Source organism: Enoplosus armatus, chromosome 22, assembly GCF_043641665.1.
Source record: "Enoplosus armatus isolate fEnoArm2 chromosome 22, fEnoArm2.hap1, whole genome shotgun sequence".
NCBI classification, from domain to species: Eukaryota; Metazoa; Chordata; class Actinopteri; order Centrarchiformes; family Enoplosidae; genus Enoplosus; species Enoplosus armatus.
The window spans coordinates 10,073,659-10,189,447 of NC_092201.1; the positions used below are offsets into that span (position 1 = coordinate 10,073,659).

At 41.9% G+C, this 115,789-nt stretch overlaps 5 protein-coding genes across 5 annotated transcripts; 4 read left to right on the forward strand and 1 right to left on the reverse strand.

Annotated features, from left to right (window-relative positions):
- Positions 1–16,578: 16,578 nt before the first annotated feature.
- LOC139304814 (prickle-like protein 1) lies at positions 16,579–45,374 on the forward strand. The gene is made up of 8 exons (XM_070928691.1): positions 16,579–16,781; positions 35,734–35,931; positions 36,820–36,933; positions 39,566–39,703; positions 41,685–41,888; positions 42,010–42,196; positions 42,369–43,367; positions 43,468–45,374. Exons 2-8 carry the CDS (start codon positions 35,746–35,748, stop codon positions 44,421–44,423), a joined length of 2,784 nt encoding a protein of 927 aa, XP_070784792.1. The 5' UTR covers positions 16,579–16,781; positions 35,734–35,745; the 3' UTR covers positions 44,424–45,374.
- pphln1 (periphilin 1) lies at positions 45,023–61,924 on the reverse strand. Its single transcript, XM_070928692.1, has 12 exons — positions 61,882–61,924; positions 61,210–61,268; positions 60,896–60,966; positions 60,476–60,691; positions 59,520–59,581; positions 58,555–58,671; positions 57,670–57,848; positions 57,203–57,289; positions 55,988–56,023; positions 55,064–55,119; positions 51,584–51,724; positions 45,023–46,721 (listed from the first exon to the last, which is right to left on the reverse strand). Coding segments are annotated over exons 2-12 (1,239 nt in total). The 5' UTR covers positions 61,211–61,268; positions 61,882–61,924; the 3' UTR covers positions 45,023–46,448.
- Positions 61,925–61,991: 67 nt separating this feature from the next.
- Positions 61,992–64,062, forward strand: zcrb1 (zinc finger CCHC-type and RNA binding motif 1). The gene is made up of 8 exons (XM_070928693.1): positions 61,992–62,096; positions 62,247–62,349; positions 62,495–62,523; positions 62,715–62,826; positions 62,953–63,060; positions 63,152–63,261; positions 63,336–63,411; positions 63,632–64,062. The coding sequence occupies exons 2-8, from the start codon at positions 62,266–62,268 to the stop codon at positions 63,782–63,784; spliced, it is 672 nt and encodes a 223-aa protein (XP_070784794.1). The 5' UTR covers positions 61,992–62,096; positions 62,247–62,265; the 3' UTR covers positions 63,785–64,062.
- Positions 64,063–65,521: 1,459 nt separating this feature from the next.
- Positions 65,522–79,905, forward strand: LOC139304951 (YY1-associated factor 2-like). Its single transcript, XM_070928876.1, has 4 exons — positions 65,522–65,547; positions 65,960–66,085; positions 76,437–76,592; positions 77,003–79,905. Exons 1-4 carry the CDS (start codon positions 65,522–65,524, stop codon positions 77,253–77,255), a joined length of 561 nt encoding a protein of 186 aa, XP_070784977.1. The 3' UTR covers positions 77,256–79,905.
- A 1,268-nt stretch (positions 79,906–81,173) lies between these two features.
- On the forward strand, positions 81,174–87,475 carry LOC139305136 (glucoside xylosyltransferase 1-like). The gene is made up of 7 exons (XM_070929084.1): positions 81,174–81,376; positions 82,256–82,463; positions 82,581–82,712; positions 82,997–83,248; positions 83,449–83,572; positions 83,718–83,890; positions 87,211–87,475. Exons 1-7 carry the CDS (start codon positions 81,174–81,176, stop codon positions 87,370–87,372), a joined length of 1,254 nt encoding a protein of 417 aa, XP_070785185.1. The 3' UTR covers positions 87,373–87,475.
- Positions 87,476–115,789: the final 28,314 nt, after the last annotated feature.

Consider the following 115,789-nt stretch of genomic DNA (forward strand, 5'->3'; position numbering starts at 1 on the left):
CGCACACACACACACACACACACACGCACACACACACACAAACTGACAGGGAACTGATAAGAAACACCAGGGAGGGGAAAAACAGAGGAGCACAAGGGGATAAGGAGAAGAGCACAGCTGGACTGCCACAAAGATTCCCCCCCCTGCTTCCAAGCTATATACTACTACTATACTAGCTGACAGAACTGAGCATGGTAGTGTGGAGCCAGAGGGGGCAAAAGGATACAGACCGTACCTTATGTTATCCACAATGGTCATTTTCCTCCCTCCTTTCCATAACTAACCCCCCTCTGGGCCTGGAGAGCCTGGCTGTGCTGCTATATGGACCAACGTTGAGTTTCATTGTGAGTCAGTCGGGTGTGAATAACAAGCATGGGCTTTCTGCAGAACACAGTTGGGCATTAAGAGATGATCTGCAGTAAACAAAGGATCAGAGGGTGTGAGGGAGAAACTGTGCAGTAGTGGAGAGGTTTACACACACTTAAAGATAACACAATACAGTGGAGAGGACAAAGAAGAAAGGATTATCTTGTGTCAGTCACATTCTTTTGTATGTGTTTTCAGTATTTGGGGAAGCCGTTTTATGCATTAGTGCTCTTTCTGATTAATTTGAAATGGATAGTGTTCACAAATTGTGTTATTTAGAGCTACACAGCTTACTCAGCACTCACATTCAAATTCATTCAGGCAGGGCCAGAGGTTCTGAAGCAGTCTAAATCAGCCTATGTTTTCGTGTTTTCTTCCCCCTCTGCCTAAGTCAACAGTAATCGACCCAGTAAGTCAATGAATAGTGTCTTTATTCCACATGGATGGCTGCAGCAAGGATCTACTCCAAAATATCTCCTAGGTGGTCTCCGTTCAAGGGCACACTGGAGCAGAAGTGAATTACTGACCAAAACCGTGTCTTTTTATTCAAAATGAATAGATTAGCTATGCATAAAACAGGAAACATGTTTCAGGTTGCCTTGAAAACTGGATTTGGAGGGAGCCCAGTAACAACATTAGAAGGCTGTGATGTGATTACCAGACTGTTGGTCGGCACAGAAATGTGACTTTAAAAGCTGCAGACTTAAGATTGTGACGCTTCTTGGTAGCAATCAGTTTAACTAGTGGAGGTGTCAGAGTTGTGGAGCACACAAAGAGGGACATAATCAAACATGATGTATGGTTTGTTTTACACTGGGAGCTGGTTGGCAGGAAATGCACATCCATCAAACCAACAGCCGATCTATTTAGTCTCTGACTAAACACTTTAAATTGTGCTTAATTTGATTGACTTTTGCAAAAGGACATTTCCAAACCAAATTTGCATGTGATGCCAAGTAGCCTTGTTTTCGTGTTTCTGCATTTTGGCAGTTGAGGGTCGTTCAAAATAAAAGTCACAAGGTAGGTAGTGTTTTTTTCCAACATGAACTCACTATTTGTTAAAATGGGATTCATGGGTATTATGGGATCACCAAAGTGATTACAATTCATCCTCTGGGGAATGAATGAATGAATGAATGAATGTCTGTACCAAATTAAGTGGCAATCCATCCAATAGTTGCTGAGATATTTCAGTAAAACACAAAAATGTCAACCTCATGGGACCACTAAAGTCACTGGGATTCATCCTCTGGTGACTGTGAATGTCTGTACAAAATTTCATGCCAATCCGCACAATGGTTGTTGAGATATTTCAGTCTGGACCAATGTGTTGGACCATGCAACAGGCCAGCATTGACATCCATGCTATGCCATCAGCTATCTCAGAACACTTTCTGTGCTTTTAAGATATAGAGCAATCAGTATGGCAAACCTTTCCAGCGTGGATATAAAAGTTTTGGAAAAAAAACTCTAAATCTCTTCTTTTCCTAAAAACTGTTGGCAAGAAAAGAGGAAACTGCTACCTCTGTATTTTCTGCAGGTTTCTGTCGGCTCCAAAACATTTCAGAACCGTTTAATGTAACACGCGACCTTGTGAATGCCTTTGTTTTGGTTATGGTGAACTGAGGTCACTCTGTGTTGTGTCCTCAGGCTAATAGCGGGTTAAATGAGCCTGGCGAGTTGCAAAGAAGGCAAGAGTCTGTCTGAGGGGTCTTGGAGCTGATTAGTCAGCAGACGTGGTCCTACACGATCAATAAATCTGTTGGGATGAATGAGATACATTTTCTTTTCTTCCTTGGACGTTGTTTGTGTAAAGTTTGGGCTGTCAAGTTCGATGTTGTGTTCAGACTGTTGAGTCAAGCCTGTAGGTCCTGGGTGTCGCCACCGATTCCCCCAAGGACGGATGACCTTTGACCCCTTGGTAGCCTAGGGGTCACCACGCTTTGACCTTGGCAGTTACAAGGGTGCATTCCCACTGAGAGGGCTGAAGGCCTGGAACCCCAAGACCACAAACACACACAATCAGACAAACACATGCACACACACACACACACACTCACAAGCATAAACAGACTCAAAATACCCACCGAGCTCCTGCCGCTGCTGAGTCAGCAAAAACAAACTCCTGGGCTGCTTCATTTTGATAATCAAGTTTGACTTTGAAGGTTTTTCTGTGAACATTATTAAATTTCCCCAGAGTCACAAAGTCTGGCACGGCTTTATTAATTAGTGCAATGAGTAGCGAGTGATTTACGGTGGGAGTCTTTGGTGTCAGAGTTTAGAGTGGTGGAAATAGGTATCATTAGTCTGCGAGACGCTCTAAGTAGTGGCCATATACACATAATGAAAGCTTTCATTAGGAATCTGGGAGGATTGGTTGTACAAGGTGAGTAAGCGTGTGTGTGCGTCTGTGTTGTGGCAGCATGATAAGCCTGAGAGTATGCACGCATGCTTGTGTATATGTACCTTTTTATTTAGCTTTGGCTCCCGTTCGCATCAGTGGTACTGTATTTGGCAACAAGCAACAAGTTATTTCATTAACCTGAGCCTGTTTTCTTTCACACGGAAACCTTTCTCCTCCTCCTCCTCTCTCTTTCGTTCATTCCTTCCTTTTCCACCTTCTGACCTCATTGTCCATTTTGGCAAGTATGTTTCAGAAGGGGCATTTCTTCCTCACCCCACATGACCTCTGTCTCCTCCTCTTCCATTCCAAACACATTAACTTACCTTGTGTACCAGTATTTACATATTTTCATGCATTCAAGCCATAGTCCACTGATTCATGGTTACAGGCTTGCTGCATACAGTACTTTATATATACAGCAGGTTAATGGTTTTACCAGGCTTTACAAGTAGCCTGGGGAAGAACAATGTGCTACTGTGCACTGACGTGAAGCAATAATGTTTTATATGGTGGATCTGATTCATGTGGATTTTACAGATGATGCTCTCGGGTGTTAGCAAGTTGTGGCTATCATGTGTGTATTCAACTGAATTGATTAGGACTGCGGAAAATAATGGATTACTCAAAGTAGAGATAAAAATTAGTTTTAAATGAATGTGTGCATAATCCAGCTTGTTTGACTCCATCAAGTTTATATTTTAAGGGTTTGATATTTGTTATATTGAATTAATGTTTTGTAATGTTATATGTGTCTCTACCTTTCTGTGCAACTGCTGTCTTGACCCCATCTTCCTATTAATTACTTAAAATAGTTAAAAGGATACTTCAGTAAAAATAACCAACTAAACTAAGCAAGATTATCAAATCAGGTCCTTTTCATAGGCTAGAAATTAATATATTAGCCAGATTTACTTATGTGAGAATAGTAAGTGTTACCCTCTTCAAGTAGCACGTCCCTTTTCATATTTTCACAGGCCACCTGCCTCATGAATGAAAATCCAATGACCTCTTCACCAAACCTCTTCTGCAAAATGTGAATTTATGCAGCACAATCACACTGAAATGTTAATATGAACAATGCCTTCTGCCCACATGTGTGCTGCTTATATAGCTGCCAGTGGATGAAACAACAGTGAGTCTGCACTTGCATGACAAAACTCAGCAAACACTCTCTCTGACACACTCACACACACACACTGCCAGTACAAAGCAGCCAATTAACCGCAGATAACACCAGTTCATCATTAACACTGTGGGTCTCTTAGTGTGTGTGTGTGTGTGTGTGTGTACACAGAGGGATCTCTAACCTTATGTAATCTGTGTATTTCCTGTAGGCTTGTCATCTGTTGGTAAATTAATCATTAAGTCCTGCTGCTGCGCTGAACCATCTCTGGCTTCCACTTTTTTTTCAAGCTGTGCTTCAAGCTGTTCTTTTATATAACTCTAAATACAGAGTAAAAATAAAATAATGTATATATAAATACATATTTTTTCCATTTTGCACACAATCACTTTTCCAATTACTTCTATGATGATGAAGATGCTCTTGCTCTGACGCTTTCATTCCTCCTTTCTGTTGATTGTTTAAAAAAAACCTACAGGCTGATTGTAGTTTATTTGCACTGCTCGCTGTGAGTCATACAACAGTTAACCACCTCTCAAGGAAATGAACCAAAATTAGACATAAACCAAAGGCTCCAGGAGATGGAGTTGCATTTGGGATAAAATTAAGAGCTTATCCACAGGGGCATCTTCTGATGGCATCAGTCCCCAGAGACTCATTGATCTCAGCGGCAGGTTTTTATCTCAATTCCTGTCTTCCCTGCTGCTGCACACAGATGGTTACGTTCCTTCAAACAGCTTAAAAGGTTCCTTAAAAAAGCACCTTTAAAAGAGTGGATTTGTACAAAGATTTGTACTTTAGCAAAATGTATTTTTGTGTCAGCTCTTGTCCTTTCTTTCGGTGTAAATAATTTTTTTTCTCCTTTTCTCTCTCAACACACACACACACAGACTCTGTGGGAGTTGGCTGCCATGGTGGCTGAGTGTGTGTGATGCCAAGGCAGCAGCCTGGTGCGGCAGTGACGGTGAGTCATAGCTAGCAAGAACACAGCGAGGAGCCATGGCACCCAGTCATTACAACACACAAACACATACACACACACACACACACACACTACAGGGGTCCAGACCAGGAAGAAACCAGGTGCAGTGCAGATGCAGCATTTTTCAAGCAAAAATCAGTCTGTTGAACTGATGAGTTTTCCCTCTCCATCACTCTGTCTCTGTCTATTTGTGTATTTCTCTCTTTCCTCTGTGTGTGTTTAGTCCTACTTCATCTGTGCTCACTTCAAAGTTACATGATTTCCAACCCACTCAAACACTGGGCCTTAGCACCATCGAACAGCACAATCTAACAGCACAATCTTGCTGAAATGTCAGCAGAAGACAGCATTAAGCCTCCCGTTGATCAGTTTGTTTACATACCTGAGGAGATGCTGACGCCGTGCTCGGCTGCAGAAATCCATGCTGGTGCGCCACATGCAGAAACGTGTGCGTGTTTACGTCTGTGCGCCTGCATGCACACATCAGCAGTCTTAGGCTGCGTTTGCATTAAAAGCCCCTATTAATGATCTAGAGATGTGATTAGATGGAGGAATCGATGACTTCTCCCTCCACTCCTTTCGCTAACCTGTGAGTATCAGCTGAGGGGAGCACAGCTGGTTAGCACAGCACAGCACGACACAGCTCTGGTGGCTTCATGCCTCATTGGACTCTAATGTAGCGTGGTGAGCAGCAACACAGATCAGGTACACAGAGTGGACTTATCGCAAATGAAGAACTTCAGAGCAAAATCAGATATTTTTAAATTGTGAGGCCAGGTCTAATTACTGGGTGAAAGTAAAAATGACCCCCGTAGACACTGATAAATACCTTCAGATGCTGTAATCATAAATAAATAATTAAACTACAAATGAACATTTTCAAATAACAAATGGTAAATCGGAATTTATGTACATTAACAAGCAGACGTGATGGACAAATGGTCAAACAGACTCCCCTATAACATACAGGTCACAAGTTCACTCTATACAGCTCCCATTTGTTGCCATTACGAGCCAAGTATTCACTCTCAGTTTGAGCTGTTCTGACTGTTTTGCTCATCCGCTGTAAATCACTGTAATGAGGGAGTTTGCAGAGCGTCCACAGTACAAACAGAGCAAAATGAAATGATCCGACAAGATGTAGTAGAGTCATTAAAACAAGTATTTTGTGATCCTTGTGCTGCAGCGACGAGGTTGAAAACAGCATATGGGCTCCCGAGGGTGGCACCTTTACTTACAGATAGTTTGTCAGGAGACGCACCCTGGGACTGTGGGTGAGTGAAAACCCCTAACAGTTCTCTCTCTAACTCTCTCGCTCTTTTTCTTCTCCACACACACACCTGAGCCCACCTCCGAGTGTGTTATTGCACACCCAGCAGCAGCAGCCCCAGGAGAGCTCAGGCAGGTGTAGCGTTACATCACTGACACACTTTACCATTAGCCACAGCTCATTAGAGTAAACCGGTGCTTCTCTACTAGCTAATCACTGTTTGGGAAGTTCTAGCCTTACTCCGCTGATTTGCGATTACTTCATTGAAAGCTGGCACAAAATAATGACTAAATGATTAAAGGTAATCTACATATTTTGTCCTCCACAGTATATATGTATTACCGTCCTCTCTGCAGCTGCAGATATACGGACTAAATGAAAACAGTGTTTGAATTTTGAATGTTTATTTATAGATATATCTATAGCACACTGTCTGTTATATATTTTGCACCCTCCTGATGCCCCTCTGCCAAGTGTTCCAGTGTTTACTTGTTTTAATTCATTATTTGTTGACTTGTGTCTCCAACGGTCTCCAGACCAAAACAAATCCGTTTCCATTTATTGCCCTTGGCAGACAAAGTGATTCACAGTCTGATTATGAGAGTGTCCGGACTTGGCTCGGCGCTGCTTTCAATACTTCCGAGAGATGGATGAGAGACGAAGCAACAGAGGGGGGAGAAAGTTTTAGAGACAGAATGATAGATGGACCAGGCACAGGGGAGGCATGTTCAGTGGATACGAGCCAAGATTTCTGTCAGAGGGGCTAAACCCAACAGGGAGAGCTTTCTCAGGAGAGCTCCAGCCCCTCCCCTCAACTCAGTACGTCCCACCCATATTCCCCCATCCCTCATATTCCCCCTCTTTTTATAGCCCTTTCCTCCCCTGATATTCCTCCATCTGTCTCCCCTCTTCCCTTCCTTCTCGCTGCTACTCGCCCTCTCTCCTCCACTCTTCACAGAGGTGATGACAGAACTTCCCTGGCAAGTGTTGCACAGATGAACCTCCAGAGCCTCTAGACACACACTGACACACATGCACACCCATGCACAGAACACATGTTGAATGGATTAAGTCAACCTTACCATACCCACCTGGTCTTAGGAGATGGTGATGGAACATATAGTGAAGTCTGCAGCCAGTCTACATGTCTTACATTTCAAGATTCCTCACTGCCCTGCTATGAGATCCCATTTTCCCTGTACCATGTATAGCAATATATACACGTGCTAATGCTTTAACTGTTAACATGCAGCCCTGTAACTAAATGTGTAGCAGTGCCACTGAGACTAATTATTGTTCAAGAAATAGTTCAACATTTTGGTAAACACACTTACTTGCTAAATCAATACCACTCTGTTTGTTCAGTAAATATGAAGCTCCAGCCAGCAGGCAATTAGCTTAGCATAAAGACAGATGAAAGGGAACACCATAAAACCACAACTTGTCGCTTTTTACATTTCTTAACCCTCTTTTTTGTGCAGATTAAACAAATGATATATAAGGTATTAATGGAGTAGGGTTTTGTTACCTTTGAACAGACATATCTGATGATCTGTGATTGTATCCTAAGAGATCCGATTACTGCTTCTTAGAATTCAAAGCTCCATCTGAGATAGATTTTTCTGTCGTGTAGCTTTAAACTCGTCCCAAGTCAAGTTTCACCTCCGGCAGTAATGAAGCAAGCTAACGCTTTTACATCTGTTTTTGAGCTTTATTCTACCTTCTTTGATTATTTTATGATTTATGGAACTTGGAGAGTGAGCGTCCCCTTGTATTAATATGATTGTGGTGATGAGAGAAATAGTACCCTTTGAGTATTTTTTCTTCTTTATCTGGATTATGTCTTTTAACAATGTCTTGGCTGGCAGTGAACACAGACCAACTCTGATCATTGGAGGTACAAACCACTGAGCTCTAACCAGCCACACATCCACTGGAAAGCCCTGGACTTTCAATTTGTTTGTGGTCCTCAAGCAACGGATATTGAATATGCAAAAAAAAAAATTAAGATTTGGAACAGATGACAATTTCTGCAGTAATTCAAACTGGTGAGCAAGAGACATAATGCAGAAAAAGATGCATCTAACTCACTGAACTCCAAACTATAAATCAATATGATTTGGTGCAGGCTCCATGAAATTGCCAGACAAGTTTTTTTGTTGCCAGAAAGTGTTTTGTTTCTTCTCAAAGAAAATAATGACCGCACTATCTGGCCAAAATCTGCACTTGTTTTCTCTCTCGAGCCTGTGGGAGCCTGGTTTTCTGCCGGACAAGGCTGTGAGCATTAGTTAAGGCCATACAGGACTTGACATTTCACTGGGTGTAGTTTGATCGGAAGGCATAAAACACAGAATTGCATCATCACCTATATGTTATGATCGCTGATTATGCCCTGTGTATATACATTTGGTGCATATATCATCTGAAACATAACAAGCTATGAGTTTCTGTGAATGTGTGTGGGTAAGTACTCACTCGTACATCAGAGGGGCTGTCCATGTGTTTAACATGTGTTTCTCATTGGGTTTCATTGAGTTTCATTTCCCTATCTGAGCCAGGTTCTCACCTATAAAGCCTCTGGGTTTATGTGCAAGGGAAGATATGAGACAGGTTTGAAAAATAGATTGTTCTAAGGTTACAGATGCAAAGAGGAGAAGATTCTGACCAAATATATGACTGATGAATGAATGACAGGGAACAGGGGTGTTGGAAGAGTACACCTTAATTCTTTGACCACCCACTGTAGTTTTCTTGACTTAAAGAGTTGTGGGAAATCCACTTTTTTCTTGTCGAGAGTTAGATGATTCCAGCCTCATGTCTGTGCTGTAAATACGAAGTGACTGCTAGCAGCGGGTTAAATCAGCAAAAAGACTGGAAACAGGAGGAAACAGCTAGCCGAAACCCTCTCATCTAACTCTCTTTAAGACAATAAGCGAATTTCACAAAATGTCGAAACTATTCCTTTCACATCTGGTGTTCAAGCTACCTGATGGTTCCAAAAGGCACCTACTCTCAACTGATCACGAAATTAAAACAAATAAAGCAGAGTTCCTTGATAAGTGTTTGATGGACAAAATGATAACACTGTTGCCAAGTGGATACCGAATTGTTTTAAATAGCGGTTTGCAGTGTAGCACTTCATCTGCAAGAGAAAGACATAGAGTCCCCTGGGACACCTCAGTTAGGGAACCTTCAAAGAGTTCTCAAGTAAAGTATTTTCCTAATATTTTATCTGCCTCTGACGCGCTGCGGTCTGGGGACTGTAGGGAGGGTTTGACGTATTTGGCTGCAGTTGTAACAACGGCAGGAAAATTCATTTCTGGACTGTCAAAGACATTTGTTCTCCCCGGCCTCCCAAGGCGAGAGTGCAATCCGAGGTCTTTATCTTTTCCTTTCCTTTCCTCTCTTCCTCCTCTTCACCTTCTTCCTTGCTTTCTTTCACCCTCCCTCCGATCTCCACTCTTGCCCTTGGCTGACACATCCCCTGGATTTTGTGTGTGTGTGTGTGTTCGTACATGTGTGTGTGTGTGTGTGTGTGTGTGTGTGAGACATTCCTCAGTATGGTCCAGGAGCTACGTGCTGTCACACACTTCCTCCCTTAGGCCAGAACCCTGAGGAGGGGGAGGAGGAAGAAGAGGAGGGAGGCTGGCTCGCTACTTGGAAATACTTTTTAAAAATGCACAAAAGGTGCGCAGGTAGGTAAAACCTTTGTCCACGTGTACAGTATACACATAACACACACATAAAATCCAACAAGAACCTCCGGCGAGCACGAGTAGCTGATGAATGTTGAAGATCGGTGATGTGATATCATCACAGTTGACAGGTTACTTCCTTTATTAGACTGAAACATACCAGTGAGGCCCCCCCTGTCATTCTATCCACTAGGTGTGCATGTGTGTGTGTTTTCATCTTGCCTAAATGCCTGATGTTGTTTGCTTTTTAGCTCGCCTCAGTAAGCGCCAAGCCAAAAGGCTCATTTGTTTAACCCCCCTCATGCACTCAGACACACACACACACACACACACAGAGTCTAGTGTGTACTTGCAGGAGCGCCTTCTCGTAAACCGTGTTGAAACAAATAAATGACACAACTGTCACAGTAGTCAGTTTGCATTTATTGAGTAATCATCTCACTCGTCATACCTCACATGCCTCGCATACCTGTGCTTGACTTTTGATGTATCTACTTAAGGTTTAGCTGAAATCCATAACATCTATATAAGGAATATATTATTAGAATATTCAACCGGCCCAGTTGACAATGCTACTGTAAATAATAATATTTGCCTTCACACTACCTGGTCTGTAAATGGAAACGCAACACAAGAATCTGTCGTCATTAAAGTTATGGATTGCAGTTTTTAAAAACATCCATTTAAAATACGTTGCCCTGTTTTACTGCTTTGGAGAGTTGATCGTACATGGCGTCCTTTGGGTCAGCGAAGGCTTAAAGATTAGACAATGTCGTATAGGAGAGGTTTAGCATTAACTCAAAGAGAAATGAGGTAATCACTTCAAGATCTATAGACAGAGAAGTAGACGAGCGGTCCTATATATGGTCACAGTTTTGATCCAGGCAACAGCAAACAAAATGTATTAATAATACTGGCAGTGTCAAGACTAAACTGGCAAAATTGTGAATTAAAGAAGGAGGGATAATGAGTCATACATGATGTAATCTGAAATAGTTGATGCTATTGATATTAACACTTATTCTGATAATAAATGCACTTTCTGTAACTCATATTTAAAGTTACAGTTAAAGTTTGGAAAATGCTGACAATAATAACTGTATAATATGCCTTGCATTTTATATCTGCTTGGTCTATCACCCTTAGAGTTTATCGATGAAGTTAAACCTCATTAACAACAATTGAAAATGAGTGCTCCTGTGACCCACCATGGATCCAAACCCTAAATCTTGAGTTACAGAACGACCAACACTGCTACCGAGTTTGGGATTTCACAGTCTTACAGGACAGCCCTGAGGGGGAAACTCCACTCCAGAGACACACTCAGGTGTTGCATTGCATGTGTGGATGAGGCTTCTCTGTAGGCCAAATCCTGTATTAGTTTAAGTGCATTTACATAGATGTTCGAGTTAAGGGTCTGAATTCTGGATCTAATGGCAAGTTTTATGTCACGACAATTTTATTTATGTTGCCCAAAATCACAAATCACAAATTTGCCTCAAAGGGCTTTACAGTCTGTACAGCATATGACATCTCCAAAAAGAAAACCTTAAAAGGGGAGAGAAAAGGATGAAGGGAAGTAAATCACTATGAATAAAAGCATCACCCAGATGTTTAAAATATGAAATGAATTGCGGACACAGCAGAATGCTTTTAGCTCATCAATAATAAATGCTAACTACACAGTTCTTTTTTTCTGTTTGTACCACATTGTTTTTCCCATGACAGACTAATCGGAAACCAGATGTTTACAAGCAAACTCAAAAGCATTTCTATATATCAACCACTGATAACGTCACTTTAATAGACATATTTGACATGTACGTCCCATTCACTTCCTTTCTTAGGGGCTGCTATTAAATCCTTTATGTAAGTCAAGTGTGGGTCTTTTGGCCACGCAGTGACTGACGTGTCCACTAATTGTGTTCAGGAGTGGGGACACAGCAGGAAGCCGCAGGCAGCGATGTGCCGGCTTCCATCCACTCGAGTTGAGCTTAACGACCACCCAACCTAATATGGTCAAAGACTCAAGAGTTAAACAGCCGGGCTCTCGGGGGTTCAAGTGCCTGACAAAGTGCTCAGGTATGCCAGCTATGGGAGCTCAGCTGCTGGAGGTCCTGCACAGGTTGGAGGTAGCACGCCGGATGTCCTTAGTGTCCTTTGCCTAATTAGGGCAGTTTGAGAGGTATCACCATAGGAATTGTCGTGTGTGTGTGTGTGTGTGTGTGTTGAGGGACTAGATGTGCCTTGAGCAACGAACAGCACATCCACTTAATGGGATTAACATTTAACCAGTGCACTCACTCGCTGTCACACACCTGTCTAAAAAAACACCACACCAGTGAGTCAGGAAACTGTGTGCATCTGTATGTGTGTGTGCGTGTGAGTGTCCCTGTGGGGGGGGGCACCGACTGTTGATTTACTTCATTCAACAATTACCACTCAGAGGTGGCAGGAATTCCAGAAATGAGGAAAGATTGCGTTCCACTTGGAGCCTTTCCTCTCATAAAAATACCTGAATTAGTTGAATTAGTTGGCTAAGCCTCTCTTGTGTCATACCACATCTCACCCTTGAAGGTCCACTTGTCATTCTGAGTTATGTATTTCACTTTAAAATGACTTAAGTTGTGCATGCAGGTGTGGGGGAGGGGGGGGGGGTTACTCGTGGACAGGACCCAGGGCTTTATACAGCAATTGTTTTGTTTGTTTAAAAGTTTGACATTTTATGAAATACATCTATTCTCTACTTTTTTCCCAAGAGTTAGATGAGGAGATTGATACCATTCTCGTGTCTGTATGGTGAATATAAAGCTACTGCCAGCAGCCAGTTAGCTTAGCGTAGCATAAAGAGTGGAAGCAGGGGGAAACAGCTAGCCTAGCTCTGTCCATCCGTAACAAAATCCACCTTCCAGCACCTCTAAAGCTAACTAATCAACACTTTACATCTTGTTTGCTTAATCCATACAAAAACCGAAGTGAAAGTAAAGATTATACATTTTATTTCATTACATAGCCCTAAAGAAACACACCACTTGTGTGTGTGTTTATGTTCAGCTCAGCCACTGAACTTGAAGTTCTTTATGTTTTTCCCTGCATTTTCATTCCATTCATTTTTTCTTGGGAGTGACTCCAAGCAGCTCTGCTGTAGCTGAAGCCCACATAATCTTTTTCAGATTTTCTACATTTGTTTAAAGTAATGTGACTGTTAGAAAATACTACATTCCTTTCTGCATCCCAGAAAAAAAGGTTCTTCCTAACAAAAACAGCCCATGTAGGCATTCATGTATGGTCAGTGTAAGTGTAACCGACCCTTCTCTGACTTCAGAGAACTGATGCATCTGATGACAGCTTAGTGATAACAGTGCACCCCCCCAACAGAGATGACACGGGCAGATAGAGTAATGACAGGGGTGAAAGACAACATAGATTACCGATAGATAAATGTGATGAGTGACAGTGGACTGGACATGCATTGACTTTAACATATCCTGGTTAAAAGTGCAAACAAAATGTTTCTTTATTTAACATTTTCTTTTGCTTTTATCTCAAGGTGAAAGAAGCTGAGTTTATTTTTACTGAGACAGTCAGATAAGCGAAGGCAGAGGATGATTCAGGCGACATTCCTGCTCACTGTCTCCTCCAGATGATGTTTTGGGGACGTCCGGACCATTACGAAGCCCAGATTCCCACAGCTTGATTGACAGTTTTCCTTTAGGCCAAATCTGGAACCACTCACCTTATTCTCACAAAGGGGGTTGGAGGTTTAGGAGCCGGGTTATACAAGGTCACAGAAAGAAGAAGGGGCCCGGTTGGTCATGACCAGGAAAGGAAACAGATTTTTTGTAACTATTATACCAGCTAGCTAAATTTGAGCTCCTATCCAAAGCTTCTAGTACCAAATATCTGGACTCACAGCACTTGTGCTTGTGGCTAATTTGTAGTTTTCCCAGCTGATCTTTATCTCATCTGTCTGACATAGTTTCACAGGGTTAAATGTCGCTTTTATGTAGCAATTCATTAGTCACTTTAACAACACAGTGTGTGGTTATCCAGTGTTTTTTAATGACCGGATATCACCTTTCAGACCTGTGCTAAAATTACATGCCACATTTTTTGGTTTCACTTTCACTGCTGTCAGATAGACTACACTGGAGAGATGCAACATTCACAATCCAACAAATATGACAAATATCTGGGATAACTAACCAGGCCACTGCATGACAGATGAGCCTGGTGTGGTGCAGGTGAGATCCCTTTTACTGTCTCCAACAACCAGATACGCCTGATAGGAAGATAACCTCCTTATGCAGAAGTTTGCCATTCACTGCTCATGACATCCAAGCTGCCGTCACAAAGCGCGCAGTCCCACATCAATCTGGATTGTTTTCAAAGCAGCGTTCCATAAAGAAGAGAGAAGAGCGGGGAGAAAGCAGGGAGATAAAAGGCAGGATCAGAGATGTACAACATGCTGCGCCTGCCCCTGACTTTCATCAACCGTGCTGTGTTTCCACGCACCAGAAGGTGACAGGGGCAGGATTTACTGACCCAGAGGCCCCTTTTGTGCTCTCCACGCTGCACTGATCCTCGGCTTCCTCTCCGGCTGCATGTGTAGGCCTATAGGCTTACCTTTCATACCCCTCTCCCTGTGTCTGCTGTAAATAGGCTTAATGTTACAGATGTCTGTGTGGGAGCACAAAGAGCCGAGGCAAAGCACAGAGGCCGGCTCTATTCTGCGTGGAGGCGAAGAGAACACGTAGAAAGAGAGCAATCGGGACACAGAAGATGATCGGATTTCCCATTAAAAAGTTCAGCAGCTACGTGTGTGTTTTTAAGTGTGTGGCTGTATATGCATGTGTATGTGTGTGTGTGTGTGTGTGTGTGTGTGTGTGTGTGTGTGTGATGTGACGCACAACAGGTGAATTGAGTGGTGAAACAGAGCTTATACAACAGTTTATAAGAGCTATTTTTTGCAGAACTGAAATATTTGTTTACATCTGTTGCCAGGGTCCTAACAGCTGTAGCACTGCTTGTTTTCAGTTTTTGGTAACGTATGAACTGAAGCTTATTCTGCTGCTGCACTCATCGTAAGTCTCCCTGGATGAGAGCTCAAAGACTTAAAAAGTGAAATGTAAATTTAAGTTGTAAATCAAGCTGTCAGATGCTGTCAGAGCAGCAGCCAGCAGGGTGAACGAGGGCGTCCGTGGGTCCCTCGCTGTGTGGGCTGACTGACTGGCTGGCAGGAACAATAAGCCGTACTGTTTTGACCTGCTCCGTCTGTCCCACTGCCAGGTTCACGGACACTCAGATGGCTCTCTTCACTCCCCTGACTTTGTGAGACTGAAAATTCAATCCAAACGCTCCACAAATCAGGATCTGCTGCCTTTTGAAACTCTTTATGACTTGATGTATATCCATCTTTGTGTCCAAGAGAGTTACCGTTTTGACAACCGTGACCTAAAATACTGTCTTGACTAAGGTTTTGTTCATTCGAAGCTGGCTGGGGTCACTCTGTTCATGAAACTATAACACTGGCCTCATAACAGGTCATGAGCTTGCTTCTGATTGGTCCCTCTCATGACTATGGTCACATTTTTTTTTTTCATCAAAAACATCTAATGATACCACCTTTTGACGATAAAATGATTCCATTTTATCATCACCGTCACCGTCCGGAATCACCAGCTTTTCTTACCTATAAAAAGATCTATCTATTGTACTTTAATGCTCAATATGATTGTCTATTGCACACCCAGCCAGTAATGTATCTATGTTCCCCAATGATGAACAGTGAGACAGTTAACCTTTATCTGTCCAGACAAGGATTTGCAGAAAGTTCAGCACCACCTTGCTTCACTTTCATACACCTGAGCTGGGTGGTTTAGCATCCTCTGGGACTGAACACTTGGCTGTAGCTGGTGGAGATAAAACAGTTTGTTACTTGCTTTCCAAGAAAGCAGCTGCTGAACTTGTGACACTGATGAATTGAGTCTGCAAGCAAAGGAAGCCACTCTGGATTATTGAAATACTGGACATACGTGAGTTTCATATGTCAGGCAGGGCTTGGAATAACATACTGTACAGTAAATAACACTTCCACACATCATGACGTCAGGTTTGAGTTTCAGGAGGCTACTGTGTGCATACAGTATGACACACATGTAATAGACAGGAATGGAAACTGGTGTGTTCACCAACCACCTTCATAACCTTAATATATATATGATGTAAAAGTCAATCTACGACTACGTGTATTTATTTGTTTTTCTAATTTGTGACTCTTGGATATTTTGTCCATCCGATCAAGTATTCCTTGTAAAACGCTTGTGTTTAATTTATGAAGAAGAGGTGAACCCAAAGGACATTTTATTACATAATTGCTGCTGTATTCCTATGGGCTCTTGCAGTGTCTCTATGGCAGCCACTAATGAGTTTACAATGACCTTCTCATACTGTATGGTATTTTTAACACGTAGGTTCTAATGGGAACCTCGTGTCTTATTGAAAAATAGACCATGTGGACCTGGTTATGCTTCCAAAATCTATCCATAAAGTCATGGATGTGTACAGTATGCTGTCTGCCTGTAAGTGAGAAGGAGAGGGGAGGTGTGTGTGTGTGTGTGAAAGATTGAGAGAGGAGGAGGGGGGGGGGGGGGACTTCATGTTTAAGCCAATAGGCGCAGAGCAGCGATAATGTCATTTCTCGACGCTTAAACTTGGTGCCAGAGCTGCTCAGCGCTCAACCCCGGTGAGCGTCCTTCCCTCTGCCTCTCTATCCATGGCCATGCAGTGAAAGACTACATCCATCGAGCTGATTCAGGACTCGAAAAGGCAACCGAGTTGTGTTTGTTGGATGCAGTCAGCCCGGATGCCTCCAGAGTCGTGATTTTATTCTGATAAACGGAATATTCAACTCCGACCCGGGACCAAGCTGTTGCTTCTGAGTGAGTGTCACGTTTTTTGGCCTGATTTTAACATTCATTTTCTTGTTTTCTAAATGTCCCAACCTTGCTGTTTAAGTACACATAGTCGTGTGTGTGAATGTGGAGGGTTTTTGTGACCATGAAGGGAATGCTGCCGGTCAAGTCTTTGAGAAGCTTGTTTACCTCCGTCATGCGCCAACATGGCTAAGAGATGAGAATGATTTGCCTCTCCATTACTTCAGGGCCAGACACACCGAAGGCGAGAAGAAAAGAGTTAGTTGAGGATGTGTAACACATTTTCCTTGAAGGAGGAGAGAGAGAGAGAAAAAAGTGAAACTGTGGCTGATTCTGGGGAGTGGGATTTTAACTTGGAAAGTGTATGTGCGTAAAGACGCGCTTAATGGAGGGGCTGCATTTTGGTTTCCAGATGTGTGAACTCAGCTGTTGCTTGTCACTCAGGTGGTGGTCTCTCTCTCTCTCTCTCTCTCTCTCTCTCTCTCTCTCCCTCTCTCGGTCTGTCTCAAGAGTCTTTTCATGCAGCTCTTGAACTCTTCAGAATCACATCAGTGTTGACAGACCACAGCCCGAATCCACAGAAACATTACAATGTGAAGCCACATCAGTTCAGCCACACAGAACAATTGACCAAGGGAAGCATTTTCTCATGTTCTATCACACTTCTACTGGTTTTAAAAGAAAGTTTGGAGTATTTGCCGTAGTCTCTTTCAGTACAATCAAATAGTTTCAAGATTATGTGAGTGTAATTCTCTCCATTCAGTAATCTGCCTTGTTCTGAGATGTTGACTTTTGTCTCAAATTGCATAAAAACATATTTAAAGGGCATGAGGAGAAATGTTTATGAGTCCTGCAGTGACGTGTTAAGATGGACTTTTCAGTGCTGTTATGTGTATTGAAGCCAGTGGTGGCACCTAGTGGTGGGAGATTTGTAAAGATGCTGCAGTGAGAGCTGTAGGCTTTCAGGTCTTCTGAGTCTTAAAACTTGAAGAAAACTTGTTTACTAAAATGATTTCAATCTGATGTGTAGCTCAAATTTAAGAACTTCATATTGGGGATATTTTGAAGTACACTTTCCCCAGCAGTGCTCTCAGCAATGTGGAGTTTTCATGCCAGGCAGGCTTGGTGGCTGTAATCGAATGACAAACTGCTGTGTAGTTAGCTGATCCGGGATGACAGCAGCCGAGGATCAGGTGACTGAGGTGTGTTCCCCCTCTGTGGGAGGCCAGTCGGCCAGACTATGCCACACTTTGCTGGGGGTATACACTCTGCAATGTTAAGCCTTTGTTAATGAGTACGTATCTGTGTGTGTGTCCTTGTCTGTGTGTGGCACTGGGCTCATGGATCTACATGTCTATTACTTCGTATGCTTGTGTGCATGCATGCATGTGTGCGTGAGAGAGAGAGAGATAGGTGTTTGGAACCAGGAGTTAAGCTGCTGTTAATTGGTCAGCCATTTGAACCACATGGGAGAGCCAAGTCAGGCAGTAGCTGAAGTGATCAGCATGCTTTGATTTAGAGGTGCTGGAAGGCTGGTTTTGTTACCTTTGGACAGAGCCAGGCTAGCCGTTTCCCCCCGTTTCCAGTTTTTGTGCTAAGATAAGCTAGCTGAGTGGTGTCAGTCTTCTCATCTAACTCGAAGAAAGCGAAGAAGAATATTTCCCAAAAGTTAACACAATTAGAGACGTTTGTGTCCTTGATAGTGAAGTTTGATAGAAGGTTTTTGCTAGCTTAATAAATATCAAGTGACAGGCAGGGTGAAAAGGTTGATTTAGTTTAAACATGTCAAAGCGGCGAGGAGAGGAGGAGAATGTTCTAGCTGAGGAGGATGTGAATCAGAGGGGAGGATGTGAAGCAGTTCTTGAGTAGATGACCTTTTCAGCTTTCAACGAAAGACAGAGAATGACTGGACGTGTAACGTCATACAGTTATGAGCCTTGTCTTGGCAGGAGAATCAGACAGATTATGAATGCGTCTTTGACTTTTGGTTTTCTTGCGTTTTTGAGGCCCCTGCTGACTTTTCGCATATGGGCGATTTCTGAATTGACAGACTCATTTTTCAGAGCAGTGTCTCTCGATTACAAGCAAAGAGTCCTCATCCTACAGTTCTTCATTTTCTCATATGCAACCCAGATTCCCATTCTCCAGTGGGGGTTTGAGCGCCAGAGAGGAAATCCAGCCTGGAGATTGTTTTGATATTGTTGGACTCTCTCCTGGAAAACCTTTTTGCTCAGCGACCAAGGGTGTTCTGGATTTAGAGCCATTGGCTCCTCGGCTGAAACACCTCATCTGATCACAGCAGTAAAACTGTTTGAAGAGCTCAAGATGTGCCGTGTTTCACCTTTCTTTTGTTTGAAGCTGGAGAGATTCAATCCCAAAGGAGATTATCGTTGTTTAAAATAACATGGAGACAAATTCTGCCGCTTTTGAATGGACAGTAGATAACTTAAATCCTTGGTTAGCTTAAAGTAAGGCTTTCTGATCCCCCTCAATAATGAATATAAAGTGTTTTAGAGCGCTTTCACATTTACAGTGCATAATATTATAAACACAAACTAATAGTGTATACATCTAGGATCTGCTGGCTGACTCTGGTTCAGGGGGGTCGTGCAGCTTTCACAGATTTCTTGTGTCCCAGTGTTTGAGTTGGAGCACAGATTGGCATTAGATCAAATAAATGGAACCAATAAGAAACATAAACATGAATGTGAAGTGTGTGTGTGTGTTTGCATGTGTGTGTGTCTGCAAAAGAGAGACCTCCATCTATTAGTAAGTCAACACTGTTCTGTCTGTGCGCCTCTGTCAGCCTAATACCTCAGACCAACGTGTGTGCACACAGGCAAGTTTGTGCTGTCATACTGGAATTAATCGAGTGTGGGGTTGTGTAAATCATTCCAAACCTCAGAAAACACACACACTCACACATACACACACACAAATGCTTGCCAAGCAGCTATCCCCTGTAGTTGTGTGTGTGAAGGGCCAAACACTGAAGAACCAATCTCTGAACAGGAGAAACAAAACAGTGAACAATGGGAAACAGACATTTCTTGGAAGAGTAACATTTGGAATTTTACATGGGAACCACCCACTTGTACCAGTTATCAGCAGCATTATCACTGGTTTCATACAAATAGTGCTGGGACCAACCTTGAAAAAGCACAAATGCCAAACATTCCCTGCTCATAGCTTCTCAAATGCTTTTCTATATTTTGTGTAATTACATATTCAAACTTAAGATGTCATCTCAGATTCTGAGCAATTGTTTTGGGCATTTCTTCACATTTTAAAGCCGAAACGGTCAATCAAGAGATCAGTTGAAAATGAAAACAGTCATTAGTTGCAGCCCAACATGCAAATAGTTAGTGGTGGAAATGTCTGTTCAGGTTCAGTCTTTGTCAAGTTGTTCATGTTTGAAGGAAATATTGCACTATAAGTGGTGAAAGAGAAGCTAATATTGTGTATGTATATTGGCTTACAGCAGCCATAAACCATGGCTATGCTGAGAAGGTGAAGGGTGCAGTGTGTAAATGTGTGTGGGGGGGGGCTGTGACGGCAGTCCTTGATCTATGAACACTAATCGTGATCCTTGTGCTCATTGAGTGGTTACAGACCAAACCCTGCAGGCCACATTGGCTCCACAAGCCTGGTATTATGGTCAGCTTGTGGGTAGGAAAAGTAATCCAGGGCTTAGAAGAATATCAGACACTGAGTAATGGACTCTGAGAGGGAGTTGCACTCTATTCTGTGTTAAAACTTGCAGCGGAGCTGAAATAAAGTTGCCCCCAGCACTTGCTGAGCAAAACTGAGGTGTTGTTGAGAGCTCCTGACTCGTGCCTCCAAGTGAGAGTCGATTTGGCACCACCTTAATTACCTGTACACACAGCTCTATTTGATGATGATTAAAGCCACTCACACACACAGATACACACACCTGCCCAGACACTGCCAGTCGCCAGCCGCGGTGGTTATGGAGACATGATGATTATTAGATGATAATAATTAAAAGGCTTTAAAGCTCGAGTGAAGGTAAACAGTATAGATAGAAGCACAGTCTCATATAGGAAGACAACCATGTAATTATTCCCAGTCAAATGACCACCCTGAGGCAGAGCACACATGATTGGGAAAAAACATAAAAGGTCTCTATAACAGATTCTAGTTTGTTGGGTGCTGCATCACTCATACAATATCGCTGTTGTGATGTGAAAATTCTAATTCAAATTTTGGTGTCATGTTTCACAGTTTGATGTTTTGGTGGTTTGATGTTTTCAGTTCAGATGAAGGGCCGCCCTTTCTGAATCCATTGGATAATGTAAAAAAAAAAAAAAAAAAAAAAAGCATCGCCACAGACCCAAAAACAATCCTGCTGTTGTTAGTGAAAAACGGACATTTCGGAGATATAGGGTTTACATGCAACAGTGATGCTGTGAGCCTCGTGAGTTAAACAGTCAAACCTGCAACTGTTTGCATCATGCAAAGAAAAATATAAGTGACACCTACTCTTTTTGGCATGAAAATAAAGCATGTAATGGATAAAAGATGCAGAAAGCACATGTCATGTCAAAAACAGCATCATTATAAATCTTCATAAATATTCCAAAATTAATATACAGGGATATTCTGGGATCAATGTTTGAGTGCGTGCATCAGGAAAACATGACTTAGGCTGCCTTCCCTCCTTAAATTGGTCTCATGTGGTCTTATGTGTGGGACAGTGTGTTCCTCAGGCTAAGACGAGCTCCTGGGATAATCAGGGACAGTCTGCTCTTTTCTTCCTCTCCCTGAATTCCTGTCTTTCTTCCCTTTTCTGCCTCATGTGCTCACCTCCCTCTCTTCTACCACTTCACCTCTCTTCCAATATGCATGAAGCTTCATACGACACGGGATGTTCTCATGAGACTAACTCTGTTTTTCCATTTACTAATCATTGTCAAGCTGCTTCAATAAACAGAGGCAGATGAGGTAGAGAATACTTTTGAAGCTATGTTACAAATGTAAGTTGCACAATTTCAGGAAGACATCCCTACGATGTAGTTGACATTTACACAAAACCGTCAGCTGTTGGGTGGTCGTCTGTCCCTGCAGATAGTCTCTGGGGACATGCCCTATCTGTCACCTTATCTCCATGTTGCCTCACACCATCCCAGAGGAATACCAGCCTCTTAATTCATCCAGAGGGGAAATGGCTCCATCCAATCTGATGCCACTCGGAGTCAGGAAATGGCCTGTTGTGATAAATACTGTGTAAGTGAGGGTGGGGACAATTACACGATTTTCACCAAATTCGCCAAAAGCTGCACATTTGCTTTTTCTTCACTGCTCACAGGAGTCCTGCTTTCAGTATGAAAAGGTGCTATAAATAATATTTTCATAATGACAATTATGTGGCCCACAACTTTATTATTTTGGTTAATCCCTCACCGCTCTCATAGTCGCTTAGTCGGTGGAGAACGACAACAGAACTCTAAATGAATGGTAATGTTCCTCTGTATCTACTGGATGTGTAACTGAACTGTATGCTAACATGTTCGACACATCAACACAGCAAAGAAGCTGTGTTGTGTCCACAGCTTCTTTGCACTGCCCCCAAGCAGCCAAAAAATCAGTTGTTGCAGGTTTAAATCCAAACCATGCCATGCATTTCTGGATGGTACGTACTCTTCAAAGGGAAGTCTGCACTTGACTGCTCTTATAAGAGGTACACTGTCTTCTTATATAACCTGCCCCCCCCCCCCACTAACAAGCCTCCTTCAGCTAGTACAATTTCATCTCAAAGAGGGGAGCATGTAACAGATATTCACTTGCAGTGGTTAGCTGATGAAAGCTCGGGGCTTTCCAAGTGCTCGTCGCAAAACCAACACAAACAGTGATTTGACAGTCGTCTGGGTTTCCGCACTGTGAGATCCATCCATTCCTTTTTTTTTTGCCTGAGAAAGTGAGCTTAAATTGCCGCTTGCATTAATGAGGTAGTAAATAAATGTCTTTTGTGTTTACGCTAATGACCTCAAAAACCAGACAGTAAACTGGGGAGCTAAGGCGCTCATTATCTCTAACCAGCCATCTGTGAAATCTGACATGTGCGGGCTTGTTTATGTGTGTGCACATGTATGTATACGCACACATTTGCTTGTTTCCATATGTTTTTATTTATTCAATACTTTACGTTTAAGTGTGTGAATGAGTTTTTGTGCATGTTCCCTTCAGAGAAAGCCCTCAAGAATCTCCCTCAGGGCCTTTCAGACATCTGGTTGCGGATGGACAGCTTATATCTCCAAGTAATATGTCCAGTTAAGCCCCTGGGAGCCGCCGCTGTGCACATCATTACAACTCTCCTCCGGCTTTGCTTCTCTGAAACCCTATCGTTTGGTTCCAAGGGGTACAAATATGCTGTATATCCTTTTATACTACTTCCTCCCCGGCCCGTCTCCCATCTGTTGCAGATTAGTCTTCAGTGTGTTTAGAGAGCTGAGCCTGTCGCCGAGCGGGACAGATAGTAAACCCAGAAGGTTTTAGTCAGAACTGTCAGGTAGGTCTGAATTAACAGAGAGGCCAACTGAGGATATGGCTGGCTGAGAGGAAAGACAAGGGGGGAGGTCGGTGAGGAGAGACAGACAGTGAAAGGGGTGAGACAGGCTCCCGAAATTACACAGCGAGCCCACCAAACGGTTTGTCTGTTTACCCATGAACCTCAGGCCCGCTACTCGAGGGTCAGTGTGGAATGCCAACAGTGGCTGCCTGGCCAAATTCAACCACAGTCCCTGGGAGAGGAGGGGAGGCAAACACCCCGCAAAAAACGGACAGTCACGCCACTTTCCCTGTGATAGTGAGTTTATTTAAGTGCGGCGTTCAAAGCGACTTTCATATAACACATAGCCTCGATATCTGTCGCCCTCATGGCATCCAAACCCACCACCAAAATGTTACCGTTGCTGTGCTGAGCTAAGCTGATATCACGCAGCTGTTTTTGTTATCTGTCTCTTTTCAAAAACCTCTCTCTCTGTCTCAATCTCTGGCTCAGTAACCCATATAAAGCTAAACAAAAAAGCGCCTTGGGAATCTGCTATTGGAACTAAAGGCTATATGGTTTCACACACACACCCTTCTCCGACACTGAGAACTGTGCCAGCCCATGTAGGCCAAACGGCAGCCTGAGTGTGACAAAGTGCCTAGGGCTGCGAAATTGGTCAGACCCGCCGTTCCCAGCTCTTGTTGTCTTTCCAATGCTAAATTATGGGAAAGTGAGGGTAATACACAGCCGGTATATGTGTGTGTCAGTGTGTATATGTTAAAGTGTGTGTTTGTCTGTTCCGCTTGACTGATGCGCCATCCCTCCAGGGTCCTGTCATTAAGCCTCTGTGTACACAACCCCAATCCCTGGCCTACATCTATCTCATACACAAAATTCATGGGGGATTCACACACACACACACACACACACACACACACACACACACAACCACAAACAGCTCTCCCATACTAAATGTGATGCAATGCTGCTGCTCATCTTGCATGACATGTCATCAGATGTAGCTGTTTTTACACACTCTCTCTCTCTTTTGTTTTTATTCGTGTTTGTTTTTCACGAACTTCCATATAGTTTGAGTGGCACAGCTCATTAAAGGCCCTGTTTCTTTTGGCTGAAACATGTGACACACTATAAATCAGTCAGATGGATACCTAGATTGATAGAGGGACTGCATGTAAAGGCAATAACGATGCTGCATCATTGTCAGTTCAGTCAAAGTATCGTGGAGGCCAGTAAAAATAAAAAACAAGTTTATTTTTGACGAGCATCACTTTCATTTTCCCTTTAACAAGAACAAGAGAAACTGATTTCTTATCTTTTATTGTAGTCTGCAGGCCTTGCATCTGTGGCCTAATAATATTTGTGTCTTTTTCTTAAAAGAATATTATTTCTCTTTATCTTTTATTTAAATTATTATAGTTTGTGGGCTCATCCTTACATCAGTGGCCCAGACATGAACACTGTGCTTTTCTTACTGTTCAAGTGAAGCAAAACTACAGTGGCACGTACATTTTTCCTGTCAACAAGAACAAGACAATCTGGTTTTTGACAATTTTCCTTTTCATCATCGGCCCGCTGCTCACCTCTGTTCCAGTTATAAATATCTGCCTGTTCTTTCTCTTCTGTGGAGGATCGTCAGTTTGTAAGTGAGGCAACACGATCGCAGCAGCCTGAGATTTTATTAAGACGCCTCAAACACACACACACACACACACACACACACACACACACACACTCCTTTCACAGTGGTGGTTACAGTGACCTTTGGCTTTTGTTAAAGAAGGAATGCATCACTTAACAATATCAAATTAGTGAAGGATGGGACACACACACACACACTGTAGTATAATGACAGTGGATTTCTATTGTTTCCTAATAGGTATCACAGTTTTGTGATGGTGTTTCTCACCTATATTCCAGTTCCTCGCTGAAGTGGTAAGAGTGTGTGAAACTACTCTCCTATTTAATGCAAATTCCTGGTATTACAAAGGATTGAGGATGTAGCTGCGTAATTTAGCACCACTCACCACTGAGATGAAGATAGACGAGGCTCACCTGTGTTGCAAAATATGACAAAAAAAATATCAAGAACTCATTAGATTTGGCAGGTAAATTATATGCATGCACATCTGAAATCCTGGAATGTGCTGGACAAAAATATAAACACAGCAGGAAGAACACTGTGTACACTGTATACTGCTGGCAGGGCGTTTATTTATTTATCACTAACACTGAAATATCCTTTGTATGCACCATAGAAGCAGTACAGGCTCCATTCCTACCCCCACAGCAGAATGTGTATGTATACATATCTTTTTATCTAAGACCTTAGTTACCATTATTTTGAAGTGAAGAGTAATGCATTTCATCATCAGGATACTTTTGCTTGGCAAGACATTTTAGCCTACAGGGACCATCTAGGACTAGCATGCAGTCCGATTCACGTAATGACATGTATTAAGCAGTCTGAGGCAGACCCTGCCAAATCATAAAAAATAATGAATAACTTAGACATAGTACAGGAGAAGCCTCTGTACTGTTTTTGACAACCATATTTATCCCTTAAACAGCATAATTCCTCAACATACTCTAATCAGCCTGTGAGTAGTGAAGGGATTTCACTTGAATCCACTTGAATGTCAGCATAATTGGCTACATATGCAGGGATATAGGCAGAACCAAAAGCACAATAAAGATTGACAGATACACGTGTAAGGCTGAACAGTAGCTGCATTGAAGCAGCGATTATTTTCATTTTGCAATGATTTATCCAAAATGAGATGCCTTCTATTTTAGAAAATGAAGAGAACATTTAATAGCATCTGTTGGGTATATGCCCGTGACTGAAGTCAGCTCTAGTGTCCAACCCCGAAGCAGATAGCTTTATTGATGTTGTGAGAAATCACAAACACTGGCTGCAGATGCAAGCTCCATGTGCAAAGGTTCCCTGTCTAGTTAAGGAGTATACAAAATATATAATATTTAAAAATAAAGGGGTCAGTTAAAGACAGAAGCCGAAAATGTGTTGTGTGCGGTAGTATCTACAGCTAAATCCCATGCAAAGCACCGCTGTGCGTAATATCAGCATGCTAACATGCTCACACAGCCAATGTTAACATGCTGATGTTAAGCTGGTATAATGTTTACCATGTTTGCTATTATAGCTTTACCAACAGCTGAGGCTGATTGGAATGTCATTAGTTTTGCAGGTATTTGGTCAAAAACCAAAGATGATGATGGTGTGAGATGGAAAGTTAAAAGATCACCAAAGTCTCATCTTGATGGGTGAAGAATGTCTGTACCAAATTTCATCCAATAGTTGTAGAGACATTTCATACAACATCTCAGGCTGGCAATAGAGGAAGAGTCAGGGGATCACCAAAGTCATTAAGATTCATCCTGCGGGCACCATAAATGTCTGTAGAAAATTCCATGGCAATCCATCCAACAGTTGTTGAGATATTTTAGTCAACATCAAAAATGGTCTGCCCACTCGGCATTTTACTTTAAATGATGTCAGTAGAGTTCTGAGCAAGAAGAACCTTGACTGAAGCCTCCCAACACAATCCTTACCTAAGCTCGCATCACAGATACTTGACAGTTTCCTGCATTTTACAGCACTTTTATTGCTGCTCCTATTGTCCCAGAGGTGTGTGGCTAACACCCTGCGGTGGTTAACAAATCTCAGCAGAGGGTTTTATGACCAGAAACTTAAATCACACCGAACTGGCGAGACCACCGAGCAGCACTTCCACGGATCTGATATGCAGCAGCGAGTCGAGCTGGTGGGCCTTGTTAGCGAGGGCAAAAGATCCATTTCCTGGTGTGAAAGGCTGCTGAGAGGCGTCTGTCGGTGTGAATGGGGCTGATTGGGGGAATCATAATGGATGTGAATTGAGACGTGGATCTGAGGTCTTTTTGTGAAGCAGATATGTGTGTGAGCTTGTTTGTCCTCCGTTGTGTGTATGGCCTATGTAAATGGGAAATGTTGATTAAAAAATAAATACAGTCAGGATACAGATATGTCTATTTGTTAAGCTACTTGTGGGTGTTGTTGTAGATACAGAGACAGGGCCATACAGAAGACTATTAGACTAGACCCCATTAGACTATTAGACTAAATTAAATTTGTTAGAAAATCAAGTTTCACTTTATTCGTCGGGCTTGTCAGCTTTGGTTCAGCAGTGTTACTTGTTGTGTTAGGAACTTTTTCAAGATTTTCCTTGTAACCAACAAGTGAGTGAGTATTTGAGGAGACAAAGGGGTTCACCTAATTTATACAGTTCATTAGGTCTCAGACTTTTCCGTTGAGAACACCTAAACATTTTTGTCTTTAGATTTGGTCGGACGACTTTTCGTAGATCGTTTCCAGCGTACCTTAGCCTTTTCAAGGTAGTGAGACAGGGAACATTGTTGACGGTCAAAAGCAGCTGTCAGGTAACATGACATCTTCACCGTGTCACTGTTTCCTACAAATTGTACTTAATTACTGATAAATTGATAATTTCACCATGACCCCCACACCCTTACATTTAACAGAATTATATGAACATGGCTTAGCACTGAGAGTTTTTGCCTTCAAAGCCTTCAAAGGTTTTAATTCCATGCAGGAGCGTTATTTGCACAATCTTGTATATTTCATCATGTATTTGTACTTTACGCTTCTTTAACATCAGGAATGGTCTCCATGCTCTGTTTGAGTTTGGCTTTTTTTTGACGAACTGTCCTACAACAAGTTGAGGCATGCCACTGTCCTTGTTGATTTCTGTTTTGAACAACCAGAGGGAAGTCTCGGCTGATATTTGCATTCGAAGGAATCAGTTAAACCCCTTCTTGCCTCCTGGGGACGAAACAAAGTACTGGTAGTAGAGTCCAGGTGTGAATGACTGTTAGAAATGAAAATGAAGCACAGCACTGCAGAAAAGAGCAGGTCTGCTTAGCACAATAAAGGTTAAGGAAAGGCCAAATTACCAGTTGAGTTCTGTTCCAATAGATAAATGAAATGTGCAGCCAGAAGGAGTGAGTAAGTGTGCCTGGTATGTGTAAGAGTGTATGCGTGCAGTCAGTGTGTAATCCAGACTTGGTCTTGGATTTCAAGTATAGAAAAGGGCACTAGATCTTGTCTGAACCCCGGTCCAAAGCTTTTGCCAAGGAAAGAAAACCCTGCTCAGAAAGTCCTTTGAGAGACTTGATCAAAAGGTTTCTGTCCAAATGACTTCTGACTTTACTGGGTTCAAGGTTAGACCGATATATTTTGGCCAATAATGTCCTTTTATCGAATGCTGGATATCAGCCAGAAGTTATTTCAAGGAATCCGATTTATTTTCATTTAAAGTCAGTATGTTCCCTGTCATGGAACAGTTGTGGGTGGATCTATCGGTCTGAAATAGCTGCTTGTGAAATATGAAGCTGCAAGTGAAGTGATATCATTTTAAATAACACTGAGTTACCATTTTCCAACATTAAAGAATGGATTCAAAGCAGTTCTAGCTATGTGCTATCATGTGTTTGTATTTTTAGAGCTCGGGTCAAAGGTCACTGCATAAACCCTCCATTAGTTAGTTTCTGCTCATCAGCCTTGGACATGTGAATGAGACCGGGGTATCATCCATTCAGCACATGTCCAATGGCTTTGCAGAGTGCTGATACATGATGTCTTTGCCTTATAATGGCTAAGACCCATTAAAAACCCAGAGTATATTGCGAAGGGAGGAACAGAAGACAGACAGAAAGTTCTGGTCCCCTATAGAGGTCTGCAGTTAAGTTGAAAATCCTACAGATGTAAAAGCCCATGGAACAACTCCTTGAATCCAAAAATAAGAATAACCTCTGTCCATTATGTTCCTTGGCTGTAAAAGATAAACAAATTGACACTTGTAACACCAACAATAAAGCTCCTTTTCAGAGGACGTACAGATACTTTCTGTGCTGTCGCACCCTCTCCTGAGAGGAAGCAGAGGAGACGGCAAGGTCAACTGTCCTCTTGTCTTTTCTAAAGAACCATGGGTCTTTGGCCACAAGCCCAGGCCCAGTCTGAGGGGCTGATATCTGCCTATTGTCTGGGATAAAGCCACTCATCCTCAGACCTGTCCTCTATTCACACCAGAGCATTCTTCACCCGTTCATTGTCTCTTTTCGTCATCTGCATTAAGTACTTGTCTCTAACAAAAATAGAGGTTTTCCTCTTTTCCCCTCTGCCTGAAGTACGATTTCCAGAGCTTTCGAAATGCATATCCAGATAAGTATCTCAGGAAACTCAATGCACATCTTTTGGAGGGTTAAACACAAAGTGGCTTTTGCAGAGCGGCGCCAAGACCCCTGGAAAACTTGAGAGCTTTTTTGAAAGGTTCACCCTCTGACTGGACTGCCAAGCTCTCTCTCTCTCTCTCCTCTCACTCAATTTCAAATATACGTCGGCATGCCAGGAAAGAAGGCCGTGTTGGCAAAGCACATAGACAATCCCATCTCTATGCACACAGAGAATCTCTCACTCTGTCTCACTCCTCTGAGCTAGTTAGCTAACTGAGTCATTTCTCATTTGTAACAGGTATTTTGGCATGTGACAAACAGCTCTGTTGCCCTCCCTGCAAGTCACTTTGTGCGGTTGTCAGGGGAGAGGGCGTCTTTGTCTGCTGGACAATTGAGTAAACTCATTCGTCATTTTAGACTCTTTAAATGAAGCCGTTGCTGCTTTTTCAGCCTTTCACAATGACGGATGGCACAGAGCTTGTCCAAATTATTTACATCAAACTTCCCCAGGCACATCAAGGGAATTTGTTTGTATTTTGTCCACTGTTTTGTGTGCAGATTGTTTTTCAGCACTGTTTATTTTTGGGACTTTTTCTGAACAATTAGTGTAACTTTATACATTTTCTAATTAGTAAAGCAGGTGCCACCCTTTTCTCATGGTGGATGTCTCATTTTGGAACAAAACCTCTAGTTCTGCTGGATTGTCAGGAGTTTCCTGAAGTGGAGTGCTCTTTGACAATAACGTCATTGTGATTGGCTGAAGTGAGAGATGAGGACAGGGGACCCCTCTCCTCTCACTCATTCAGATTGCCAAAATAGGAAGGGGGTGGTGGTAACAGATCCCCTGCGTGAGAATTTCCTGAGATGGATGAGGCTGACTTGGGAAGGAAGCACAGTCAATATTTAACCAGAAAAACTTAGGAGTTTAATTTTGGAAGGAAAAATCATAAGCTGCCTTTAAATGATTCAATTTGGCAAAGAAAGACTCACAGTGGCTGTAATTAATAATTTTATATTAACAATGGATCGCATGACTACTTGTATGTGAAAGAGATCACTCACAGTTATGAACATTGTTGTTTTGGTTTTCTGGTCCACAACTATTGCTTTGGTTCACTCTGACCACTCTCAGTGTCTTTAAAACCCACTGTACACTACCTGCCCAGCACCAAACTACAGGCAGACAAAGGCAACGACTAGCTGCGAACATAATGGAGGATTTAGCATTTTGAAATCCCTTTTTATGCAACTAAACAACCATGTTTGAGATTGACTTTGGGATTATTTACCCTTCACGACTTTCTTACGAGGCAGTGAACAGCTGCCTGGATTGTAGAACAAAAAATTTGAGAAAGAATAAGACAGACTAAAAGAGAGACAAAGAAAAAAGTGTGAGAGTAGGGTGGACATGTCATCTGGCTCTCAGGAATCCTGCAGCCGAGTTGGGGGGCGGGGTGGAAGGAGGCTTGGTGTCACTCTCTGGTGGAGGAAGGGGGTGTAGAGATAGGTGGGGTGTTGACTCTGATGTGTGTGTGTGTGTGTGTGTGTGGTTGAAGTGCAGTGACAGGCGATTTGCTCTGGAGGGGAGGAATGAGGGAGGGGCCGACAAGGCTTGGCTGCCCTAAGAGCACACACACACACACACATCCACTCACTCCCAAACACTCCCAGGGATCAGAGACACTCCAGATAGAGACGTCACCTCTCTGCCCTCCTCCTTGCTCTTTGGACCTCAAAATTTTGGACCCATAAATGAGTTGCTCCCCGGCTGCGGAGTGAGTTGCGTCTTTTCAGACTTTCCCCTCACAGCTGACGTTGACTTTCAAAAGGCTGAGCCGTTGGGGGAATACTTCCTGGCGGTGTGGGATCTGGATCTGATTAGTGTGGATCCATTGAGCTCGATGCTGCAGACATGTAGCCGGAGCCCGAGTGCTGTGTGACCAGGGGATTGTGGAAGTGAGTGAGAGCTTTATGTGAAGGTGGCAAGAGAGATGCTTTTCCTGGAGGTAAGAAGAAAATAGATGAGTACACTCCCTGAAACTTGCAAATGCAGAAGGATTTTGTTGAATGAGGAGCGCTTTTGCAGCTCTACTGTGGAAAATGCTTGCACTTAAGTTCCACCGTTACTTAGATCTGTTGATGAGGAGGCATGCAATGGATTGTGGGAGATTTCCTAGGTTTAAAGCAGCACCTGAAGTGTTGAAAAAGAGCTGAAGAAAACAAATGGCTAAGCTTGGCTCAAGATGAAAGTGCTGTGTGTTTGAGAGGCGATCCTACGTGTGTGCGTTGCTGTATTTGTGATATAGTGTGTGGATGTATGTCTAGGTATAGCATCTTGTGTCTGTGTGTATAGACAGTTCTTCTATGTCTGCGCAGGTGGTCTCACTCCAGCTGTGTTAAGTCTCCTGTGCACCCCCTGACACCCATTTGGCCTTAAAACAACACTCTTCACCAGTCAAAGAGCGATGACCTCGGCCTTTGAACTCCACAATTTAATGGTTTTCCTAAAGCAAATTCCATGACGTTTAGGAAAAATAGACTTTTCATTACAGTTTTTACAGAGCAAGTGCTCAACATCTCTTTTTTAACAGCAGGTAACTAAAGCTGTAACTACTTTACCAGTTTGATAGTTTAATAAATATGTCCTCACTGAGAGAATATGATACACTTCGGTAAATTAGGATGTATTCCTTTAGTTCGCCCAAGGTTGTGTTCATTTGAAATTAACACGTGTTTGACTAACTAATTCCTTGGTGAAGGAGAGCCCCTTTAAAAGTGTCAGTTAAGCGGGGGAGGCACATGATTAACCGTTAGCCGGCTACATCTGGCCCGTGTTTACACAGACCCAATGTTGTGACTCTTTAAATGCCTTTTTCAAAAAGTTTTCCCTTTTCAATCCCCCTTCACCTCCTCCTGTCACGTCTCCACCATGGCTCGGCTTTAAAGGAGGAATGGTTGGACATTTTGTTTTTGTTTTTGACAAAGCCCGCCATTGTGTTGTTGCCAACAGGTGACATGGTGTAATGTGAGTTGCTGTGTATGTTGGCTCAGGAATCCGCAGTCACCTTTCCCCCGTAACTTATGGGATGAGAGTCAGAGAAGGACAGAGAGAAACCGAGAAACAGCGCAGTGACTATTTTGAAATGCCAAACATTCTCTGGTTTAACCTTCTCAAAAGGGAGGATTTGCTGCCATATTTTGTCATATATGATAGTAAACTGAATATCTTTGTCATGTTGGACTATTGGTCAGACAGAACAAGTCATTGGAATATGTCACCTTGGGGTCTTGGAGATGTTAATGGGGATTTTTCACCTTGCCGCATTCAGCAATAATGGAAAAAATCCTTTTCAAACATTTCAAACAGCCCACATGTGTCCATTAACAAAATCTGCACCCACGTTGTCACCAACAAACACAGAAGCATTAACGGCTCCTTATTCCTCAACTCCAAGCTTCACAAAAATATCTTTCAAACAATGAGATAGTGGCTCAAAATAATCTCGGGTAAAAAAAAAAAAAAATTGACTTCATCTAATTGCACCACTTGCTGGTCTTAACTAGGTTAGACGAGATAAAGCAGAACAGGTAAAGAAAAAGCTTCTGGGTGATAACATTATCTATCCTACCATAAAACCTGATAGATTAGTCACTGAAGAACAAAGCAACAGTCAAATACCCCTTTGTTCTATGATAAGAGTTTTGGTTTGACTTTTTAACAGCATTTCTAATCTGTAAATTCAGTGTTTTGAGGCCCTGGGCTTCATTCGACTGTATTCTAATTGGGGGAATGCTAATATTTCCCCAGTCTTGTTACTGGGGTTTGAATACATGGTGAGGTGTTGGGAGCCCTTGAGGGTGAGCTGAGAGGACAAAGTTGACAGTTCTACGAGGATGGAGGCTGCACAACTACAGCGTTTGGTTTGAGAGTTTAGTTGCAGCTGACCTGGTGACCTTTGGAGGAGGCACAAGCAAGAAAATCATTCTCCAGGGGATCAATGCATTATCACAAATGTTCAAAAAGGAAAAACAGGAATGTTGAGCACAGTGTGCAATAAACTATGACACCAATTTATGAAGTAAAGTAAGTAGTAAAGTACTACAATACAGTTAAATGTAACAAGGATTTTAATACAGGTTTGTTATCTGATAAGGGACAGTACAAAAATAATTAGGATGGAGGTGATGGGTTATGTATTTTTTCTTGTTGCTGATTTTTTTGGGAGGGCAGGGGAGGGTGTTTAATTTTTCAATGCCCCAGATTTATATTTTATTTCACCCTTTTCTTGGAATATTTACTGTAAAACAAAATCAAACAGTTACATAAAATTTTGTAGCTTGTGGTTCAAACGGGGCGTACCATTTGTTTTGTTCACCATAGTTCTGGCTATTGCTAATTACACTTCTAATGTGCGATCTGGGACATGTAAAAGTTATTGCTAACATATTAACATATAGTTTGAAATCAGGGTTAAGTTGAGACATAAAAAAAACAAATAACCCTGTGGAGAGTCTTGCTTTTTTAAAAGTCAAACATAAAGTTCAGTCCCCCACCCAATTAATTTTCGTACAGTCCCTAAGTCACTGATTGTCACCTGGCACAAGTGTAGGTCTAAATGAATTTAACTGAATGCTCTCAGTCACAGTTAATAGGCGTAACGTTTGGTCAATAGCAGCCATCAAGACCCTAATGTCCCTCATAGTGCTGCTTCTGTGTAAAAGATCAAACCTACATGAAGTTTGGAGCGCCCGTGTGAAGTTTCTGACTGTTTCTACCCAAACAAGTTCTATTCTGGTGGAGATTTGCATGTCAAAGAGGCAGAGCAGAGCAGGGCAAATCACAAAAGCGGCCTTTTCAACACCTTGAGACCTAAGTGCTGTTATCAGGCTGAGAGGGCTCTGAAGAACATGGCTGCTGAGATAAGAGGGGCTACTGCTGAAGGCGGGAGACACACAACGACGAGACTGATTAATCCCTATTCATGTAACAGCCCAACTGTTATCAGCTTGTAAAGATGAAGAAAAAAGCTGTTTGAAAGTGGATTCATGCTGCAGTCCGAGTGGACATATGCAGATTGTTTTGAAGGGTTGTTTTGTATAAGATTTATATCAGTTTTATCGCCACTTCATATGGGCTGTTTTTTGCACTTTATTGAGCATATTTGCGCATTTATGTAACCGTGATTTCCTGCACATAAATCACTGTCCGAGCACAACGTGGAAGGCTGCTTACACTGTGTTTCACAACCTCCAGTACTTTGTAGCACAGTAGATAAGAGCAACAGATGTTTGGTGGGTAATTTCTGTTGCATCATGTCACGTCAAAGCATTACAATCCTAGATTAAAAAGAGCTGCCTAAATGTAGCCGATGTACCTGACGCAATAAAATGTCCCTATAAGGTCTTTAATTTGTAGGACTTTACACTGACGCACAGCAAGTAGATTTGTACCCCGATATAGATGATAAGATTTAAAGGGAATTACAGACCTTTAAACCTTCTGTGCCCAACAAGGGAGCTGTTTTATGTGTCTTTCACTCGAAGTACAGTAAGGCTGGCAAGAGTCATGTATAGCTGCTGAATAAGTGCACCATAATGGAAAAAGCCTGCTATTATTTTCCATTATATATCACCCTAAGTTTGTCTTAAGTTCCCTTTGAAGGTGGACAAGTAGTATTTTGGGCACTTTATCAAGCATAATTCTGTGGTGGATAAACAAAGGAAGTATGACATACTACACTAATAGGGTGGAAAATAACATAAATAACACGAGTTATTCTTGAGTGTGACTCAAGAGGTTGAGTTGCAAAAGGATGGGAATTGTGTGATGTGTTAGAGGAGAAACTTTTCCTGTTTTTAAAGAGTCTCATCTGCTTTTCTCAATATTTGCTCTAGCTATTACGTTAAATTCTTAAAACATTGCTGGGAAAAACAATTACCTTGTTGAGAAACATAGAGATTAAAACTAATTGATGGGATTGCAGGCATATCCAAACGCAGAGGAATTTGCAATAAGTGCCCTAGAAAACCCTAGATCAGCAGTATCCCAGTCAATCAAGCTTTGATTATAATTTAAAACAAAAATCAAGCAAACAGTGGAGGGATAGAAAAAGAAATTGAAAGAATGAAAGGTGGGTTCTGTGAGAGTGATTCCTAAATCCTCTCTTTTTTTATCCACAGCGCCCTTGTGTGATGAACCTGGAGCGCAGTGAAAGAGGGGAGCGTCCTTCTCCTCGAGGCCCAGAGATGGAGCCTCGTGCTGGGGGAAAGATGGGGAAAATATCCTTGGGCTTCCAGAGGAGCTCCACTTCAGATGATGACTCTGGATGTGCGTTGGAGGAGTATGCGTGGGTGCCACCGGGACTCAGGCCTGAGCAGGTAGGCCTGTTACACTTTTCCTTCAAAATCCCTTAATTTGACAGCCACTCCTTTGTCTTATAGCTATCCTCGAGAGTATTCTATCCATTTTGTGGGCACACCAAAAATGTAAATCCCAGCACAAAATAGCACGTGAACTAGGCTGAAAAAACATTTATTGCACATTGGTATTAGAGTATCCTCTGGAGGAATCTTTCCCCAGAGGATGAGAGTATAAACCTGTATGCTAACAGCATGTGGTTTTAGTTGAAATAAGGTTATGTGTGCAGACATTCTGTTCTCTATGCCACACTAGCGGATTAGTAGAGCCGCTAATAACTACATTTATTAGTTGGTGTAACACATCTCAGTCAGAAACTGTTTGAGGTCTCCCATACATATTCCCACATTGCTTCATGGAAATACACACCAACAAACAGCATTTCACAGTCAGGCGCCTGTGACTGGATTGATATTGACATGTTTGCCCCACAAAATAAGGACACACATAGCTGCAGTCATTCTCCACAGATATCTAGCTGCCCTCTCCTCTGCCTGATCTAAATCAAAAGACCAGAAACCTCCTCTCCTCTCCCTCCATCTATTTTGGGATTTTGTGTTTCTCCTGCCCTTTCTCCACTCCTGCCTTCCCCACATACATACTGATAACACTGCTGGCCTCCAGTGTCTCACTCATTTATGTGGTTAAACTGGCAGTATAACAGAAAGAAAATGATAATACAGAGTCCTCTAAACTTTCTTTTTTGTTTTAAAATGTTACCCTATGACAGTCCTGAGCTCCATCTTGTTTCCTTCTGAAACAAGTGTACAAAACAAAGCTACCAATGGGCTGACCAGATGTAATTTCTGTCTGGCTTCTAAAATTCATTCATCTGTCCTCATACGCAGGTCCAGATGTATTTCTGCTGTCTACCAGAGGAAAAGGTGCCGTACGTCAACAGCCCCGGAGAGAAGCACAGGATCCGACAGCTCCTCTACCAGCTGCCGCCACATGACAACGAGGTAGAGATGATGAGAGAGACACTGACGGTGTGTGTGTGTGTGTGTGTGTGTGTGTGTGTGTGTGTGTGTGTGTGTGTGTGTGTGTGAGAGAGAGAGAGATGGGGAAAGTGATGGGCTGCGGCAGAGTGAACATGAAGTTAAGATTTGCCGTACAATGACTGCAAAAGTAGAGTAGGCCTCAGCTTACATTAACAATATTGCTTATTAGTATATTCACATGACCATGAAAAAAACATTTAACAGCAAAGTGAAAAAGAAGCAATACTAGAGCTAAGCAGAGAGATAGATGGGATTTTTTCAGTTATTGTTATGTTCCAGCTTAGAGAGGGACCCAAAAGCAGAGCGGAGACGGGCTGGTTGTATGTTTAAAAAAAGGGACTTATTGAACAAGGTTTAAATTGTGAGATGAGGTGGTGGCAGTCTGGGGCGGGCGGAGGCGATGGCAGAGACAGGCTGAACGCACGGAAATCAGTGGACCTCAGGCACAGGCAGGCAAAAGTTAGCCAGGAACTCCAAGAAACACACGATCAACAACAGCAGAACAAAGTTTGGCCTTAGCGTTGTTAGCACTTGAGAAACTGAACCATCTGCCGAAGACTGGAGTGGAGAGCCGGGGTTTAAATACTGCGGGTCTTGATTAGTGGATGGTAAACAGGTGTGCAGGATGAGATACAGCCGGAGATGATAGAGGCCACGCCCAGACAAACAATCACTCACACACACACACACACACACACACACACACACACACACACACACACACACACACACAGACAGAGAGAGAGACTGACAGGAACTGACAAGAAACACCAGGGAGGGGAAAAACAGAGGAACACAAGGGGATAAGGAGGAGAGCACAGCTGGACCACCACAGCTATTGAACGTTCAAAACTTGATGAAACTAGGGAACAGTAAACATGTCTTCCCAGGGTGGGATATTGAGCCTCAGTACTTTTTTGGCATGTCTGTATCACACGCTTAAACTGTCTCTGGTACTTAAACTGACATTTCATTTGCTTTCATTCATGTGCTTTCATCTCTAAATGACTGCTCTCAACTGCTTTCATGGCTTTGACCTTGACTTACATTTCAGCCGCTCTCATCTCTTATTCTTCAGCTGACAATTCACTGTTTTCACCTCTTACTCTTCAACTACTTTCAGTGCTCACATACAAACTGACAATTCAACTGCTTACAGAGCTTAAATTTGAAACTAGGAAAGGCTACATTTTCTGAATTTGTCTGTGCTCACTTTGCAGTTGAAACATTTGAATTTGTTGGAATATTGAAAACAGTTGAGGTTGTAGAAGTGGCAGTCAAAATACAAATATGGAAAGTAGCCACTGAAGTACAAGTGAAATGTAATGTAATTGAATGAAAATACTGAAAGGAGTTGAAGATCCAGTTCGATGGAAGTGTCAGTTGACGGGGAAAGAAATCAGTTAAAGTGTAAGCAGTTGGAGTGAACTTTGTATGAACAGTGGAAGTTGTGTTATTTTGTTGTTCAAAGGTGAAGACCTGAGACCCGAAAGGGCGAGCATACTAACTAAAGTTTTAAATGCTTTCACGTATTACACTGATTTTGGCTCTTCAGCACACACTTCAAACCCTTTCAGTGCTTCAACTCTAATCGCAGCTCCCATAAAACATCACACATGCAAAAAAATGTACATTTTAAGTTTAAGTCTTTTTTGTTGGAGGAAAATCATGTCCTCAAAGGAAGGTTAGCAAAAAAAGTATGGGTTTGGTATGATATTGGCAATAGGAAGTTTCAAACTGTACCCAGGTCTAACTAAACTAAAGCCAGCAGCTGAGTAAAGCCTAAACAATCTTGCTAGCCTTTCTAGTAAAGACTGAAACAATGGCCACATTCCCTCAACCGTCTGACAAAAAAACCCTCTTGTGACAGTAAAGCACATACCAGCCTCTTCTGTATAATAGCTTTATGGTGTGTAAACCAGCACTCTTTTCACATCTGTGTTAATAGAGTTTACATTAGGAGATATGGTGGAGGGGTTATCACCAGAGGGGAGGGGACTACTGACTGTATACACACAAGGAAGATACACAATGGGAACACACACACACGACAGTCAAACACTGTGCGGTTTTATGATGTTTGTCGGCAGACCTGGTGGTTGAGGAAGCAAACTGCCGGAGGATTCCTTGCGTAACTGTGGTTCGGAGGGATAAGCTCTCTATGTGTGTTGTGTGTGAAAGGGAGAGACAGTGAGTGTGTGTGTGTGAGCTCACACACCGGCATCGTTTACTGTTGTTTAGAGAACAACCGAGCTGGTTGTTAGGATAGTTTTGGTCTTTTATCTGGGCCTTCATCACCATCTCTAAACACAGAGGAAGGGTTTGTGTATTGCTCACGCCATCCTTTCAACGCAGCCTTTAGAGGAATTAGCTTTAATTAAACCATTTTCCAGCCATATATGGACTGCGCGTGATACACGTCCCCAAAGTTGAAAGCAAAGATGAAAGACGAACAATCAGCAGTAATGGGTGGATGCTTTTAAATGCTATTTCGCTTTCCCCCGTCTAACTGGCTTCCCTCTCAGTTGTAAATCAGCCTCTCTGTTCTTTTAGTTTTTCACCGGCACTCATCTCTCTCTTCTGTCTTTACCAGGTGCGTTATTGCCACTCTCTGACTGAGGAGGAAAAGCGGGAGCTCCACATGTTCAGTGCCCAGAGAAAGAGGGAGGCACTGGGGAGAGGAACACCCAAGATCCTGCCCAGAGCTCTGCAACACACCCGCTGTGAAAGTGTAGGTGCCACACGTGGATACCCATGACGACACACACATGCATATGCACACATGTAGACCACTTGCGTCATTTAGTGCTCATATAGCCAAAAGGTAAGCTAACAGTTACAAGGAAATCAACTTGTGGGTCTTAAGTTATTTATATCACGAGCAGCCAACACCCACTATCCCATCCCAACGAGTAGCACCCCGAGGCCACAATCCTGATTAGCTAATGCAATGGTTTTAATTACGGACATAAACCTCCTCATTAGGGCGAGAAGGGAAGTGGGGAAATTGGGAGGCTCGTGCTCAAGCCAAGCGGAGAAGGCTGTTCCTGACAAGGAATTCGGCACATTTTCTGCCATCTATGTCTCAGCATGACTGCAAAAAAATGCACAGGTTAACAAGCAATTCTTGCATGGAGTCTTTTAAAATCCTACTTTTTCCCAACATGTCACAGTATGTGGCGCATACATCTACTGGTATAATTACATACAGCTCAGCTTAGTACAGGCAGCTGTTTTTTCTGGAAGGGAGTGTGGCATTATTTAAGTTTGAATTGAACTGAAATTTTCATTGGATTATACACTGTATATAGGCTATTAAACACATAAACAGTATTATGTCAGCATGTGCTGTCAATGAAAAGCAGCATTTTTATCCTTTGTGTGGAAAAGGCAACACTTTTAGAGATGCAAGCTATTTTTCTATCAGCTTGCTGAAGGGGACCTTTACTTTTGGGGAAAAAAAGAGACATCTAGGCTCCATTTTGACAAGAACAACACTGGAAACAATCCTAAAACCTGACCTGTTTCCTTTGATTTGGCGATGCCGTTTTAAACATTGCATCCAGTGCCATTCAATCTGTCCTTGATGATATTTCTGAAAAATTTCCTTTCTATGCAACAAACATAAATATTAGTGTTATGTGGCTTCTGGCAAATGGAGCCCTGACCACTGAGTAAACCACATCCTCTGCCAGGCATCCAGGAAGAGCAGGCCAACCATGTTAATTCCCCGGACAGGCAGATGAAGTCTGTCACCACTAAAACACAGATGCTACCACAGGGATGCAAGGTCACACACACTGAAATGACACAAAGGAACACCAACGGACACATACACCCACCCTTAGACATACTGAACAAGCATGCACACACTTTGTCACACAACACCCCCGTATTCAAGGCCCCTGTCTGTCCACCCTGGTAATAATGGTTAACAGCTGGGCATCCCATAGCTGCCTATGGGTGTCTCATAGCTCTGCTGGGTTATATAAAGACTCGTGATTGCACGTTCAGACACGCTCTGACGATCTCTGTGGAGTCATACGATCTTTCGACTCAGGGCCAAGGCCGGTGTATTCTGTTTAAGCTTATAGGACAAATATGTGGTCCAATTCCTCAGCAAAACCCAACGAATAATTGATGACTTTCATACCAAAGTTTTACCACGCATTCACTTTAATACATAGAGTTCTACTCAGGAAGACACTGGGTGGTGGTTGTCACAGGTGCAGTCCTTGAAAAGATTAAATTACATGGTCCACGTTATCAACTGTTGCTGTATTTCTGCTATGTCATCACTGTAGGATTCACTAAAATGTTTTGAATGGATCATATTCCTTTGGCACTTACAGTATGATCACCTGTTGTTTGGCCTTCTTTGTTTTAGCATCACTGCGAATGAAACATCAGCAGATATGTGATATATTTTGAATAGTTATCTCCATAATCTCTCTTTTGTTTATGTTAGATTCCTCATGTGTCACAGGCATCAACTGTACTACACATCTATTTTGAAATGTCATTCCCTGATGTGATTGTCTCTGTTTATCTCCACAGTTTCATTCTCAAGGTAGCATACATATCGCCAGATGTATTATTGATGTATAATAAGGTCGCAGGCTCAAGGATGAACCCCTACACATCGTAAAACTGCATCAAGAAGATGCCTGAAATATAAATCTCACGGATCATCCGTTTTTTGTGTTTGTCAGTGTGGCGGAGGCATCAATGGAGGGGAGATGGCAATTTTTGCCTCCAGAGCTGGGCCGAGCCCCTGCTGGCACCCAGCATGCTTTGTGTGTGCCACGTGTCAAGAGCTGCTGGTGGATCTGATCTATTTCTACCAAAATGGCAAGGTCCTCTGCGGAAGACACCACGCTGAGCTTCTCAAACCACGATGCTCTTCTTGTGATGAGGTAAGACCCAGTAATAGTAGCAGTACCCACGATCCCTTGTGTTTTACATCGAACCATGGCAATGTGGTTCAAGTCCATGGAGTTCAACAGAACTAACAGTGGTATGCGTGTTTCCCATTAGATCATATTTTCGGATGAGTGCACTGAAGCAGAAGGTCGTCACTGGCACATGAAGCACTTTGCCTGTTTCGAGTGTGAGACAATGCTAGGGGGACAGCGCTACATCATGAAAGATGGACGGCCCTACTGTTGTGGCTGCTTTGAGTCACTGTATGCAGAGTACTGCGAGGCCTGTGGTGAAAACATTGGTGAGTTACTAGAAATTTCTTTACTTTGTTGATTTGTTTCTAATTGTCCACCTTTTGGGATAGGAATAAAGAACAAAACCTTTTTATCTGCCAATTTATTTCTTTGAATGCATATGTAGAAGTACTATACCTAATGCTATGCTCCTTTTCTTTTTATCCCAAAATCCCTTAGGTGTTGACCATGCCCAGATGACCTATGAAGGTGTACACTGGCATGCTACAGACCAGTGCTTCTGTTGTGCCCAGTGCAAGACATCCTTGCTGGGATGTCCCTTCCTGCCAAAGCAGGGTCACATCTATTGCTCAAAGGCCTGCAGCCAGGGGGAAGATATTCATGCCTCCGACTCGTCTGATTCTGCCTTCCAGTCTGCCCGATCACGTGAGTCACGGCGTAGTGTCCGCATGGGGAAGAGCAGCAGGCCTGGTGAACAGTGGAGACAGTCACAGCTGTTTAACCCCCCTGCCACCGTCCCCTCGTTTGAGTATAAGTTTGGGGATGGACAGGGTGATGGAGATGCTGATTGCGACATTGGTATTGTAGGGCGCAAGCTGGCTCGTCTAGGTCTGGAGGAGGAGAGGTTCTGGAGGGACCGGGAGGAGCAGGATGGCGGAGGAGAGGAGGATCCAGAGGAGTGGGCCCAGCATGAGGACTATATGACTCAGCTCCTGCTCAAGTTTGGTGACCGCGGGATGTTACACCAACTTCAGCAGCCATCCCTAAAATCTCCCAGCCCTAGCAGTGACAGAAACAGGCTAATAAGTGTCTCTGACCCCTGGCTAAAGCCTGATACTACATCAATGGGGGTTACCGCCTCCTCCCCAACTCCTGCCAGTCCCACCCAGAGCCAGACTTCCAATCAATCCCTAGCCAACAGCCTTAGCCCTGGACTGATGAGCAAGAAGCACCTACCTGAAATGTACTGGGCCCAGTCACAGGACGGATTGGGAGACTCGGCCTATGGGAGTCATCCTGGTCCTGCCAGTGCCAGAAAGATCCAAGAGCTGGAATTGGACCAGGATCAGGACCAATCTGGAACAGGAAGACAGGCCTTCTGGCCAGACTCCAGGCAATGGTATGATGACTCCCTCGAGTGTATCGCTGATGAGCTGAGGAAAGTCGAGCAGGGTGCTGGAGACTCCATGGACTCCTTGGCCCTCTCAAACATCACCGGTAAGAAGGCTGCTGGTTGCATGTATTCAGTGGAAAAATCTGCTTTCTTTTTATGTCGAACAGCTGTTCAAAATGTGTCTCTCCTTCTCGCTCTTTTTAGGTGCATCAGTGGATGGAGATGGCAGGGATAGACCTATAGTCTACACCCTTGCCATGCAGGATCCCTCGTTGGCAGATGACTGTGAGAAGATGAGCAACATGGGAACCTTCAATTCGTCTCATCTTCACCACAGTGCCAACTCACTCAACCTTAACATGGAGAAGGGAGACGAGGAGGAGGTAGCATTGGCAATGAGGGGAGGCACACCAGGAGGACTTCTGACATTGTCCCCACATTCGGAAGGCCTTCCTCCCTCCTTTGTCCATGCCCCAGCTCTGAGGAGGAGCAAGTCCCAGTCCAGGCCTCCTCAGATGGTCAAGTTCTCAGAAGACACTGTGGACAATGGATATAATGATGGGTTTGATGTAAATATTAGAAAGCATCCCATGAGTGAGAAGCCACAGCGGAGGGTGTACTGCCCAGATGAGATGGGCCGAGAAAGAAGCCGCCCAACGAGCCACCACGGGCGCAGCAGGCAGCACCACCACCGGCAAGGCCGGCACCACAGGAGCCGCAAAACCCGCTCAGATAACAACCTTCACATGGTGCCATTGGAGAAAGCACAGAGGCTGTATGAGCCCCAGCAGCAGGGTCTGGTAAACCCACCTTGTGGTGCCATGCTCCTACAGCATCCTGCACACAGGCTGCCCATGGCCTACTCCCAAACCCGATCTGACTATATGCCTAAGGGCTCAGCTCAAGGAGACCCACGGGTTGAGCATTTCATGGGTCTCTACAGAGATGAGGATGAGTGTTGCTCTACTTGCTCCTCCTCATCATCGGACTCAGAGGAGGAGGGCTATTTCCTGGGCCAGCCAATCCCTCAGCCTCGAGCGGCTTCCCGCTACTATGCTGAGGACTACCCAACAAGGGTTACAGCCCTCTCCTCCCAGAGCCATGGCTCACAGACTGGTCGCAGAAAGAGCCACCGCTCCAAAAACTGTATCATCTCTTAACAGCTCAGAGTGTATTTACATTATAATCTGCACTACACTAAGCAATAAAGTCAGATTTTCTTATCATGTGGTTTTCACAGATCAAATCTGGGTTTAGAAAAGCAGTTTAAAACTAAAAGAAGGTGCTGGGCCAAATGTTAAGATGCATATCATATTTTAAGCCCAAATCCACTGAAAGAAGAAATCAATTCAAACTGGTAAGACAGCAAAGGAAAGACTGGATCTGTGTACCATATTGTCAGAAAATCTGTTTTTTGTGTATGTGCAAATTTGGCCTAGATACTGGGTCTTATTGAATTTTAGCACTAATATGATGCATGGACTGGTAAATTTGGAAGCCTTTCTTTAGACAGTGCAGAGCAAAAATATGCAGAGTTGGCAGAGTGGTGACATTAAACGTTTTCTTTCATTTCAGCATTTGCTAAGTTTAAAAAAAAAATGTTTTATGTTCAGTTAAAAGTTTTGCAGCAATAGCTTTGTGTGCATTAAAATGGAAACACATTGTACACAGAGGTTGATAAAGTAGAAAATAGAAATGAACCAAATAATTATTTAATGCATAATAGTACAAAATGATGATGTATATACTAAGTTAAGATTTTAATACTGGTATTTTTATATCTGTTGTTTCTTTTGAAGTGTAGGATATAAAAAATAGCAGTTGTAACGGTAAACAAACATACCTCGTTAAGATTTTAAGAGAAACAACAAAGAAGGTGTCACTTCATAAACTGTGTTCTTCACAGTAAAGTGCCATGTTACGCCAACAATGTCTATTATAACATATATTCCACAATGCTCACTAATGGTGTACAAAATATAAAACAAATGGCAGTTAACACCTGCATTTTCCATATTCAGCTGAACTGTTCACTACCCTTGCTCTGACATAACCAGCTAAATGCTTTGTGATGTAAAGGCGCTTGAAATAAATATTTTTCTCCTCTCAAAGCTTCAGGAATTATTGTTCTTTTATCAAATGTTTGACATATATTAATTTTCAAATAACATTTTTTCTCCCATGAAGTGGTGTTTTTACAGTGGGATGCATCAAAGAGTTCGTAGTGTGGCATTCTTTAAAAAACCTGGGAATTGTCTAAACTTCGACATATACTTGATGATATGTAACATGTGATGATGATTTGTATACTGATTTGTTTCTATACAAACCCTGCTAAGTCATACTACAATACCAAAATGTGTCTCTCTCAGGGAGACGTACAATGAAACTCTTTAATACGTTTAATAATGCCAGTAAACTGATCCTCAAAATATCTTAGATTAAGTCTATGATGGGGTATTTATATAACTTGGGTTAATAGATCACAATAAAACAAAGTTAACAGAAATCATGTTTACTACAACCTTCAGAGAGCAAAGCTTTGTCTCAATGTCATCAAAATAATCAAGCTTTGTGCAGGTTTCTCTGGGGTGGGGTGCACAAATGAGACAAAATAATGAAAAAGGAACCAAACTGGCATTTCTAGACCGTACAAATGTATACAAAAATGTAGAACTGTAAATTTAGCAGCACCACGTCATACATCTGGCTGCTACAACATAAAAATTGACATAGCTGAAAAACAACAAACAAAACATCGTCTTATCTGGCATCAATTTTCTTTTGTAAAAGTGTCATCATGCTGGAGGACTAAGTATTCTCAAAAACATATTTTCATCAAAATAGGTTAAATAATGAAACCCATATTAACCATTTCCATGGAGATGTGACACTGGTAGCTTTTTAAATAAAGAAAATGTATTATTTTTTGACATTTGAAAGAAAAACAACATAATATTTAATAATTAACATATTTCAACAACTTGAAGGTATAAATGGTCTGTTCGAAAACTAACACTGTTCATCCCCACATATAATGCAACAATGCATCCTCTCCACGTCGAGTTGCTCTTCAGGTAGCTGTGCTGTAGAATAAGTCCAGCAATCCAAAATGTATCCGAGATAAAGTTCAGCAGTCCATCCTAGCATGCTTAGTCTCATATAGAGCAGATCAGGCCAATGTGTCAGTAAGACGAGCTGTGATTGACTCCCGTCTTTGAAAGTTTATGACCCGTCAGGGCTGTAGACGGGGTGGTCGAGTCACAGACGGAAGGTTCTGGCTGCCGGACCGCCTCATCCAGCTCGCTGATGAAGTGTTTGAGGTCCTCCAGGCAACGTTCGCGGATCTCCCCGAGGTTCTCCCTGAGGGGAACCTGCAGCTGCTTCTCCAGGTTGGGGTCTTTAGCCACCAGCATCTTTACCACCATACCAAATGTCTCGCAGTCCTGACGGTACACCTGGAAGTGGACAGGAACATGGGTAAATAAAGCATAGAGGCTAAACATGCACAAAACTAGCAAAAGATGAAAACTTTACTTTCACTACACTTTGGAAACACAGTCACACCCATATTTGAGACTGGCAAGTGTCAAAAGCCAGAGGTCAAAACCTATGAGAAAAGCTCTTAATGGAGGAGATGAAAAGTTGTTTCCTTCCTGCTCTACCTGGCGCCTAGGTGTAAATATTCCAGTGTCATTGAGTCCGAGCTGATCATTCTGGTGTTAACACACATCGTGTAGTGTCAAAAGATAAACACTTCTCCTCTAGAGTTTAATAAGGGCCCTTTATACAGGACAGGGTAGCCCAAGAAGCAATAAAACCCTGCTTTAGTGGTGGCTCAGAGGCCTGTAACAGGTGTTAGAGGGACAATGAGGAAGAGATGCTGGTATCTTGTTCGGGAGCTGCTATTTCACACTGAGCCTCAAATGTCTCATAAAACAATGGAGGGAGCCCACTGCTGCCACATAAACTGGTTTGATTTACAAAATACCAAAACAGAGATTTGTTTCCAACTCACGATCCTTCACTTGCGCCGACAATGAAATTCCAGAGGGGGGAAATATCAGTCACCTAAGCTGGTGGTAAAATGTCAGTCTCCATTTTCTTAAATCTCAAGACGTGCTGTGGATCGATTCCCACACAGAGACAAATCCAGCACCTCAATCCTTTCTCCCCAGAATATGGCTTCAACAGCATGCACCAATGTACACATTACAGCAACACCTCATGTCATTACGTGAGTTCAGGTGCGGGGGTTTAAGGAGGCATTGAGTGAGACAAAACAACCCTTGAAAGCCAAAAAAGCAGCTTGATTAATTTGCTATTATCTCAACTAATCAATTAATCATTCTGTCTATAAAATGTCAAGAGCAAAAATGTCCATCACCAGTTCCAAGAGACGAAGTTGACAGCGTCAAATGACTTAATTTGTCAAACCAGTGATCCAAAATCCAAAAGTCATTCAGTTTATTATCATAGAAAAGAATGTATGGCTTTTATGATTTAAAAATTACTTGAACTATGGTTAAGTTTCTGCATATTTACGATCAGTTAACCGATGGGTCGTTTCAGCTCAAAAAAGAATCATATTATGTTTTTAACCAAGTTGAAGTGAATGAACCCACCCGCACTGCTACTTATTAAGTTGTGCTGCAGGCAGACACAAGGGCACTTCCAATGACAAGGGTAGTGTGCGGAAATGTGTGTTTATACGTGTGCCTGTGCGTGCGTGCGGGCGTGTGTGTGTGTGTGTGTGTGTGTGTGTGTGTGTGTGTGTGTGTGTGTGTGTGTGTGTGTGTGTGTGTGTGTAAAATTAGGCCAGGCAAGGGTGAGTTTCAGTCATTCACCGGATACCAACAGTGGCTTCTGTGCCGCAGGGAGTTCGAACTCACTGGCTTATTTATAGCTTTTCACAATGTTCCTTGAACAGAGAGCGTGGCCAGAGCGGAGGAGAGATCACAAATAAAGATCTGCTGTCAAACAGAGTTAATGTACTCGCGACAACAGATGGCCAGAATCTGCATTAAACTAAAATATTTCCACTGTTGTATAAAAGCTACAAGGCGTGTCTGCAAATAGTTGATAGTTCTTGAGTTGATCAGAAATTAAAAGAGACAGTCCTTTGTGACAGAAATGTATTTCTGGATATCACGTGGTCAACAAAAACAGTCTGATATTACCAACCATGAGTTCTCCCTCTTAAGGTGACCTGAATCCACCAATGGGATGAATCAATTTACAGGAAATGTATGCTAACATAAGGATACAAACAGTTTCAGGAAAGAGTGCCTACGTAAACCAAACACACCGTCTCCCCTGGGCGTTTCTATTGTACATTCCTCATGTACAATAAACAACAGTCAGACTGCACAAAAACAAACCTGTGATAGCAACTCACTCTACAGCACTGACTTCAGTAACAATGCTTTGTCCTTTTAATCTTTTATCAAAGTCCTATGGTCTCATTCAACAGCTGATAACTGATGACAGAGAATTTATTCAATATATATATCTATCAACTTGTCTGAGGAAGTATCCAGTCAAGTGTGTTGACAACGACTTCTATGAATACGGGGAAAGTTGCTCCTAGATAACAATGTGCTGAAAGTGTACTTCCTGTATTCAAAAACGCACTTCCTGAAATCCCTCCCTTGCTATCCAATCAGGAAGGAAAGGACCAGTTCTTGACTTTGGGGTGGGGGTCGACCCAGAACAGTCTCTGAAAAACTAATTTAAATTTAATTTTCTACAGCCAGTTAAAAACAGGATTACGAGTGAGTGTGTGAGCCTGGCTTCAGAAAACAACAAGAATGAAAGATCTGGGGCCCCAGTCCAGTTCTGCCATCTTTATACCCAAGAAAAAAAACAACACAGTGAGGCTGGAACTGTCTGGCTGTCTATCTTGTAGCCAAATATATTTAGATTCCCAAACAAATGAAATAAAACTCCCTTTGTATCACAGCCTGGACTGCGAGGAGTAAAACATAATACCCTTTATTGCCTCTCATGCCTTGTCACTCACTATAACCAGTTAGTCTGTACTGCAGCCAAAGTCAACTCTGACAATGAGAACGGGTTCAGGTCAAATTTCAGCAGACCAATTTCACTTAGCTACACAAACACGCACTGAGGCGCTGGTAAAACGCTGCCCAGCACGATGCCTGGCCGACGACAGAAAGGTTCGGCTCGTGATCTGTGAAAAGTGCAGAGACAGTTGGTGAGCTTTTGAGGAGCTACCGGACCGGAGTGTGTTTGCGACCCTGTGTGTAGAGGAGAGATGGCTAGACCAGATTGGGTGCAGAAAGCCAAACATCTGGCTGACACTTGTCAAGTGGATAAAACACGAGCGCCTGCTGCGACAGAAGCACTGCTGCAACTTGATGTGAAAGTGACTTTGTTGTTTCAGACTGAAAAAGAAAAGTCTAGCCTGAGAGTGTTTAGCTGTGTGTTCTGGGCATGGGTTAATGAATGGGAAATGAATACCAGCCATCAGACAAGTGCTTATACATTTTCCAGTGGCTGGCATGTTAAAACAATTCAAAAGGTTTTAAAGTGTTTACCAACAAACAACAAGACAGACTTTAGATGCTTCTTTCTATTTCCATCCATCTTTCCTTTTTTTCCCCCAAGCAGAATTTTAGATTTGATTACTAAACGTCTATTTCTACCCTGGATGTGTGGATGTGACAGAAACGAGGCTGACTGAACCTAACAATCGTGACTAATCAAGCCAGCCTTTCATGGCGGACAGAGTGAAGACTGCCAAGTCACAAGCAACCCTCATGCGAGTGGTGATGTGGATATCACAAAAGCCGAAGAAAGGGACAAGAGGGGGGGAAAAAAAACCTGGAATTGTTAGTAGAAGCAGATGATTATTTAAGAAGAACCTGAAACTTTATTCCCTGGAATACACTGTTCTCCCTCTTTTTTTCATTTTTTAACTGTTAAACTCTTTCCAGACCTTAATTTCATGACTATATTTGAAGATTATAGCAGCGGAGCATGAGTTATACAGACAACGGAAAGATGACATAGTTGACGAGGCCGTAATAAAATACCTAAAGGTAATTCTTGACATGGGTTTTGATAATCAACATTCAAAGCTTCATGATACCTGACAATAAGAAGTATAGCTCACACAATAGAGCTCAAAATAGACGCAAGGAGACACAGATGGAGACAGACTATAAAACAGGAGAAGCTGCAGTGTCAGCAACAGTCTTATAACAGCCTATAGGCTCTGTGGCGCAGCTATATGTGAGAGCGCAGTGCTGGCTCAGGGTTTTTTTTTTTTTTTGTTTTTTTTTTTAAATAATGGTACCAGTAAAGCAGCGGTAGTGCTCACTGGTGCAGGAATGGCCTTCATTAGATAACTGAGCAGAGCTGGATTCTCGAGCCCGGGGTGCTCAGCTCTGTTAAGTGGTCCGCCTCCCGATTTATTGTATGCACAAACCAATACCAGGTCTAAGCTGCACTCGTGTTTCTGCTTTCGTTTATATGTTCGTGCACCGTGTACATTATCCTGGTGTTTCCAAACCCCAGCGTGTGGGCTTATATGTGTGTGTGTGTGTGTGTGTGTGTGTGTGTGTGTGTGTGTGTGTGTGTGTGTACTTGTAAAGATGAGTCAGGGTTGTGATGTTTGAGCCATGTGGGATACTAAGCTGGTGTAGGCTATAATGAGCAGTTATGCCAGTCAGGATGGGAGATGAACAAGAGCCACCAGAAAAATGGCGATAAATCTGGCAACCAGCTACTCTGGCAGATAATTACCCATCACTTAAATGCTGTTCTGAAAGTGATATCTGGTTGGCAACAGTGAGTCAATTTTTAGGATGTACCCACCACTGTGACTGGTGGACAGAAAAGTTAATTTCCTGCCTTGTTAGGAACATAATAGGTGGCTGTTCCAGTAATGCCTATCCAGTAAAATAACCCATGTGTGTGAGTCAGAGAAGTCAGGGCCACCATATGCATGGGAACGCTTGCCAAGGGTAGAGTACGCGTCACACATGCACCAAGTTGACATTTATAGAAAAGTCTTACAAATTACCGACTTGTAATGAGGATTGTAAATGCAGCAATTTTCCACAAGGGGCAACTGAGAGCCACTGACACAAAATGTTCATATTACATATATTTCCCTGTGCTACACAAATACCAACTAAGAACTCTAGGTACAGTATATTACCAGTATATTAACAGTGATGTGTATCAAATCTAAAAACTAGTTGTGTTGGCTGAGGTTAAAAAACTATATAGTTAAAAAGGTCAGTTAAATGTGGATTTAAGATGTCAGAGTTTGGAAGAGTTTGAGAGGTACCTTCTCTATCTCCTGAGCTTTGGCTGCGATGGCCAGGGCTCGTCGCTCTTCCAAGTTGTCTGTAGATGACTTTTGGCTCTCCTCCACGGCAGGAGCCACCAGTGGCTCCTCTTTTTCCCCTTCTGGCGGATGGTTCTCCTCCTAAAAAGGGAGTCGAGAGAAAGGAGTGAGTTCCTGCTCTCAGGAAAACTGAGCAAAACGGTTATTTTAAAGTGACACGATAACTGTCACAGCATGAGAGAAATGAAAGCAGGTTTTAAACCAAGAAATGTATGGCAGATAACCACAGACGTGGCAATTATAAAAACATCAATATTATAAAAAGCATACTACTACTGCCAAGATGACTGAAATGACACAGTGCTAACAATTACATGTTACAGAGAATGGGAAAGGACGGGAAAGGATGTAGGTCAGCAACTTATAGCTCAATCGCAGATATTCAGCACAGCGCTCCGACCTGACCTACTGTCTGTTTAACTTTGCAGGAAAGATGTGGCTGATGAGGCGTGCCACAGGATGAAGCTAGAAGATACACAGTAGCCTCTAGAGCTGAAAAGCCAGAGTTTACTATGTTGGTGCTGTGGACTTCTAGTCAGATCTACAACTAGTAAAGAATTAGGGATTTACAGCACTAAGACAGCAGATAGGATTACAAAGCTGTGTATCATATAACATTCCTCCCAACAAATGTGGCTCTCCATAATGTCCACATTACCTAAAGTATGACTAAAACCTGGCTTAACATTACATTTTGCAATGAAAAATGAAAATGACATTTCAGCTGTTTTTATATCTTGAGAATAAGAAATCTGGCCAGACAGGCCATGATGGGCCATCTAATGGGTAGACTGGAAACTCTAGTGCCCATAAGTATTACTGTGAAAGCCAAAAGAAAGAGCAAAGGGGAGAAATAAGGCCAACTTGGATCACCGCTCAATTTCTTTTGCTCATTTCCTGATACTATTAGAGTTTGAAGGCCAGGGAGCAGAACTGCCCAGCCATGACTAAAGTCCACTCATACATTAAGGGAAACAGGCCAGGGACTAAGTCATATTAAATCTCGAGATGACTGAGGGAAGAAATTACGGGAGATGGTACATCACAAAGCCGAGTGTGGTCTAAAATAAAAAGCACAACTCATAAAGCATCATCCAATTATTCCTCCTTCCAATTCTCTCCCTGAAGCCATGCTTGGAAGAAGTCCAGTGTGTACGCTTGTGCACATGTGAAAGATCGTGTTTGTCAGTCCTCAGCCTCCTTAGCCTCAGTGAAGAAAAAGAAAAATCCCTGTCGGAGCCTTTCACTTCAACTTCACACTGGGCACAGCCCAACCTGGAAGGGATGTTACACTATCAATACAAAGCTTGGCAGACAGATTCTGTGCAAACTGGACTGAAATGAAAAGTCATCCGTCGGGAGGTCTGGGTAATCTCTTTTCAATGTAATACTAAAAATGAATTTAAAGAAAGGTTATTAGAGCTAAAGTATTTTTCCTCTTATGTTTTGGTGAGAAAAAAAGCCTGCTTGGTCTGGTGAACCATGAACTGACCTCTACAGTTAGCACTGCTTCAGATTCCTAATAACTGTGTTTTAACAGATTGTTTGTTGTTTGGTGGTGATCTCAGCAATTATCTTGGTTGGTAAAATGTTATCATATTGTAACTGACAGGGATTTGATGCCTTGTGTTGCCAGGTGACCTTTTCAGTTTAAAAAGAACATGCTCTCTACCCACTAGGCCACCATGGCTAGCTCTTTAGGTCCCCTCTTTGGTCTCCTCTGTCTGGCTCCAGAAAGCCTGAGTGTGTGTTTGTTGAATCCCCACAGCAGGCAGCGGCTGGGGCCATAAGTGCAAGCTTTACTGGGGGGCACAGTGCAGGCCTTTCATCTTGGCCAAGGTTACGGGTCTGTGCCCCCAGAACAGAAAACAACAATGCACCACAGGCTAGATCAAACACAGCAAAAAGCAGCAGTGTGTATGTGTGTGTGTGTGTGTGTGTGTGGAGGGGTGGGGCACTTAGTAAAACTTTCATCACAGCAGTTGATTGGGCAGTGGTGGGTGGTTCCTAAAAAAAATGCACGAGGAGGAGACGAAAGGACTATGTTTCTGTGTTCTATCTTGTAATTTCTGACATATAAAGCAAGTGCATGGGTTTTCAAAAGATATTCAAGTGTCCATCATGCCAGTCAAAAGGACCATCCAGTAAAAAATGGCAACATATAAATGACCTCCGGCATGTTCTGAAAGACAACTAAGGGCTGCTAATGAGAAAAATAAGAGACTGGACATTAAAGCAGCATTCAAAGATAGTTTTATAAGTTTTTGGTCAAAGTGAATTTCTGCACATCATGAGAGTGTTAGGCTGTTTGCGTGAAATGTCATTGACGCAGGACAATTAGAGCAGCAACATACAGAAGCAGTGGAGTTGAGAAAAAAAGGGTTCAAGACTTTTTTCAGACTAGCCGGCAAACTGCAAGCCTTAATTTTATGCCATTTTAGCAGACGTTAAATGTAATTAAACCCCAATTTAATGGATATATTTGATTTTGTCAATGCACTGTATTTTCCATCACCCGATCAACTCTGTAACTATACAACATTGAGTTGTCCCATGATGTGAACGCTCATAAGACACGCTGGTTGTTGATCGGTCATCAAAGTTTTTCCTGTGCAAGAACAAGACCACTGACCTGCTACATCTGCTATACACTCACAAATACCAAACACAGTCAGTCATACTCTTCAACAGAAAAAGGAAACGATTGTTCATTGTAAAAAAAAAAATGAGTTCCACGGGGACTTTTCCTGGCTTTGTGGCTAAGATCCTGTGATAAAGCTATGACTTGGGCTACTGAGTTAGCCTCTTCACTCCTGGGTGGCCACAGCCAGACGCACTGCGCCTAATCACATCTGATTCTATTTACACTCCTCTGCATAGTTGGAGATGGATGATATCAGTAAAAACAAGCAATTATCTCCAAAACAGGCCGGAGAGATCTACATTCAATACTTACTCAAAACAGTTTAAAAAGTATTTTTTAAAAACATGAGCACTTTAAGGAAGCACGGCTCGTACTTTCGTCGACACTTGAGCCCTTTTCTCTACACCATTACAAGTTCTCATGATTGAAGTCTGCTTACAACACAGGTAAACAACACAGGCCTGATGGCTTTTATGCTCTGCGTGAGGGCCACTTTAAAACCCATTAACGTACTTCAATGGGACTAAACACTTATTAGAGGGATGGAATTTAACAAGTTCCAGATGCATCCTGCTGTACAGTGACAATGGTGGAGCACACGATATATATAATAAATAGAGTCCACAGTACATTCGGGACTGAACTGCTGTATTTATAAATTTATAAGTTATTTTTCTTTCAAATAACATTTAAGCACAAATGCACACCAGTGCTGCAGTTCAGCACTTATCATTATGGAGATATTCATTTTCTTTTTTTCATCTACTTGAGCTCACCTTGTTTGAGGTTGCACTGTGTGGGGAGCCTTCTCTTGACAGGCCAGGGATTTTGTCTGGAGATATAAGAAAGGGACAAAGACACAGTGAGACTTGATTGAGGGGCAACGTAACATGGTTTGGAATTAGAAAATGATAAACTAGAGAATGAGGAAAAACAGCGGGAAGCAGAAATTCAATGGAAAAAGTACAATTAGTATGTGTAGAAACTAAGTATGTATGTGCTTAAGGTAATCAGGGCTCTGTAAAAGGTATTGGTGTTTGGTTCCAGGATCCAGACAGGTACCTAGGCTAGAACATTTGGAACAATCAAGAAACAGATGGTTCACAATCGTGCTCCAAACTCCAGTGGGTGGATTCACTGTAAAAGTACATTCCTCTCTTGTACATATTCCCATTCACTGATCAGGCGCCATTTGTTCTTCTACCAACTTTCCTCCAGCACCCGAGTCTTTGTAGCTGACCAACCAACAAACATGAACTCTGAGGACCTCGCTACGAAACAAAAAGCACCCCAACGTGGAAGCTTTGGCTTCAGGAATATCCATCAGACATCCTATACCCTTTCCCTCTTCTTCCACACACGACCTGGTGGCATTTTTATGAGGCCTGAAAAAGTGGCAGACAGAGCGGGGAGGAAGGCTGGCTGCTGGACACATTAGAAACGCTCTCCATCTCTATCGGGTTACCCAGACTTGGAATAGGTTAAGTTTAACGATTGTAACCTTTGTATATTTCCGAAACAAATCCTCTGCATGTCATCTCATCTTGCTTTCATTAATAACAGAGATGGCACCATGTACAGTATGATGTAGGAGTAGTGCTTAAATCGTCCATTTCCTCAGCAAACAAGATCTTAAAGTTGTAAACCACTGCCAAACTGCATTTGATGCAACTTTTCTATCTATACTGAACTGTACTTACCAGTCATCTTGCTCTGAGAATGAGTCTCTTCATACCCTGTAGGAAGACCAAACCGAAGGTCACTAGCTGTGTACATAATAACTAGGCCTTCTTATCTTTCAGCAACCTAACAAGCACACTCACTGCCCTGATTCTGATACATGATGGTATGTTCTGCTTTCAAGAGGTTACAATCATGTGTTTGAAATGTAGCAACATTACTTGGTCACATAAGCATGATGACCACTTGTCATTCTGAGGTCCACAGAGTTCATTTCATGAGTAAAAAAGCACAAATCAAAATGGAAATAAAAAAAATTATAAAAAAGAGAGATGGCCAGCACTGGAGATGGTAGCAAACCTAAATAACACTGTACTACTTGTGGAAACCGGGAGCTCGGGAGGTTGAGATCGACATACAACATGCAGTAAACAAGGAGATACTTTGGCACTTTTTTACAGTCCACTTGATTCAATATTTATTGTTAGTCTGCTGAGAAATTAGTTTTGTAAACCCATAAAGTCCAGTGCCAATCAATAAATATATATCTGACGGGCATTAGAAAAGCATAGCTTTGATAAACTGTAAAAGCCACTGTTTCTACACATTATCCTTATCAAAACTGTTATTTCCAGAGCAGAAGAACTGGATAAAAAAGTTTTATTCAGATTGATGCTCACAGAATCATATCTGAACTGAGAATAACATGGGAAAACATAACTGAATTTAATGCATTTACAGATCAGTATAGGAACCACAGAAAGTGCTAATGTATCTCCACAACAGGTAGCAGAAATGGTTTATATAAAAAGGAACTCATTACTGCAAAGTCAACACTAGGCACTAACTAAGAAACAAAAGTCATAATGCAACTTAATTCAGACCTGGGTGAAAGAATTTCAGTGTCAAATAGGACACGCAAGTTTGTTGTGGTTGGAATTATTTAAAACAATCATAATTATAATAAATTGGATTATTTAGGTTATATTGTACACATTTTATTATATTCTATACGTTTAAACTTGATTTTCGTTAAACATTTCAAGTATCTACAGGCCTTTAATTAATCTCGTCCTCCATCCTTGCATCCCTCTCCCTCTTTTGGAGTAAAAAAAGCTACAACATTTTTCTGACATGACAAGGATGCAAGGAGATGTGTGAGGAACTACAAATCAGCTTATTGTCAGTCACCCAAGTCCAAGCTTTTTTTTCTCCACATGGTTGAATGTACAGACCCAAAGTGTCATGTCCACTCTGTTGAGGAAAGAGCGCCCCCCAGAGGTGCTCAGAAACAACTGTGTGACCCTCTGGACCGTCCACACCTGAAAAGCCCGTCAGCCAGATTATCAGTCATGGATAGGAGAGTGAAACAATAGAGGAAAATGAAGAGGTCTTGAAAGTGAATGTACTTTTTGGGGGTGATGGTTCTGAATTTAAACCTTGTTCTGTAAAGAAAGGCCTGACTGATCTTTTTCAAATGCCCTTGACTGCATGTCCTTTTCATGAGTTATAGGCAATAAATGAATCATGATTAAAATTACAACTGGAGGCAGTGACTATGAATGTTACCAATCCATCTGTACATTTTAGGAAGTGCCAACTCCATAGTATTAGATTCCCCGTTGTGCCAGGATGGACACAAAGGGGTTTTCAAAGAGTTCCACGCTGCATCAGGAGAGGGGGAACTCTAAGTTCTACATACTCTTGCCTTGCTGTGATGGAAATGGCAGGCTCTTGGCTCTGTCTGGTGAGTAGCCTCTGCTGCTGACGCTGGAGCCGGAGCGACTGTGGGGGGAGCGGGCCACCTCGCGCCGCACAGGGGAACGTTCTCTGAGCGGAGGGAAAGGAGCTGCCTTTCTCCTGTAGTGGTCTCTGTCCTCCCTGGAAAAGCAGAGGGAATGTGTGGGCTGCCGTAACTTGAATAGTCCAAAGGGTTGTGTGAATGACAAATTAGCTCCTCTTCCTCATCTGACAACACTAGCTCACAAGTTACAAACCAATATCTGCCACAACTGTTTCAGAGAATCTAAACTTTCCTTGTTTTGTGCCAACATAGCACAACGCTGCCATCTAGCATTGTGAGGGTCAATGTGCAAAACTAAAAACACACAATTGTGAATACTTTGTGTAAAAACCTACAGCGACAGTGACTCAACCATATTACAGTTTGAGATATGGAGCGTGAGAGAGTGATGACCGAAAACAAGAAGAGCAACAAACAAGAGCAGAGGACTAAAACAGGGAGAATTAAAAAAGGTTGGGTGGAACAGAAAACAATGAAATTACGACATTTAAACAGAAACAAACTGCACAGCCCAACTTACATGTGTTAGACAGACGCACAACTTGAATTGAATTACTGATATGAATACCGTTTCTTACCTTATATAGACAATGAATAAATCAGTGAGGCCTAAACATATGCAGATTTTTATTCTGACCAAATAAACTAGCTGTTTTCACTAATTACACACTTCCTCTCTGCTTGACTGCAGCATGGGTGGCTGCAATGACTAAGCTGCACACACTTGGGTAATGATGGCACACGAATGCCCTATGCAGCGAGTAAGTATGCATTCACTCGTACCCTCTGTCCAGGTTGAGGATGGCTTGCACTAGTGTGTCCTCCCCGCTCTCTGGGAGTGATCTGGGCGCTGGGTAAATGCCCTGGTTTCTCACGCCATGAGGAGGTGGTGCACGGGCGCTGAGGGAATAAAAACAAATGTGTAGTCTGAAATCATTTAACGTGTCACATGACATTGACCTACAACAAAGCATGACACTAGATGCTCTGCAGTCTAAGTTGTGTTTTCTTCTTTCAATCGACCCTCAAATACTAACTCAAATATATATCATTCATTTTGGCACTGTCAAACAGCACAGGTGCAACCTGAAAACCTGATCAACGTTTTCAATAACAGAATGAAGAGCGTTTTTCCCCACCATGCAAATGCACCAGTTTTAGTGTTTACTATACTACAGCACACCTATCCAGTTCGATTAGATGCCCAACATTACAAGCAGGTAAAATAATGACTGTTAATGTCATCTGTGGTCAGTTCGCTTTGGCTTTGCCCATTAGAAAACACAAGCATACTTCTGTAGCCTTGATTTTTTGCAACCCAATCTGTAGCATAAATACGAACACTGTTCAGCAGTGAACCGTAGCTAGACTGAAGAGTTGTCTAACCCATAAAAGTGTGGAGCCAGGTGATTACCGATACCGCAAGAAATGTGAATAGGGTGAGACAGGCCAATATGGGTTAGAGCAGACCATGATTTATGATTGCTGCTGTGTAAACAAACATTTCAAACACATACTGAAAACAGAGGCCTACTCCTGCAGAAATCCCCCACTTGGACTAACCAGAGGATTAAACACAGAGGACTTGTTCACAACATTAGCGCATAGAAAAAGACCCCTGCTGTCCATGATGATAACATCCAATTTTAATGAGTGATATTACGTATCAAGAACGACTTGATAGACAAAGATTTATTTTCTGGAAAAAAAAAAGATGAGCTCCTTTATGACAAACAGAAACAATTTACCCAAACTCCAAAGGCCGTCCTGAGTGTGGGTCTTCCCTGGGTACTCTGTAAGGATAGTCCTCCTGTACAATACAGAAAAAGTCAAATAGATAAAATCCATGACCTTTGTGGCACTTTTTCTTCCTGCGATTCGATTATGTCCAAAAATAAAGAACTTCATTACAAATAATCTGTCTGAAACTACAAACAATGCAACAAGTTTTGATTTTAAAACCTCCATACATCTAAAATTGCCCCCCTACAGTTTAGGGAAATGTCAATGGGAAGTTAGTCAACCAACTAATAAAGATAAACCCATGTACAAATTACTAGAGCAAAAAAGGGAATAAAATTAAGAAATAAAAAATAAAATGGCAACAAAATCCCTCATAATGGAGTCCAAGAAGCTACTGATATGTATGCCATAATAAATGGCTACAGTGTAGCGCACGCACACTGTGTGGCTTAAACTATAGCGCCCTCAGCTGGCCAATTATGAGTGTGCATACAACGACGGTAACATGATATGCAGTTGCAATATGTCTGCAGCTGAGCAAAATGGTACATGTAATATAATGTCAAAATGTTTAAGACTCTTGGTGTCAATCATTGTAGTTATATTAGTAGTATTGTTAATTAAAGGATGTATGAAAAATGAGTGACATGGAACATAATGACAAAAATACTTTAAAATACTCTGCGTGGTTGATTAGAGTTGTTTATCAACGTTACTAAACAATTACTTTAGAAAGCGGCAGCTGCTAATATTTCTACTTTATGTGATCCTATCCTTTCTTAAACAAGCAACTTTACTAAATGTTTTTTTTTTTTTTACTTTATCTTCAGGGTTGGAAGTTCCCAATACAGTGTTGTTTGATCTCCACTGCATAAAATTGTTATTCTAGACATCTAATTTGTTCATATGTATACAATAAGCTATACAACAATGTTAAATTGTATGAAGTTTATGCTCTCACCCTTCTTGAAGGTGGAACAGCTCTGCGTTCAGCGGGAAAATGAAGGCTGTCAGCATGGTAGCCCCTCTGATCTTCATGGTAACTGCGTGGGCCTCCTCCATTCGGGAAAAAGCGCGGACCTCCTTCATATTCGTACCCGCCGCGGCTGTAGTCGTCCTCTGGCCTGCCAAAGGGGCCCCTCCTCTCCACTGCTCCAGCTGCCCGTGGGTACGGACCCTACCAGGATGGGTACATTCTATGATTTTTACATTTTCAGTTCTTAAAAATTGTTTTTGGATGAATTCTATTTTGTTAATTCCTGCTTAAAGATATCTGTCTGCAGAAATGACTCATGGCAATCTCCTTAGCAGAGGGGTGGCAAGATCATTTAAATATGTCAAACACCAAGAGAAGAATATAGACTGAGAAGTCACTTTGTACACTCACCGGTCTCTCAGTTAAAAAGCGTTCATCATACACCTCTCGTATACTCCTGTCTCTCCTGTACGTCACTGCAAAAGGCAAAGAGTGAAAGATATAGCACTGTACATACAGTACACCAATACTGTATCGGTAAATACATAATACTACAATACATAAAATGCTCCGAATATTGTCCTCATTCTTACATGTGCCACTTGTGAGATTTTGTGACATATGACCCAATTTATTAATTTCAGATCCATTTACCAGTGGTGGCATATCTCTTGTTTGGTGTTAAATGAATGCACTTTAAGTGTTATATACCAACTTACTTTTGGACTCAAAGACTTCTGTGAATCGGGGTGATGTGGAGAAAATACGATTATCAAACCTGGGAAAAGATTTATAAAAACAGTATTAAGACTACACACTTAGACTAAGTTGCCAAGCAACTGTTTTGGAGAGAGTCTTTCTAATTAAGCCCATTAAAGAAAAACAGACGTAGAGACTTTTTCAGTTATGTGGAATATAAAAAGCGCTCTATTTTGCAAAGTGCAACAACGTGTGAAACGATACGATAGGGAGCACTGTTTGATCATGAGATGTGATCCAGCAGCTGAACTGGCTGAGCTACAGCTGAATGTCCATTTGACCATCACCATATTCAACATAGCACCAGCTTGATAGCACCCAACCGACAACCACCCGACCGTCAAGTTGCAAAAATCACTACATTTTCTGTGATGGCAAATTTACTACTAGCTACTGTAGCTAGGTCCATGTAGAAAGGACAGCTTCTAGCATTGCTAATTAGCTAGCCTCCATATATGCTGCAAACATCCGCACGTTTTATTTCATCTGAGGGCATGTTTACCAATCGATACTGACACATAAAATGACAAATAAATATTTACAGCGAAATGTGTCATTTTACAGATAAACGCGTGTTTAATAACACACAGTAATGGTAATTTATTTCACGCAAATTAGCAAAACAATCTCACCTTCCTCTATCGTTTAGCTAGCTTAGCCTTTCCGTTAGCTAGCTACATAGACAACGGCTGTTTTATTGGACGAGGACTGCGCATACGTCATCAAGTTGCGACGTACAGACAAGGCGTTTGTTTCTGTTTGCTAAAACATCAGCTGCATGCAAATACACAAGGTTCTGCAATTTTAAACACATTTAGATATTATTGTAACGGTGGAGGCTGTGTTGGTGAGTAATTTGGTTAATGTACTCGGCTGTTCGAAGTAACGTTAAAATGTATAACGCTACGTTAATGGTAGACTTTCCAAGCCTGCTAAGTAGGTGATCCTGCATTATACAATTTTCTTGATCATTTGGCTGCCTTATTCTGTCTTACAGTGTGTCATATACGCCCAGTATGAGCGGGGGTTTGGCTCCAAGTAAAAGCACTGTCTATGTGTCGAACCTGCCATTCTCTCTTACCAACAATGACCTACACAAGGTAAATTAATCTCTACAATTGTTGACAAATGTTTATCAGTGTTATGAAGTAATGTTAACGATGCTTTTGTTTGGCAAGAAGTCCGCTATGGTCTCCGAGTCCAAGCAACTTCCTTACTGAAACAGATCACTTTGTCTCATTTCAGCTATTCACCAAATATGGGAAAGTTGTAAAGTAAGTAATTGCTCTGCCATCATTTATGTTTTTATTATTTATATCTTACTGAAATGTGTGCACCAAACAAAGTAGTGTAGGAACACATAACCCACAACAATTGGTTAAAGGCTCTGAATACTAGCCTGTAGTAATGTAATAGTTATGATAAGTTTTAAAATAGGTATTTATACCTGTCATACTTATTTCAGGGTTACAATCGTTAAGGATAAAGACACTCGCCAGAGTAAAGGGGTGGCGTTTGTGCTCTTCCTGGACAGAGAATCAGCTCATAACTGTGCAAGAGCAGTGAACAACAAACAGGTGAGTCTGTTTCACATTAAGACCATTAGTTTTCACATACTGTATGTCACTAAGCACAAGCTGCAGTCGCCTTGTCAGCTTCTTTAATATTCACTTGTCAGAGTTACAGTTGTGTTTGTCTCCCAGTTGTTTGGCAGAACAGTGAAAGCGAGCATTGCCCTAGACAACGGGCGAGCAACCGAGTTCATAAGGAGACGGAACTACACAGACAAGACTAAATGTTACGAATGTGGGGTCAGTGCATATCTAACATTTTTTTGTCCTGTGAGATTTTATGGAGTTACAAGCGCAAGTATAATCTTTTTTTCATGTTGTCACATCGCAGGATACAGGTCATCTGAGCTACGCATGCCCCAAAAACATTCTGGGAGAAAGGGAACCTCCAAAGAAGAAAGAAAAGAAAAAGAAGAAAAGGGCTCAAGAACCTGAGCATGTGTATGTATCTTTTTAGCTAATATTGTACTATAGACTGTGTTGTTTTTGTAATTCCTACATCTTTCCTTTTATAGTGAAGAAGACGAAGAGAGTGAAGAAGAGGGAGAGGATCCAACATTAGATAGTCTGAGCCAAGCCATAGCTTTTCAGGTATGTGTGCAGATATAGAAAACATTTTGCATCTGACTCACTGAATTATATTATGGAAAGTTTGTACCCTTTTGTGTGTCATTGTGACCTAAACATTACCTCCAACACCTCCACTGAAATGCAACATACTGTAGATTGAGGCTATGGGAACTGGAGGTGACTGCCTTTTAAACATTTATTTTATGATCTTTTAGCATTATCACATGTCTTGTCCCTCCAGCAAGCCCGTATCGAGGAAGAGGAGACCCGGAAGAAGCAGGTACTTGTGTCTCAAGAGGACGGTGCTCACGCTTCAACATCCTCAGACTCAAAGAAACCAAGGATCAAGAAGAGCGCATACTTCAGTGACGAGGAGGAGCTCAGTGACGACTAATAATAATACAAAGTTTGGACATTACCAGAAAGTTGTTTGTCAAATAATGCTTTATTTTTGTAAGTTGTATTGTATTATAGAGGGAATGTTAAAAAAAAATGCTTCCATTTACACTGATAAAGTTGGATGTTTTTCTTATTTCTAGAAATACTGTGAAATTTATGGGTTGATTTATTTAGTGTGTTTGGTGCTTTTACTAGTCAATAAAACCTTGTTTCTTAACAACAAACCAAATGAATAGTTGGTTGTTCCAGTGTTATCCACAGAATCGGATAAAGAATGCTGAAGAAAAAAAGATGATTTACTACTTTGCTTTGTTCAATGAAGTAAATGGAAATAGGAAATTCTATTTTTTTTATCATTGATAATTTTAATCGTTGGATTATATTTATATATGATTAATTGTGTCTCTAAAATGTCAAAAGTGTTGACACATATTTGTCAGTTGAGCTTAAGGTTGTTTTCTTTTTTTTATGACCAGCAGACAATAATTAAAATAACAAAAAATATATAATTGGCTATAAAAAAAAAAAGAAAGAAAGCGCTTGCCTCTTTTCTACTTGACATATTACCAAAAAGGATTAAACGATTAGCAAAATTGGAAAGACCAATTCTGAAGCCACTTGCAGTGACCTAGACTGTGTGGAACTCCTAAATATTGCAACGGCTAAAAATGCAGCAGTTGCGGTTTCCCTGCAGTAAAATCCCATCGTCGGGAGATAATGGAGAATCCAGTTGGTTGTGTTTGGTATGAAAAGGTTTGGAAAGCCCTGGCTCAGTCCCAGCCTTCGAAAACCACCATGTTAAATGAAAGTCACGGTAACATGGTTCGCTGGGAAATGTGGCTTTTGATGCTCGCCTGCGTCAGCACGCAAATAAAGCGAGGGATTCCCCGATGCTTCTTTGTGCGCCTGTGATCTAAAGTGCTGCGGCATTTCTGCAGTCTGCGAATCAAATGCGAAGATGCAGGGAAATGAGAGGATTCCCAGTGCAGCGGGCTGGTATGAGCGGAAACAGTGTTAACACAGTGCTGTAGACGCAACATTAGCTATGGCTTTTGTTGCATTCACGTGCTGTCGGAAATTCAAAAGCTGTAAGGCTCACAAGGAGAATGGATAAAGAGGTAACTGCTGCAAAGAAAGAGATATTTCTCTTAGATGCGACGACTAGTAGTAAAAGTACGCATTGATTACATGTGTAATCATTGAATGTAATATAACGGCTCGTCAATGTAATTTCTGTTTTTATATTCCATTCTTTTTTTGACATTTGAACAATAAGCTGCTCTGTATGGTATCCGAAGTGAATCAAGCATGTGACAATGACATTTAAATTCAACACAGTATGAGAAGGTGTTTCAGTTATAAGTGATAGCGATGTAATGTAATGTAGTATTTGAGTAGAATGAAAACCTGCGCACATAAGGCTGTGTATTAGCGTCAGCTGAAGAACATGGTCACGTTTGTCATATTACCCAAATATGAATATTTAACACACTTAGCCCACGGAAGCACGTACGGTACTTGAAGGCGGCGGAGATTCATCAAAAGGAATGTCAGCCTCGGGAAGTAACCCGGCCTCTGATTGGCCACGGCGAGTCACGTGACTATTTCCCAAGCGGAGTTTCCACGACAGCTGGAAACCGAGCGGCACAGGCGCATCGCTTCTTTGCTAAAATTATCGGAAATAACACGACTTCTGCTCGTCTCAGCACCTCCAGATAAACCCTGGTCTGGCATGGGCGACAAGAGGAGTCCCACAAGGTAACGACCGAGTCGGTGTGTCCAAGATATTCAAGCTAGGAGAGGGGAGCGGACATCGGCAAGCGCACGGGGGGGAAAAAATGGGTTTTCTCCACGGTCTCTCTCTCGCTCGCTCTCTCGCTCTCTCTCTCACTGCATGTATGTGTGTGTGTGTGCGTGTTCGTGTGTGTGTGCGCGCGCGCGCGCGGGTGTTAAAACCTCATCGCCAATTACAGTGTCGGATCACAGCGCGCTTGCAGATGATTTCCTAAATCCTATAGGCTTACCCAGATGTTTGCTATCGATAGCCTTCGTGGATGCGCGCTGAACTCACTCTTGTCTCCTCTCGCCCCCTTTCCTCTCCTCTCCCACCACCTCTTTCCGTTTTTAAATTTTCTCCTCTCTTTTCCCTTTTACATTTATTGTTTTAAAGGCCGAAGCGTCAACCGAAGCCCTCCTCCGACGAGGGGTTTTGGGACTGCAGCGTGTGCACGTACAAGAACACGGCAGAAGCTTTTAAGTGCATGATGTGTGATGTCAGGAAGGGGACATCAACAAGGTAAGGCGATGGATATACATTACCTTTGGTCTCTTGTGCATTAGCGGGTCTCAAAGGAGGTTCCTTGGGGGATTCAGGGGCCCCCAACAAAATGAGGAACAGTTTAATCTCACTACCACCCCTCTCCCTCTAAGCAATTTGTGCATTTGTAGCACGAGACAATGGATTAAGATAATTGTATGTACCATTCTATACACAGTTCAGACAGTAAACATAAACAAACATAGCTAGTTCTTTTCCTGTAGTTTTCTGGCAATCATAGCATATATTCTGTATGTTTTGTGCAAAAGATATGACAACTACTTTATCCATGTTTTCCTCAAACTCAACATTTGTTAATTCTCTCCCTTCTCCCTCTGAGCAGTGCATTAGTCTCCATGTTCTTGCCCGGGTGTTGACACTGACCTCCGTAAAATGAGGGAGAGGGATGGCTTGCTCTTTAAGCACACATCCATCTTGTTGCCCCGGAGATATTTGTAACAGACGGGGGTTGGGGGGGGGGGCTCGATGCCTCTAACACGCATGCACACAAACTCACACACAGGTACTCAAGCAAGAAATACACACACAGTGTGTAGGTGCACACACACACAATCCGTGCCCTCTGTGCTGTGGCTGATATTTGTCCTGACATCAGTGATTTGGAGCAGGAAATGACTGTTATTCACTGAGTGGCAGTCATTATCAGGATGAAAACACAACAAAGGGTGAAGGAGAGGAAGTGTAGCTGTTAGCTCTGGCTATGGGAAGCAGCATGTGTGTTTGTTGTTACATGATCTCCTGCCTTAATGTTATCACCAATTATCCTCTTCTGCATTTGCACAACTTTCCCGATGATTTAAACGGCAACAACAGCACATCAGTGCAGTTGTCAGCTTTGATGCCTTTTCCAGAATTGTGGTATTTCTCGCGTTGGCGCATGCACTTATATGCCTGTGTGTATGTGTGTGCGTGTGCACTTGTGTGCATGTGTGTGGGAGGGCTAGTTGTGAAAAGAGGTTGTCAGAGCAGCTGCCAGACAGACAGCCATAGCTCATTACTATGCAACAGCTTAATCAGCCTGCTGTCATCAGAGACACACACACACACTCACGTACGGATGCACTCAACATGCAAATTTTGCACATGACTGCGTACATATTCATACACAAACACACATTGTTAATACACACTCAAGTGCACTGTTGCTGCTCACACAAACGCAGAGATTGAGCAGCGGACATGTTGTCGTAGGGTCCAGCTTATTGCAAGTGAACGTTGATTGTTGAGAGGACACTCCAGGGACTTTGTGTGCTTCCGTAAAAACAAGCGGCGTGTAGCTTTGCCAAGAACCTGTCTGAATCCCCATGTCACCAAAAGCTGTGACGCCCTTTGTCTTCCCCATCTGGGCATTTTTTGGGGGGGAAGTTGGCAAGGACACAAGGATCCAGAATTTCCTCGCGCACACATTTAGAAAACGTCCATGAGAAGGACAGTGGGTCATTTTAATGTTAATAAACCACTGTCTTCCCAACTGCAGTGTCGCAGAGATGTTGTAGCAGTGGTGTTGTCATGCTCTAGCAGAAGGCCATACGCAAACGCATACTCGGGCCACACGCGGGCTAATGCCGCAGCAAAATGGCCACACAGGTGGTCGCAGCTGTTAACGACCAAACACAACAGACAAGTGGATATCTCAGCGAGCAAGCCGAAGGTGCTAAAGGGCAAACGACATGCAGAATATAAATGTAGGACATGGCAAATTCCCCTCGCTGGATGCTATACAAGCATGACTGAGCTATTACCATGAAGTAATGAATTAAGGCTTGACACAGGCATGGAGTGTCCAGTGGTCAGAGGAAGTGTCCCATAGCCTGAAGGTCACAGGTATGACAGCCAGTGTGAGGTTGAAAACACCAGCTAACTGCATAAAATGTCACTTTTCCTGACAGGATCCATGGATAGCGTTAGGGGTGGTGGGTGCTAAAAAAAAAAAGGCAACATTTAAGGACATGGCAGAGAAATGTTTTAGGGGGAAGAGAGTTTGCATGTAGATAGCCATCAAGAGATAAAGATGAATGTTTTATGAAGGTGAGGTTGAGCAGGTCTTGCTGCCTAAATCCCCCTCTGATGTGGAGAGATGATCTACTGCAGGGGCCCCCGAAGCTGCCGGCTGATTGAAAGCACGTTGTCGAGGGCTGAAGACAGGGATACATCAGCAGGATTGGACTCGCTTATCAGAGGAGGTGGAGCGAAGTGGAAGAGTGAGAGACAGATTGACAAAGAGGGAACTGGCTGACGTTCTGCTAATTCTGTGAGCGGCTCGGAAAACTTGTGCTGCTCGGAAATCAAATTTGAAGAAACACAAGCGAGACCTGCATTTAAATATTCTCCTTACATGTACATATTTTTTTTAGCTCTCTGGCAGCACACCCGATGCAGTCATTTGTGCCGATTAATATGGAAAAACATGTTGTTTTTCTACGGCATTCTGCTAGCTTACAGTATTTAATTAAAGCTGTCTTGGAGCTTTGGGATCACAGCATATCATGCAGCCTCATTACCTTAAGACTTTGCTGAGGAAAAAGTGGGAGAGCCATTTTATCTTCTTGCCACTCTTTGGGCTCAGTCCCAGCCTGTGAAAACCAGCACAACAGATGAAAGTCACCGTCCAGCGGTGTGGTGCTTTAAAAAGAGGCTGTTTGATGAGTGCAAGGTCACCTGTTTCATTCCTACATCGGCTGAAATACACAGGAAAAGAGCATCCTTGAGCAAGACACCGAAGGCCCCCCAGTGCACCCATTAAGACTTATCCTGGATTAGAGCGTCATCTTAAATATAAGATGGAAGATGAGGCATGTTTCAGAGTTAAAGCTCCTGTCTGGTGTTTGGAAGAAAAGCTGAAAATGTCATGTGAAGTGGTGCTGACAGATAGCTGTTAAAGCCAAACCTAAACACCGCCCTTAGCCAAATACTACTGGGTGTAATAGAGCGGCGCGTGTGCTTGTGTGTGTGTGTGAGTGTGACCTTCTCTGGCGTCTCACCTACACCACCTGCATCTGCTCACTGAGCTGAGCTCTGACAAGTCAGGCCCACCAGGGAAACACTCGCTGTGTGCACGCTCTGCGTTCAGGAGCTTGTTCTAGCAGCATTATATTTCTACAGGTCAGGACAGTGAGCTTGATCATGTTCCTATTAGATCTCTCTCTGCCTTTGGCCCTTTTGTTTGTGTTCACTCTCTCCCCACCTTTTTATCTCTTCGATCTCACAGCTATTCTGTGTGTGTTTGCTCTGTGTCTGCCTCTCTCTCTCTCTCTTTCTCTCTCTCCAGGAGTTGAACTTAACCTAGGGCGTCTCTCGGTGACAGATTGACTGATGTGCAGGTTTTGTCAGCTCCACCTAAACAAGCACGAGCCGTCCTGCACTGGCTGGGAATCTGTCAGCATTTGGTTGTTTAGATTTTATCGTCCTCCGCACAAGCTCGCACTCATGGTTCATGTGCAGTGCACACGCGAAACAACTGGGTTGTAATTGTGCAGTTGGCTCAATTGCAGTTTTTAAAACAATGTAGCTTTCAATGTGACGTAGTCCATGTATCTAGTATTGAGTTTATTAAAAACATGAGAAGAACACAGGCAAGGCAAGTATCTATCAAACCAACACCTATAAGTAGGCTACTTAAGTAGCAGCTAATAATCTGACCATTATTTCCTTGACTAACCATTTAGTATAAAAAAAGAGTGAAAATCTACCTTAAGTTCAAGGTGACATCTTCGAATGTCTTGTTTTGTCTGACCAACCGTCCAAAACTCCAAAGATATTCAGCTGCAAATCTTCGTTTTCTATAACTTAATAACCAGCGAATTGTGGGCTTTTTACCAAAAGAAGACAATGATTAGTCCAATGTAAACAAGACAAGTGGAAAAAAATAATAAAAAGTTTTGATGCAGATATTGGTAATGAAATTGTTGGCATTTGGAAGCTTTTGCATGATCTTTACGAATCTAGCCAGTGATTGGTTGCTGTAGGTATCCATTATAGATATGAGATAGTGATCAGCCTGCTGGAGCTATCTGATTATGTGAAACAGAAACTGGGAGAGTTGCACAGAGCAGGTTTATCTTCAGAGTGGCAAAAAGGAAAAGATGAATTATCTCCCTTTTCCATCTGTTTATTCTCAAAATATCTGCATTGGTAAAATGCGCGCAACTGCCGCGGAATAGTAAAACACAATACAATATGTACATATATTAAATGCTGCCTGAAGAAAAATGTACCCATTTGAAATGCACAGTGTATGTTAAGTGTGAATTAGCTGTTCTATCGTATTGTTCCACTGCCTTCAATACAGAGTTTCCTTTTGGCAATAAAATCAGTTGCCCTATCCTCACATCTCTATTAGGTGTATAATTAGCTTCTTGGTAAGGTCTGCCCTCCTCCACACCAAGAATCAAACAAATTATTTTAAACCACAAACTAATCTGGTTCTTCAGCTGTCAATATGTGTGATAGAAAGCCAATTCAACAGACGCCACCGTTTGGCTGCTGCGTTAATGTTAGTGTTCATTTCCCGATCTGATCACACAAAACATGCAACTAGCAGAGAGCCGACTCTCACCTCAGACTCGTGTGTTTTCATTCACCTCAAGCGTTAATAATCAAAATGCTGGGGTTGCGCAGCACCTTTGGTGCTAAATGTTGCGTCAGGCACGTCCTCAGTAAAGTAGAGGGATTCATGAAACATATCCAGGTCTTTTCGGACACTCTCAGATCATTAGAACAGGCAACAACAAATGCTGATGAATGGGTTTCATGAGCTTGATCTGCAAGTGAGAGTGACAAAATGTATGTTGTTTATATGATAAGCTCACATTAATACTGCAACTAAGTAAAATGATTGATCCAAATCGTTTCTATAAACTGGTATCACGCGTGTAAAACAGACCGTATACATCACCAGTCACTGTTTGATCACGCCATCGAAACGATTACATCCTCTTTGTAAGTCACAGTCGGCTCAGTCGTGTGGGTTACTGGTTTCAGCGCTCGCTCAGCATACAAACACTGCGCGTACACCAGGGACAATGAAGCTGGCTGTTATCACGTCACTGTGGCTCAAGATTATGGCTACGTGATAAGCCTGTAATTACTGCGGTGACACTGATGCATGACATACTGCTGTGTGTGTGTGTATGTGTGTGCAGGCGGGCTTGTGTGAGAGAGGAGAGGCTAGCGGGCTGTAGAAGGTGTCATAAACCACAGGACGTGAAGAGCCATCTGTCTCTCTCTCTCTCTCTTCCACACACACACACACACACACACACACACACACACACACACACACACACACACACGGTGGAAGCATGTACAGGCAGGGAGAGACATTAATCATCGGGTTGGAGGAGCTCCCAGGAGCAGCCTACAACCCGCTGATAGAAAACCTGACACACACCTACACCTACATTGAGAGAGTGTTCAACAGGGCATAAAATGAGCTGTTTCACAATGATCTTACAGTCATCACAGAACAGTGAGATGAGATTTGTTTATAGCAGCACACTCCAGTGCTTATTTTCAGTCCATCAGCCGTCCTGTGGGCTGTTTGCTCATCACACAATGTACTCGACAAATGTTAGCAAGCAGTCCAAACATCTGCAGGATTCTGTACTGCTGTCTTTTGGATGAAACACATTACCAGAGACACATATTTTCCAGCTTTGAAAATATTTCAAAAACAAAGACATTGTCCAAAACTAAAGCTAAAGACTGCCCTGACTCCTAACTTTCAAAGCAAGACACTTGTTTTTCTTTTTTTGGAAAAATACTGCACCTACATCAATGCAACTCATTTGTATGGACCCTCCTGTCCTAGCACAAACACTTCACCTCCTGTGGTATCCGCTGCAGTGGAGGTTTTGGATTTGTTGCAGCACCAGCGTTCAGTTTTATGTCTCGATGTTCTGTCCACCCAAAAACATGATGAGTGGCTTCTTCCTTTTAAGTGTGGAGATAAACCAGTTGGTAGGCATACTTCGGTAGAAAGTAGTTTAAGTGTTCACAAGATCTGTGAAGAATTGTGAGAATACTGTGTTGGTATGTTTGGAAAACGTGGAATTTTTTCAACATTGAAAGACCACAGAACCGATTGTGGCTGTCTTGTTAAAACCATGCATCTCCAAATTTGGTGATTTTGAATTTCTCAGATAAACTTAAGGAAGTGTTTTTTTATGGGTTGACAAAATTCACATGTCTTAGGCTTAATAGCCCCTTAAAAACCCATTGGATTATCTGAACAGTGCATCACCACAAAGTGGAAAACAGGCCGGTTTTTATAAACTCATTAAAAGTCGATGTTTTGGATATGCACATTTGAAGTTACTGAAAAGTCTTTGAATTCAATATCCCATTGTCTGTTGGCATTTCAGTCGACTAGACAACTCATAGTTGCTGTTTTTTGAAGTCGTCCTTTTATTAAGGTTATTATGATTTGCCTATGAACAGATTCTGGCTCGTATACACTACCACGCCGTCAATTGCTGAGTCTCTGTGAGCTGTGGTGTTGATGACCTGTTTGTCCTCTGTGGCAGAAACTTCTAGCCAAACCGTCCTCAGTCACAACTTGACCACTGACTGAAATCGTTGTGGACAAACATTTACTATCAGACTGGGACCAGATCAGGGAGGAGGTACTTTCTGCTAGTGTTGGTGCTGCGACTGCTTTCTTCTTCTTTCTCTCTGTTTTCGAGCAGAGGCCAGAGGTGGAGGAGTGAGAGGTCAGTGGGTGCATCAGAAGGAGGACGAGAGAGAGAGATAGCAATAGACGCCGTGTGTGTTTGTGTGTGACATATTTTCAAAGGGGTCATCCAGAGTTCCCCTGTCAGTGAAATGTGTGACGGATCAGTGGCAGCATTTGTACTCTCCTGTCTGCAGGACAGGACGACTTTTGTCTTTTAGCTCGCCGTAAAAAGCTAAATCTGTAAAATATTGTGAGTTGGACAGGTGGAAAGTGAAAATGATTGTTTGGTGGAGTGTTTTGCACTTATGCTTTTGAGGGAATGATCTTATGGCGCTAATAAAAAACTTCAGCAGAAGTGAACAGGAAGAAAATTGCTACATTCTGTGAATTAAAAGCTAAGAAATAAAGACATTGTGATTAATATCCACTGTTTTCTTTAACTGCCCCTTTGCAAGCAAATAGAATTTCAGTGTGGGATTAGCTGCTGTTGAATAGATGGCATGAGTGGAGCAAATATTGTTTGGAACAACAGCTCCAACACATGTCAGAAAGAATAGGCTGTTACATTAGGCACAGAAATTCCTGTTGGAATCAATAGACACACACACACACACACTCAGCTTCCAGATGGAGGCCAGTAGCGAAGGCCTAAGTGCTAAGATAATAACCATCTGATTGGGTTAACAGAGGCAGCTCTGTTTAGGCCTGCCTCGCGGTAATATTAGGTTGTCTGTCTCCTCTTTCATCTCCAGGTTATTGAACTGGCTCTATTAGTGAAAATCAACTCCATTGTAATACATGAAGAAGATAGGATGTACAAAACATGTTTATAGTTGGGAGAAAAGATCATAATTGGCCTCAGGTGACTTTTTTCTTGATCTCACATCAATCAAAACATACAGTGCCGCATTAATGAGACACCAGTAATTCATCTGTTCATTACATACAGTAAATCTTACACAGCCACATAAGCACATAATGACATACTGAACAGAAATCATCAATCAGAGATAAACCAAAGGAGGGTCTGAATGAGGCAGCCAGTCGTCTTGTTTTTATTTTTTTATCTTTCGGCCCTCGGGCAGGGTGGTTGATTCTGTTGTGATTGCCGTTTTTGTGTGCGAGCTTTAGTAAATTCAGAAAACCAGACATTTCTTCATTGCGGGGTAAAGGATGTCAAGGAGAGCAGCAAATTACTTGAGCTGGGAAACGGAGCACTTTGAGAGGCCTCTGCTTTTATTTAAAAAAAAAGGTGTCAGCAGTTCTGCAGTGTCGTGCTGACAAGACAGACATATTAGAGGATCTCTACATCTCCTCCCTATCAGACAGTTATGTAGGCCAAGAGACCCATTTGCATTTCACTCTAGCCTTGCTAGCATCACTGCATGTTCTGTGAAGGCAATGATAACTCGGGGAAAAAAAACTGACTCTGGAAGAGGCTCTTTGAAGCTGGGCCCCAATTTAGGTCATCCCAGATCCGTTAAACAACAGCTTTGCCCTTAGAACAAGACAGCAGACCAGCAGCCCCAGCTTCCATAGTTCCTCTTAGAAAAGGGAGGAAGGAGCAACTAAATGAAGCTAAATAGGCCACCAAGGCTCTTTTTGGGAAAAATGTGGCGCATTGCACAGCAACACTTGGCCAGGTGCTCAAACTAATTTTGTGGATGGCTTTTTATCAAGTCCCGCACATTTGTACACTCTGTACTTGGACTGTGTTACACCCTCATAATTACATTAGGCAAGTGCAGAAGGACATTTTTCATGAGGCACCTGGAGGCCAATGTTTTGTAATTGCAATTCTTTTCGAAGGGTTCATACACGGGTTAAGAGACTTGAGTGAAGCTGTTGTAGTATGAAAACATAAATGCATTAGCCTAAATTCTAAGATACATATTTTATATTGTATGAACAGTAGTTTAAAGCTTACGTTTCACAAGGTAAGGTGATGGTGCTGTTTTGGCATGTGAGTGGCCATTGTTCATAGGCCCTGATCTGTTGTTCAAATCATAAAAAGCTGTTGAATTATGAAATTTGTTTTCAGTGTTGATTTTTTTGAGCTCTAATTACAAATACGACTGCTCTACAGGGCTCAGAAAACACACTGTGCTCTTCTGCTGTTCTCATCATGCCCTCATGCTTCATCTGCTCACTGCTGTGTGTGTGTGTGTGTGTGTGTGTTTGCGTGTGTGTGTTTGCGTGCATGTGTGCAGCCATGTGCATGTGGCTAAATGTGCCTTAGTGTATGCGTTGTCTTGTTGATCGCATTCGTTTATAAAAGCATGCATACGTTTTCATGTGCACCCAGTTTTGATTTGTGTACACCACTTTTGCCTTTTGATGCAGTATCCGCACGCTGTGATGTGCATTGGTGCATTCATACATATAACTGTGTCTATGTGTGAATGTGTTTGTGTGCGCGTGCAAAATCAGGCAATAGATGTGTAGGCTCCCTCAACAGATGGCCTTTTCAATACACTCGCCTCTCGGCTAAGGCTTTTGCCAGCAACAAAACACGCGCACGCACACACACACACACACACACACACACACACACATACTCACACACACACACACACACACACATACTCACACACTCCTGCACAGAAACACGATCACAGCCTTCATGCATGCAAACTGTTGCCAGACCAGTTGCATAATGTATCATTTTTGAGACAGCAGACACTCACGGAGGATGGAAATGTGACTGTGAGGAGGAACATTTAGTTAACCATGTTCCACAGAGTTATATTTGATATGATCACTGCCATCAGTGAACGCTGTTTCTCTGTCATCCATAACAAACAAGGGACTTTTAATGCCTGAAACAAGCCAAGGCAGCAAACACATCACTGTGTTTTTGTACATAATCTATAAGCAACATCTAAAAAAAACCATCATGGAAAATATAATTACACTCAGAAGCCACTAATTCATCTGACAGTGATCTTGGATGGGAAGCTGGTGAGGGATCATGCCAATGATGCTGCAATAGCAACGACAGGATTTACGGCTGTTTACACCGAGTCAGAGACAAAGACTGCAGTGCAGGAGAACTGGAGAGTCCACATCTGGGAAGGGGGGGGGGGGTAAACATCTTGGGTGTGACCTTTTTAAAATATGACACACTGTAGTTGAGGTCAGAACTGACTCACTTTTCTCCTTTACATACAGCATCACACCCCTCTTAGCTTCATGGATTTCTCTGTGAGTTAGCGTCTGCTTTTATAAAACCACGCAAAACCATACTGAAACCGTATCGTATTTTGCACACTTAAAATCTCCCGTCACATCTTTGTTGTGTTCACTGAAATAGATCTCAGCTCGTCAATGTTTCTCCCTCTGAGCACTAAAACAAGCCTGTGCAGGTACACCACATATCTCACAGATGGCTGAATCCTGGGTTTCATTATGAACGTACTCAGTGTGTGTTGCCACTTGCCAGCGTTAAGAACACTTCACCAGCACCACCCTAACCAGCACTGGCAGTGATTATTGGCTCTTGATTATGGTGGTACGCTAGCATGAAGCCATGTGTTCACCGTGATTTTCCCTCTCATTAATCTGCCACACTCTCCCTTTCTTTCTCCTTTTATATGTCTCCCCTTCCCCTCCCTTCCCTTCCTCTCCCCGGATCAGGAAGCCTCGTCCCGTCTCCCAGCTCGTCTCGCAGCAGCAGGTAACGCAGCAGTTTGTGTTGCCCTCGCAGCCCAAAAAGGAAAAGAAGGAGAGAGTAGAGAGGGAGAAGAGCGACAGAGAGCCGGCGCTCAAGAAGAACAGTCACAAGAAGATGAGGTAAACAAGCTGACACGAGGTGGAGGGATCAACAGGAATCAGACATTACAGGGACGCATGAATAAACACTAGAAACCATAGATGGTGCCTTCGGTTGCCACCTGACGTTAGGTTGACGTGTTGTCATATTCCATAAAGCACTTCAAAAGACAGAAGTGAGGAGGGTGGGAAACACCAGAAATAAACTTCAAAGTAGTGCCTGGAAGATGCTCTTTGGAGTTTTCAGTGACATTGTCACAAAAAGATCAAGGTGCTTTTCACTCTCAGGTGAATCAAATGGAAAAATAGTATTTTGCACTTGTTTGACTCACGTTATTACAAAACCTCATGCAGGATTTTAAAGTTTCAGCTCTCCTTTTGTTGTTGTTTTTTTCCTCACTTTCTCTTCAACATTTCCACTCTCTCACCAGGCCCAGATTAAAAAACATCGACCGGAGCAGCGCCCAGCACCTGGAGGTGACGGTTGGGGACCTGACAGTCATCATAACGGACTTTAAGGAGAAGGCCAAGCCCTCGTCCACCTCGGCTACATCGTCCAGCACCGCGTCCGCGGCTGACCACCACAGCCAGAACGGCTCCAGCTCAGAGAACACAGAGAAGGGGCTCTCCCGCTCGTCCTCACCCCGTGGAGAGGGGAGCTCGGTCAACGGAGAGTCCCACTGAGTCACCCCCTCAAAAACCCTGCCCCGGCCCCCACCCACATCTCATCTGCAAGTCCCCGGGTCGCTGGTGGAGCCTCTACTTTAGAGCTGCACAATACTGACTGAAACACTTTCTTTCATTTGGATATGTCAAATTGAGGCCCATTTATCAGAGAACAAGTTGCCAAAAAAATCAGATTTGGTGAGTTTTAATCAGTTTAAAGAGCCTCCACAGCACTGGCATTCTGCATTTAGAAAGCAATATGAAACAATTTTGCTCCATCTTCAAGTTTTTAGTGATCTACATTTCCACGTGGACATTTGGTGTATCGAAAGGATCCAGCATGCTGTCCAAAGCTCGCTACTAGAATATTTACTAAGACAGTTTTATTCTGACGAGGAACTTGAACTTCAGTTTGGACAAGCTTTATGGTCCTGTACGGTTTCCACCCTACGGTTTTTATTAAATTTTTTTGTTAAAGGAAAGGTGCAGCCCCACCTTTGACATCATCTTCAGTGGCTGGCAGAGTGACCTATTCTTCCGCCTCTGTCTGGAATCTTTGCCCACCTGTTGTAAACCTGAACCATCTACTACACACCGAACCTTCAACCTTACAGTGAACCTTTGCTCCTGATCTTGATACTCCAAGCTTTTACTTCTGGACTGCCTTCTGCTGTAGAGTGACTTTTTTCACACAGCATAGCAGCAGTACTCCTACTGGCACCATTTGGTGTTTTTGTGTAACGTTTGGAGCAGGTTTGTTTAGTTCAGGTAAAGCTTGTTATGGCCGTGTAAAGGCTCCGGGCAGGTTTTGATAAAAGTCCTCTTTTAAAAAGGGTGCAGGAAGGTATAGTATATGATTTTAAAGGATAATACCGGTGTTTTTTTGTTTTCAGTTTGAGCCAATAATCGACTCTACCCCTGTTTTACATTATTCCCAGTTTGCCAAGTTGGATATACAATCAGGGTTTTGTTTTTCTATCTTTGCGGCCATTCAATTTGTAGAGTATATGAACAACAACCACAAACCTGCATTAAGTGATATTTTTGATAGAAATATAGAAGCAATTCATTTGGGTAGCTGAACATGTAGAGAATAAGCAACTCTGACCCTTTCATACACCAACCACAGACCATCCATGTCCGGCAAACTAGTTCAGACAAGCCGTTGTTACACTACCTGGTCAGCAAGGTTGAAGTTAGCTACTAGCCAGTAAAGAAAGTCCTTACCAGCTACTAGCTAACTAGCTGTAAATAAAGTCTTTACCAGTCACTAGCTAACTGGCTACTAGTCAAGTACAGTCCAAACCATAGCTAGAAGGTAAATATTGGGCTAATATTGGTCAGTAGGCCAAAAACACTAATCCAAAAGGGATGCTTATGTTGGTATATTACTGCTAGATATGCAAGTAGGCAATACATTGCTAACATATTAGCCATACCAGCTAAAGTCTCTCAGGGCTTTGTTTCTTTGAGTTGAGTTTGCAGTCTTCCTGTACCCTCTTGCTATCAAAACAATCACTTAATGCAGCTTTAAGAATCATCCGAGCTTTGTAATTAATTACAGTCGATGTGAAACTCTGTCATACTTTATCTGTCGCATTGTAAATGCAATCACTGACATCCTTCATCATAATGTTACACCATGGTTACTGTCAATCACATGACTCCCACAGAATGAGATTCATTTACACAAATACGGTAAAAACAAATCTTCAAAAACATCATCATGTTTCTGCTTTTTTTTCATGCTTTTTTTTTGTCTCGAACAAGAGCTACTTTCAAGCCAGGTTTATGACAGTAAAGTTTGTTTCAGAGATGCAAAAAGAAAAGTCGATTGCACAATGACTGAGGAACTGTCAATTAAATGTAGAAGGTAGTTAAGGGGCCGTAGTTGTGAACGACACCAGTATTCTCCTTTTAAATCTCTGCTGCACAAACAGGGCTGCAGCTGCTCAGTGTCACAGTGGAAAACCAGAGGGCGCTCATGCTGTTCTGCCCCCACGATGGACCCGGTCTGGATACAGCACGGTGCTTGTAAGACCAAACATGAGCTTCGACTTCTGGACATGCACATTTATCAGCTGTATAGGCGATGGCCTGCGGCATGATGGACTTCAGAAACTGTTTAAATTCCTCCATTTTGATGTAGCAAAGTGGGGGAGCTTTAGAATCTACTAAACTCCCAGCAGAACAACTATAGATCAACCTAACTACACAATAACTTATAAAACCTGTAGAATACTACACAGATAAAATGGATATTTCTAAAATATTGTACTACAATGTTTTGATGTGGTTGTATTATCCATCATACCAGTGTTATTGTCGAGATTTTTACTTTAACATTTTAGCACAGATCCTGAGAACTGTCATGGCATGATAATATTATGGTCTCGGTATATTGTGGGACAGGCTATGTCTCTTAGTTTGTTAGCATCGTTTAATGTGTCAGAGACGTATCCTCATAGGTTCACTGCACTAGCTGGGACTAGGTGTGTGGACTCGTGACAACTGTTTGGACAGACATTTGTTATTTGGTTGTGGCAAAAATGGAAAGACACTTAAAAATATGTTAGTGTCACTTGTTGATATATTTTGTTTTGTTTTGCTTTGCCATGCTCAATTGTTTTCAAATGTGTGAACTTGTTTATTACATGTCTGAATAAGAAAATAACAAAATTCAAACAAAAAAAGTCTTTTTATGCACACAATTCCTTCTCATTCAGGTTTCATACTAATCTGTTTTGGGGGGTTTTCTGAGAAAAGTATTTTATGTTGTTTTTAGCTCCACCTGGTGAACAATTTAATAACTGCTGCTTATCTTCAACACAGTACATGCAGGTTCTGAGTTTACTTAACAGATAACGGCCCATAATGCAAAACTTTGCGTACCCCCATCCATGTAATAGTTGAGTCAAACCTTTTCACGACATAAGTATATAGGCATTCAGTAGTTATTAAGCACTTATTAATTAACTAACTACTACATTAGTCAATAACCTTATTACACTCTAAATGAAAATGCACGTTCAGGTCTGTTGTCTAGTGGAGCCACCTCAATAAAGACGACTAGTCACTTAAAGCCATGAATGGGTCTTTTCAGAGGTGAAATCAATTGAAAGTTGCTGCAGACGGAGCCTGAGGGGGGAGGGAGAGGGAGGAATCAACTTTGCTTATTGCTCCCACCCTTCCCCCATTTAGGGTCCCGACCTCCTGCCTGTGTTGGATGATGTGCATCAAGTGAAACGGGTTGAATAGAGATAAAACCCGGAGGTTTGTTATCGCCTTCAAAATAAAAGCAAAAACTGTTACTACTAAAAAGGCGAAAAAGGACAGTGGGTGAACAGAAACTAATTTACACCACTCACAAGTATTGGACATTTTCATGAAATAATACAATACAGTTAAGATCACAAGTATATAATGTGTATTAAGGTTTCTGGTGTGTGTCAAATATATATTATGTAATCTTCAATAGAAGGAATCAAACATACTAAAAATAAAATGAGCAGAAAAGCACATGCCTAATATACTATAGGGTCAAAAACATCGGAAATCTGATGTGAGCTTGATAGCTGTGAAGCCATTATGTTTTTAACATTGTTACACAGTATTTTACATTGATTCATGGTATTGTAATCTAGTTTTGGAGCATGCTACGGAGAAAGACGAGGAGCTTCTTCCCAAACCGCTCATTGGAAAAGTCAGATCGTTCTTTCAGATTAAAAACAGGTAAATAAGTAAATAAAGCTACAGTAGCATTTTTTCCAAAGCAAATATGGCCGCCAGAGGGCGTTATAGCCACGGTTTACAAGAGTTTTATTTTCCTAACGTTGACCGGAAGTACGTTACCATTGCGCTGGACTTCACAGTTATTATTACATGCTAGTTTCTGTGTCATGACTTTAGCTCCGAGTTGCGTTTTCAAACTCCATAATGCGGCGTTACATTCGTGCACTAATGCTGTGCACGGTGTTTGCCGTGTTCTCGGGCTTGTATGTTTACAGTAAGCTGGTTTACTCGGACGTGCCGGTCGGAGGAAACGGACCGAAGAGGGTTTTCATCCCACCGAGAGTCGCCGGAGGCAGGCGAGGGGCCGCGGAGAAAACTGGGCCCCAAAGCCCACACTGGTATAACAGGTAGGACTGGATTTTCAGGTCTTTCCTGCTTCAACGGGGGTCAACTGTTGAAAAATTACATTTCACACGATTAGCGTGGGTACAGGTGAAGATATATACAGATGAAGATCTGTACCACACTTGTGATGTATAGGAATGTGACGCTGACTGAGTGAACGGTCCAATGCCGACAAAGTCCTTCGTTACATTTTTCTATGTCTGAGGACAGTAGGGACGCGAGACTTGGACAGGTGTGTGACTTCACGTCCGGTTTGTTCTGAGATTGATTCATACGTCACTAAAGTTGCAGATACAGTTGTCAGAGGAAGAATAGCCTACAACAACAGCCTGTCTCCCACAGCCCTAACCAGCTTCACCATTTGGTAAATTTACATTGTATTCATTTTGTGTTTGGTTTCACAGCTGACTATTTATGTCTCTGCTCTGGATAGTTTCCAGTGTCTTACAGAAATCACTGCCATCATGGCTGTAGGGAAGGGAGTCAAGATTAAAGCCATAGGGCATACTACTGCATAATAAACATGTTAGCAGATTTCTTTTAAATTCCCTGAAGCCTATAGTCTTCAGATTGCTTGTTTGTCGAGTAAACAGAGAATGATTGGTATTTTTGCTAAAAAACTGACTTGACTTCAACTTTAGTCTATGCCAAAGACAAAGACACGTAACAAGAAAAATTTTTAGCTTGTGGACGGTTGAATTGTTAGTAGTTGCCTGCCGCGCAATATTACAAGCCTATTATTATAGGACTCAGGACTCAGAGTGCCTTGGAAGTTTGCCATCAGGAATGTGTAAAGAGATTTAACCAAGAAAGTGTGACTCATAAGAAAAGGTACATTCAGTTATTATAACATCCGTCTGACTCTCCATCCTCTCACTTAGGTACATCATGCGTCAGCGGGGTCAGGTGGAGGCGGGTGGTGGCCTTCAGAGCAGACCTGAACCTCCCATGCACCTGGCCGTGGTGGCCTGTGGGGAGAGGCTGGAGGAGACTCTCACCATGATCAAGTCTGCTGTGCTTTTCAGCATCAAGCGCCTCTCCCTGCACATCTTCGCTGAAGATCAACTGCACGCCAGCTTCATGGAAGCTGTGAGTGGGAAATATTTGGAAAGTTATCGTCTGAAAACGGACCTGCAAATTGCTTCTTCGATCATATCGTACACCATCTGTCCCTACTAGCTATTTAATGTGTTGTCTTTGTTCCAGTTGGAGTCGTGGCCGGGTTTTATTCACTCCAGGTTCAACTACACAGTTTACTCCATCAGCTTCCCCAGTGAGAACGCAGCCGAGTGGAAGAAACTCTTCAAACCCTGCGCTTCTCAGAGGCTCTTCTTACCTGTGAGTTTCTTATTGTGGGAATACTCTTCATCAAGAGAACCACTGTGGAAACGCATACCATGTCTTTATATAGATTTGGGAGTACTGTAGTGAAATGCAGTGTTTCCAAATCATTGAAGTTCACCTTTACACAATATAGAGAATGTCTTATATTCTGTTACCTTGAGGAGAATCTCTTTGTAAGACCACTACAGAACATACCACCAGCTACATCATTCAAAACACTGGAGACACCATTAATCTAAGTGACACCTGTCTTTTTGTGTCTTTTTCAATCTGTGCAGCTGATCCTAAAGGATGTCGACTCGATTGCGTACGTCGACTCAGACATCCTCTTTCTGCAGCCTGTAGACCGCCTGTGGGCCTTCCTGTCCCAGTTTAATTCCTCCCAGCTGGCTGCCATGGCCCCGGAACACGAGGAGCCCCGCATCGCCTGGTACAACCGCTTCGCCCGCCACCCCTTCTACGGCAGGACGGGCATCAACTCAGGAGTCATGCTCATGAACATGACAAGGATGAGGAGCATGTTCTTTAAGGTTCTACTGGTTTTACTGTATTTGTGTACTACTTTTATTGGCCACAAGATGTCCTCCTTCTGCTGCAGTTGATGCGCACTAAAGTCTGTGGAAGGATTTAATTAGATCCTGTTGCAAGCTGAAGCTCCCAACACTTGACAACGTCCTGACACAGTAAAGGCGTCTTTTTGACTTTTGTGTTTACATGTCCGTGTTGACAGAATGACATGACGTCTGTGGGGCTCCGCTGGGAGGAGCTGCTGATGCCTTTACTTCAGAAATACAAACTCAACATCACCTGGGGAGACCAGGACCTTCTCAATATCATTTTCCACCACAACCCGGGTAAGGCTGCACATGCAAGTGAATTTGCATATACCCAACTGTATGCATTTATACCTAATGCTTTGTAGCCTCCATAGGCAAATTGAAGAGGGATTCACTGATTTGTTGACAAAATATTTCTGTATTTCTGCTCCTCCATTCCTAGAGAGCTTGCTGGAGTTTCCGTGCCAGTGGAATTATCGTCCAGATCATTGCATCTATGGCAGTAATTGTGCGTCAGCTGAAGAAGATGGCATCTACATACTGCACGGAAACAGAGGGGTTTACCATGACCATAAGCAGCCTGCCTTCAGGGCTGTTTACGAGGCCATACGAAAGGTGGGCATTGGTTTGTTGGTGTAAGTGTATGTTAGATGCTTGAATACACATGTCCATATCTAGGCTTTGTGAAGTAAGTTGCGGTATCCAATATAGGCCTCTTCTTATTTGCGCACTGTGCAGACCAGAACAAATAGCACCAGTAAAATACAGAACTCTCTACAAGAAAGAGGAAAAAAAGACATTAAAATGATCTGTATTAACATTGAACTCGAACAGCTTAAGCATCAACTTCCAAGATTTATCTGCTTTAATGTTATCTAATGTTGCACTAAGTGCATAAAGTTAACTGCACTACCATTCTTCTTTTAATAGCTTTTTATTGTTCAGTGTAGCCATCTTCATCGCTGCAGACTTGTGCGAAACTTGGGAAAGAAACTCTTGAAGAGGTCCTTGCATTTCTGTGATCTGTTTCACCTCCAATTATTGAAAGACCACATGTAGATAAGAAGACATCATATCAAGATGTGTGCAGTCAATAATCTAAAATATTAACAGGTTTTAGTGTCTGGCCCTGATGCTTCAAAGGCTTTGTCCCAGACTGCTTTAACAACTCATTATACAGGCAGATATTGATGGTAGAAGGCAGCCTCATGTTGCAGCTCACTCTATTTTTGACTGGAAACACTTGGAAACTGGTTTTATAGTATTACATTTTTTTATTTTCATCTATGAAGCCCGTTAAAGGTCGCTTGGATACATCAAAGTTTTAAAAAAAGAGCGTGGTGAGCCTTTTCAAAGTGTTGTAAGTGTAATTTAGTGCAACATCTGATGGAAGGAGGCCTTTTATAACACCAGTGACACTCCAGCTCTCCTCCACTGCTCTGTTTCTTTGCCCTCCTAGATGAGATTTTGGATTGGTGCCGACCCTGAACACCGTAAGTGTTAGTGACACCAGATTGTCTGCATTGAAAAAACACAAATCTCCCCCATTTTCAGAAGGTTGGAGTGAAAGCTTATTTCCCCCATGAGGATGTTTATGGGTTGTTTACCAGCAGCGTGATGATATTGACGACACAAGTGGCATTTACTTAATGAAGCCATCAACATTGGGAATCTCATTGCTTTCCTATTAACAAAGCATTGAGCACAGACCAGAGTGATGGCGGATCCATAACTTCATCCATGGCCTGCAGTTAAAACTGTAGCTTTACAGGACAGGATCAATCACAGCTGTAGACACACATGTACCTATACTGTATGTGCTGCTACACAAGGGCCCATAGCATGCACTAACACACACTGTTTTCCCAATAGTCTATGTAGGTATTGACACTTTCATAGATATGTGATTAAGTCTGGTTTGCCAGGAGGATGGAGGAGTATAGATTGATCCGCTGTGTGTTTCATGTCACTGGACAGACCTTCTCATTAATTTCTTGCTTGTCTGAGTGCAGCAGAACCCCAGGCTACACTATCTGTGTGGTGTTATGGAGGACAGCTCTACATTGCCAGTTCAGTAAAAGTGTGAGGGTTCAGAAAACTGGCACAGGAAAGAGGACTCAAACCCAGACTCACGTTCACTCAATGTTGAAATACAACAAAGTCATACATGATTGTATTTGCTCTCAGAAACAGGCAAAGTAGCAACAACCCAACATCAAACATGGCCCAATGTGCAATGTTATGCTCCCAAAACACTAATTTCGTAGGGTTCAACTTGTCTAATATGCATGGGCACAACACAAATTTTCAGTCAGAAAGGCAGACAAAACTAAGGGGGCTAACACGAGCAGGCAGATCTAAAAGGGTCATACAGAGAGCACATACATACTGTTGATTAGCAATGTGGAGCAGTTGTGTAATCAGGCCACTGGTCGTGTGAGAGGGGTTGAGTCTGAAACAGGCCTTTTTCCACCTGTGCTGTTCCTACTGTGACAGTTGTGTTCAATTAAGATCAAGTATACTTGTTGTAGGGTTAAAATGGCTTTCTTTTGATGCTCAAAAGGGGATACATTTTTAGTTAATCCTTCCTTGTTCCTCTTTGAAATGTGACATATTCAAATTGCTTGTTTTGTCTAACCAACAGTCTAAAATGTTACAATCCTTGCATTTGAGAGGCTGGGATCAGTGAATGATTAGCATTTTTGCTTGATAAATGACTTAAATGATTAATCGATTATCAAAATTGTTGTCTGTTGATCAATTAACAGATAAATTCAGACCTATATCCATCCATTGTTAATGTCATTAATTCGATAAGTTAATTTTCTTAATAAACTGGAGACAAATGTGCGTAAATCAGTGTCCATGTCCCATATCCTCACACAAAGGGATGGGAATACAAGCGGTAGTGCTCCTCCCTGTCTGTCTGCCTGTCTGTCTGTGTCTCGAACAGACCACAGCGGTCTGTCCGTCATAAAGCCTCCCTTCCCTCCCTCCCTCCATTGCAAGAAGCTGAGCCCAGGAAGCAGCAGTTAAATTTTACAGCTGGCGGTACGTTTAGAGTTGGAGTCTGCACACCAACAGTGCCCCATCAGCCACACAAAATCAATACACCAACTGTAAATGCAACTTTATGACCGGCGTGTGTGTATATGTATGTGTGTGTGTGTAAGTATGTGCACATAAAAAACGCCATTCTCTTTGTGACCCAATATCAGGGACCCAACCGCAAGCAAATGAGCTGGCATAAAAAATGGTAATTCCCCTTTGATTTCCTCGGAGCGTTGTAAAGGCTCCTTCATTATTGGGAAGACATGAAATTTCTTCCATAATCCCCAGTTATCACTGGACGGTAAGCCTATAGCATAAAACTGACTCCGGCAACGTGGGCTGCTTTATGTTTTGCCCGCCTGACCGATCAGATTAGATTTGGAGTCCCGTCTGAGTTCAGTGTGCCTTGTGGATTTAGTTTTTAATTTATCCAGGGAAAGATATCTTCCCTGCCCAAAGCACCACTTTGCTTACTTACTGAGGGAATCGGATCAATTCCACTGGAACAGTAGTTGCTTGAGAGCCGTCCTCGGGGGAGTTTCGACAGTAGTTTGGGATTTCAGCTGCTCATTTTTATGTTTCCGAGCCAACTCCTCCAACCTTTAGACAACCACCACCCCCGTGTTTCAGCTCTCTGAAGAGTACAAGTCATCTTCCTTGGCAACATGAGACCAGATAGATATCACAAGTCTGCCTTTATACTCAGTATTACTCCTTGTTTTAGCACATGAAGTGTCTATTCTGCACTTTTAAATGCCTGAATGTCTCGATATGTAAGATCAGTGTATTTAAATTGAGGATCTTATTCTCAAAATGTATCTCTAGAACTTCTAAGCAAATGTAATCACACTAAACCCAACCAATTAATTTTTTTGTGGTTCCAGTACTCTTTTGGTGCAGACCCAGTGACTTCTCTGTTGGATCCTCTAGAAGAGGAACTGTTGAAGACAACGCACACTTATTGTGGTAAATCCCACCCGCTCTTCACTAAGAGACTGGCACACAGCCTGGCAAACATCAACAGGAAGGCCTCGCGTGGACGATGACAAAAAAAACTATCGCAATGATGGGACAGAGGCCGGAAGGAGAGAGACTGTTCCTCAGCCTAACTTTTACAAGCTTGGTCAGAAAGACGAGGAGCAGTGCTGATTGTGACTGGCCACAACCCAACCTGTTGTCCTCGAGCAAGAAAGTGGATGGCTTACTTCTAATCTTGCTATCTGAACCTCGTGTTCAAAGAGTTTTTTTACTGAAGAAATGCAGCGCTGTTAAAGCGTTTTTACCTGGCAAACGTCAAAAACAACGAAGGTGCATAGACTACTTTGTGGACAACTAATGAATGGAGCCTTTTGGGTGATTTTGGTGAGCAGCTGCTTAAAGCTCAGTAAGACAGATGGAACTGTTTACCTCTTCTAAGTTGCTCTGGATAAGAGCGTGATGTAAATGTCTGACAAATACATTTAGTACATGTGGATTTATTTCCCATGTGTTTTTGTCACAGACTTTCACAACATTTTATTTTACTGACATCTTGGGATTTTTTCTTTAAAAACCAACAAGCATCTATTGTGTTCCATGTAATAATTTTCTCCATTCAGTGCCTTTTGAAAGGTGAATATTCGTCATGGTGCTAAATGTCTGTAAAAGTTTGGAAGAGTAGCTCTTGGCTTTCCATATTGGAGAATTTATTGAACTTTGTAAAACACTCTTATTAAAAGAGACAAAAATCATATCAGAACTGGACAAAGGCTTTCAGCAGGGCCCATTTTGAGAAATGTAAGCACTTTTTCAACCTTCAGAAACCACTTCTTTACCAACAAGATGGAAGAACATGGAGAAATAATAATTTCAGTGTAAACAATTTCTGGAATAGTTTTTCATGTGATTTTCTACAGTGGCAGGAGTTGAACATGTGAAATCAGAGTACTGTTTTCCTGAGTAAACGTTTGTCCTATTCTATGTTATTTGATCTGTTACACAGGTTACCTTTACCCGAAATAAAACAAGCAAAATGGGGTGATGTCAGGTCATGTGACTCTACACAAAAGTTTGTTTTTGTAATGCATAGAAATTGTTATTGAACATGTGAATAAGCTAAAAGTTCCTCTCCTGATGCCAAAGGATTTCTTTTTATTATTATGATAATGGATTTTGCACTGTTGAATGTATTTTGAACACTAAGAGTTGAAGTCAAAAAGTTATCAGTGCTTTTGTTGGTATGGTTGTAATGTTTGACATGTTTACATGTTTGTATGTGTTAAAAAATGAAATTGCAGTGTTTGCTTCTACATTAAAGATCATTTCAGTTTTGTGAATTTTGTTTAACCACCAGAGGGTAGCATTTTTTTGTCCACTGGTGCTTAGGTACTTTTGAAATAACAGTATTTGTTTTGAAGGATAAAAATATAATTTATGATAAGGGAATAATTACAAGGACAAATGTTTATTTATTCATTTATGATGTTTTGAATTAAAGTTGCTGCTATGGTTTTCACTTAATATCATTTAAAGACTGAGATCCTCTGTTAAATGGGCTTGGATCAGGCAAATGCAAACATCTCATATTAGATTTTTCTCTCTTTAAAAGGCATCTTTGTTAGTTTATTCTATAAAGATCCAGCATGACGAAGATTGATGCTGTTTCTGTTGCCTCCTTGGGAAGATCAATGGACTTGCCAATAATCTATGACCAGGCCACCAGTGGTGCTGCACCATCTCTGCTTCGGCTCTGAGGCGCTCATAAAGTGTAAGTGATGGACCAATAACGCAGCTGTATAGGTGCCTGTCTGTGACACTGCATGGCATTGACTATGGAGAATGAGTTTATGCTTATTCCCATTAGGTGTGGGATACAACCATCCGTTTATGGCTCCAGAGGTAGTTTGATTCATTGCACCAGAAATATCCTTCATTCATCACTATATATCCATATGAGAGCTTATCAATTACCTTTATTGACCTGTGTGCTTAAATGCAACATGTAACAGGCCAGGGAAATGGAGACAATGCCCTGAATTGAGCACCATGTCGAAAAATTCAATTTCATCCATCCTCCAAGGTTTTACTTTCCTGAAACTACATGTTTTATATCGTTATAAATAACTCTCATTTTATTTCTTTTGTGCCATCACGGCTAGAAGAGAAACTATTTAAAATAAATATGTGACCTCCAGCGTTTAGAGTGGGGTCAGAGTGGAAGACGAGGGGAAAATGGGCACATCACAGAACAATTAAATGTGTGTGTGTGTGTGTGTGAGTGAGAGAGAGTGAGTGTGTCTGCGTTTGTGATGGAGAAATAGATTTTTTTTTTTAACCAGGTAAGGTTGGCCATTTTTCTCTATTGTCACAGGACAAAATGTTGAAGAGGAGAGGAGAGTGCATAGTGGGAGGACAGAGAAAAGGCTGATGGAGTGTGTTAGTGATGAAAGAAAAGAACAAGGCTGTCATTGCCAAAATAGCAATTAGGGCACTTTGTTGCTTCAGAGCTCCATCTTTGGATATTACTTTCCTGACAACAGAGTTGGACCTCAAAACGGTGTCATCAAAAGAAAACAGAAACAGAGATTTCTAGAGAAACAAACATATTCTGGGTATGCGCACCATTTGGTGGAAGTACAGTGTAGCAGTGAATAAAATATCAGGCTAATTATGAAGTGTATCCATTGATGAAAATAGGGTAAACAACCACTAATGCCACAAAACACCCTCTGAGCTACAAAAGACTCTACATGTAAAATGGAGAAACAGATTTTCCCTTTCACATGAGGATAAATAGATACACTGAACACACGAGAACAAGGAGGTGGATAAATGCAGCATGAGCAATCTACTTTATTATATTTATAACAGTGCTGGTCAAGGAGGAACCTTTGCTGCTAACCCATCAACACTTGCTACACTGACACTGTGACTCTAAATACAGAGGCATCCAGTCTTATGTTACATACGCCTGCTACTACATGACCACATGCCTTCGAGTCTGGAGCCACTTGTGATAAATGAGCAGCTATTAAGCAGAACCAGAGACATCGTCTTTTTTTCACGCTCCCTTGACAAAGCGTGGTGCCCAAACGCAGTTTGGTCGGAGATTCGGGGGTGTTACGCTCATCATGGCTAATGTAGCTTTGAGCCGCTGGCCACAAGCTGAGATGAGGAGCGGGATAAACATGGAGCTGGAGCCACAAAATATACAACTTTTTTTTCATATATGCAGCAGCACTCCCAAGACCTGTAAACAGACTTTGATGTGTAAAATCAGTGGAGTTCCCCTTTAACCAGCATAGATTAAGGGCAGCACAACAAGCTGTAAAGACAACATTCACAGCAACGAGACACATCCAGCAGACAAGTAGCAACATTAACATACATTTGAATACATTTCTAGCCATTTCTAAGTCCAATTATCGCTCTCCCTGTGGCCCTTTTTGAGGGAAATATCTACTTTACTTTAGCTGCTAAATGCTCCACTATGTTCACCAGATAGTTGTTAACTTTCTCTGTCTGCCATTTGGTGCTGGGCAGGTAGCATATAGCGGGTTTATCTGAGCCATCAGCTGCCTGCTGTGGTTGGAAAATATGCTGATGAAAGCGAGTGTTAGGAAAGCTAACTGGCTGGACCCCAAAATGCAGACAAGAATACAGGCGAAGCAGGTTAACTTAAGCACAAGGAGCCACACAAGTTACCACGGTAAGGTAGCGGACAATCTGGCGACGAGTGGAGAGCTGAGCCGGCCTTTTATACTGGAGTGGTGCAGATGGCCTGATTGGATGATCTGAAGCAGGTGTGTGATTGGCGCAGGTGTGTGGACAGGTGAACTGGAGTAACCTCCTCGTCTCCGCTCTGTGGCAACTCTCCAAGACAGACAGGGGGAGACAAACACACACACACACACACACACACACACACACACACACACACAGGGGAGAGAGAGAGAGAGAAGAAACACAGGGAGACAAACTGGGGATACTGACAGCGTGAGAGTGAACCAAAACAGTAGAGGGTCAGTAAAACCAAAACGAGAGAGAGCTGAGTGGAACAGCAGAGTCGTGGGTTCATCGCTGTGAGCGGCACCCTAACCCTTTCACATTACACATGGTAATTTGAGCAATTATTCATATAAAAATATTGATTAGTGCAGCTTTCACAAATTTATTTTGACAACTTGCAGAGCTGCAGAGCATCTGGAGGAAACTGTCCACTGGAGACCAAACCCACAGCCCAAATGTGGTTCTATTGCTGGTCTCTAAAGCATTTGTTAAAAGTAAAAACCCCTTTATAAGTATGCCTCATTAGAAAGTGGTAATATGGGCTCTGTGAGCTTTGGCTTCGCTTGTGTATATGTGTAATTCATAGTGAGTGTACGCTTTGATCTAAAGGATCATTTCCTCTCACTCATGTGACTTGCCACATAGAAAGACAAGACGGCATCTGTCTAATTCTGACGGCTTGAATCTAACGCACGAACAGTATATGGATGCATAATGCGCACATGTTCAAACACATACATAGACACAGCCACAGCGAGCAGAGGTATTAGGTTGAGAGGCATCTCACACACACACACACACACTCTCTTATACTATGTACGACTTCAGCTCCGCACATGTGAGCATGTATGTCATATCGTACTCCTAGATTGCACAGCAGGGGGTCATTTACATGTTGTAATAGGGTCTACATATCACTGCTGTAGGAGATGAGAGAGAGAGAGGCACACAGGCCTGAATGTTCTCCACAAACAGAACGTCATGATCTGCGTTTCTTATTTACATGTGTGCAACTCCAGGGTACGTTTGATGCCCAGTGAGATGGAATATGACTCTATCTTTGCTCACTCTGATTCTGAATCTGCTTCAGTGTTTCACAGGATACGTCAGAAAGAGAGAGAGAGGGAGAGAGAGAGAGTGATGGGCATTTCAGCAGATTGGTTTATTTACTTCACAGCTTATTTTCTGTGTGTGTTTGTCAGACTCAACACAGCAAATGCCACAAAGCCAAGCCAAAGGATGTCTGTCCAGCTCTCTGAGAAATCTCGCTGCTTTCAGGGGAGCCAGCACTCAGGAATCTCCTACCATTATCGGGCTTTCTGCCAAATGTGGTCCTCGTCCTTGTTTTTGTCCTCATCACTTTGTATGCATGTTCCCTCTTTCTTTCCCTTTCTTACCTGCCTCACATCCTTTGATTTTACCCTGCCATTCCTTGTCCTGCCTTTCATCTTGCATTCCTAAATTCTCATCTTTTCACATTATTTCTACAAGAATCCACCTTTGAAATCCACCTCAGCGTCTGACCCAGTTTCTCATGCCTGATTTCTTTTTTTCCTGCACCCATCAGAGGGCACGCAAACTTCCAAAGACAAACCTCACTGCGAATACAAAAATACCCAATGTGCTCATCAAACATGCTCATATTTTTTTTATGCTGTTCAAGAAATGGCAACAGAAATGATTTCAAAAACAGATTGTTGCAGAAGTTCTCACCTCCAAACATTTCAAGAACGCCAGTGTGAAGCCTGTGCCTACTTAGAAATGCTAGCCTTGGGGATATGAGCTCCTTCGCTTTGTACTAGACCGCAGGCACACAAGAGAGCCAAAACCAGGCTGCTACCGTAAGACAAACGCATCCAAGGACAATAACGAGACGTTATTGTCTTGTCAAGCGTGTGAGGTTGCCGAGTTACTGCTTGCAACAAAACGGGATGTTCAGAGGGGTTTTGAAGTGGTTTGAGCACCTGGATTTGCTAAATATAAAAGCTAGCAACAGTGTCAAAAGTACACAGCTCCATGATTCCCTTCAGAGTATTAGTCACTTCTGTTTTAAAGGAAGTTTGACATAGCGCTGGTTAGCTTTTTCAAAGATCGATACCACTCCCATGTCTCATGTCTGCATTATATTAAGCTATCACACACTATTTTCACTTTGTACAGATAAAACAAATGTATTCCTTAGTTATTAGTGATTATTCAACTTCTAGAGGTGCTGGTTGATGCATTTCTTTTGTTTTGGACTGAACCAAGCTAGCTGTTTCTAGCCAGCTGAGAAGATTGATACCACTCTCACGTCAGTTAAATTCAAGGCTACAGCCAGCAGCCAGTTACCATAAAGACTGAACACAACTTTTACAGCTACATATTCACTGTATAGACATGAGTGGTGTCAGTCTTCTCGTCTAACTCTCCACAAGAAAGCGCATTTCCCAATATGCTGAACTTCCTCTAAGATTTCTTCAAATGTGTTAGATTGCACTGATCTAAGGTAACAGGCTGCAGCAAACGTTCGCTTCAAATACAGAATATTCCCAGCACATTTTCTGCAGGATGGGAACACAAAGCTTCGCATTAATATGCCCTTGTGCACATTCACACAGGAAATGCACACACACACACACAGCACTCACACACAGACCCCATCTGCTCTCCCCTGTCTATAGATCCCATATAAAACTTAAAGCCCAGGCAGAGGGGGGTGCTGAGATAGAGTGGCTGACATCAGAAATGAGAGTGACCATGCCGCTTTTATATCCCAACGTACCCTGACCCTCCTCCTCTTTTCCCTGCTGCATCCTCATCGCACAACAATGGATTTCCCATTACTGCCCCCTCCTTCACTCATTCCAATATCTCACTCAATCGCAGCTCGACAATATGTACCCCCAGAGTGATCTGATTCAGAAAAAAACGCGGCAAGTGCTCGTGTGTGTGGTCATACGTTCCTGTGAATATTTGCTCACGGGTGCAAAAATGATGCTATGGAAGCATATATGTGTGTGTGTGTGTGTATGTATAAGTATGTGTACACTCATGTGTGTGATGTGAAGTGTATAGCTTTATTGTATTCCAAAAGCCCAGAGATTATCGTTTCCTTTCTCCTCTCTTTTTACCTCACTCCCCACATTCTCTGTCACTCACACATACACACTTTCCCCTGCAAGCTTTTCAATTAGGTAATTACAGTGGCACTGAATAGAGCCTGCCCGGACACTGGCGCTCTATTGTAGAAGCACCTGTCCCCCCATAGACAGCAATTACCTGCCCGGCTGGAGGGGAGTTGCAGGCTATTGTCTGTGTGCATATATTTGTGTAAGTGTGTGTGAAACAGTGACTGTGTGTGCTCAGCTTGTGTATGTACTGTACATGCATCTAAGCAGGTGTGTTTGTGTGCACTCTCATTTTGGCTCTGAAAGGTCTAGTGTGTGTGTGTGTGTGTGTGTGTGTGTCTCATAGCTGCAAGAAGATGTTGCACTTAATTAATCATTTTCCATGACAGTAATGGAGGGAGATTTAGAAAGTGTATTTTTATTTGAGTTGTTTATCAGTACAATATAAGCCTACTTTTCATTGTGAATATGTGGATTGCACATGTTTAAATTCCAGTGCTGCGTTCAGGGTATGTGACTCTCCAGTCAAGGGCTGTGCTCAACAAAAATATTATAAATCACGGAAAGATTACACGGAATGAAAAAGCAAAACAGGGACCCGTTCATGAAAACATTGCTTCACAGTGCTACTTGTGAGCCAAAAGTCCACATTCCTTTTAATACATATTTTAGCGTCACCTAGAAAGAAGACAAGGTGAGATGATAAGTGGTTTCATTGACAGTTTATTAGCAAACAGTACACAGGTGACTGGGGGCCGCAGCCAACGGCAAAACCACAAAATCCGTTAGCTCTGCCGTTAGCGCAGTTAGCTCCCTGAACTACCATGTAAAACAACATTTCGTCAAACTCTGCCAATCATAGGTACACTGTCTCACACGAGACACAGCATGACTAGCAAAAAACCTACGTAGCCACTATTGTGTAGAGTTTTGCTTCCTAGCCAGTAGTTTAATCAAATAAATTCATTTTAAGACAACAGAGACTGACCAGAGAGTGTTTCTTTGTTGTTCATTGGTTCATTACCAAACATTTAGAACTGGCACAGCTTTACGTTAAATGAACAAACTGCAACAAAGATGTGGGGTCGTCGTTGAATGTTGTGTGAAATCCTGTTGTCAACACATCAAAATGCAAATCTGGTGTGAAAGGTGTCACTTTCACTTGGTTTTGAACGCATTTTAGATCCATGTAGTTTGAGCTTCTGTGAACAAGCAAACAATAGATTTTGAACATTTTATCCAAAGCAGTTTATAACAAGTGGTAGTAAAATTTGGATGATAGCACATTACATCACCATAATTACATTTAGCCCAAAGCATGGAGTGCAAGGATCAGTGCTGCAGCACACTTGAAAATATACTATGTATTAAATGTTTTTACAGCCTATAATAACCATGTTTTAATGTATAATAGATGCGTACAAAGTGTTCCAGGAAAGAGGTTTTTGAGTTTGTTTTTTGCTCATTGTCTGGCTGCAGTAGCTGTTCTCACTTGAAGTGGTAAAGAATGATTATGGTGTACAGCAAATTGCACCCCCAACCACTTGTTTTTCACCCAGGCAGCTGAGGTGTATTTGTCCAGATGACACCCTGGCGGATCTTGGTGCTGGTGTCTTGTTTCGGCAGCTCCCTGGTGTGTTAATTTACGCCTGGGTCCATTTTATAGTGAGCACCTATTGATCAGCTTGGACACACACATGTAAGGCTCTAAAAGCTCTGCTAAGACAAGGCAAAATGTCGGCTACAAATTGATGGGAGCATGACGTATATGTGTCTATGCAGTGCTGCGTTTCACACCGTGTAATTGTCAAACCTCTCAAGGTGGCAAAACATGTCAGTAACACCCACATCACATCTGTTCCCATGGCGATAAGGACCCACTTTGTTAATTAAAGACCTTTACTTCCCTGTTATGTTATGTGATGGACAGGTTAAAGTGTGCCATCACGGTTTACACACGCACGAACACACACACACATAAACACAAATACCGTAATTTAGTAATGTGACTTACTAAGTGGAAGACTCTAAATGCTCCATTGTCTCTCAATCTGTTTACTGCTCTATTATTTCCAAAGGTAAAAGCAGTGACGCATGAAGACTATTTGCCGTCACATACGCTTCGTGGCTCCTACATTATTTCAATGAGTAAAATGCGTAGCGACTAATGGTTCGGCATCTTGGCAGGGCTCCAAGACGCCGTAATCAAATGCATTCAGAGTTTATCAGCGATGTTTATCAGGCTTAGCCCTCTTGATGTTCCGGATGGAGGATGTGAGACGGGATGTGAGACGGGATGTGAGGCTGATGGTTGTGATCAATCACTGATGGCATCACACAGGACTAATGAGGTCTCCTAACGAAGGAACGCCGAGAAAAGGATATAATTGTGAAAACTCATGATTATCTACCTCAGAGATGGATTCATACTGTCTGGGGAGACTCGGGAAGGAGGGAGGGCGAGAGAAGGACAAGTGAAATAAAAAGGTCAATACCACAACACTGTGCAAGGTAGACACAACAAGTCAGTTTCTCCATCAACAGTCATGTCTCCTGTCAAAGAGACAACTGAAACCCTACCTGCTTACATAGAACTTTATTGATCCCAAACTACATTTGCGTGCCCAAGATGCTTGATTTACATCGTAAAATAAATATAAAACATAGTTTAAACACACTATATACACATAAAAATAAAATATACATACGAAGTAAACAGGACTGAGGTCGTGGGTCCAAATTCCCCCAACGCAACCCCTCCCCCAAAACAAATCTTTCATTTTCTAATTTCTTTTCTAAATATATAATATATTCATTTAACTGTTAACGTTGACATAAAATACAAACACATTTCCTTACACAATGGTCCAAATGCTCTATTTCTTTCTTTCTTTCTTTAACTCACTGTGTGTAATTCACGTTAAATTGGAGAATGTAAACTCCTCCTCACGTCCCCAAATTCACAGAGACGGGACATGTCCTTGGTGTCCTCTACTAGCTACGTCTCTGATGATAAAACTGAATAAAATAAAAGTTGACCTGTTTCTACGTGATTTTATTTTGTTGTTTTCAGTCATACTAGCAGCATTGCTCCAGGGATGGCAATGTCTGTCCATCAGTCCACCACTTTCGTCTTTATCTCAACAACTTTTGCCACTAAGGTTGTGTTCAACAAAGATAAATGCAAAAACAGATAGTAACGTGCAGTTTAATGTAACCTGTGGAGTTTTGTTTACATTCAGTGTGCCATGACCCCTGCTGTTATTATTCAGCAGTGTCTTTGTGCAGGATGTTGATCAGTGCCTCCTGGTGACACCTGGTCCCGGTGTTCCAGCCTGTAAAAGCAAGGTCCTGGTACTCTGGTCCTCTCTCTCCCTCTCTCTCTCTCTCTCTCTCTCTTTCTCCGTCTGCTGGCTCTGCTTCTCCCTCCTTCTCCGCCTTCTCTCCAGGCACACCGCCAGTGGTGTGAGGACGGCAGCGTTACCTCAGTTTCTCTTTTGTTTACCATACAATACCCACACACTGTCTCATCCCTCATGCACTCCTTACACTACTGATTCCACAGATACCCACACTCCACGCCTAGTTAATGTTCAGTTATGCATTTAATTCATTTGATTTTGATAAAATAAATGACTTGAAATGGTGTGTCTCCCACATTTGTCATGGCCCAAGAGCCGGGTTGTGACACGTGTTCCTCACCGAAATGCATCGTGTGAGTGCAGAGTTGAATGCATTTCCAGGTAGCAAATGCCAAAACAAGTAACTCCTTTAGCACCCTGAGCTAGCATGAAAAACAACATTTCCTCAAACAGTCCACCACTTTGATCCAGAGTGAAATATCTCAACATCACCCCTAATCAGAATCAGAATCAGAAATACTTTATTGATCCCCGGGGGGGAATTGTACAGTACCGGTGCTCCCATTCAAGAGTAAAGTAGCATAATTTAGAACTAAAAGTATGTACAAAATATAAAAATAAGAAATAGAAAATAAAAAATGTACACATTTACAGTATTTAAGTGAACAATGAGGTAAAAAAAAATATATACAATAACAATGTATATGTATGTATGTGTACTAAGCCTATATTCATATTCTTATCTACATTCTTTATTTTGGGGTGAGGAAGGGGGCTGAACCCTGCTATTCAATTTATTTTTAAAAAGCAATGCCTAACCTCATTTTATTTCAACACTACCATATTAATACTATATTGTTGACATCTCTCAAAAAACGTCTCTTTTCCCTAGTCACGAACCAGCGGCAGTGAGGCAGAACCAGCCTGTGGAACATATTAAGGGCACTTCAGCTGCTCAGACAGGCCTCACTTTGATCTGGGAATACACAGAGTCCTCAGCACTGACAGTTTATCTAAGCATCAGATCCCAGCCTGTCGCTCACGTCACCGCCACTTTGGGGGAAACCAACGGCTCCCACCTTCCGAGAGCACGGGCGTGGAATCACACCGGGAGGAAGACGGGGGTAACGAGGCAAAAATTAAAAAAGACACTGACACTTGTGGGTTTTGTCTCAATTGAAGAGGAATGGCAAAGAAGTCTTAGGCATTTCAAACTTAACACAACGCTCACGCCGCAGTCAAGGTCGAGCACAGCGTGTGACTCCAGAATTTCGACGTGCTGCTGCTCTGATGGTGAAATACAAGTGAAATCGATGCCCTGAATACTCTCGCTGTCCAGTGGAATGATTCCACTTTCTATGGACTCATTCATTAAGAGGTTAATGACTCGAAATGTGAAATAAATTTTACGTCCAGTGGAACATTCCCTGCAAGTGTGTGCGAGAGGGATGGACTGTGCTCAGCCATCAGCCTAATGTTCTTCAAAGTCGAGATGAATGGACCCCTCCCTTCCTCAGTGAACTCCATTTCTCCTATACAGATCATAGATATGGGCTGTTGCTTTTTTTCATGGCCAGATTCAATTTATGGTTTAATTAACATTTCGGAGCCAAAAAAGACACTCTCATGTCTTCAATAGCACAGCTGGCCCGAGATGTATTTATGGATATGGTGAATTGAAAATGAAAAGGCACAGAGATTTTGACTTAGAGATTATTATATCATTTGACTGAGCCACATATATGAACTCGAGCTCGACAGCGAGGGGAAGACTTACTTACTGTCAATGTACTGTTAACTGAAAAAAAGAAAAGAAAAAAAAGCCTCCATTTCTTTGTTCACTGGGGAGCAATAAAAACAGATGGCGACTAAAATGATCCATGTCTGCAGTATGACGACAATTTCTAATCATAATTTATCCCAAGCTCATCACAGTTATGTTGTGTTTGCAAAGTGGTTAATTCCTTTTTGATTCAGTGCCATCATAAAAAGACACACTCTTTGTGGAAGTGAACACTATTTCAGTTGTCAGGCCGGCTACAGGCTTACTGTCAGCGTTATATTGGCCAGCGCTGATTAAAGCTTTAAATTTTGATCATTGGTGATTCAGGCTCTCAATAATGGTCAACAATGATTAAGCTGTCACCACAGGGTAAGGTCATTTCCACCTCCTGGTAATGATACAGAGCGCTTTTCATTTGTTGACGTGTTTTCAATATCTAATGGCAATTATGCTGGCGAATGAAAGAAACAAACTTAAGCCAATTTATTAGTTAACGTCTATAAAAGTCACTGAATGTACAAAATATGACGGCCATCTTCCAGCCATCTTCTATATCTGCATTTCTCTAGTTACTCCTACAGGTTTGATAAGAGGTGGTGTTCTGGTAGCAGTAGTGTGTGCCATGTGAGGAGTCCAAATATGGAACAAGACCTTTGCTGAATATCATCCTTGTGCAATCTGTCCTACATTCGTTCACCTCTATGATCCGAGGGAGATGAAATGTTGAGAATGTAATATGAGGGTAATCAATGAGAAACTGGATTTGCTTCATTATGAAGAGTATGTTTTTTTAGCCATGCTTGCGCAATGGCTCTATGGCAATGACGGCTGGTTGGTTGGTTGGTCAGTTTGTTGGTCTTCCGCTTTGGTGAATGGATTCAGTAGTCGTTGAAACATTGAGAAATTTTGTTAAAGATGTTTATGACCCCTCAAATTCCAATGTATCCAATACTTTTGCACATTCCCATCAGCCTCAACAGTACTTTATGTTGTAGTGTGTAGTGCTGATTAGCAAATGTTAGCAGGCTAACACGCTGAACAAAGAACATTATACCAAGACACATCATGCTGTGTAGTCATGAAGGACTGAAGCTGCTGCTGCTAATGTGCTACTTTCGCAAAACTGCTTTCGTTGTACATGTAATTGCAATGCAATAGGTCTCGTCTTTGGTTTGGAAAGGCTTTGTCCCCAATATAAAAAACACATCATGCTCAGCACATCAATCTTTTATCATTTTGTCTTATCCAATTATATATAACCTCATACTGTTGTATGTCATACACAAGCAGGGTATGCAATGAACTAGGATGAATTGGACTATGAGGTAATTATAAGTGTACAGTGATGTAAGTCTTCACAAAAACAAAAAGTCTTACTATGTTTTTCCATTTTCTGAAGTGTTTATTCGCTTTTACCAGCTGTGCATGGTGCCTTCATTGCCATTTCACACTATATAGTGTGACCACACTCAAAATTGATTAAGTATGCATGCTGGCATGTTTGTCATTGTGATCTTATACATGCTCAAAACAATGTACAGTATGCAACTGAGACACATGCATCAAGCTTATTGAAGACAGAGGACAGATATGGATTGTTTAGATGTACAGCGCTGCAGAGGAATAATCACATCTTCTAATTGTGCCGAGTCTGAGCTCTCAAGGGAGCAAACAAAACAAAGGAAGATTAATAATGAAATGATGAGACATGGGCTATGAGAGGATGATGCGCTGGGAGGGGAAGCTGTGATTTAAAGATCTGGAAAAGCTAAGACTTAATCACTTTATCTGATTGGTATTTGAAGACATGAATCTCAATTAGCAGGCATTAGGATCTTTTTTGGCAGTTATGCGGAGTCCATTTCCATGATTGGACCCTGCCTGCTTGTCAGCCAGAGTTAATATTCAGATAGATGGACGTATTTTGAAAACAGCTAGGGAAAATATATGAGCCATAAGATGTTCATTTAGGATATGAAATATCTCAAAAGTGTAGTATTTTACATGGCATTTCAATTTTAGCAGCTCACATATTGTTATACCAGTGAGATTTAGCCTCATGCAACAATCAGTAGATCTACAGGCTGTGGACTGTATTTATACTAAATCAGCCCTCTTTTTTTCTCATCTGCTGCTGTTGTTGTTGCCTTATTGTCTTATAATTAATGATTTCCTATCTTTAGCTGCTTTGTCTGTAGTGCTTTGTCTTTCCATGCTAGCCACTGTGTACTGCACCCTCTTGCCTTTGTGTGCCTTAATTATGGCTGAATGGGCGACAATGGGTCTTTTAACTGATAGGCCTTTCTCTCAGCTCCCAGGTTCTCTATCATTGCCTGCCACAGGTTCTCAAAATGGCTGCCTTTGTACCTGCTCCCTCCATGCCTCAATTATTAACAAACCAAATGGTCGCCCTGGTTACTTGCAGATAAGCAGCTAGGCTAATTTGGTTAGCTTGTTATCTCATCAGTCGGAAGGTAAAATGAAAGACGCTGGGAAATCACCTAATTACCCACCTTGATGTATTGTAGCTGTGTAAGTATACGATCAGCAGAAAGATTAGCTTGCTTACTCCGCTGCTGAAATGCAGGATTAACAATATGCTTTTGATTTTTTTCCCCTGCATTTTTGTGATTTTTTTTTTTTTTTAATTATTCACATTCTGATCTCACGTTTTTGCTCTCTAGGTGCACAAAACTCCCCATGCCCAGTATCTACAGAGCCTCTTTAGCATCACCTGGGGTAGTTTTTGAAGGAATGCTAATCTAGGATTCAGTTTGATAATGTGTCTATGAAGTATTCACTCTTCCCTCCCCCTCTCAGGGTTGATTCTTTGCATCCTACAGTAACCTGCGAGCTGCCTCTTTGTGGCGGCGTGTGTCTGATATTTGCAGAGGCTCTTGGGGAGATGCATTCGTGTGTGGATGACATCGGGGGAATCACTCAGACGAGTATCCTCCTTGACAGTTGCTTGCTTCCAATCCGATGCCTCTCACCTGAGGCACAGGCACCAACGTCCTTCAAAACCATCTGCCTGTCTTTCGCTGCTAATTGATTTGTCCTTGGATGGAGGTGTCTGGGAATGCTTCGGGGAGAATATGTATTTTGACAGATGCTCTGCACGTGAATGTGTACCATACACAGAAAAAAGGGCGGGGCCTTGACTAGGAGACGCTCGCCATGCCTGGAGGTGAATTAGACATCTTTGTGATGCGTTGAGTTGTTTAAAGAAAGCGGCGGGGAGCTTAATGGCGAGGCGTCTCAGCAATTTTACAGCAGCAATCTGGTTTGTTTTCCTTGTGCTTCAAAGTACATTAAACTCTCTCTTTCTCTACAGTACTTCTCTCGTGCCCTCTGGTAGCATCTTAACTAAGCCAGCACTTTTCACAGTCTTTAGGGATTCACACCAAAATGCTACAAAACACTATCACAGGAGGTGTGGCCGTCCTGCCTTTTTGATACAGCTTCGAAAACAGTTTTCCATCATCAGTAGTCAAAAGCCACGAAGCGCTGAAATCAATATATTGTCTTTGACACAATAGCATTATGATAGCCCACCCTTGGTGTGTGTGTCTGTTTTTTTCCCCCAGCAATACCATAAAGGCAATAATTAATTCAGGAAGTGAGGAATTATTCAAAAAGAAAAGGCTGCAAGCCACAAGTTGAATGCTGTAGCCTTTAGTTTGAGTTCAGTGCTCTCAAGGGATTGCTCCAGAACTGAATTTTCTTTTTGCATAATTCCACACAAAACCTTTATCGCCCCTCCTCCAAAAGAACACCTCCCCTCAGCTAGCCAAAAAATTGTCTGGAAGAAATGGAGGTTATCATCAGCTCGATGTGTTAACAAGAAACTTCACAGGCTAAGTCAGACACTGCAGAAGTAGATGGCTGTGATATTCATAGAATTTCTCTAAAGGGATTTCAATGAGAGGAAACGCATAGAATTATTCAGTTATTCATGAGTCATCATTGTCAAGACACATCTACCAAAATACTGACAATATAAGCATTGGATTCATCATGCTCCCGTCCAGTCAAGTGTAATGGAAAATACTTTTAATGAGCATCAAGCAGAGGGTGTTCGAGGTTACAAATAAATGCACTTTTACCTCAATTATCAGACATAACTCAATATTAAACCCACTAGATGCAGATTCTGCTGTAGCGTTCTGCCCTCCTTATTACCATAGGCTCCAGTATGCTGGACTTCTCTCGTCTCTCTCTTCTAACAGTGTGTGTGCAGGCTTAAACTACCCACCAGTAATTGGTCAGGCTCTGAGGATCTATTCCCTGGTGCCTATATTGAACAAGGAGGTCAGCTAATGTATTGGTGTCAGAAAAGGTTAAATACCTACACTGGCATTAAAATGTAATTAAGCTTTTCTCCCAGAAACACAAGCATGTGTTGCATATTATATACAAAAACAACATTTATACCTTTGTAGATATACATTTTAAATAGTCTACACCCCACTTCTCCTTCTATATAATATTAGTAGATACAGAGACAAGAAAATTACAAAATGATCCCAAGATATAACATGGAATATCCTTACACACCAGTAGGTAGCAGGCATTTAAAAATAATGCTACTTGCACAACAGCATCCCTCTTTGGAACCAAGGTCTCAACACAGACATGCAGCAATGAAGTCCCTTGGCCGTTCGGATGCAAGGTGCAGCAATAGGGGGTTTTAAAAATGCAGGTTTAATTATTTGATTGTACCTGTGATCGCTTCTCTACTAACCTAATAATGGCGTGGATGTCTGTCAGGGTGTATGCGTTTAATTCCTTGGAGGCTGTGGGCTACAGAAGAGACGATTAACCATTTGCATTTAGATTGTGTGTTGACATACAATATAGACATATGGCCCAGTGATTCAGACATAGGGAGAGCGAAGCTGAGGCAGACACGGAGGGTCCGAGAGATCGAAGTCTTAGTATGTTTATGTGTGTGTGTGTGTGTGTGTGTGCATGTGGGTGTTTTGTATGTACACACGGTTGAGGTGGTCCAGTGTTAATAGCCATTTCTATCTCTCTCCCCCACGGCTTTCCTCAGGTCCCCCTCCCCTATCAGTGATGAAGGATTGGAGGATTCATAGCATTAGCTTCACTGTAGCTTATTGCTTATTAGTTGGCCTCGACACCCTGAGGAGAACGTGGAGGTAAATATAAGGGGGATTTAAGGAGGTTCCATCTAGTGAATGGATGGATTACATGATTATAAAGAGCCCTGCAGGGAGGCTTGGATGTTAGTAGAGGCTACCAGCTGGGGGAAAGGAAAAACATGAAAATACAGTAAGTAGAGGAGGAGAGATAGGAGGACACCTTCAATGTGCACTGATGTAAAAGAAACTTCTGTGGGCATTTATTCTTACTATACTGTAGAAGTCAGCGTGACTGCACTGTAGTGTTAATGCTACTGGACCCAAGGCAAAGTCAGTGTCACTATTATATAGAGACACTTAAAGGAAAATAGTGTTTTTACAATCTGGGTTTCATTTTCGTTGTTTTGGCCATCATCTCTGTTGGTGATGACAACATTTTACTTACCAGCGTAACAACTGCTGTGATGCAGAAGTGGTAACTAACGCTATTGGAGCTGGAAACACTAAATTATCACCTCAGTAAGTTGATATGTCAAACTTGTTAACTAACAGTTTCCTATTTACACATTCAGAAGACCCGGAGCAACATTAACTAGATTAGAGTTGTGTATTTCTGGCTACTCGACTCTTCTTTTAGCTTGATTTTACATGTGTTATATAAACCATACGCTAAAACTCTCTTCTTTCTTACTACAGTTCTGTGCACTTCCAGTTTTACATAGTAATGGATGACATTTCAGGTGAGGTCATTTTAATTTGAATATCCCGCTAACTGGTTTCGAGAATTTAAAAAGTTAAACTGGACATTTGTCCAGAAACCTGTCTGGTTGCTTCTTACGTGCCCTAAAGGCATCTGGTCTAAAGCTGGGATCTCAAGTGTCAAGTCAAGTTTTATCCTAATAATATCTTCATAACATATAAACCAGTGGACAATATACAGGTTACAGTGAATATACTCACTATTAGATTCAAGTGGACATTATATTTGAAGTGAATGAAGCTAGCTTTTCTCTGCATCCCAAGCCAGAAATCATTTTCCCTCTTTCCCTCTCACATTTGATATATTTTAAGCACATTAATCTATTTCCACCAATTAGTTCAGTTCTTGATCACTCAGCTGTTAGTATCCATCAGTGTCTTGGCTCAACAAGCCAATATAGTCTCACTGGTAAACTGTACTACTGTACTGTACTATTTTCATGCATCATCTGTCTTCTTCTCCATGTGTATTTGCAGTAACGTGCACATAATACCTCCATTTATGTTTAAGTCTTTGAATATTAGACTGCCTGAAGTTCCCAAGAACTACAAGAGTGGCTTATTGTCTGTAAATGCAGACATTTCGGCAGCTCATGTGCAGACGTGGAGGCCAACTTGTTCCCTTTTTCCCACTCAGCCTCACTTTGTCAAATGCCAATTGCTTATGAGACTATTACTCCATCAAATCATGAGAGGGCCTGCTCCAGCAATAACGATGACTTGCGCGACAAATTCTCTCATCGTAGTGACTCAATCGATCAGTGCATGAAGCAAATGTAAGTTTGTTAAGTCAGTTGGGGAGACAAATGCAACACGCAGAATATGCCGGCTTTGTCTTTATTGACTGGCTATTCAGTTGATATTTACAGAGCTCTGCTGCGTGAAACAGTTCATTAGCGCCATCGATCCCAAAGCATACACTTCTCTGTCATGCTGTCAAATAAGCTGCTTTGTACTAAAGCTGTTTTTATTGATATTCCTCGATGTTTCTTCTATTTTCTTTTTTTTTTGCACCAACTTACTTTCCTCGCTCAGATGAATCTTTTATTGATTTCAGCCCTCAAAAGACCGTCTTTCCTTTGCTGCAAAAGGTGTACTTTTGAAAGTTAGATCATGTTTTCAACCTTTATGACTAAATAAGTCATGTACACTCATAAGATAGAGACAAGACTCAGCAGTATACAGCCACCTTGCCAGTATATAACACATCTTATTTAGAGGATCTGCAGTACATATGCTTTAAGTCTCTCATGTTGGTTTCAGATAAAGCCAGTTTAACAAAGGAGACGTGGAAAACGTTTCAGAAATCTTCTTGGATAACTTTATAAATTAATGATTGAATGGATGAATTATAGAAAGAAAAAACTAGTGACATTCCCATCAGCCTCAGCTACACTTTGTGTTTAGTGCTAATTAGTAATGGTTAGCATGCTAATACGCATAACTAAGATGGTGAATGTGATAAACATTATACCTGCTAAACATCAGTGTGTTAGCAATGTCATTGTGAGCATGTTTGCATGCTGACGTTAGTATTTAGCTCAAAGCAGTTAGCATGGCTGTAGACTCCTCAGAAATTCGAATTCCTTCCTCCAACATGAAATGTGTACACGGTACACAGTTTCACAGCACTGTACATGTATGAATGGGCAAATTTTGATATCCGCTGCCAAATTGGAATATCATGTGAGATGGTATACAACTATGAGGACACACATTATATTTTTCCTCATCTAAACATGTAATTTGTCACAAATGAAAATGTAACACATATTGAACAGCTTTTATTGCTTTTCTGTTAATTCAGACTTGCATGGAGCAGCCTTTCACCTCGTTTTTCTCAGCATGATTAGCTTGCGGGCCCCAGTGACTTAACTACAACATCACAGCGCAGCTTCTCATAAAGCCAGATCAATTACTGCGAGTGGGCCCTGATTTTTGTCTCATTTCCTGTCCTCATTTTTCACAGCTTCACAGGGACTGTAGAAGAAGGGAGCACCATCTGTGCACCTTTGCCCAAATAAAAAAGAAAAAAAAGAAAACACGTCCTCTCCGTGTTTAAGATAATCTCATGGAGGCACTTGTTCTTCTGGAAATCCTCTTGCCACTGAAATCAATTTGCTTTCATTGGGCCTAATGACACTTGGTTAGGGCTCCCATTTCCAAGTGGGCCATTCAGGGAGCTGTTCATGGAGGATAAAGTAACTTGGTGAAAACACTTCAGTAGCCAATGATCCATATGGTCAATAGATTTGGCTGACAGGATCAAAAGAAGTACCCACCCCAATTGCATCTCTGCCTTTTGAGCAAATGGGAAATTTATATACCTTTTACTTAAGTGGCATATTTATTTATTTATTTACTTATGCTTTCATGCATTTATTTGATTTTTACACGGTCCTTCGTGCCCCAAAAACCCATTTGTGTAGTCCCTAAAATACACCTGTGACAACTGACACATTAGCTGTTTAGAGATTCAAACAACTGCATGGATGGATGTTTGTAAGAATGCTAATACAAAGGACTATGGATCAAATATGTGTTAAGCGTTGTTCATCCGTGCTGTGCATCATATGAACAGTTTACAGCCAAGCTCATCATAGTAGTAGCAATGCTAACATGTTGATGTTTAGCAGGTGTAATTATCACGTTCACTATCTTAGTTTAGCCACTTAGAAAGATAACTAACTAATTAGCACTAAACACTCCTGCTTAAGGTCCAGTAGCCCGATGTATGTCGCATCCTGAGCATAAAATCCTGTTTCATAAGCAGCGGCCAGCTCTGCAGCTACCAGGCCCAGACACCACATAAAGATAGCCTCATTAAAGGGAATGTGCAGCATGACTTCTGGTGCTCTGTACCAGGTGGTCCGCATACAGACACCAGGCTGAACAGCAGACACATGACACGCCAGGCCACAGTCAATCGTTTTTACTTTTAGTGGCTGCTGCTGGCGGTCCATAATATTGTCAGGTTTGAGGTCTGCATGTACAATTCCCATGGACCTCGGCTGTGGCCAATTGATATATAATCAGAAGCAGCTCTGCCATGGGAAGACCCTGGTTGTTTCTGTCCTCCATGTAAGCATACAGGCTTTGATCCAGCAGTTCAAAGTTAGGGCCGATATAATCTTTGTCAAAGAAAAAAGCCATTTCACCTCACAATGTTGCAGGTGTCTGGTTTCTTCTCTTGCCTCGTCTGGTTCAGTGTTGCAGCATTTGGTTGTCTGTATGAAAGAAGGAGATCACATCCGCGTTACCAAGACACAACGGGGAGGCTTTTCAGGCATCGTCACACTGCGAACATTTTTCATCTTTAAGTCAAAATCTACTTTTTCCTGCCTTTGTTGTGTTCCTTTGAGACTATCCATTTAATGTGAAAGTTCGAGAAATGAGTTTGAGATGTTCATGCCTTTAAGAAGACAGACAGCTAGGAAAAAGAAATAATTAAATAATACATAACACTTAGTGCCTAACCCTAACTTAATAGGACATGAAACTCTTTATTCAGCTAATTAATAAAAATTGTTTTCAGTTGTACTAAAAAGAAATGACAGAAGGTGTGTGTACAAATTGTTCTTGTATACGTCCATTAAAATGTTATAATTGTATTCGGTTACATGATGTGTTTGATATTTATCCACAGGTCTTTCAGTTGCTGTTGGATTGAAGGTCTGATTTGACAGATTCTGTGACATTATAACCATAAAAACCTGCATTACAAGACAGTGCATTTTTAAGTACAAACCATGATACATTTAATTTATTTTTATTTTCCCCCCCTGTCACTTATGGCCATGAAATTCTCAAACACTGCTATATTTTCCACAGTCCAAAGCCATTAAAGTCGATTAAAAACAGCTTATGAAGACAATGTACTACATCGTGTTAAACAGCATGTGTATTGCAGTGTTTGCCTAACGTGACTTCATCTCACAGATAATCACGTTTGATGGAACAATTTTTTTACCGTTGCCATTAATTCACACTGTTGAGTTCTTTTGGTGGCAATGAAGAGGCGAATCAAAAGCAGTAAAAAAGACTGTGGAAAATACATCACTTACTTCCAAGCATTTCAGCTTTAATGAGCATAAATGCTTATAGGAAAAACATGAATTTGTTCTGGCATTATCATTGAAAGTGGATGGATGCCTAGCCTTTGGTTAACAAAACAGATAGGCTTTAAATTGTTATTCTCGTATTGTTGCAAAAGAGACACAGCCTTTTCTATGCAGCCTTTTAACAGAACATTTTGAAGAAAACTTGTTTTCACATCCTCTGCTCTGCTCAAGGGAGCTTTGAATCCCCCGAGCAAAGCAGAGATGGTGTGCCCATCACAACACTCGAAACCACTGAGCCCACCAGGACGCCTGCAGTAAACCAGTAATAACTGAGCAAGATAAGGAGCAGTCAGCCAGATCAATAGTTGAGCACATCGCTGGCTAATCAAAGCCTTCACCCCACAGGAGAGACTGAAACAGAATATGTTTGTCTCTCAGGATAAACCAGGTGTCAGATCGGCTGGATTATGAAACCAGCTGCAACCAACCGCTATTGTCACTGCTGACAAAGAAAACAGCCACTTGAACCGTTTCAAAGCATTGTGCTCACATTACATATCTGTCTTGAAATAAATATGGTGGTTCCAAATAAAAAACTATAAAAGGCAAAAGATTTAATCATTTTGTCAGAGGTATCTTTTATTTTTCTCACATCTTGGAACAATTGGAAGAAATCTCTTATAATAGAATAAAGAACAATTGCGCTAAAAGGCTTCAGTATGTTATTATTTTGCTTGTTTTGTGAATGCAACCATTTTTTCAGTTAATCCAGTTGATTTTTAAGGCGTTTCATTCTGATTTTTGTCTACCTGGAACATGTAATCCTTCAGGGAATCATCAGTCGTGCAATAGTCTCCACAACCCTCACAAAATCCTAGAAAGCCGTTGACTCCTTTCACTCATCTAACATCCCACAGAGGAACACTTACAGCCTTTTTGTTCCCTGCTACCCCACCTCTTCCATGTATTCTGTTCCAATTATCTCAAGTGTTAAATCTGCGTTCTGACTGGTCCTCTGAATATTTTATATTGCTCATTAAGCACGAGTTGAGCCACCTTTGCCTTGTACAGTTTTCACTCTACAACAGCAGCTCTTTACATTGCATGGTCTGTGGTGGCAGTGGCAAAATTAAGCAACTGCAGCATATCTGTTCAAACCGCACAGTGGTTTCTGTGGTTGACTAAATCAGGAGAAATGGGGTGGTCAAGTAGACCCAGTTCTATAACAGCTGGGTCACAGGGTTGATTCCAGATGTTTCCCCCAATGTTTCAATCAGTGCCATATTTCCTGTCATACTGGCCTTTGAACATCTACTTAACTTACTTGTTCTTTATTTAAAATTGTAAATAAAGAACTGTTAGTGATCTACATTTGATCTTGTGAATGATCTGCTGAAGAGCTAGCAGGTCTGTCTAACTACTGATCCACATTCAAAGAAGGGGTAAAGCACAGGTGTGCAGGTTTCCCTGTCCTCAACAAACTAGAGGTTGATTTGTGGTAGGCAAAGAACCAGACAAAGTACAGGCTATGTGTGCGAAGCCTTGAAAGTAACACGACAACAAATCAGTGCAGGGAGAATAGTAATTCAGTTGTACCAGCAAAGAAAGGAAGATAGTGGTGAAATTTCTGTATTTCAAACTGAATGAAGTTCCACAGTAGTACAGTTAGTTGTGCTTCATGAGGAAAAGACAGTGAAAAATAACCATTTTGTTAATTAGAAGTCTGAATGAGCCATTAGCACATAATTGAGGCCATGAATAGAGGTTTAATGAATGGAAAATTATCAGTCATTACCCACCCTAATCAGTCATTTATTCCGTAATAAGATACAACTCTTGATTGTGCTGCATATTATAATATATGGCAGACTTGGCTGTTGTTGGCATGACAAACAACACTGAATGATCAAGTCTACATCTGCAGGTCGTTCATTCAACAATATGTACAACAGAGAGAGCGTGACGGAGTTTGCATCGCTGATTGTTTTTTTCTCCTTATTTTGCTGAGCATGTGTGCTTTTTTCCTGCATTATCCCTCCTCACAGCGACATAGTGAGATACATTCATACCTGGAAGCAACCAGTATAACCACAGTCGTACACTGTTTACCATTTACCAACTTCACTGGAGCAATAGGGGGTTAATTGCCATGCTCAAGGGCCCTGCTGCGAGGTAGGAGGGACCATTACTCATTCAGCACTGAGGTTTTCCCACAAGGTGCAGATATTCAAATTAGATTCAAAGAGGTATGCTTAGACAACCTTTAGGCTACATTCACCCTGATGACTTGAGAAGGGATGTATTAATACATGCAATATCCCACCCACATCCTTATCCCACAAAGCAAAATTAGAAGATTATGTATCACAAAAAGTGGTATTTAATTTATTGATCATTCAGCATCTCTTATATTTCTAGTTTGAAAAAAGGCAAAGTATTTAAATGAAATCCTCAAATTAGTGACAGTCAAATCATAGCACGGTAGTCCTATTAAACTTTGGATATCTTAACATGTTGAAGCGGTGTGTATTGGGCACTAGCAACAAAGATACCTAGCATTTAAAGAGTTTGGAGGGATGTATCTTTCAAAAACCAAAAACACAAGAGCAAAGTTGTAAGGAAACAATGTTTTTGTCTGCTCTAATGTAAGCTGTTAATGTTAGCATTCCCAGCTAACTAGCTTACTATCTCCAGTAGTAACAGCGCTAGTTCCAAGGCTGAAGATCATCATTAGCGAACAACATTTTTGTGGTGTTACCGCGCTAGAACGGAAAGCTTGGTAGCAGTGGGAGCGGAAACTTTAACGAATGGTTAGTTAAGGTACAATTTAAAAAAAATCTTGATGTATTTTTAGATTGACTGTTAATGCACTTAATGTAACACTATAAATAATCAGGACAGATTTTGACAAAGCAAGAGACTATTTCTGAACTTAACGTCATTAAAATGTTTCATCAAATAAGCTGCAGACATGTTACTATTCCACTTTTTTATCTTCTTCTAATGGTGCATCAGCTGAGGATCCCCCAAGTTGTTTCTTTTATACTAACACTCTCAAGGACACACACACACACACAGAGTCAACACCCAAACACACACACCAAATGTCACCCACTTCCCATCACGTCGTCTAAGTAAAGAACACCTGACTTTGTTCTAGTCCCGCTCATTCACAGCTGCTTCAAAGGCATCGTTAGATTAAAGAGGATAGGGGCCGGGATACCGCGCTTTTTCATCTGTGCTACAGTGCAGCACTGGGCTGCTCAGCTGTTGGAATTTGAATGAGACAGATCTAGATGAGAAGAATGGTTGAACAGGAGTCAGGATCTATGGATTTCACATAGTGTTTGTGTGTTTGGAGCAACATCCTGCTGTGAGGATAGCTCTAGATTTGAGAGAATAAACAGCTGTAAAGTTTCAAACAAACACCAACATAAACACCATGTTCTTTCTTCAAAAAGTGTATAAATGTCACATCCATTGAAGGAATACTTTGTGATTTTATTCGTTCTCCTGTTGAGAGTTAGGTGAGAAGATCGATACCACCATTTAATATCTGTCCATTGAAGACTAAGCTACAGCAACAGCCGGTTAGCTTATCTTAGCATAAAGACAGAAAACAACCCATACACTTCAGTTTTTTATTGAATTAAACCATTGAGATATATGGTGTTAATCAGTGAGCTTTAGAGGTGCTGTTGTGCTTGCAAAATGTGTTACCTTTAGACAGAGCTTGGCTAGCCGTTTCACACCGCATCCAGTCTTTATGCTAAGCTAAGCTAATTTGCTGCTTGCTGTAGCTTTATATTTAACAACCCTCATGAGAGGTATCAATCTTCTCATCTAACATTTGGCAAGACAGCACATTGCCCTAAATGTCAAACTATCGCTCATGTACTGTATGTCAGGTTTAAACTTATGATCTGAATCTGCTTATGATGTACCTTTATATCAATACAGTATTTAATTTGCAATGCCATGCATCAGCATCTAACATATAGACTTTTAAAACTGTAAAAATGTTTTTCTTTCTTTTCTGAGAGATAAGACGAGAAGAGTTTTCTGTTAACTTCATAGTTATGAAACATTGAAGCAAAGGCAGTGCTCCTTTGAGCAAGCATATTACATATTCTATAGAGTTATGGTGGTATTCTCTTGTTATATCATGTCTTGGTGTCCGAAGCTTGCATGCAACCCAATTCTCAATGCCTTAGCATTAAGCCATGTATTTTGGTCATGCCATTGTGCTTCACACATGTATGGAAATCAAGGCCTATTTCAGTGTAGGCTCCCACATGATACAACTGTAACAGATCAATATTGAATTACATTCAATTATTTTTACTATGCACATTGGCATTAATCATTTATTATACTAGGTTGACTGAAACTAATTATTCCTCAGTTCCTGTGCCACTTCTGTCACACAGATAGAACTGGTTGGATATTATACAGGGAGATGGTTAGCTATGAGAAAAGTGGGCGCAGTGCTTACCTGATTTAATATTATGCATAAAAGCCCCGCCGATTGGGATGCCAGTCTGATGTCTGTCATTAATTCTTCAGTTCAGTGGGCTGAGGACAGACACGGCAGATTGACAGGGGATGAGGAGACTTCACCAGCATCTCCTTAATGCTTTGAAATGGGAGTATAGTTTAGCTTTGATGCCTCCTATCGCTAAATGGACACGCACCCCCCCCCCCACACACACACGCTTACAGCCTCTCTGCATCCCTATCCCACCCCCCACACACACTGTCATTCAGTCATCCCAGTGTGAATACATGAATACTGTAAACTGTAGCGACAGGGTAGATTACTTTGTGTGCTATCAAGCCACAAAACATCAAAATGCTTTATGACTCCCTGGGAGTGTGAATATGGATATCAGTAGGCTTGGTTTGGTACAGCCTGGAGGCAGGTGTGGTACTTTTCCAGGTGCCACAATCATTGCAATTCCCATTTAATTCTCCCATGTGTTCAATTAGCAATCATTTTCTTTATAATCCCTCACAAATAGACTCCATGTTTTTTGAGCGTGGCTGATTGCACAGTATTGATCAGTGGCAGCACTTAAAAGGATTTTCCTGCACTATTTACCTAAGATAAACAACCTGGCTGCCTCCTCTCATGCATTCCTTGCCTGACACCACACATAAGAACATAGGATCAAATGTGTTGTCCTCTGCAGGAAACAATATATTTTCATCACAAAGAGTACATTTTTATTTCAGAGCAGGGAGATGCAAGTGTTGCTCTTGTGCCTCTCAAATCCAAACATGGAAACCGCTGGCTCCAGCATGCATAATACATGGTGGATATTGCAGTTTTGACACTAAGTAAAGAGGAGGATAGCAGAAACATCATATGTCTGATATGGACCAAGGTTCTACAGGCTCTACAGAGTCTTTAGTGTAAAGATGTATTTATTGACATGTGAAGGTAAACTCCAGTAAGTAATGACAAAAGACATGTTCAGAAGGTGAGGGAAGAGGGACATCTTTTTTTAATCTTTTTTATTATTATTGTTTTATTACAAATATCACCATCAACAAATACTGAACTCAAGGCCTCTTCAATTAACTTTACAGTGAAAAGCAGCAGGTTTGAGTTGAAAGGCTGCAATATGATACATTTTCTTGACAGCGCCTTGTGTTGGCCTTGCAAGGGTAGCCTTCATGTGAAACATTTACCGGGCAGACCATAAAAATTAATTTACAATAAATAGAAATAACAGTAAACAATATAAATATGGATCTACTTAACATTTTAAACATAATTCACACATTTATGGTTCATATTAAGGGTTACTTAAGTCAATGTTTGAAAAAAACAGGTTCATTCAACCACTCGATAGATCAGAGTTTTGACTGTGAGTTGAGGTAAAACTGTTTCAAAAAGCCCTCCCAGCTCATGAATAATATGAGCTCTTGAGATAGCATAATGATATTTTCAGTGCTTTAAATTGAGTGCTTTATTCAGACGACTCTGACTCAAGTGACATTATCAACACAATGAAAGGAGTGTTTTGAGATGAGGAGTTGTTGTCCATCAATTTCACAAAGTTTCTCATTTCTCTTAGTGTTGGTCTGGCATACAATGCAGGCTACAGTACAATCAAATAGTGTCAACTCGGACTGTGGTGGTTTGGTGGAACAAAGATAAATAAGAAATTACAATCAACTTTTTACAGTACAATGACATTCAGTGTAAAAAAATTCCCTTACAAAACGTTACTGAGTTTACAAAGTGTGAAAAATATTGTATTTTCCCCATTATAAAAAAATGCCACCTTGAACGAGGCAAGTGAAGTCGCTTCATATGCAATGAAACACAAGAGTGGAGAATATGGACACACACTATATAGTATACATGAAGTTAATGTGTTGGTTCTTCCCTTTTTTGTGTGTATCTGTTTGAACCAATATGCTACCAAAATCATCTATCAGAATCCAGTGCATTACCAAAAAGCTAGTGTAAAAACAGTGAAAAGTCGTGTTTTGAATAGCTGAGGT

Excerpts from the sequence above, each read along its gene's own strand:
- LOC139304814 (XM_070928691.1), top strand. The coding sequence starts at position 35,746 with ATGAACCTGGAGCGCAGTGAAAGAGGGGAGCGTCCTTCTCCTCGAGGC. Across the intron at positions 36,934-39,565 it reads TGCCGCCACATGACAACGAG|GTGCGTTATTGCCACTCTCT; the intron begins GTAGAGATGATG and ends TGTCTTTACCAG. Across the intron at positions 39,704-41,684 it reads AACACACCCGCTGTGAAAGT|TGTGGCGGAGGCATCAATGG; the intron begins GTAGGTGCCACA and ends TGTGTTTGTCAG.
- pphln1 (XM_070928692.1), bottom strand. Across the intron at positions 60,692-60,895 it reads TAACTGAGAGACCGGTGAGT|GGTCCGTACCCACGGGCAGC; the intron begins GTACAAAGTGAC and ends CCATCCTGGTAG. Across the intron at positions 57,290-57,669 it reads TCCATCACAGCAAGGCAAGA|GTGTGGACGGTCCAGAGGGT; the intron begins GTATGTAGAACT and ends CGGGCTTTTCAG.
- zcrb1 (XM_070928693.1), top strand. The coding sequence starts at position 62,266 with ATGAGCGGGGGTTTGGCTCCAAGTAAAAGCACTGTCTATGTGTCGAAC. Across the intron at positions 62,827-62,952 it reads GAGCAGTGAACAACAAACAG|TTGTTTGGCAGAACAGTGAA; the intron begins GTGAGTCTGTTT and ends TTTGTCTCCCAG. Across the intron at positions 63,412-63,631 it reads GCCAAGCCATAGCTTTTCAG|CAAGCCCGTATCGAGGAAGA; the intron begins GTATGTGTGCAG and ends TTGTCCCTCCAG.
- LOC139304951 (XM_070928876.1), top strand. The coding sequence starts at position 65,522 with ATGGGCGACAAGAGGAGTCCCACAAG. Across the intron at positions 66,086-76,436 it reads AGGAAGGGGACATCAACAAG|GAAGCCTCGTCCCGTCTCCC; the intron begins GTAAGGCGATGG and ends TCCCCGGATCAG. Across the intron at positions 76,593-77,002 it reads AACAGTCACAAGAAGATGAG|GCCCAGATTAAAAAACATCG; the intron begins GTAAACAAGCTG and ends CTCTCTCACCAG.
- LOC139305136 (XM_070929084.1), top strand. The coding sequence starts at position 81,174 with ATGCGGCGTTACATTCGTGCACTAATGCTGTGCACGGTGTTTGCCGTG. Across the intron at positions 82,713-82,996 it reads CTCAGAGGCTCTTCTTACCT|CTGATCCTAAAGGATGTCGA; the intron begins GTGAGTTTCTTA and ends CAATCTGTGCAG. Across the intron at positions 83,891-87,210 it reads TTTACGAGGCCATACGAAAG|TACTCTTTTGGTGCAGACCC; the intron begins GTGGGCATTGGT and ends TTGTGGTTCCAG.